The 144,179-nt window shown below is 38.4% G+C and overlaps 2 protein-coding genes across 8 annotated transcripts; one reads left to right on the top strand and one right to left on the bottom strand.

The window, feature by feature from the left end:
• Positions 1–21,719: 21,719 nt before the first annotated feature.
• LOC309834878 (small integral membrane protein 30-like) lies at positions 21,720–21,878 on the bottom strand (the record flags this gene model as incomplete). The annotated part of the gene is made up of 1 exon (XM_082674059.1): positions 21,720–21,878. One exon carries the CDS (start codon positions 21,876–21,878, stop codon positions 21,720–21,722), a length of 159 nt encoding a protein of 52 aa, XP_082530185.1.
• Positions 21,879–40,257: 18,379 nt separating this feature from the next.
• NT5C2 (5'-nucleotidase, cytosolic II) lies at positions 40,258–143,882 on the top strand. Of its 7 annotated transcripts, XM_082674365.1 has the most exons (19): positions 40,258–40,336; positions 66,682–66,808; positions 98,781–98,854; positions 124,549–124,666; positions 125,727–125,822; positions 126,155–126,178; positions 131,222–131,313; positions 131,482–131,539; positions 132,557–132,650; positions 133,300–133,353; positions 135,565–135,648; positions 136,674–136,715; positions 138,471–138,578; positions 138,847–138,913; positions 139,641–139,811; positions 141,282–141,333; positions 141,450–141,510; positions 141,658–141,834; positions 142,429–143,882. In XM_082674365.1, exons 2-19 carry the CDS (start codon positions 66,708–66,710, stop codon positions 142,666–142,668), a joined length of 1,713 nt encoding a protein of 570 aa, XP_082530491.1. In that variant the 5' UTR covers positions 40,258–40,336; positions 66,682–66,707; the 3' UTR covers positions 142,669–143,882. The 7 variants fall into 7 exon arrangements, with proteins under 7 accessions (XP_082530491.1, XP_082530492.1, XP_082530493.1 ...); XM_082674366.1 differs by lacking the exon at positions 126,155–126,178; XM_082674367.1 differs by lacking the exons at positions 40,258–40,336; positions 66,682–66,808 and adding an exon at positions 87,016–87,130.
• Positions 143,883–144,179: the final 297 nt, after the last annotated feature.

The raw sequence follows: 144,179 nt of genomic DNA, 5'->3' as shown, positions 1-144,179 counted from the left end.
GCTTAGAGGTTTTTTGGTGACCATTCTAATTTAAAAATAAAATCAAAAGTTTCTATGTTTTGGCCTTAGCAGTCTCTCCATGCTTAAGCTGATCCAGAAGGCTCTGTGTGTTTACATACTTCTCTCTCTCATCCTTTCTCCCTTCCCAGAATTAGCTCTTTGTTTACCTCTTCTAAATCCGAGTTCAGGCTGAACCAGAGTTGCCAGAGCCTCAGGGTTAGGAGAAACAGGGAGGCTTGCCCGCTCAGTTGCACTTCAGGACCTAGGACAGCTCCTCAGCCTTCCTGGTGTGGGCGCCTACTTTTTTAGACCTCACAGAACGTCAGAACGCAATCAAGTTTGAGAAGCCATTTGGTCCCCCACCCCACCCCCGCCTTTTGATGATGCCTAGAGAAAGGATCCCACTCAGCAAATGTTTCAGGATTATTAACTGCCTGGCTGTGGGAGATACAAAGGGGTTGGAGGGCTCCCACACCCCCGGCATTTCCTGTACCTACATGTCTGCTGATGCCTAAAAAAATCCTTCAGTTCAACTCAGCAAAATTATATGGATCAAGCTTTTTCCTCCCTGGAAAGAGGTATGGCCTAAATACAGATATGCTGTGGGAAGGGAAACAAAGGGACTCCAGTTTGAATGAGAAAATAGTCCCTCCTGAGGGCTTGTCTCCAAGGGTACTAAAGGAAGAGAGAGCCCAGAGCATTGGGAGCCCAAAAGGGGCTGGAGAGGAAATGGCAGGAGGAAGTAAAGAAGAGAGGCATTCAGAGAAGTCTGGGCAGATGTGGTGAGCTTCACACTGTTGGCCCCAAGTGTACCCTGAACACACAGTCCAAGGAGAAGCCTCACACTTTCTTAAGAAGAATACAGAGGCCTGTTGTCTCCTCTTCCAAATACACATAGCAAAAGTCACCAGACTCCTTTTCAAAAGATATTTATGTAATGGTTTAATGCATTTTTGTCTTCATTGTTCCTCACAATAAACTTAGAAAGGGTTTGTTTGGGGTTTTAAAATTTATTTTTGGCTGCGTTGGGTCTTCGTTGCCGCACACGGGCTTTCCCTAGTTGCGGCGACCAGGGGCTACTCTCTGGTGTGGTGTGCGGGCTTCATATTGCGGTGGCTTCGCTTGTTGCGGAGCATGGAATCTAGGTACCCGGGCTTCAGTTGTTGTGGCTCGTGGCCTCTAGAGCGCAGGCTCAGTAGTTGTGGCACACGGGCTTAGTTGCTCCGCGGCATGTGGGATCTTCCCGGACTAGGGATCGAACCTGTGTCACCTGTATTGGCAGGCAGATTCTTATCTACTGTGCCACCAGGGAAACCCTAGAAAGGGTTTTATTATTTGCATTTTTCAAATGAATAAACTGAGACCCTGAGAGGTTGGGTAACTTGCCCAAAGTGACACAGCTGGAAAATGCAGAGCTGGGTCTTGAACTCAGTTTCTCTGACTCCAAGCTGGTGTTCTTTCCATCACACTGCGTCTCTAACAGGGTCTTTGTGTGCATGTGGTAAAATATATATAACATGAACTTTACTGTTTTACATGAATTCTACTGTTTTAGCCATTTTAAAATGTACAATTCAGTGGCATTAATTACATTCACAATGTTGTGTAATCATCACAACTATCTATTTCTAAAACTTTTTCATCACTCCAAACAGACACTCTGTAACCATTAAATAATAACTCCCCCTGCCACCTCCCAGACTCCAGTCTCTGGTAACTTCTATGTTTTGTCTCTTTGATTTTGACTATTCTAAGTACCTTATATAAGTGGAATGATAGAATATTTGTTCTTTCGTACCTGTTTTCAAGGTTCATCAGTGTTGTAGCAGTCACCAGAGTTCCATTTCTTTTTATGGCCTAATAGGGTCTTGTGGTTGCAAAGGACAGATTCACTCAGGCCACCAGAAGTAATGAGACGTTATTGTAAGCAACCTTATAGAATTAAGGAAGACAGAAATCTCAGCCACAGGCTAGAAGTTCAGGAACAGCCATATGGCTGGGCTTACTTTGGACTTAAATACAATTTAGGATCTGATCAGCACAGCTCTAGGGACCAAAATATCTCATTGCCCCGATAGTGGCAGGAGTTTGCTGTTTTCTGATACTTGGCCATTTTGCCATCTTAGCAATCTGCTTCCACAGCTCCTGTATGGTCTGGCACTACAAACCACCAACTGCTTACTCTCTGAAAAGCAATGCTCAGGCTTTTGCTGACTCCAGATTTCTACCACTTCAGTGATAGGCTATCTTTTATCCCTCTGTGCCCTTCATCTTCTGTGCCCACTGTCAACTGACAAGCTTTCGCCAAAAATCCGATTCTCTTTTCTGTTGGCCTTGTTAGTCTCCAATCATCTCATATCTCATAAGCCACCTGCCTGCCCAGAAATTAGCTGCCCTTGAGTCAAGCATCTTCCCCTGCTCTGATCACTTGTGGCCAGCGTGATAAGTCACGTGCTATTAAAATATGGTTCTTAATGGTAAAGCCCTGCCTCTCTCAGGAGGAGGTTGAGAGCACCGCAGGCAGGCACCCAGAGAATCACTGGCTTAATTCTTCTACATCAGCTCTCCCACACTCTGCTGTGGAGCTGTCTGTTGTACTTTAACCCTATGGCCTGCCTCTACTTCTGTGACTTCTCAAGTCATGGATCAGAGGTGTAAATGTCTGGGTTAATGTGTACTATGCAGATATTTCTACACATATTTTTAGAATATACAGGCATAGCTCAGAGATATTGGGGGTTCAGTTCCAGAACACTGTAATAAAGTGACTATCTAAAACTAATATCACAATAAAGCAAGTCACACGAAGTTTTTGGTTTTCCTGTGCATATAAAAGTTATATTTACACTATTCTGTAGTCTATTAAATGTGCAATAGCATTTTGTCTAAAAAAAAAACCAATGTACATACCTTAATTAAAAATATTGCTGGGCTTCCCTGGTGGCGCAGTGGTTGAGAGTCCGCCTGCTGATGCAGGGGACACGGGTTCGTGCCCCGGTCCGGGAAGTTCCCACATGCCGCGGAGCGGCTGGGCCCGTGAGCCATGGCCGCTGAGCCTGCGCATCCGGAGCCTGTGCTCCGCAACGGGAGAGGCCACAACAGTGAGAGGCCTGCGTACCGAAAAAAAAAAAAATTGCTAGAGACTTCCCTGGTGGTGCATGGTTAAGACTCTGTGCTCCTAATGCAGGGGTTCTGGGTTCGATCTCTGGTCAGGGAACTAGATTCCACATGCATGCCGCAACAAAGAGTTTGCATGCCACAACTAAGGAGCCAGCGAGCCACAACTAAGGAGCCCGCCTGCTGCAACTAAGACCTGGTGCAACCAAATAAATGAATAAATATTTTTTTTAAATAAAGTAATAAAAATATATTGCTAAAAAATGCTAACCATCATCTGAGGCTTCAGTGAATCACAATCTTTTTGCTGATGGGAGGTTTTAAATATTGTGAGAATTACCAATATGTGACACAGAGACATGAAGTGAGCAAATGCTGTTGGAAAAATGGCACCGGTAGGCTGGCTTGATGCAGGGTTGCCACAAACCTTCAGCTTGCCCCAGATAGTCTCAAAGGTCGCCTTCTAAGATTCTCTGATTGCTAGCTGACCATGTCCTGTTGACTTCTCCTGGGAGAGGTTTCTGTCCATTTCTTTCCATTCTTACTGCCATTGAGGTATATTATTTCTCACTCAGGTCATTCCAAAAGCCTTCTAATTGCCCCCTCCCCACCCATGTCTCCAGGCTCATGCATTTCAGCCTTCCTAGTTTTTCAATATAGATTATGTCATCTTCTTCCTCAAAAGCTTTCACTAACTGCCCACTGCCTACTGAACAAAATCCGTGTGATGTCTGACATTTGAAGTCCTTGATTATCTATGGTTGGTTATTTGTGCAGAGCTCTCTCCCCGCAAGTGTACTGTGGGCTCCTTGAGTTTCAGAACCATGCATGTCTGACTCATTTTATAGCCTCCCACACAGTTAATGACTATTGACATAGAACATCAAATATCTCCAAACTAGGAATGAAACCCTAAGAAAGTGATAGAAACCGCCCAGTGAATTTCAGTGATGATGTTTGGCAGTTAGCACGCCCATGTTCTGCATGGTGGAAACATGCAGACTATGTGTATGTTCAGATTTGCATTCAAGGTTGATGAAAGACTATCTGAAAGTCATTGTGCAGTAAGGGATGTAAGGAAGTTATGAAAGGTGTAAGGCAAGGTCCCTGCCCTCCAGGGGATGAAGGGTGCAGGGCCCAGGTGTGCAGGAAGAGGTCTGCTTAGAACAGCAAAGGAGTCCTTGAAGTGGCTTCCTGGGGACACAGCAAAGGGAAACTGGTTATTTGGGCTGACCTTGGTACAGCCCTCCTTCAAAGAAGTGCTGTGACTCAGACCCCACTGGCTTCAGCCCTAGTGCCACAGGGGACCCCTGGTGGGTGCAACACACAGGCTGAGGAGGAAAAAGGAGGAATGAGAAAAGGGGAAGGAAAGAGGGAGAGAAGGAAAGTGAAGAAGGAAATGGGAGTAAAGGAAGTACATTACCAAAGAATCTAACATTTATATCCTACCTCCTAGTTCAAACAGCATTTTCACAAGAATGCTGTGAGGTGGCTATTAATATTTTTATTCTGATGATGATAAAAAGAAGGAGAGGTCAAGGGACTTGCCTAAAAATCACATTCAGGGTTCTAACATAAAACCTCCAACAAGAGGAAGTACCTCAACTCCCATGCCATGAAGTAAATTATGATAGTAATGGTTATGACCCAAAGAATAAAATAAGTATCTGTGAGCCCATACTGATGTAATTAAAAGATTGAGTAAATAAATAAATGGGGAAGAAGAAACAAATCTCCCTTACAGAAGAATTCAAATTAAGACATGTAAAAGGAATGAGAGAAGCAGCAAATCATGATTAGAGCACCACAGTAATAATTGCTGTAGGTGAGACCTACTGATGAAGGAAATATTAGTGAGCAAAAGTTTAAGGAGAAACATGATATTTGCATGGCCTCAAAGTATAGACTCCCAAACATTTAATTATCTTGATTTTAACATATGTCCAAAAATGCTTGGATACTGCTCCCTCCGTAAGGTAAAGCTTAATTCCTCTCCCCTTGGATGTGGGCTAGGTTTAGTGATATGTTTCTAACAAATAGAGCAAGAGCCAGCGAAGAACCAAAGAGGAACTATATTAGTCTCTGTGAGCCATACAACCTTTTGCACAGCAACTCATCTCTGGTGTTGTAGCATGAAAGCAGCCACAGAAAATATGTTTTAAAAAAATGAGTGCAGCTGTGTACTAATAAAACTTTACTCACAAAAACAGTCAGTGGGCTTGATTTGGCCTTCCAGCCATAGTTTGCTGACCTCTGGAATAGTGCATGGAAAGGAAAAAATAGTAACTTTGCAGTGGAGAAACCTGGCAGACCCCACCTTAACCAAGTAATCAAGGTTAACATTGCCAGTAATAAGTCATATTGAAGTGGTGTCGGCAGAGCAGCAAAGGAAGAACACCAAAAGTTGATCCCTTCATAATAGTAACAAAAAATGCAGCAAAAACTGTCAGGATCAACTTTTTCAGAACACTGGACACTAACTAAAAGCCTCCAACAATCGGGAACGTTTTCAAGAAAAACCAGCTGAATTTCAGTAAGAATAGCAAGCTTTGTGTGGTGTTTCTCTTTTTAAATTTATTTATGGCTGCGTTGGGTCTTCATTGCTGCGCTTGGGCTTGCTTTACTTACGGCGAGCAGGGGCTACTCTTTGCTGTGGTGCTTGGGCTTCTCATTGCGGTGGCTTCTCTTCTTGCGGAGCTCGGGCTCTAGGCACTCGGGCTTCAGTAGTTGTGGCTTGCGGGCTCTAGAGCACAGGGTCGGTAGTTGTGGCGCACGGGCTTAGTTGCTCCGTGAGATGTGGCATCTTCCCGGGCCAGGGCTCAAACCCGTGACCCCTGCATTGGCAGGCAGATTCTTAACCACTGTGCTACCAGGGAAGCCCCTTTGCGGTGTTTTTTGTTTTTTTAAATTTTATTTTATTTTATTATTTTTATTTATTTATTTATTTTTGGTTGCGTTGCATCTTCATTGCTGCGTGCAGGCTTTCTCTAGTTGCGGTGAGCAGGGGCTGCTCTTTGTTGCCGTGCGTGGGTTTCTCATTGCAGTGGCTTCTCTTGTTGCGGAGCACGGGCTCTAGGCATGTGGGCTTCAGTAGTTGTGGCTTGCAGGCTCTAGAGCGCAGGCTCAGTAGTTGTGGTGCATGGGCTTAGTTGCTCTGCAGCATGTGGGATCTTCCCAGGCCGTGTTCCCTGCATTGGCAGGCGGGTTCTCAACCACTGTACCGCCAGGGAAGCCCCTTTGTGGTGTTTTAACTTACCCTGGTCCCATCCAGGATTGGCAGTGGCCTTGAAGAAAATAGCTGCATTCCCCGTACAGGTATTGGGAACAGAAAGAACAGAATGGATCTCATTCACAAGAAATTGTGGTTGTTTGTTTTGACCTATCTGGTGGCTCCCTCAAGAATTGGCTCAAAGGACTTACCTTAATTTGAAACCACATGAAAAAATAAAGAATACCATTAAAGGTAACTCCATAGGTAAATACAAAAGACAGTACAAATGTATTTTTTGTAACTCTTTATTTTCTACTATCTTATTTAAAAGATAACTACATAAAGCAATAATAATAACTTTGCATTGATGGGCACACAACATATTAAGAGTGTAGTCTGTATGACAATAATAGTACAAAGAAGGGGAGAGGGAACAGAGGTATATGGGGGCAAAATTTTTGTATAATAGTGAAATTGGTTGGCATTAATCAGAACCAAATTGTTATTAGTTAAGATGTTCATTGTAATTCCAATTATAACTGTCCAGTTATACATTGTCCATGGTCAAACAACAATGACTAAGAAATTAACCCAAAAATATAGTAAACAAGGGAATTAAAATGGTACACTAGGACATAGCTAATCAACAAGAAAGAAGACAGTAATGGAGAAATAAGAGAAACAGAAAAGATATACAACATATAAAAAACAAATAGAAAAATAACAGATAAAATTCCTACCTTATGACCAATTACATTAAATGTAACTCCAATGAAAGGGCAGAGAGTGCTATAGTGGATTTTTAAAAAGTGATCCAACTATATGCTATCTACAAGAGACTCACTTTAGATTCAAAGACAGGAATAGGTAGAAACTAAAAGAATGGGAAAGATATTCCATGCAAATAGTAACTAAAAGAGAGCTGGAATGGCTATTCTAACATCATATAAAATAGACTTTAAGACAAAAATTGTTACAAGAGACAAAGAAGGACATTATATAATGATATAAAGATATAACACTTATAAAAATATATGCGCTTAACAACAGAGCCTCAAAATAAATGAAGCAAATATTGACCATATTGGAAGGAAAAATAGTTCAATAATAATAGTTGGATGCTTTATTATCCCCATTTTCAATAATGAATAGAACAACTAGACAGGTGCACATGGAGTATTCTCCAGGATAGACCAAATGTTAGGCCAGAAAACAAATCTCAGTAAATTTTTAAAAAATTGAAATCATATAAAGTATCTTTTCCAACCATAATAGAATTAAGCTAGAATCAATAGCAGAAGGAAGTTTGGAAAATTCACAAATATGTGGAAATTACATGACACACTCCTAAATAACAAAAAACTAAATCACAAGGTAAATTAGAAAATCCTTTGAGATGAACAAAGAAGAAAACATAACATACCAAAACTTATGGTATGTAACAAAAGCAGTTCTCAGAAAGAAATTTATAGCTGTGAATACATACATTAAAGAAGAATGATATCAGATCAATAATCTAAACTTCTACCTTAATAAACTACAAAAAGAACAGCAAACTAAACCCAAAGCAACAGAAGGAATGAAATAATAAATATTACAGGGGACTTGAATGAAATAGGGAACAGAAAAACAACAGAGAAAATTAACAAAACCAAAATTTTGTTCTTCAAAAAGATTCACAAAACTGACAAACATTTAGCTAGACTAACCAAGAAAAAAAGGGAATGCTCAAATTACTAAAATTAGATATGAAAGCAGGGACATTACTATTGACTATATAGAAATAAAAAGGATTTTAAGAGAATACTGTGAACAAGAGTATGCCCACAAATTAGATAACTTAGAATAATTGGGAAAATTCCTAGAAACACACAAACTATCTCAATTGATTCAAGAAGAAATAGAAAATCTGAATAGACCTATAAATAATGAGATTGAATCAGTAATCAAAAAAACTCTTAACAACAACAAAATCCCAGGACCAAATGGCTTCACTGGTGAGTCCCATCAAATATCTAAGGAAGAATCAGCACTAATTCTTCTCAAACTCTTGCAAAAAATAGAAAAGGAGAGAACACTTCCTAACTCATTATATGAGGCCAGTATTGTCCTGATATCATGCCAGAGATAACACATAAAAAGAAAACTACAGACCAATATCCCATATGAATACACATGCAAAAACCCTCTACAGAATACTAGCAAACTGATTCAAGCAGTACATTAAGATTACTCCTCAAGACCAAGTGAGATTTATCCCAGCAATGCAGTGGTAGCTCAACATATGAAAATCAGTCAATGTAATATACCACATTAATGGAATAAAGGACAAAAACTACATGTGATCATTTCAATAAATGCAGAAAAAGTATTTGTCAAAATATAACACCGTTTCATGATAAAAATACTCAACAAACTAGAAATAGAAAGGAACTTGCTCAGCCTATTAAAACCATCTACAAAAACTCATAGCTAACATCACAATGGTGAAAGACTGAAAGCTTTCCACCAAAGATCAAGTACAAGACAAGGATATCCACTCTTGCCATGTCTATCCAACATGTACTGGAAGTTCTAGCCAAGGAATTAGGCAAGAAAAAAGAAATTTAAAAGCCTTCAGATTAGAAAGGAAGAAGTAAAGCTACTCCTATTCACTGATGACATAATCTCAGATATGAAAAATCTGAAAGAATCTACAAAATACCTATTAGAGTTACTAAACAAGTTTGGCAAGGTTGCAGGATATAAGATCAATGTACAAAAATCATTTTTACTTCTATAAACCAGCAATGAACAATCTGAAAATTAAATTTTAAAAATTTCACTTATAATAGCATTAAAAAGAATAAATACAGTTTACCCTTGAACAACATGGAGGTTAGGGGTGCCAACACCTGCCCCAAGCACACAGTTGGAAATCCATGTATAATTTTATAGTTGGCCCCATGGGGTTCCACATCCACAAATTCAGTCAGCTGTGGATTGTATAGTACTGTAGTACTTATTGAAAAAAATCCATATGTAAGTGGATCCATGTAGTTCAAACCCATGTTCAAGGGTCAACTGTACCTAGAGATAAATTTAACAAAAGAAATTCAGGACACTGAAAACTACATCATGGGAGGAAATTAAAGATCTAAATAAATGAAAAGATATCCCATGTTCATGTATTGGAGGTCTTAACATTGTTACAATGGCAATACTCCCTGAACTGATCCACAGGTTTAATGCAATCCTTATCAAAATGTCAGCTGCCTTTTTTGCAGCTGGACATGGACAAACTGATTCTAAAATTCATATGAAATTACAAGGAACCCTGAATAGCCAAACCAATTCTGAAAGAGAAGAACCAAGTTGGAGGACTCATGGTTCCCTATTTCAAAACTTACTACAAAACTACAGTAACTAGAACAGTGTGGTACTGGCATAAGATAGACTTATAAATCAGTGGACTAGAATTGTGTCCAGAAATAATCGCATACATCTCAGGTCACTTGATTTTGACAAGACAATTCAATGGGGAAAGAATTGTCTTTTCAACAAGTGATTTTGGGTCTACTGTATAGATGCATACAAAAGGACAAAGCTGACCTGTATTAGTTTGCTAGGGCTGCTATAACAAATACTACAGGCTGGATGTCTTCACACAACAGAAATGTATTTTCTCACAGTTCTGGAGGCTAGAAGTCTAAGATCAAGATGTTGGCAGAGTAGATTTCTTCTCTCCTTGGCTTGTAGATGGCTATCTTCTCCCTCTGTTTTCCCTGTATGAGTCCCTGTTTTATTATCTCCTCTTCTTATAAGAAGGCTGGTCATATTGGATTAGGGCCCACAACAATGATGTCATTTAACCTTAATTACCTCTGTAAAGATCCTATCTCCAAATACAGGCACATTCTGAGGTACTGGGGGTTAGGACTTCAATACATGAATTGTGGGGAAGGGGTGCACACTTCAGTATGTGAGGGTGACCTTGGGAGCCCGGCACGGAACACCACAGAGATCCGGAGCAGCAAGCTCCCTGCAGCAGGAAGAGGCAGGCATGTGTCAGGCTGTGCATGGAGGGTTTTCATCAGCCACACGTGTAGCAGTGACAGAGGCAGCTGCTCCCCCAAACAGGTTCTCTGGTGAATGGAAATGTGTCTTCCATTCTCTGTCCTTAGCAACACTGGCCACTTTGGTTTGTGTAGAACCAGGGATACAGGACAATTCAAAGGGAGAAAGGGATATTGGACTTTCTGTTTGTCTGGCATGTGGGTAATCAAGCTGGTTTTCTTTTGAAAAGTAGAAAACATGTGACCTTATGTGTCTTCCAGGCTGGTGATTCTGGCTGTTTCAGGTTATGCTGGTTACATAAATTCAAGCTGGGCTTCTGAGACAGAGTTGCTTCGTATCTTTTGTCATTATTTCTTTCCTTGTTTCTTCGGAGAACAGGGCTAGGATAGTGGAAAACCAGAATTCTAAAGTGAATAGAAGGGCCCTTATCCTTCAGAGAGGACTGCCCCCGTGTATCTTAGTATCTGGTAAAATGTGACTGCGTCCCCTTCCCACTCACCACGGATGTGATTTTCTCATCATCTGAGACAGTTTGCTTCCCAGCCTTTTCATCCTCATTGCTTCTTCTCAGTCCCCATAGGTGGACACATGCTTAGTGGCCTGTAATGAATGTTTAGTGATCCATCATTTCTATTGCTCAAATAAATTCATTTTTTAAGAAATTAATTAGGATGGATTATTCCTGCTCTAGGAGCTCACGATTAATGACTTGGTGCATTTAAAGTCCTGCACATGCAGGCAGTGTCAGGCTCTAATTCAAGAGCTTTTTTCCCCTCTGTTTCTTCATTTAGAACAATGTATTTCCTCTCTCTCTCTCATAAAAATAGGTTCAAAGTCATAAGTAGATTGTAGCTACTCCTTCAAAGATTCTCTCAGAATTAGGGCTTTTTTTTTTTTTTTTTCTCTCTTTTGGCTGCGCCACGTGGCTTGCGGAATCTGTTTCCTGACCAGGGGATGAACCGGGGCCACGGCAGTGAAAGCCCAGAATCCTAACAACCATTAGACCACGGGGGACTCCCAGGGCTCTTGTGATAATTAGAGAAATAAGTCTCAAACTGAGCTTCCGCCCAGTCTTATGAAAAGAACAAAAGTTTATTTTTTCCTCCCATTTCTTTGTTCTAATTCTCTCTTCTGCTTTTTAAAAATTTAACTTGTACTTCCTGTTTCTCATGTTGCTGTATAGTCTTCAAATATTTTAAGATTATTATTCATAATTTTCACTTTTAATAGCTGCATTATAGCCCATCAGATTGGTATAGTTTACTTAGTCATTCCTCAATCGCTAGACATTTAGGTTTTTTTGTTCTTCAGTTTTTACCATTGTAAAAAACACTGCAGTGAATACTTTTCCCCATTTTTTTTTTCTTTTCAATTACTTACTTAAGGCAGACTCCCAGAAGCAGAATCACTGTGTTAAATGGCACACTCCCAGAAGTAGACTCACTGTGTTAAAGTGCACAGACATCTGTTGCAAAATTGTTTTCTAAAATGGTTGTGCTCGTGTATCATCTGGAATTTATTAGTGTGTTTATTTTGCCATACCCTGACCAACATGAAGCATTATAATTTTAAAACTTTGCTAACTAGAATATATATTTTATTCTTGACTTTTTATTTTGAAATATTTCAAATCTTCTGAAAAGTTATGAGTAATACAATGAACACTGGATGCCCTTTCCTTAAGATTAAATTGTTAACATTTTGCCATATTTGCTTTAACTGTTTATACAGACACATATACATACATACAGCTTTCCCTAAACCATTGAGTTAGTTGTAGGCATGACACTTCACTCCAAATACTTTAGCAAGTATCTCCTAAGAACATGGACGTTCTCCTATGTAGCTGAAACATAATTATCACCCTTGGGAAATTTAACATTGATGCAAGGCTATATTTAAGATATATCCATATTCTAATTCCCCTGATTGTCCTTTATAGCTGTTTTTTTTTTGTTTTGTTTTGTTTTGGTTTTGGATCATACATTGCATTTGGTTAATATATCTCTTATATTTTCTTTAATCTAGAACGTTGTTGTTTTTTTTTTTCTTACATTGATCTTGTTGAAGCGTCTAGGCCAGTTGTTTTGTCTTTGTCTGATTCTTTCCTTGTGTTTAGATTCAAGTTAGACACTTTTGGCAGGAGTACTACATAGACAATGTTGTGTCCTTCCTGGTGCATCACGTTTGGAGGCTAGTGATACCAGATGGTCTCATCAGGTTAAAACATTTATTCTGTGACAGTTTTGACATACAATTATTATTTCCTAGAAAGGACAGTGCCCTCCAAACTACTGCCTAAGTGGAATCGGGCTCTCTACTTCTAATAGGAAGGGAGAGAGAAGTAACACCAGTTGAGCACTTACTGTATTCCAGACACCATGCCAAGGGTGTTTACAGAATTAATCCCATTAAACCCTCATAACAACTCAGGGGTTATTATAAACATTTCACACATATGGAATCTAAGGCATAAAGAAAGGACCAACTAACGTTTCAAAGTTCCAGAAACTGATGGAGCTTAATTTTAATACAGGTCAGTCTTACTTTAAAGCACATGCTTATTCAACATAGTATGCCTTCTTAAAACGATGTTCAGAATAAGGTGGAGTATCCTCACGTAGACCCATCCAGCATGGGGTAATGAAGGATGGCAAGTACAAGGTGCACACATCACCACTCATCATTCATCACTCACGGCAGACATTGCTAATCAAGCCCACTATGTAACCCTCCAAGCCTAGGTGTTTTGAATTCTTTCCCAAGTCACTGTTCCAGGCATGTGCCAACAACCTGAGAGGAGTCAACAGGGGAGATAAAATTTATTCTGTGAATTTGTAAGCAGGCACACATAGGTTCAAACCCATACTCTACCACTTACTAGCTGTATGACTTTGGGAAAGTCACTTAACCTTTCTGAGGTTCAGTTTTATTACCTATAAATTGAAATAATATGTAATTTGCACTAGAGTTGCATTAGAATTATCATGGGATTGTTATGTTTGTAAAAGTACCAAGTACCCAGTGCTGTACCTGGTCTGTATTTTGAACTCAAAAATGTATAGCTTTTGATGCTCAACATTGCTAATCATAAGAAAAATGTATTGATAAATCAAAACCACAATGAGATATCACCTCATATCTGTCAGGAAGGCTATCATCAAAAAAACAATAAATAACAAATGTTGGTGAGGATGTGGAGAAAAGGGAATCCTTATGCACTCTTGGTAGGAATGTAAGTTGGTGCAGCCACTATGGAAAACAGTGTGGAGATTCCTCAAAAAACTAAAAATAGAACTCCCAGTGATCCAGCAATTCCACTCCTGGGTATATATCTGAAAAAAACCAAAAACACTGATTTGAAAAGCTATGTGCACCCCAATATTCATAGCAGCATCATTTACAATAGCCAAGATATGGAAGCAACCTGAGTGTCCATCAACAGATGAATGGATGAAGAAGATGTGATACACACACACACACATGCACACACGCTGGAATACTACTCAACCATAAAAAAGAATGAAATTTTGCCATTCACAGCAACATGGATGGATGGACCTGGAGGGTATTATGAAATAAGTCAGACAGAGAAAAAGTGTATGTTATCACTTCTATGTAGAATCTAAAAAAATAAAACAAGTGAATGAATATAGCAAAACAGAAACAGACTCACAGATACAGAGAACAAACTAGTGATTAACAGTGGGGAGAGGGAAGGCAGGGGTCAAGACAGGGGCAAGGGCTTAAGAGGTACAAACTACCATGTATAAATAAATAAGCTACAAGGATATATATTGTACAGCACAGGGAATATAGCTGATATTTTTTAATAACTTTAAATGGAGTATAATCTATAAAAATTTTGAATCACTATGTTGCATACCTGAAACTAATATTGTAAATCAACTGTATCTCCAAAAAAATATATAGCTTTTAAGGAGCTCTATCCATCACTTCAGTTCTTTCTCTGTAGACCTGGGAAACATTAGAAAACAAGGCAATTATATCAAGGAACCAAAGTTTGGAGAGAAATACACACAGCACATAATTAAGTACAGGCTGTGAGTTCTGTAGAGGTTAAAAAAAGGAGTGAAGGAGAGCCTGGCTGGAGTTCTACAGGGCGGCCTTCTGGAGGAGGTGAGATTTGAGCGGGTCTGAGGGAGATTTAGGGTTTGAAAGAGCCACCGGTGGGAAGGTGGTGCAACATGAGCAAAAGCGGTAAGAGTAAGTCAGCAGTACGAAAAGGAGACCAGCCCATTTGGAAAATAGAGTTGAGCCTGGAGGACGTCTTGGGATAACGAGAGTCTTCAGGAAAAGCCCCTCCAGGCAGTAACCTTTGGTTTCCCGCACGTTCCCAGACGGCCCCGTGGTCTTACCCAATTAGCCCCAAAGAGCACCGGGGAGGCCAGAGACGCTGCACCGTTTTGGGTTACCACCAGGGGGCAGTATGGCTCAACAACTCAGAGCTTCTCCGGTTCGTTTAGAACATTTTCTGAGTTCTTATTTTGTGCCAGGAGCTGAGCTGGGAGCTTAAAAGTATCTATCCACCAATCTAAGGGTCTAACGTTTGTGGAGCTCTTTGCATGGAGGTTGCAATGTACCTTTTCCTCGGTGATCTCATCTAATACTAATCACACTCCTGTGTGATCTCCGTGTATTTGTCTCATCCCCATGGAGGAACTGATGTTGAGGAGTTTAAATTCAAACCGACTGTGAGGGAGTCTGAATTTAAACTCAGGGCTATGATCTCCAACCCGTGCCCTCTGCTACAACCTACAGCCTTTTGTCAAGGGGATAGGAACATATAGATATTTAGCATAATAATGAGTTGTATTAATAATTATTAAAAACCAATGGCAGAATTTCAGTTGGAGAAGATGAAGAAGTTCTGGAGATGGATAGTGGTGATGGTTGCACAACAGTATGTTATGTGCTTAATGCCACTGAACTGTTCACTTAAAAATGGTTAAAATGGTAAATTTTATGTTATGTATATGTTACCACAATTTTAAAACATTCATTAATAACAGTAGTTAATGTTATATATTAGTAGCTGTCTTTTTAAAGCACTTATGAAGGTGTTAATCATTTAATTCTCACAACCACGAGTTGAGGCAGGTACTATTCTTATTCCCATTTAACAAAGAATTTCGGGAATTCTCTGACAGTCCAGTGGTTAGGACTCCGCGCTCTCATGTGTTCCATCCCTGGCTGGGGGAACTAGGATCCCGCAAGCTGTGCGGTGCGGCCAAAAAATAAAATAAAATAATTTCATCACTTGGTCTGTCCTTCCTCCCTCCCTCCTCCACAACAACTCCAGTATAGGCTGTGATCTGCACCTAACTAATCCTTGTTTGACCAGCATTTTTTTTTTTTTTTTTTTTTTGCTGTATGCGGGCCTCTCACTCTGCTCCGGACGCGCAGGCTCAGCGGCCATGGCTCACGGACCCAGCCGCTCCACGGCATGTGGGATCTTCCCGGACCGGGGCACGAACCCATGTCCCCTGCATCGGCAGGCAGACTCTCAACCACTGCGCCACCAGGGAAGCCCCATGACCAGCATTTTAAAGTGTGATGGAGTGGAAAGGCCATGGTCTTTGAAACTGACCGACCTGGAGCGGATATGGGCTCTGCTGCTTTACCAGCTGAATGTTCTTGGGCAAGATACTTAATCTCTCTGAGCCTCAATTTTCTCATTGATGCAATAAAGATAATAATAGTACCCTCTTCATAGGGTTGTTGTGATGGGCAAAGAAGTGTAAAATGCTTAGCATAATGCCGGTACATAGTAAGCACTTGAACATGATGGCCGTTCTTATTATTTGCACATAGTAGTGTGTTCAGAAAATAATAAGTAAATGGATCGATGTGTCTTGAGAGTACCTGAAATAGCTCCTGGCCCTCCTGGGCACGTTAGAGGGAGGGTATTCTGTCCCAATCAGTTTAGCCCAATCAGTCCAGGAATGATAGGACTGGATAAGCTTCTTTGAGTCCAACTCCATCATTTTACAGAGGAAGCCAAAGCCCAAGAAAGGGAGTAGTTTTGTGCGAGGTCACCCTTTGTGTCAGTCAGCCAGGAAGTTACCCTGAGAAGGAGTCTGGGGGTGAGAGCCCCGCCCCTGGGGCCAGGCCTGGGTGGCGATGATCGAGCTTCACATTAGCCAGCCTGGGGCCTCTCCCAGAAAACAGGTTGTCATCAAGTCCCTTCCAGCCTTGGGTTTGTTCTGAGAGGCGCTCGCCTCTGCCCTTTTTCTGCAGGAGCAGCCAAGAGGATCGTGAAACTGGGAAATCAGCTGTTTATCCTAGCTTCTAGGGTAGGGAGTGAGGGGAGAGAGGCAAGGGGAGGGGCTCTGGGCACCTAGCCTTAGCAACACCTTTGGCTGATATTTATTCTTTCTCCTTCCTTGGGCTGGAAACCAAGGGGAATCCAAGCAGCACCATGTGAAGCAAGATCCCAGGGGCTCTGAGAAGCTTGTTGCAGTGAGAGGTGACTCAGCACAGGCCTCAGAACCACAGGGAGTGTCCCGCAGCCTGGATTCTGCGTAGGCCTGTGCACACTATGTGGGCCACCGTGGCTGTTACTGTAGGTCTCCTGAGGGGAGGTTTTGTCTCCTAGGAGCCCGAGGATGTCCTGGCCACCCCCAGCTAATAAGTGGGCGGTAGGACCAGGGTCCTCGTTATGGTTTCATCTCTAAATAATGTACTTTCCCTTGAAGAAGCCCTTCATGTTTTGTCTGGATACGGAACCCTCCTTCTCTGCAGGCTCTTGTCAGTGCCATCTCCAGACTGGGATTTCTAGAACAGGTGTCATCAGGGCACTCCCAAAAGATGCCTCACTGCTTGTAAATTGAGCTGTCATCCTTAGCACAATGTGGTCCTGACCAAAATTTCTGCCTCATCACAACCCCCACTCCTTCATCCCACCAGGTACCCTGTACTATAGCCCAGGGTTTTTTTACATCTTTATTGGAGTATAATTGCTTTACAATGGTGTTAGTTTCTGCTTTATAACAAAGTGAATCAGTTATACATATACATATGTTCCCATATCTCTTCCCTCTTGGGTCTCCCTCCCTCCCACCCTCCCTATCCCACCCCTCTAGGTGGTCACAAAGCACCAAGCTGATCTCCCTGTGCTATGCAGCTGCTTCCCACTAGCTATCTACCTTACGTTTGGTAGTGTATATATGCCCATGCCTCTCTCTCACTTTGTCACAGCTTACCCTTCCCCCTCCCCATATCCTCAAGTCCATTCTCTAGTAGGTCTGTGTCTTTATTCCTGTCTTACCCCTAGGTTCTTCATGACATTTTTTTTCCTTAAATTCCATATATATGTGTTAGCATATGGTATTTGTCTTTCTCTTTCTGACTTACCTCACTCTGTATGACAGACTCTAGGTCCATCCACCTCATTACAAATAGCTCAATTTCGTTTAGCCCAGGGTTTTGCAGCATGAACTGTCTTCAGAAGCATCGAGGACACTTGTTTTCTTGTTTTTTTAAAAAATAAATTTATTTATTTATTTTTGGCTATGTTGGGTCTTCGTTGCCGCACGCGGGCTTTCTTTAATTGCGGTGAGCGGGGGCTGCTCTTCATTGCTGTGTGCGAGCTTCTCATCGTCATGGCTTCTCTTGTTGTGGAGCACGGGCTCTAGGAGTGCTGGCTTCAGTAGTTGGTGGCTCGCGGGCTCAGTAGTTGTGGCTCACGGGCTCTAGAGCGCAGGCTCAGTAGTTGTGGCGCACGGGCTTAGTTGCTCTGCGGCATGTGGGATCTTCCCGGACCAGAGCTTGAACCCGTGTCCCCTGCATTGGCAGGCGGATTCTCAACCACTGTGCCACCAGGGAAGCCCGAGCACACTTGTTTTTAAAAATGCAGATTCCTAGGCCTACCAGATCCATTGCTCCCGGGGCCTGGGAACCTGCTTTTTAATGATACCGAGGCTGATTCTTGTGCAGACTGCCATTTAAGAACTACTGCTCTGCCAAACCAGATTGTTATTTCATGACTATCTGGGCCCTCAGTGCCCTTTCTCATGCTGTTTCTCTTCCTAGAATGCCCTTCCTATCCTTCCCAGGCTGGTGCACTCTGCTCCTTCTTTAAGGTTTATCTCACATTAGCTCTTTTGTGCTCCTTCACCCCAAATCTAGGTTCCTTTCTTTGTGCTCACACAACCCCACTGCACTTTCTGCCTACCTCTGCCCTAGAATTTTCATACTGTCAGGGTTGGTTCCTCTGCTTGTTTGTGAGTTCCATAAAGACCATAGATAATTCGTTTTTGAATTCCCGAGACCTAGCAAAGTACCTGGCAGACAGAAAGCATGTTTGCTGAATGAATGTGAATGAGACCAGGCTCCAGTCTAATTCAGAAAGTTATATTTAACCCATTTTGTAACTGACAGAGTCAGGATTAATCATGCAGGTTTCCTGCTTCACAGTTTCAGTCTGTTTCTTGGTCTAAATATTTGGTCTACTCTTGAGGAAGCTACAGATTTACGTTTTGGCAAGAGCTGTTTAGATTAGCCATGAGTTAAGACTTAGAATTACTATTTTTTTTAAATTTCAAAATGTGATTCTGTCTTAAGCCAAGGAACTGCTCTCTCCTGATTGCTTTGAGGATAGAACTCACCGGACTTTTTCTCCACTTCAGATCTGTTCCTCAGGGTCATCCAGCTCATAATTCTTGACCTTTTGACTCTAGTGCCATACCTGCCGCCTCAGCCAGGCACACCCCGGACCTTGTCATGACTGCTTCAGCTCAGAAATGCCACCATGCCAGTCTCTGGCCAAACCTTCCTTGTCTTCAGCTTACTCACTTCCGCCACTCCCAGTTCACCTGCTCTCTGACATCATGACTCCCTGATCTCTTTCCTAAGCCCCAACCCACAAGTAGCCTCCTTTCTTCTTCCCCTTCCACAGGGAGGTGCCCCTCCTCCCATCCCAGGCAATCCCTCGTCTGGGCGCTGGACTGCATCCCTCCCGATCCCTCAGCACTGCGTCGTGTAGTCACCTCCCTTTCCTCCATCTTCAGTCTCTCCCCTGCTGTCTTCCTACCACACATCAACACAGTCAAGCTCCTCTCACCTTTGTGGCTACCTTCCTCTAGGTATTAGTCAGTTAAGGTCTGGGACCAGTTCTGATTGTGTGGAGGTTTCCCCACACCACAAAGCAATTCTTGCTGGTGTCCTACAATTCAACTCAGTTCCGACCCTCTCTACCCAGAGATAGCATCAGATCCCACAGGTTAAGGGCTCAGTCCCACAAGACTGCCCACCCACCTTCAGATGCCAATCGAAAGCCCAGGTTGTGCCCTGTGCTTCTGTCCAACTGGCTGTAAGTCAGAGGTTCCCATGACCCCCTCCTTCCTTGGGTTTGATTAATTTGCTAGAGTGGCTCACAGAACTCAGAGACACATTTTACTTATTAGATCACCCGTTTATTTTAAAAGGATATAACTCATGGATAGCCAGATAGAAAGAGATGTTCACCAACCTGGAAGTGCTCTAAACCCCATCCTTTTGGGTTTTTATGGAGGCTTCACTGTATACGCGTGATTGATTAAATCACTGGCCATTGGTGATTGATTCAACCTCCAGCCCCTCTCCCATCCCCAGAGGTCAGGGGCGTGGAAAGTTTCCACCCCTCTAAAAACATGGTTGATCCTCCTGGCAGCCAGCCCCATCCTTAAGTGTGGTCCAAGAGACCTCATTAACAAAAGACATCTTTATCACTTTCATCACTTAGGAAATTCCAAGGGCTTTAGAAGCTCTGCCAGAAACATATGAAGACCAAATATATATTTCTTATTATAAATCACAATATCACACCAATCTTTCAAGTTCCCTTCACAGCATAGCTTATCAAGAGTAGGCCTAATTTGCTACCCACTCATTCCCAGCCCAGTTTCTGTCCCCACCATTCTAGTGGTTCTTTCCAAGACCCCAGGTACTCTCAGCCTCCTAACTGTAAAATTCATTGAGCAGTTTTTAGTTGCTATTTTGCCTGCACTTTGTGTGGTATTTGACACAAGGAGCCACTCCTTTCTTCTTGAATCTCTGTTCTTCCTCGGTTTGCAAAGCACTCTACCTACCACTGTCTTTATGGGGTCCTTTTCCTATTCTCAGACGTCAGCAGTCCATACCTTTCCTTGTTTAGCCCTTCTAGCTTCTTGTTTTATTCGTTCCCTCTGATATACCTCATATAATCTGAAGCTTGCCACTTGGTATGCAAGACATCTGAACTTTAGTAAAATGAGAGTTGTCATGAAAAGTATAACATAGGCATGCAAAGGGCTCAGCAAAGTGCCTGCCACAGAGTAGAGACTCCCTAAATGGTAGTCCTTTGTATTATTATTGTTAATAATAAAATAATGTCTTTATCTCTGCCCTATAGGTGTACATCTCTCTTCATTATTTTTTTTTAACTTACCTAATGGGTTTATATTTGATATATAGTACTTCTCACCATGGAGATGTTACCAGTTAATATAAAGATTTTTTTGGTTTTGTTAAACATTAAATCTCTTCTCCATTTCAATGTCAATATAAAGTATTTTTTTACATTAAATTTTTTCTCCATTTCAACGTTAGATACATCGAATACATTTTCTAAACGTTTCCCCCACAAAGAGATTTGTTTTTTTTTTTTTTTTTGGCAGTACGTGGGCCTCTCACTGTTGTGGCCTCTCCCGTTGCGGAGCACAGGCTCCGGTCGCGCAGGCTCAGCGGCCATGGCGCACGGGCCCAGCCGCTCCGCGGCATGTGGGATCTTCCCGGACCGGGGCACAAACCCGTGTCCCCTGCATCGGCAGATGGACTCTCAACCACTGTGCCACCAGAGAAGCCCAAAGACATAAGTTTTAATTTTTGACCAACTGTATTTAATATCTAGGTACAATATTAACTTGGGAGACAACAACACAAAAATCCATTAAAAATATGGAGAAAAGACTCCTCAATGATGCAGGAGGCAGTGATTATAACTTAAACAGTGGCAATTTCCCAGGATTCTGGGCAAGAGCTTTCTTCTTCCTATTGAGAATTCTGAAACTATGAAATATGCAGAGTTCAGCCATCTCACTTCTTTGACCTTCTTTCTAAGGCATTTTTCAGTGCATTATTTGTTGTGAAGAAAACGTTTTGTTTTCCATTTAACATAGTATATCAGTTTGTTCCTATTTATAGGGAAATAACCAAGACTATGAACTACCCTATTTACTGTTTCTTGGGAACTTTCAGTGACCAAAACTCAGTTCTGAACCTCAATAGCACAAAGGTTTTCAGGGCAAGGTTTGATTCAGGAGGCCCTTCAAAGTCTCATCCGTCCATTTCTCTTTCATGCATACACCCCCAAACAAGCAGAAATGCCTGTAATGCTGAGAACCACACTGAGCAAGAGAGCGATTGCACCTCCGGCTTCTACTGCTTCCACAACCGGCAGCACCAAAAGCAATGAAAAGGGAACTAGGAACAATTGTGTTGAAACTGAGATCATGATGTTGAGATCTTGAGGTGACTGGTTCTTAAAGGCTGAAGGTTTCAAAGAAAGTGGTATTTGTTTAATTCTATCAGTTCAGGATGCTGAGGCTAAGAGGTTCCATGTGACAGCACCTTCAAGGAAGCAGCCATTACGGGAATGGCGAGCAGGGCTATGATTGTTTTTTAAACTTTTTATTATGGTGATTTTTGACTGGTCCCCAGAGTAGACAGAATTGCATAAAGAATCTCTGTGTACCATGCCTCAGCCCTAACAACCATTGCCCCATGGCCAGCCCTGCCCCATTCAGCCATATTTTCTACAAAAGATACAAACTTTAAAAAATAACCATAATACTATTATCATACTTAAAAAAATATCCAACCTTCTGAGATCAATTTGTAGTGTATCTGATTCCTTTAAGATATTGCCACCTGGATATTCTCCAGGTACTTCAAACTCAGCTTGTTCAAAGCTGAACTCACCACCTTCTCAGAAACCTGTTCCTCCCCCACCAACTCTGTGGGCCTTGTCTTGGTGATGGACACCACTGTTCATCACTCCCTCAGGTCAGGACTTTGGGAGTAGCGTTTTGCGGCTCCTCATTCTTCCTGACGCCCCATCTAGCTAGCCACTCACCTCCTAGAGATCTCTAGTGTCTGTCCCCTACGTCTCCCCTGCCACTGTCTTACATTATCAGGCTCTTATTGGGTTCTTTGCCCCTGGGCATTAGCTTTTTAACTGGTCTCCTCATTGAGTTTTCACCTGCTAATCTTTTAAGGCTATTGCCATAATTTTTTTGTGGTAAAATCCACATAACATAAAATTTACCATTTTAACCCATACAGTTAAGTGGAATCAAGTATATTCACATTGTTATGAAATCACTACCACCGTCCACCTCTAAAACTTCTTCATCTTCCCAAACTGAAACTCTGTACCCATTAAACAGTAACTCTCCGTTACCCATCTCCCTGGCTCCTTCCTGGTAACCATAATTCTACTTTCTGCCTCTGTAAATTTGTCTACTCTAGGTACTTCATACAGTATTTGTCCTTTTGTGGGTGGTTTATTTCACTTACCACAATAAGGTTCCACCTTGTAACATGTACCAGAATTTTTTTCCTTTTTAAGGCTGAATAACGTTCCATTGTATATATGTACACCACATTTTGATTATTTATTCGTTCGTCACTTGGGTTGCTTTTACCTTTCAGCTATTATGAATAATGTTGCTATAAACATGAGTAGACAAATATCTCTTTGAGACCCTGCTTTTATTTTATTTATTTATTTATTTATTTTTTGCGGTACGCGGGCCTCTCACTGTTGTGGCCTCTCCCGTTGCGGAGCACAGGCTCTGGATGCGCAGGCTCAACGGCCATGGCTCACGGGCCCAGCCGCTCCGCGGCGTGTGGGATCTTCCCAGACCGGGGCACGAACCCGTGTCCTCTGCATCGGCTGGCGAACTCTCAACCACTGTGCCACCAGGGAAGCCCGAGACCCTGCATTTAATTCCTTTAGGTACATACCCAGAAGTGGAATTGCTGGACCATATGGTAATTCTATTTTTACTTTTTTGAGGAACTGCCCTACTGTCTTCCACGGCAGCTGCACCATTTTACACTCCCATCAGCAGTACACAAGTGTTCCAATTTTTCCACGTTCTCATCAACACTTATTATTTTCTATTTTTTTGATTATAGCCATCCTACTGGCTATGAGGTGATACCTCATTGTGGTTTTGGTTTGAATTTCCCTAATGATTAGTGATGTTGAACATGTTTTCATGTGCCTATTGGCCATTTGTATATCTTTTTTGGAGAGAGATCGATTCAAGTCCTTTGCCCATTTTTGAATCAGATTGTTTTTTGTTGTCCCATTGCATGAGTTGCTCTTTTTCTCTGTTAAGAGTGTACTTTGATGCACAGAAGTTTTCAATTTTGATGTAGTCCACTTTATCTGTTTTTTCTTTTGTTGCCTGTGATTTTGGTATCATATCCTCCAATAACCTTTTAAATACATACATTTATATCCTTCCACTGTCCGTTTATAATCCTGCTATGGTTCCCTCTTTTAAACTCCTTAATGATCTAGTCTCTGTACTTCTTCAATCTCACCTCTTGGCAATAGCTCCACCCAAATATACTTATCAAGTCACTATGAATTACTGCATAGCTCTGAGCATTCACCATTCTTTACAGTGGCTGGTTCCACTTTCTCTCCCTCTTCGTTTTTCACTAAACTACCTTTCATTCACCTTTTAAGACTTCTTCAATACCTCCTCCTCTAAGTAGACTTCTTTGACTTTTCCCAGAGTTAGGTGCCTTCCTTGTCTTTCCATTGTTGACTTTTACTGTAACACTTATCAGAATGTGTTTTAAATGTTGGCTCACCTGTGTCCTGTCGCTCCAGGTAGACTGTAAATTCCTTAAGGGCAGGGCCCTATCCCTGTCTTGTCATCTGCGTGCTGCTCAAACTTAGTTGAACAATTGAACTGGAATCTCTGCCACTGTTCAGTTGTTTTGACCTTGAGAAAACTAGTTAAACTCCCTGGGTCTCAATTTTCTCATAAAATCATTAGGATTTATTGACATTATATTTGTAAGGTGCTTGGTGCTTACTCTGGCCCAGAGTAAAAGCTCAACAAAGAAAGAGCTGTTATTATCATCAACTTGTTGAATTGATGTCTCAAGCTCTAATCAGTTGTATGACTTCCGACAAAATCCTTAAACTCCCAGGGCCTCAGTTTTTCCTTCTGTAAAGTGAGGTGTTTGACCTGGATCCTCTATAGCAGTGGTTCTCAAACTAGGCTGCACATTGCAATCATCTGGGGAGCTTTAAAAATACTGATGTCTAGGTCCCTCTCCCAAATATGCTGATTTAATTGGTGTGAGGTACAGCCGGGCAAGGGTATCTTTTAAAAGCTCCCCTGGTGATTCTAATGTTTAGCCAGAATTAAGAACGACTGATCTAAAGTTTCTTCCAGATATAACACGTTGATATAACAAGTGGAGCTGCCAGGATTCTTTGGAGGCCAGGGGATGGAATGTCTCCCAGCATTCTTCTGCTATCACTCTTTGTTAGTTTAGCAGGAAGCATTACTGAACAGGCTCACTAAGCTGGAATTCCAAGAGTATTTGTGGATTCCTGAGTGTTTATACTTAGCAGCTCCCTCCATCCTGGAGTGACCTGGGGGACCAGAACTCTGAGAAGGAAAAAAATTGGCTTCTCCTTACCCCACTGCTCTAAACCAAGGCCCTGGAGTCTACCCTGCAATGTCGTACTGTGGAGTCCTTGTCAGGCTGGAGGGAAAGATCCCTGGTATAAACTTAGTGGGGAAACTTGGGGCCCTGACTAGAAGGGGGTGGAGGCTGAGAGTCACAAACATGCATTCCTTTAGGGTGCTTTAACACCACATTCACAGCCATTACTTATATGATTCCCAGGACAACCTTGAGAAATACAAAGCAGGCATTACTGCCCCCATTTTGTAGGAGAGAAAAACAAGTCTCTAAATGGTTGAGGACTTCACCAAAAATTACACGGTTGAGTTAGCAGCAGGACCAGCATGACAGCCCCTGTGTCCTGACTCCCCAAGCTGGCCTCTCTCACTATGTCTGCACAGCCAGTGTGAGATAATAGAAAACACATATTGGTCTCTTCTCCTGGTTCCTGGCACAGAGCTCCCGAAACCCTTGGAGTTTCCTGGGTGATGGGAGTGCTTTTTGTTCTAATGAGGCGACTCTGGGTGGGGTCCTGAGTGGCTCCTGGATGACCTGACTGGATGACCTAGCTGGAAAGACCAAGCCATGAGTAGAAGCTTGGAATTTTCAGCCCTGCCTCTCATTCCCTCAAGAAGGGAGAAGAGCTGGTAGTGGAGTTAATGACCAGCTATGCCTATGTGATGAAGTCTCCATAAAAATCCCAAAGGTATGGAGCTCAGGGAGCTTCCAGTTTGGTGAACACATGCAAGTACTAGGAGGGTGAAACACCCCGCATTCACTGGGACAGAAGCTTCTGTGCTCGGACCCTCCCAGACCTCACCTTATGTATCTCTTCATCTGGCTGTTCATCTGTATCCTTTAATAAATTGGTAAATGTAAGTAAGTGTGTCTCTGAGTTCTGTGAGCTACCCTAGCAAATAATTGAATCCAAGGAGGAAGACGTCATGGGAACCTCCAATTTGTAGCCAAGTCAGACAGAAGATGTGGGTATCCTGGTGGCCTACTACTTGTGATTGGCATCTGAATCTTGGTTGTGGGGATGGAGGGAGGGGGCAGTCTCGTGGGACTGAGCCCTTAACCTGTGGGATCTGACGCTGTCTCTAGTAGATGGTGTCAGGATTGAGTTAAATTGTAGAACACCCTGGTGTGTCACAGAGAATTGCTTGGCGTGGGGGAAAACCCCACACCTGTGGTGTCAGAAGTGTTGTGAGTGTGGTAGTGGTGTGAGAGCAATGAAACACAGGTGGAAAGACTGAGGTTTTATCTAAAACACCCAGGTAGCTCAGTCTTTCTTGGCTCCTTGGAGTTGGAGCTGTGGTTCTAAAAGGCCCCATCAAATGCTACCGCGAACAACTGACATAACTCTGCCCAATTCCCCTGTGATCCCTCGCCTCTGAGCATAGCAGTGTTAAATGGGATCATTAGCAAATGCCTTCAGTTCTGCAGTTTGGGGTGTTCAGTACTAGCTTTGAGGCTTGGACACTCAGGGAGGTGTTTAGTTATAATGGCCCATGTGTTCAGGGACACTCACAAGGGCCTGTAGAGCACTGTTAGTCAAATGCAAATGCTGGGTCACAGACAGGGGTTGGCCCTTGGCCACTGGCTCAAGATGAAATGGAAAAACCAGAACAGGGTAGTGATTTTTTTTTTTAACTAAGCTCAATTTAATTTAAAGCCCCGTCTTTTTTTTCTGAGATTATGTCTTCCCTACTTTTTTTGGTCTTAAAATTACCTTTCATAAAATAGTGGTAATGGTAGATAGCAGTTTATTTTAATGTCCTGAGTGGCATAGTTAAAACAGCCACCCTATGTGAATTCCCAAAATTGCTTTTGAAATGTTATTGATCCAAGGAATCCTGAGTTTGGTAACACTCGCCATTTTGGAGGGCCATGTGATCTCAACTCTTCAGGGGCGTGGGGGGCCACAGAGAGCGCCTCACCTCGAGGGCGGTGGTAAAAATTGAACAGTAAAATAAGTAAAATGCCTGGAATTGGGCTTTGCCACCTATAAGTTCGCAGAACCACTTTGGTTTTATTTAACAGACATTTACATCGTGCCTCCTAGGTGCCCAGCCCAGTCTCAAGTGCTGCACAAACATGATCTCATTTCATCCTCATCAAGCCTTTGAGGTACATGCTATTATTATCTTCACTTCCATTTTAAAGATGAGGAAACTGAAATGTGAGGGCATTGAGAAACTTGCCCAAGGTCACAGCTACTTAGCAGCAGAGCCAGAAGTCTAAGCCAGGGGGTTTGGCTCTGGAGTCCATGCTCTTAATCCCTAAACCATGCTGCCTGGTTAGAAGCAATTTCAGACTTTTGTGGCATGTAATGATCTATTTTCAGCCTCTGACTCCATAGCCAGAAGCTGCCTGTGGACTAAGCTGCCTGATCTGTATTGAGCAGCTGTCAGTGATCTCTTTTGAGCCCTTCCACAACACCACTGGCAGAAGCAGTGGGCAGATGGCTCTTGGACAGAGCCTGGCAAGTAAGCAACTGTGAAAGCAGTGAACTTTGGATAAGGTCAGGAAGTCCTTGTAGCTTGGAACCTGGGTCTGTGCAAAGGCCTTCTGAGAGGTCCCCTAGAGCTTAGACATGTGGTTTTCAAACACATTTTTTTTTTTTTTTTTTGCGGTACGCGGGCCTCTCACTGCCATGGCCTCTCCTGTTGCGGAGCACAGGCTCCGGATGCACAGGCTCTGCAGCCATGGCTCACGGGCCTAGCCGCTCCGCAGCATGTGGGATCTTCCCGGACCGGGGCACGAACCTGTGTCCCCGGCATCAGCAGGCGGACTCTCAACCACTGCGCCACCAGGGAAGCCCCTCAAACACATTTTTTAAAGCAACCAAACACTTTTCTCAACCATAGACACATGGGCAGTTAATACATATACACATACACCCCATCTATGTGAAATCCCTTCTTAAAGCAGATACAAGTGGAGGGTGTGTTGAAGCAGAAGTAGGGATCCAGTTGATCTTACTCTGATCCCTTATGCAGTATTGAGTCACTATCTGGGAACTTAGAGCTTTGAGGAGCACAGTTTGAAAACCATTGCTCCAGACCATGGTTTCCTGGAGCGTGACCTACAAAATATTAGTCTTGTAAGATGCTTTGTAGGAAAAAAAAAGTTTCATGGTCAAATACATTTGGGAAACCCAGGTTGTTTCATCCTTGCTTTGTGATTTACAGTTACTTATTAGCGGGTAAAGAGTCTGAAAAATCTGGAAGGGGGTGAAACCACTTTGAATCCACGATTTTCCTCTTAAAAAAGTGGATGAATTGAAAAAAAATGGGTGAATCATTTTATATTTACACAGTGCAATACTATAGAGCAATGAAAATAGACGAACAATTGCTACATATGGATTCATCTCACTACTATACTAATAAGTGAAAGAAGCCAGACACAAAGGCATGTATACTGTATGAGGTGGGAGGCGACATAGTGCACGGAAGGGGCCATGAGATGAGTTTTGAAGCTTCTGGTTATATTTTATATCTTGATTTGGGTGGTGGTTACATAAGTGAAAATGATTTGTGCATTTTTCTGCATATATATATGTTTATGTTATGCTTCAGGAAAAAAAAGGGAAAAGCAAACGAAATACCAACATTGAAGGGACAAAAAAAGAAATGTACATGAATTTAACTCATAAAAAATATATATATATATATATTTTAATACTGCAGGTTCTCTGAATCAGGTTATCTGGTTCAAAGGCAGGCCTCCTGGAAAACTCATAGGATGAAGGGTTTCCCCTGGACCACCACTAGAGAAAAGGTATTATAGTATGCACTGAGCAAGGAGGCCCACATTTATTTGACTCTCTAGTCTGTATCTGTTTCTGGTCTTCATTCCTAATTCCCTGTGTACTAGTTTCCTATTGCTGATGTAACTAATTATCACAAATTTCGTGGCTTAAAGCAACACAAAAGTACTACCTAAATTCTGGAGATCAGAGAAGTCTGAATCGGGTTTCAGCGGATTAAAATCAAAATCTTATCCAGCTATGTTCCTACGTTCCTTCCGGAGGCTCTTGGGGAAAATCAGTCTCCTCGCCTTCTTCAGCTTCTAGAGGCTGCAGGTATTCCTTGGCTCATGGTCCCCTTCCATCTTCATAGCTAGCAGTGGCCGGCTAACTCTTTCTCACATCGCATCACTGACACTGACTCTTGTCCTTCCCTCTTCTACATTTATTTTCTTTTAAAGATTTATTTATTATTTATTTATCTTATTTATTTTTGGCTGCATCGGGTCTTAGTTGCACACACGGGGGTCTTTGTTGAGGGACGCCGGATCCTTCGTTGTGGTGCGTGGGCTTCTCTCTAGTTGTGGAATACTGGTTTTCTCTTCTCTAGTTGTGGCACGCAGGCTCCAGGGTGCATGGACTCTGTATTTGTGGCATGTGGGCTCTGTAATTTGCAGCACATGGGCTTTCTAGTAGAGGCCCGAGAGCTCAGTAGTTGTGGTGCCTGGGCTTAGTTGCCCTGCGGCATGTACTCCCTATTTAAGGTCAGCTGATTAGCAAAACTTAATTCCATCTGCTACCTTAATTCTCCTTTGCTCTATAATTGCGACACAGTCACAGGTTCTAGGGATTAGGCCATTATTCTGTTTACCACACCTGCTAAGGGATTAGATACAGATCCTAGTACTTAACCTATTCTCTCTTCTATTAGCATGGGTTTTCTTTCAGATAGTTAGCATCTGACCAAAAAATTAGTTGAAAATAATTGTTTTGGGTTTGCTGAAAGTAAAAGTAATGAACTCAACTATCCGTCACTCAAATGAGAGATTTATTTACTTTTAACCCAATAGGACACTTGTTACAAGAGTGCTATAGATGCCAGATGAGGGAGGACCCCAGTTTGTGACAGGCTTGGAAAACTGTGTGGGCCTCAGGGACTGCACCCTCTTCGTGCCAATGAAATGTAATCATTGAGGGCTAGTATCTGACATCTGAAGTGGAGCCAAGAAAGGGGATTAAAAGACTGGTGCTCTGAAGGTGAGGTGACATAGTTTGTAATCCCTGATCGTATATGTATGAGTCAGTTTCTTTGTTTGGGTCAGTTGAATAATTTCCACAGTATTGAAAAACTGCTGTTCACAGTGGCTCCTTGGACTAGCAGAGAAGGAAGAGACCCAAAAAGTCAGTTGTTGCCCAGGCAGCAGGCAGCAGGAGGTGGCTCAGACTGGCTGCTGCCGTGGCAACATTGATTACTGTCACAGGTAGGCATGTGGTAGGTAGATAGCAATTTCAGAGAACACATGGACCACCTGCATCAGAATTACCTGGAGAGTTCGTTTAAATATGAATTCCCAGGCTGCACAGCCAGAGATTGGGATGAGATCTGGAGTCTGCCTTTTTGAAAGGCAACCCCTATTCTTTTTTTTTCTTTCAATTTATTTATTTTTATTTATTTTAGTTTTGGCTGTGTTGGGTCTTTGTTGCTGTGCACGGGCTTTCTCTAGTTGCATCGAGTAGGGGCTACTCTTCGTTGCGGTGCACGGGCTTCTCATTGCGGTGGCTTCTCTTGCTTCAGAGCACGGGCTCTAGGTGTGCAGGCTTCAGTAGATGTGGTGCGTGGTCTCAGTCGTTATGGTGTACGGGCTCAGTAGTTGTGGCCCATGGGCTCTAGAGCACAAGCTCAGTAGTTGTGGCACACAGGCTTAGTTGCTCCACGGCATGTGGGATCTTCCCAGACCAGGGCTCAATCCCGTGTCCCCTGCATTGGCAGGCGAATCCTTAACCACTGTGCCACCAGGGAAGCCCAACCCTTATTCTTGATTGTAGTTTAAGAACCACTGATTGAAGAAAATAATGCATCCCTGTTACAAGTCCCTATACAAACCCTTGTTGTATATCCTTGGATGAGGCCTCACCTCTTTGCTGTGAAAACCAGAGTCACTTTCTTGCTTACGAAGGCCCAATCTTCAAAAGACAAAGTAGATGTGCTGTCCCAGGAATTGATAATGACAAATGCCCAAGTTTTGCAAGTGCTAAGAGTTTAAATAATCCTTTCATGATTTCTGCAAGAATGGAACTATTTTTTTTCCCCAAGGAACAGCTAGTAACATCTCACAGAACTAGTCATGTCAAAATATACTTTGGGACTCCCAAAATAAATTCCCCAAATGGGTGAAATGCTGTTCAATATCACTGGGAAGGACTAGGGTGGGACCCAGGCAGGTTTCGATATGAACCCAGGACTGGAGAGGATGGCTAAGATGCAGGACTGGGCCTCTAATATGATGGAGAGATACCATTCTTTCTCTAGGAAGGTGGGACTATCACGTATACATAAAGAACACCACACAGGCTTCCTGATTTTTCCAAGAATCACTGATGTCATGAGCCACTGTTGCTGATGAGAATGTGTTCTTATCCCTTACATGAGTTAAGAACAAGTGGATTAGTGGATGTGTGAAATTCAAAGTGTTTTATATTTCTCTAATACTACTGCAATACTTGTAACTCAAGGTGTGGGCAAATTCTGATTTGCTAGTTGTAGTGAACACTCTTGACTGCCTACCTAGCATCCATTCCCCACCCCTTCTCCCTGTCAAAAATCCCAGTTTTGCTCAGATATCCTCTCCATCCCCAAAACCCAGGGACAAATCTGATTAATCAGTGTATGATCCTTCCTCGGCAATGATTATTGGTCCTGGGGGTCTGCATGTATCCTAATTCATCCCAGTGCGGTTGAAGGGAAGGACTTAGAATCTTTTGTTGACACAAACAAGGATACTTGTAGCCATCCTACAAGCAATGAGGGGGACATGTTTTAGGATGAAGGCAATCCTGAAGGTTGCAGGACAGAGAAATGAAACCTGTTCCTTGTGGCAATGTCAGTGACTGAATCTCGTACCCTGGAGTCCACAATACCTCTGGATTTTCTTATTGTTTAATCCTGTTTTAACTGGGTTTTCTGTTACTTATGGTCAAAAAAATCTCCTAATGTCTACAGTTGCTTGTTTGCTTTGTACTCTCTGGTTTATGCATTTTATATGTAACACGTAAAAAAGTAAAAAGAAAGAAGATTAGATTGTGGGCTGAGAGAATAATGATCTGTGGGACAAAACTTGTTTATATAAAAGCTGTTGTGAGTTGTGTGCTTCTTCCTGTATTATCACGCCTTTCAGTTCCCACAGGTGTCCACATCCAGAAGACAAATTCATTAAATCAGTTTCTTTTTGTATTTCTTGTCTCAAAATTAATTATATGTGTCTAGCTTCCTTTTAGCACAGAATGTTGTTTACTGAGGTTGATGCAGAGTGCTAAGATGGGGACATTGAGGTAGGAAGTGCTTTCATTGACTAATGGCATAAAGTCTAAACTTACCTAGGCTTATCAAAGAAGTGGCTTTCCCAATAAACGAGTGAATGTTCTTTCTCATTCTGACATTAGTATGCCTTACTTTTTGGTCCTAATATAGATGCTGCTTAACCTGAACACGTGAAATGGTCTATAGGGGGCTGGCAGTTCTGGTCCCACAGTGAAGAGCGGTTCCATTGTAAGCCCAACAACTTACCACTTAGAGACCAAGATTGGAATGGTTGGTGTTGTAGCAGATCTACCTGGAAACGAATTGTACTACTGTCTCACTCAGGTTCCTGCTCCAAGAGACTGCTGACGGCTTCGCAAGGTAGAACACAGGGATATAAGCCCTGATGTACTTTTTTTTTGTTTTTAAATAATTTAATCAAACTCAAAGCATTGTGAAAGGCATTAAAATTAAAAACAATCCTACCACACATTCATTTAGTTATTAATTAATTTATGTAAAAATACATATGGAATCCCCGATGTGCCAGACCCTGGGCTAGGTGCTGTATCCTCTCTCAGGGGATGAGACAGACACAGTGGACAAGACTGTCCCTGCTCCTCTGGAGCTTACAACCTAATGAAAAGGCAGATATTAAAGACATAATCACACAAATATTTATTTAATTGCAATTGTGGGATGGGAAGGGAAGGGAAGGTATGGGCAACATGAAAGAATACTGGGGTAGGGAGATTGGGAAGCCCTCTCTGAGTTACATTTGAGCTAAGGCCGAAAGGATGAATAGAGTCCAAATGTAAAAAGAGCTTTTATGGAGGGACATGGGGACCAGCAACTGAAAAGTGGCAATTTGGAAGAAGCTCAGTGAACATGGAGGAAATGGTCCTATTTATGTATTTGATTTCTTTTAATTTTTTTTCCATTTTATTTAAAAAAATTTTTTATCTGTGTGATAAACACTTATTTTTTTTCTTTTCCATTATGGTTTATCTTAGGATATTGAATATAGTTCCCTGTGCTATATAGTAGGACCTTGTTGTTTATCCATTCTATATGTAATTGTTTGCATCTGCTAACCCCAAACTTCCAGCCCACCCTCCCTTGAATTTTTTTTTACTGTGGTAAAATATATATAACAGAAAATTTGCCATTTTAGCCATTTTTAAGTGTACAACTTAGTGGCATGAGTACATTCACAGTGTTGTGCAACCATCACCACTGCCTGTTTCAACACTTTTTTCATCATCACAAACAGAAATTCTGGACCCATTAAGCAATAACTCCCCATTCCTCCCCACTGCCCCAGTCTCTGGTAACCTCTGATCCACTTTCTGTCTCTATGAATTTGTCTGTTTTAGGTACTTCACAAAAGTAGTATCATATAATATTTGTCCTTTTGTGTCTGGCTTATTTCACCTGGCATAATGTTTTCAAGGTTTATCCATGTTGTAGCTGTACCACAACTTCATTTATTTGTATGGCTGAGTAATAGTCCATTGTATGGATGTACCATCCTTCGTTTATCCATTTATGTGTTGATGGCCATTTGGGTTGATACCACCTTTTGGCTACTATGAATGATGCTACTATGAACCTTGGCATATGAGTGTCCGTTTGAATCCCTGTTTTCAGTTCTTTGGGGAATATACCCAGAAGTAGAATTGCTGGGTCATATGGTAATTCTATATTTAGCTTTTTGAGGAACCACCACAGAGGCTGCACCATTTTACTTTCCTACCAGCAATGCAGGAGGATTCCAGTTTCTCTACATCCTTGCCAACACTTACCTCCTTTTTTTTTTCTTCCTTAAAGTAGGTATGAAGTAGTATCTCTGTATATTCGATTCTAACTCTTCTGTCTCCTCAGGAATCCATCTATTCTGAAACTCGGAAGTTTTTCGGGACCACTAATCTGGCATGGGGCTTATAACGACCTGCCTTCATCTTTTGCCCAAGGGTTTAATTTCCTAAATAGATATTCAGCAACTCTGGGGTAAAGTGTGGGTGGGGAATCAATTTATTTATTTATTTATTTATTTTTGGCTGCGTTGGGTCTTCATTGCTGCGCGCGGGCTTTCTGTAGTTGCAGCAAGCGGGGGCTACTCTTCGTTGCGGTGTGCGGGCTTCTCATTGCTGTGGCTTCTCTTGTTGCGGAGCACGGGCTCTAGGTGCACGGGCTTCAGTAGTTGTGGCACGTGGACTCCGTAGTTGTGGCTCATGGGCTCTAGAGCACAGGCTCAGTAGTTGTGGCGCACAGGCTTAGTTGCTCTGCGGCATGTGGGATCTTCCCGGACCAGGGCTTGAACCCGTGTTCCCTGCATTGGCAGGTGGATTCTTAACCACTGTGCCACCAGGGAAGCCCCGGGGGATCAATTTAGATTTCCAGTATTTACTACCTGGTAGATGTTTGATAAATAGAACAATTGTGATAGAGGTTGCAGATCTTATCTCTCTCATGTTGTAAACACCCAGTGGAAGTTTCCAACAGGCACCTCAGAGATCTTTGCTTGATTCAAATGAATTAATTTTCATGAGTATATGAGGCAATTGATCGGTTGGTTACATTCCATTCATTTGAACTGCAGACCTGATCTCTGCCACTCCTCTGCTTTATGTTGTCAAGTACTCTCCATTGCACTTAAGATAAGGCTGCAGATGATTTATATGGTCTATAGTGCCCTGTGAGGTCTGGTTCTGCCTCCTTCGGACTATTTTTTGCCAGGTTCCCCCTTTCCCTCTAGGCTGCTGATCATTCTGCAGATAATACAAGGCTCATCCCTACTTCAGGGCCTTTGTGCCAACTGGTCCCCTTTTCAGGGATTCTCTACTCTTCCAAGTAAGCCCCTCTCTCACTTTTTTTTTTTTACTTAAAAAAGTCCTATTCATCCTTCAGGGCTCAGCTGAGATGTTCCTGACCCTCTCCCTACCCCAAAGCCGAGCCCCTATTTTGTTCTCCCTCAAAGCATCTTTTACTTTTCCTGCATAGCACTTACTAATTGTAGTAAAATAATTATTTGTTTGTTTAAAGTCCATCTTTCCAGGCAGTCAGAAACCTACATGAGGGCAGAAACTCATGTCTTTATTGATCAGTGTTAGACATATGGAAGGAGTTCAGTGCACATTTTTGAAGACATGTAGGTGCTCCTAAGTCTTACATGGATGTCCTGTTTCTCAAATTGGACTAGATGTTTCTAACTGGACTAAATGTTTTCTGATTGTCTCCTCGAATAATGCATTATCACAGTAAGTGCTGACCCTATGCTGTTAGAGAGATGGATGAAAAAGAGAGGAGACTTCCAAGGTGGCTGATTGGAGCTATGACTGAATACTTCCTGGGAGAAGGATCTGGGGGCAGGCTGTTTCTAGGCCATAGGGCAGGGTATTGAGCAATGCTTGCGTTTCTCTAAGGGATTCTGCCAAGAAGCAGAAAACTGATGAGTGACCTGTAAACGCAGCTCACATTCTGGGTGACTCAGAGTTTATGGTATTCTAGGGGGAAATTGTGTTAATCAGAGGGGTAGGGTAGCCATGTGGGTGCTTGGGCAGGAAGTTTGGTGAGAAGCCATCCAAGGCCACAGTGGGATGGCCTTTCTTGCCAAGTACTGCCTGGGCCCTTCTGCCAATGTCAAGTCAGAGACACCAAGCAAGCCACTTAAGGCTCTTCATTGCTTCCTCAGGCTCCCCAACCCTCTGTTAGAAGGTTGTTTCGTAGTTGGCATGGCTTGTCTTACTCCTGAAAGTCATGAGACCAGGTATCTTGTCCTTTTGCATTTGTAAAATTAATTTTTGATTAAAAAAGCCATGCATGGGACTTCCCTGGTGGCACAGTGGTTAAGAATCTGCCTGCCAGTGCAGGGGACACGGGTTCAAGCTCTGGTCCGGGAAGATCCCACATACCATGGAGCAACTAAGCCTGTGCGCTACAACCACTGAGCCTGCACGCCGCAACTACTGAAGCCCGTGCACCTAGAGCCCGTGCACCTAGAGCCCGTGCTTCGCAACAAGAGAAGCCACCGCAATGAGAAGCCCGCGTACCTCAACGAAGAGTAGCCCCCGCCCGCCGCAACTAGAGAAAGCCCGCGCGCAGCAACAAAGACCCAATACCACCAAAATAAATAAATTTATTATGTTTTTAAAAAAAGCAATGCATGAGTACATTTATCTTCTAAAACATTAAAACTAAAGCTAATACCCCCTTTGAACATTATCCACAATCTTGGTCCTTTATCCCTGTCTTAAAGATAACCTCTGATAAAAGAGTTTGGCAGGTAGCCTTACAATCTGTTTTGAAAATCTTTTATAAACTTAATATGTAGTTGTCTTAGTTCAGGCTGCTATAACAGGATACCAGAGACTGGGTGGTCTATAAATAATATAAATTTATTTCTCACAGTTCTAGAGTCTGGGAAGCCCAAAAGCAAGGTATTAGCAGATTCAGTGTTTGGTGAAGGCCCAGTTCCTGGTTCAGAGACAGCTGTCTTCTTGCTGTGTCCTCACAGGGCAGAATGGAGTGGGCAGCTCTCTGGGATCTCTTTTATAAGGACACTAATTCCATTTATGAGAGCTCTGCCCTCACGACCTAATTACCTCCCAAAGGCCCATCTTCAGATACCATCACATTGGGGATGAGGTTTCAGCATATGAAATTAGAGGGGACACAAATATTGTCTATAGCAGGGAGGATAAGAAATAATGGTATTTCTGTGTTTTATATTAACTTTTTATTTTGAAATAATTTAAGATTTACAAAAGAGTTACAAAGATAGTACAGAAAGTTTCAGTGTACCTTTCACTCAGCCTGTCCTAGTGCTACCAGCTTACATAACTCCAGTTCAGTCATCGAAACGAAGAAGTTAACATTGGAACAATACTATTAACTAAACTACAGACTTTATTAGAACGTCACCAGTTTTCCCACTAATGTCCCTTTTCTTTTCCAGGATCCAATCCAGGATCCCATGTTGTGTTTAGTTGTCTTGTCTCCTTAGTCTCCTTCAGTCTGTAATAATTCTCAGTCTTTTCTTGGCTTTCATGATCTTAACACTTTTGAAGAGTCCAGGTCAGGTGTTTTGTAGAATATCCCTCAATTTGGGCTTGTCTGATGATTTTTCATGATTAAACTAAAGTTATTCATTTTGGGGGAGAGTTTTTTAAAAATATCAAATCAGTCAATCAATCTCATGCTGCAATTTGCTGTTTTCATTCAACAATATGCTTTTGATAGCACAGGGAGATCAGCTGGGTGCTTTGTGACCGCCTGGAGGGGTGGGATAGGGAGGGTGGGAGGGAGCGAGACGCAAGAGGGAAGAGATATGGGAACATATGTATATGTATAACTGATTCACTTTGTTATAAAGCAGAAACTAACACACCATTGTAAAGCAATTATACCCCAATAAAGATGTTAAAAAAATTAAAATAAAAATAAAAAAAACAATATGCTTTTGAGCTAGATCTATATTAACATACATAGATCAAGATCATTTATTTAAAATTCTCTACAGAATTCCATTTTATGAGTATTCTACATTTTATTTAGCCATTCCCCTATTGCTGGGCATTATGGCTGATTCCAAATTTTCTTTATTAGCAGTATCATAGTAATTATCCTTGTACATACCTCCATAACATGGAGTTATGGTAGATAACTAGAAGTGGCATTGCTGAGACACGGATTTAATAGATGTTTTCCAATTGGCCTCTAAATGGCTGTAACAAGTTACATTCTTTTGATATCATGAAGCTTGAAAATTGTTGCCAGTTTCTGTTTTAATTTCCATTTCCCTGGTTACTACTGAGGTTGGGCATCTTTTTGTATTCTTATTGGCAATTTATATATTTTTTTCTGTGAACTGCCTATTTACATTTGCCCATTTTTCTAGTGAATTTTTTTCTTATTGATTTGTTGAGTCCTTTATATGTTCCACATACAAATCTTTTGTTTTATATATTACAAATGTTTTCTCCTAGTCTGTTATCTCTTAACATTTTTTCCCATTTTTTTCAAGTTATTTCATCTCTCTGATTAAAAAAAAAATTTTCTGGTTTCTTTCTTTTGGAAACAAAGTTCTTGATTATAAAAGTAATATAAACAGGGCTTCCCTGGTGGCGCAGTGGTTTAGAGTCCACCTGCCGATGCAGGGGACACGGGTTCGTGCCCCGGTCTGGGAAGATCCCACATGCCGCAGAGCGGCTGGGCCTGTGAGCCATGGCCACTGAGCCTGCGCGTCCAGAGCCTGTGCTCCGCAACAGGAGAGGCCACAACAGTGAGAGGCCCACGTACCTCGAAAAAAAAAAAAAGTAATATAAACAATGTAGAAAATCTGGGAAATTTATGAGAAAGTATAAAGAACAAAAGAAACCACCCCAAGTCTTATCGCTGAAAGAAAACCACTATGAACATACTTATTTACATATTTCTTTCTAGTCTTGTGTGTGTGTGCGTGCATGCACAGTTTTTGCCCAGATGAGATCACATTGCATATATATATTTTTTCTATTTGCTTAGTGCCATGGTCTTTAGACACAAACTCTGGCCTTTTTCCATGTGCCCTTGGTTTAAAGGTAGTGTCAGACTACCTTCCAACTCCTATTTCTTCTCCCCACATATCCTTGAAAAATCTAGTAGGTGAGAGCCCCAAGCCCTGTCCTCAGCCGACCTGAAGTTGGCTCAAAAACACGAGAGGGTAGAAATGCTCCAGCAGAGCACGTATTAAAAAGTCTTGGAGGTTTTAGCTGACTGTAAGTTCAATGAGTCAGTAGTGCAGGTACCAAGAACTTTATTGCTTGAATGCAAGGCAGTACAAGGAGGAAGCTACAGTCCTGCTCTGCTCTGATGGTACCACAAACATTTGGTTCAGTCTTGGGCAATGTACTCTAAAGTAACCACAATCAAACCGAGTAGGTGCGTGAAAAGAATGAGGACAAAGACCCTCAAAACGAGGACAAAGGAGAAACAATGGAAGGAATGGGAGATACTGGTCTGGAAGAGAGAAGACCTTGGGCAGAAGTCTTCAAGTATCTGAAAAGTGGAAGGTGGGAGAGAGATTAGACCTGTTTGTTCTCTGAGGCACCAAGGGATAGGACTTGGGCTAGAGAGTGGACGCTTAAGAAACACCTTCTGGCTAGTCAGAGCTGCCGAGACTAAGGAATGCATTGCTCTGGAAATAGTGGCTTTCTGTCACTGAGGAGTCTTCTTTCAGGTGCAAGTTGGTGGTGGGTGGGTGGGAGTTGATATAATAATGAACATTTCTTGAGTGCCATGTGCCAGGACTGTGCCGAGGATCTTACCTCTGTTATCTTATTTCATCCTGTCACCACCCCATGAGGTAGGTACTGTTGTTATCCATCCCTATATTGAAGATGAGGGAACTAGGTATGATGAAGTCAGGTGTATCACCCAAAGTGACACAGTTGGCGTGTTGTGGAACTGGGGTTCCAACCCTTTCTGACAAACTCCAAAGCCGGTACTTTCAGTCATCATTGGGATTCAGGCGTGGTATGGGAGTATGGACCAGAGGGTTTTTGAGGTCCGTTCGACTGTAAGATTCTGTGGCTGGGAAAACGGTTGCCCCCAACCCCCTAAGAGAAAGCGTAGGAGTGTAAGTGAGGTAGTCCAGGGCCCTGCAGAAGGCCCAGGGATGGAGACCTAAAGGACATGGAAGGGTTGTCAACGTGCGTCACCCCATAGCTCAGCAGCGGGCAATGTTTTGTTGTTTGAAGATCCCCAGACCCACGCAAGGGACCGAGACGCAGGCCCCCCTCGCGGTTCCACTCCCGCAGCGCGGCCAGGGAGCGTCGCGGAGGCCGGGTTCTGCGGCGGAGCTGGGGGACGGAACAGCGCTATGGTCCCTGGCCGGGCGCGAGCCGGGGGCGGTGCCGGGGCGGTGGGGGCTGGGAGGGCGCGCGCCCGGGCGGCTGCGGCAGTTGCGCTCTGGGTTTGCTGCCGTGCGGTGGGGCCGGTGAGTGCGGCGGGACCCGCGGGCGGGAGGGGAAGGAGCGGGCGGGCGAAGGAGCGAGGGAGGGTGAGCGGTGGAGCGCGCGACCTGGGCCAGGGCCCCCCTCCTGCCCCCGCCACTGCCCTACCCGGCCGCTACGCCCCTCAGGCCCCGCGCGTCTGGGCGCCAGCCTGCGAGCTCGCGGACCCCGCACGCCTCCAGCGCCAGGTAGCCCCCGCCTCGGAGCAGCCCCTTGCTCCGCGCCGCGGCGACGCCCCCAGCCCCACGTCACGCTCGCGCCATTGTTTCCTGGCCTTGGGCTCGCTGGGAGCCGCCTTACCCTCGGAACGCGGCCCCTCGCCTCGCCGCTTTCCGGCCCGGTGCCCCGCTTTTCCCTCACGCTGGTGGCAGCCCCCGTGCCGCCTCGGACGGACGCCTCTTTACTCAGTTGTGCTTATATTTTACGGCCGACACCTGGCCTCCTCCCGTCCGCACCCGAAGCCTGCCTTTCCGCCCTGTTAATGAACCTCCCCACCCCTTGCGCGTTCCCGGTCAACCCCGAGGAACTAGCTAGCCGCTGTGTTAGGATGCAAGGTTGACAGCGTTGTAGCAAGAACCACCAGAAATTGCCAACTGAAAGCCCACATGCCAGTTTTCGTCGTTTGCAGCACTTCCTGGAAAGCTCACACCGAATTGCAGGCCGCCGCAAAAAAACGTGCTAGTTGTTTCCCAATGGCTCCCAAGTCAGGGGCCAACTGTCCGGTGGCAGTCTATTCCTTTCCTTTTCCTGGGTTACGCCGAAGCCCTCGAGAGCCGAGAGTGAGATGCAAATCTGAGGCCTAAACCATTAGTTGTAAGCATGACGTTTGGGGGCTTTTACTTCGGTAGGCCTTAGCTTTTAAAGGCAGTAGGAAAAATAAAAAAATAAAAATAAAGGCCATAGGTGGAGTTGGATGTCAGACGTAGTGTTTTCCCGGCTTTGGGCCGTTATTTTGAGGATGCATTGTTAAGTGCAGTGCTCTGCAGTGATTAGTAACCATTATAGGGTTGTGTGTGTGCGACTGTGCGTGTTCGGGTGCGGACAGGTTCTTCTTGATTGAACTTGTTTCGTAATGCGTATATACTGTTCATTTTGCCTCTTAAGGCAGCGGATGCAAACTCTGGTAACTGTAATGTGAAACAGTGCTATTTACCGTGGAAACGTAATGTTATTGAGGTTTTTTAAGATATTTACCTCGACACTTTTCAACACTGGTTAGAATTTATCCAGATGAAGACATCCAGGCCTGAAGAGATTAAGTTCAAGAAGACACAGCTTGTAATTAAAAGCAGAACTCTACACGCTGGGCTGATGCTAGCACACACAGACTTTTTATTTTTGAAATGCATTTCTATTGCAGTGTAAGCCACTACATTTCGGTATAGGTGCTGCATTACTCTCATCAACCCAGACTTTAAATTTTATTTAATTAATTTTTAATACATTTTAAAAATTTATTTTTGGCGGTGTTGGGTCTTCGTTGCGGTGCGTGGGCTTTTCCTTGTGGCTTCTCTTGTTGCAGAGCACGGGCTCTAGGCACGTGGGCTTCAGTAGTTGCAGCACGGGGGCTCAGTAGTTGTGGCACGAAGACCTAGTTGCTCCAAGGAAGGTGGGATCTTCCTGGAACAGGGGTCGAACCCGTGTCCCCTGCATTGGCAGTCGGATTCTTAACCACTGCGCCACCAGAGAAGTCCCTAGACTTTAGATATTTAGAGTTAAGTGATTAGCTAATCTGTAAAATGAGAGGGCCAAAGGAGTTGTTTGCAAGGGTTCATTCCGTTCTAAGATTTGATTGTATTGTTTGCAAATTTACAATCAGCCTCAAGTTTCCAAAAGTTTATAATTGTAGGAAGATTTATATAGATATTTACATAGGGTATCTGCAAACCTTACTAGTGATACCAGGTGTATCTTCCTAAAGAAAGCCAGATTACAGTAGAATGTTAGGAGGAATGTTCATTCATCTGTCTCTAGGCTATTTCTACTGTTTAATGGGGGAAAGAAAGAACACAAAACATGTTTTTTTTAAAAAGTACATTTTTTTTTTTTTTTTTTTTGCGGTACGCGGGCCTCTCACTGCTGTGGCCTCTCCTGTTGCGGAGCACAGGCTCCGGACGCGCAAGGCCCAGCGGCCATGGCTCACGGGCCTAGCCGCTCCGCGGCATGTGGGATCTTCCCGGACCGGGGCACGGACCCGTGTTCCCTGCATCGGCAGGCGGACTCTCAACCACTGTGCCACCAGGGAAGCCCTAAAAAAGTACATCTTTTTATTGCTTACCTCTCTTACCAAAAAGCTTAAATTCAATAGTAAAAAAAAAAAAACCAACTTTATCATGTTGTTTATGATAAATAAATACATATCTTTTCCAGTTCTTATGTACATATAATTTTTATGTAGTTATAATTGCTGTGTACATATTTAAAATTTTGCAGTTCCGCACATTTTGGGGATGTCCATGTGTCTAGAGAATTCATCTACTTTTCATTTGCGGAGACTCTGTAACATGCTTTTATGCCCAGTAGTCAACAATGCCGGGCATACAGGCTCTCAGTAAATTTTTGTTGAATGAATGTAATATTTTGAGCTGCTTAGACATCTCGGAACACAAAATGTTAAATATCACAAGGCATATGTTAAATGACATGTGAGCAGTAAAGGCCATCAATGCAAAGGCACGTGAGCCAGGAGGCAGCATCACATATGTTTAAGGACCTGGGTTTTGGAGTCTGGGTTTGAGACCTGGCTTTGCCACTTAGCATCCATGCACCCTTAGAGAACTCAACCGTAGAGAGCTTCACTCAGTTTCTCTCACCATGAAAACGGGGAAAATAGAACAAATTTCAAATTTCACAGAGTTGTGTGAGGTGAATGGGATAATTCCATTGAAGCAATACAGGCACACATTAAATTCTCTATAAATGTTAGCTGTTATTACTGTTTTCTTTTCATTCAAAGTGGAGAGATTACTGTAGGTTGGCGGGATCAGGGAAAACATCATAGAGGAGGTGACACTTGAGAGTAGGGAGAGGATGCAAAAGTGGGCATATTGAGGGTTTACTGAATGGATTGTTCTCACTAAAGCAAAGGGTTTGGTAGAGCAATACTATGAGATAAAACTGGAGAGGGAGGACTTCCCTGGTGGCGCAGTGGTTAAGAACCCGCCTGCCAGTGCAGGGGACACGGGTTTGATCCCTGGTCCGGGAAGATCCCACATGCCGCAGAGCAACTAAGCCCGTGCGCCACAACTGCTGAGCCTGCACTCTAGAACTCGTGAGCCACAACTACTGAGCCCGCACTGTAGAGCCTGCAAGCCACAACTACTGAAGCCTGCACGCCTAGAGCCCATGCTCTGCAACAAGAGAAGCCTCCGCAGTGAGAAGCCCATGCACCTCGCCGGAACTAGAGAAAGCCAGCATGCAGCAACAAAGACCCAACACAGCCAAAAATAAATAAATAAATAAATTGATTAATAAAAAAAAACCTGGAGAGAGAAATTCTAGTAAACTGTTTCCAAGATATGCTACATGGGTTTCTTGCAGATAGAACAGAATTAATGAAGTAAGACAGCTCGTATTTATGAGTAGCTGGTGTTTGTTTCGTTTTTTAAGTTCAGACCTGAAAAATTATTTGCTTTAAGGAAATTGATAGCAAATTGTTATGCAGTGCTAAGGTCCTTGTTATTTGACACAGTAAATCCTTTTTTTTAAAATAATTTTTTTAAAGCATTAAAAAAAATTAGTTATTTTATTTATTTTTGGTTGCGTTGGGTCTTTGTTGCCGCGCGCCGACTGGGCTTTCTCTAGTTGCGGCAAGCGGGGGCTACTCTTCGTTGCGGTTCGTGGGCTTCTCATTGCAGTAGCTTCTCTTTTTTGAGGAGCACTGGCTCTAGGTGCGTGGGCTTCGGTGGTTGCGGTGCATGGGCTCAGTAGTTGTGGCTCGCGGGCTCTAGAGCGCAGGCTCAGTAGTTGCGGCTCACGGGCTTAGTTGCTCTGCGGCATGAGGGATCTTCCCGGACCAGGGCTCGAACCCATGTCCCCTGCATTGGCAGGCGGATTCTTAACCACTGCACCACCAGGGAAGCCACACAGTAAATCTTATATGACTTCTTACCATTTGAAATTTGTGTTCTATGATTGGTTACCAAGGTTTGCAGTGGCTGTTTTTTCTTTTCCTTTCTGTGGAAAACAACTTTAGCAGCAACTCCCACCCCCACCCCACCCCCCACCAAATAGCAAAATTGCCAGCAGAACAGCAAAATAGCCCCCCTTTTAGGTGGAATACATACTCCAAAGGATTAAATTGCCTTGGAGAGTGTTGAACTATTTGTTCCTATCTTTTGTGTGTTTCTTTTGGTTGGGAAGCATTATCAGGAGTGTGAGATGAAAAAGCCTGCTGTGTCAGGATCTCCTTGGAAAGAGAAGACTGAAATCTGGTGCCTGAAGTTTAATGGCTAAAAATACGTGTGTGTGTATGTATATATAAATATATATACATATATATTTATATACATATAGAATATACATCTCAGTAAATTTGTTGGGTACAGTAGGCCCGTCGTATCCGGATGCAGAGCAGGGGAAAAAAACAGAGGGGCGACTGTAGTACTCCATTTTATGTAAGGAGCTTGAGCATCCGGGGATTTTGCTATCTGTGATTGGGGGGGTGTCCTGGCACCAACCCCCACAGATACAGAGTGACCGCTGTATTAGTATTTCTGTTTCCAATGTCCAGTGGAGTATATGTTTTTTAATGCTCCTTGGTTCAGTTTAATGTGGTTTCTTTAATGTTTTAATTTAAATTTATTCAAAAATATGAAATATTTCAAAATACAGGAAATAATGTAATGATCATCTTAATTATAGACCATCATATTTATTTTGTGGTTTTTTTACCCATTTTCTAATTGTGTAGTCTCTCTTTTCAATTGACTATATTTTTCAAAGGGATAAAATTACAGATACAGTTGAGGCCTGTATGAATCCTTGCTGATCCTATTACCCTCTCTTTCCCTATCATGAATTGAGTAATTATCATTCCCATTATGTTTATATACTTTTACTAGTATGTATATATCCCTGAAAGTGCATATACTTTTGTTTAATGTATTATGCACATGATTCTGCAACTTGGTTTTTTATTCAACATTGTTTTTATTTTTTTTGAAGATATGATTTTATGATAAAGCACTGGTGAAAGAAGCTCAAATGAAGATTTTTTTGGGGGGAGGTGGGCAGTGTTTAACTTCTTGCCCATCCTGTGTTTCCAAGTCTGTCCCAATGTTGGGGCTATTCTTTCTTTTTTTAATTTTTTTTATTGATGTAACATTGATTTATAACATTATATAAGTTTCACAAGTACAGTGTTTTATTTCTACTTCTGTATACCCTTTGCTCACCACCAAAAATGTAGTGTCCGTCCATCACCATACAGTTGCTCCCCTTTACCTATTTTGCCCTCCCCCTCCCACTTCCCCTGTGGCTCACTACTACTCTGTTCTATGTTTTTGTTTGGTTTGGTTTGTTTATTTATTGTTTGTTTATTTTTTATGTTCCACATGAGTGAAATCATGTGGTATTTGTCTTTCTTCATCTGACTTATTTCACTTAGCATGATATCCTTAACGTCCATCAATGTAGTTGCAAATGGCAAGATTTCATCTTTTTATGGCCGAGTAGTATTCTATTGTGTGTGTATGTATATATACCCCACATCTTTTCATCCACTGATGGGCACTAGGTTGTTTCCAATCTTGGCTATTGTAAATAATGCCGGGATGAACATAGGGGTGCATGTATCTTTTTTCAGATTAGTGTTTTCATATTCTTTGGATAAATACCCAGAAGTGGGATAGCTGGATCATATTAATTTTTTGAGGAGTGTCCATACTATCTTCCATAGTGGCTGCACCAATTTACGTTCCCACCAACAGTGTATGAGGGTTCCCTTCTCTCCACATCCTCACCAACACTTGTTATTTCTTGTTTTTTTGATAGTAGCCTTCCTATCAGGTGAGAGGTGATATCTCTTTGTGGTTTTAATTTGCATTTCCCTAATAATTAGTGATGTTATTTAACATTGTTTTTGCTACATATCCATGTTGGTAGATATATCTTTAGTTCATTCATTTTAATTTCTCTATAATATTGCATTATATGAATAAGCCAGTTTGTTTATGAATATTTAGGGGTTTCTGCCTTTTTTGCTATTAGTAACAGTGCTGTAATAAACATTCTTGGATGTTTCATCTTGTTTACATGTGTGAGAATTCTAAGCCTAGGGAATTCTTAGGTGGTAGGATATGAGGATCTTCACCTTTATTAAATAAAGCTGAATTATTTTCCAACATACTAAACACAAAACACCCATCAGCAGGTTGTGAGAGTTCCTTTTTTACCATATCCTTACAAACATTGATATTGCCAGACTCTTAAATTTTAAAATCAAATTAAATTTCATTTTAATTTGTTTTTCCATTTATTGTAAGGATTTATTCCATTTGCATCCATTTATTGTAAGGTTTTGTTTTCTATAAATTGCTTCATTCTTTTTCTGTTGGCTCATTTTCTTTTCCATCATTAGTTTGCAGCTCTCTTTATCTCTATACTAATCCTCTCTCAGTTATGATGTTGCAAAAATCTTCTCAGTGGTTGCTCTTTACTTTTTGTTGTGCATAAGTTTTACATTTTTATTCCAACTTTTTATTTGAAAAATTTCAGTCCTGCAGAAAAGTGCAGTGATAGTTCAATGAATACACTTACATCTTTCACCTGGATTCACCAACTGTTAACATTTTGCCATATTTACTTTTTATTTCATATATACATTTTTTTCCTAAACCATTTAAAAGTAATTTGCAGACATCATGGCACTTCATCTCTTAAAAGATATACTTAAACAAGGATGTCCTACAAAACTACAGTATAATTATCACATTTAATATGAATGCAATATTATTATCTAATATACAGTGCATATTAAAAATTTCTCAATTGTCCCAGTAATGACCTTTATACTTAATCTCCAACCCCACCCCTGGTCCAGGATCATGAGTTGCATTTAGTTGCCATGTCCCTTTAGTTACTTTTAATCGACAACAGGTCCCCAGACTTTTGTTTGTTTTCATAGTATTGATATATTTGAAGAGTCCAGGTCAGTTGTTTTGTACAATGTCCTTCAATTTGGATTTGTCTGATCATTTCCTTAGATGTTTAAATTCAGACTAAATGTTTTTGGCAGGAAGAAGCTTTAAATTTTAACATAGATTTGTCTATCTTTTCCTTTATGGTTTGTGTTGTCTTTTATCCAAGAAAACCTTCCCTCCCTTGATGTCATAGGGCTCTTCGTCTCTGTTTTCTTCTAAAAGTTGTATGGTTTTGCTTTTTTTTATATTTAGGCTTATAAATGCTGTTTATTTTTTCTGCTTAGTGTACCTTTAATGTGGTGTTCAATTAGCATTTGTGTTACACATTCTTTTTCTACCATTGTGTTTGTCATAAAATTACTCTGTAAATTCATAAAGACTGGATGGCTTTTGTTATGCACTAAATTGTGAAAATTCTGAGTTATCTGATCATGCTAAAGGTGTAGAGCTGAAATATTCTGTGTGAAAATTGTAAAAATAAAGATATATTTGTAAGAATTGAAGCATGGTATGCTGTAAATAAGACCAAGATGAAACATCAGGATCTTTCACAAATCTGAAATCAGTAAATGCCATATTTTTAACCTTGGATTATTGACTTTTGCAGTAGGTTTGATGAGATAATCCTATGTGGAACTAAGCTTTTGGGAAGGAAAGAAACCTACAGATAGTAGATTAAGATTAGATTTAGGATACTTACATTGACATGAAAAAATGTGTGAAATTGTATAGCCTTTGCCACATAATTGACACTCTGAAGTTTTGACTCTGAAAGTAGAAACCTATTATAACATTCCTCCAAACATAATGTACTACATTGTGCAGAGGCCCCTACATTGTGTAGAGGCCGCAAGTAGTAAACACTGTGGGCTCTAGTATAATAAATAAAAATTTATTACGCACTGTGTCAGCCGCTCTTCTTAGCACCTTGCACTTATTAATGCATTAAATCCTTGTTCCAACTCTGACCGTTTTGGAGTTGAAGAAACTGAAGTGATTGTATAATTTGCTCAAACATAGAGCTAAATTAGTGTCGGAGCCAGGTTTTGAACCCAGACAGAATGGCTCCAGAATCTGCACTCTTCACTACAAGTATAATTCTGTGATCCTGGTCAAATTATTTAACTTCTCTATGCCGTTTTCTTCTTTGTACAATTAAGATAATTGTACCTAATTCATATGGTTGTTGTGAGAAGTTAATTAGATAAAATATGTATAGAGTTTAGAATAATACATGAAAACAAGTGAGCACTCAATAAATGTTAGCCATTATTATGTTAGCATTACTAAGGCATTGAACTTATGCGTATCTCTGAATTTTTACCAAATAAGTGAAGTATGCCATAAATATTGTATATATATAAAAAAGTAGAAATACCATGGTGATTATTTCTGCCTTTCTGGTTTTTATCTCTTTATTATTTTGAAAGAGGAAAGATAACAGCTAAAACAAAATTGAATGGTGAACCAGGAGCTCATTGGTAAGAGAATGAGTTCTTTTTGAAATAAAGCAGAATTTTTTATCTGCTTTTTAAAAGAATATTCAAGAATGATTACTAAAGGTGCAAAGTGTTATATATTAGCTGAATGTAAAAACTTTTCAGCTTTGTTACCTTTACGCTTTTGAAATTATAGTTTAATTATAATTAATTAATTATAGCTTAGTTAATTATAGCAGTGTTTTGAAGAAATAAAAGTCATATTGTGGTCCCACTTTATCTGCAGTTTCACTTTCCACAGTTTCAGTTGCCTGCAGTCAACCATAGTCTGAAAATATTAAATGGAAAATTCCAGAAATAAACCATTCATAAGTTTTAGACTGTGTGCTCTTCTGAGTAGTGTGATGAAATCGTGCACCATCCTGCCTGGGATCCACAATCACTGACATCCTCATGGCTCAGTAATCCAGGATCGCCCAAAGCTGCTGATCCTCCTGTGACATATCGTCAGAAGGTCAATAGTAGCCTAACACTGTATCACAGTGCCTGTGCCATTCACCTTACTGCATCTCATTACGTAGACAATTTATCATCTCACATCATCACAAGAAGGATGAGTACAGTAGCATAAGCTATTTCGAGAGAGAGAGACCACATTCATATAACTTTTGTTACAGCATATTGTTGGAATTGTTTTATTATTAGTTATTGTTGTTAATGTGCTTCTTATGTGCCTAATTTGTAAATTAAACTTTATCGTGTATGTATGTATATATAGGGAAAAATACAGTTTATATAGCATTCTGTACTACCCACAGTTTCGGGCATCCACTGGAGATCTGTACTACATATTCTCAAGCCCAGTCATTTAAAATGTTTTCTTTACATACTCTTGTTCCTTTTTGTCAACAACCATGTTATTGTTGAAGGTCTGGTATTACTCAAAACATTCAGTTGGAAGCAACCTTCATGCAGATGTAGAACAAATATTGCATTCTGTGTGATATGGCAGAGGTAATGGAATTCTAGGAGTAGCAGCAGTAAAGTGTTCAGGATAACATAAAATTCGGGTCTTTTTTGTATATTTTTGGAACTTTAGGAACGTATGCAATAAATTTACATTTTCTAGTTACAGTTTCAAACTAGAGATTGGAGCATGTTGTTGCTTGAAGAGGAAAAACAAATTGTCCAGGCAACAGGTATTACATTTCTTATTTGACAAGATCTCTTCTCAGCTTTGTTATTTTCTATCAGAGAACAAGGAACCTTTTGTTCCAAGGCCTGGTGTCGAAATGTTAGCAAAATACTACATTAATCAAGCTAAGAATCTTACTCGTTTTCTGAACCAAAAGTACGATTTCATGAAGATTCATTTAGAGCATTAAAAAGAACTTGTGTAATATTCTTGCATTTTCAGGCTTATACAGAACTTAGCTCTTGGAAAGCAAAGCGCTCCAAGTGTAGAGATTTAGGAGTTTATTTCTGCCTGTATATATCAAGTCTGTAGTTCAAGGAACTGGGGATACAGCAGCGAACAAAACAAGTCTCACCCTCATGAAACTTACATTTTAGAGAAAAGGACTTGATAGTACCAAACTGTCAAATACATTATGTCTGGAAGTGCAAATGTGCAAAAAAGAAAAACAAAATGGGGTGAGAGGATAGCAAGTGATATGTGTGGATAGGTAAGTGCGATTTTATTAGTTGGAATTTGTTAGCCATCTGTATCACTTGGTGTGTAAACTATGAATGTTGGTCTTTTACACAAATGTATAGTATAACTTGGGGCAAATGATATAAAGAACTCTGAATGAAAATAATGAAATGAAAAATGAACAAAAAACTGTTCCTCATAAACTAAAAGATAGGAGTTAATGAAACATTTAACACAATTTATATGTAACACACTTTTAGGAGTCTTACTTTTTGGGAAAAATTAATATTCCTCCATTTTAAAATATTTTATGTGATTATTTTCCTTCATGTATTTTATGATTAGAAGGAACAAAGGTTACAAGAATACTTTCAAAGCTAAATTTTATTTCAAAGTGCTGTTCTTTGAGTTAGGGGTGACCCTATTAACTACAGATACTGTGACTTAGGTTTTCAGCAGTATTGTTAGACAAATTAATCTAAATTTAGATCTGACTTACCTTGTTTTCCAGGGAATGTATTTGTAAGTAAATTGGTTTGTGGTCTTGTTACAGAGGGGACCCTTGATGGCAACATGATGATATAACCATCTAATTTACCTCTGTATTTTCTTGGTTTTACTTGCTCATCTGTCAAGGATTAGGATTATCAGGGGCTATGCGTAATGATACCAGGCATACAGATAGACGATACAGCTTTAACTTTTCTCTTCCCATAAAGTAAACTAGTTTAATATGACTAGTGTCATATGCAAGTAAAGTTGTATTTATGAAAATAAAATAAATTTCAGCTGGTGAGAAAATTCAAAAAAGCCATTCAAAATTATCCTTTCCACTCAAGTCTCAGAGCAGTGTTCATTGTTCTTAGAATGACAGTGGTTGATTATAAAACTTATAAATTCCTAGTTTTGTATTTCAAACACAAGATAAATTCCAGTGAAGTTTAGTAAAACACTGAGTGTTCATATTTACTTAACTGCTATCATTACCCTATTATCTATAGTGACACACTAATCCCATTGAAAGATGAATATTTGGTTCAAACTGCCATGTGTGTAAAACACTTTGCCTGATGGACCTGTGCTACATACTGTGTTTAAGTGCTACTTACTTCTTTCTAAGTGAGCTACTGACATGACCTGAAAGAGACATTAAAACGGCCTTGCTAACCAGGCTGCAGATTGCTCACCAGGCTTACTCTGCAGTTTCAGTTACTCTTTGCTTCCTGTTTTCAGAAGTTACCTGAAGCTTTTGGGGCAGCTGGTTTCCCTTTCTTTGGGGGAGGATGATGTTAGTGGTGAAGGGAACTATGTATGTTTTGCCTATGAAATATTTTTAAAGTGTGAAACTAAAATATTTTAAATGCCTGAGAGTTCATTTCAGTTGTTACTCTCCAGATACAACTACTTTGCAGGCTGGATATTTTATATTGAAACAAAGGACTGTTTCAATATAAACTGTACCACTATTGCTTGGAAGGAATTAAAATTTGAGCTTTTTATTCAGCATTAGTCACTGCTGTACCTTACTGAAAAAACTACTCTTAAGCTTGACACTGTAAACAGGTGACAAATAAAATGTTTACCTACTTATTGGAACATTTTTTTTTTTGCCAGATGATAATGTCTATAATTTTACTGTCACTGTAAAAAATAAACATTAGATAGACTGACTCTGTGAATAGAGTCCAAAAGTCTGTCATAGTCATGCTAACATGTGTTAGATAAGATCATAGGAAAACCAAATAAGGAACTTTTTGAAGATGATGATTTAAGAAAATCTCACCCCTGTACCTTCACATAACTTATATAGACTTCATGGCAAATTTTATTTCATATTAGTGATAATATGGTTATTTAATCATTTATGTTTACATTTTTAGCAGAATAAAATCTTGTGTTATCTTTGCTGAGACTCTGTAACTTGAATTTTTAAAATAAAATGTATTCTGTTTAGTTCATGAATGATCCAAGAAAGTGCTTTGAATTTTTCCTACAAATAATTTGAAGAAAGTAATACAAAAAGAAGTTAAAATATATGGGGGAAATCTTTTTTTTAGTGTAATTACTATCTCTAATTTGTAAGGAAAGAGGGAAAGAAAAGCCTGACTTTTAAAAAACAGTTTTATTGAGGTATAAATACATACCTCATACATAAATACATATACAAACTATATATTTAGAAGGTACAATAAGTTTGACATATGTACATAACCATGAAACAGTCACCATAATTGAGGTAATGAACATATCACACCCCAAAGTTTCCTTGGGCCCCTCCCCACCTCACGCCTCCACTCTGGGCAACCGCTGATCTGCTTTCTGTCACGGTAGCTTAGTTGACATTTTCTAGAATTTTATGTAAACAAAATCATGTAGTGTGCACTCATTTTTTTGTCTTCTTTCACTCAGCATAATTTTGAGATTTATTCTTGTTGTATATCAATAGTTCATTCCTTTTTATTGCATAATCATATTCCATTGTATGGATATGACAACATGTATCCATTCACCTGTTCATAGACATTTGGGTTGTTTTCAGTTTCTGACTATGACACACAAAGCTGTTCTGAATATTCATGTGCAAGTCTTTATATGGATATATGCTTTCATTTCTCTTGGACAATTACTTGGGAGTAGAAAGATTGGGACATAGAGTAGATGTTACGTTTAACTTTTAAAGAAATGGTGGGAGTTCCCTGGTGGCCTAATGGTTAGGATTCCGGGCTTTAACTTCATGGGTCTGGTTGAATCCCTGGTCAGGAAACTGAGATCCTGCAAGACCAGCAGCGCATTAAAAAAAAACAAAACCGAAATGGCAAATTGTTTTCCAAAGTGCTTGTACCATTTTTATATTCTCACCAGCAGTGTATTGGAGTTCTAGTTGCTCTTTATCCTCATCAAATTTGGCATGGTCAGTCTTTTTTTTTTTTTTTTTGGCTGCACCTCACAGCACACGGGATCTTAGTTCTTCGGTCAGACTTTTTAATTTTAAATATTCTAATAGGCATGTAGTAGAATCTCATTATGGTTGTAATTTGCATTTCCCTGCTGATAAATGATGTTGAGTATCATTTCATGTGTTTATTTGCCATCTATATATCTTTTTTGATGAAGTGTCTACTCAAACACTTTGCCCATATTTTAACAATTGGATTCTTTGTCTTGTGTTTTGAGAGTTCGTATATGTTCTGGATACATGTTGTTTTATCAGACGTGTGATTTGCAAATATTTTCCCCCAGACTGTAGCTTATCTCCTCCGCTTTTCCTCCCAAAGAGTGATAGAAAACATTTTAATGGAAACATAATGTGAAAATACAATTTTGTTTTGTTTATATTCCTCTGTTAGCCATGAAAAGGGACAAGTTGAGTATACAAACAAGGTTGAAGAGACAATATTTAAACTTCCTAAGGGAGTAAAATATTTTAAATGTTTTTACATCACTCGTATACCATAATGTGCAAAACCATATAAACCATAATGTGCAAAACAGATTAACATGACTTGTAATGCCAACCTAGTAGTAAGTTGATTTATTGTTTTATTTTATCTATCATCCCCTCACTTTACTGAGGTCTCTGAACAAATATTGTTTCCTTATAGATACCTTCCAAGGTTTTCCTACAATATTATCATTGTCATTCTTTATCTCTTCACCTTATTTGTTTTACCTATACCATATACCACTTATCACTACCTGACACAGTGTGTTTGGTTACTGTCTTACTCCTCCACTAAGATGTAGGCTCCATGAGGCTGAGAATTTGTCTCTTCTGTTGTCGCTTGTTTTTTCCTCCTCTTATTGGTGTCTTCTGAAGAGCAGAAGTTTTAAATTTTGATGGAATCTAATTTATCAAGTTTTTTCTTTTATCCATTGTGCTTTAGGTTTTGGAACTAGGAAATTTTGACTAACCCAAAGCTCACAAAGACTTTCTCTTATGTTTTCTCCTAGAAGTTTTATAGTCTTAGATTTTACATTTAGGCCTACAGTGCATTTTGAATTAATTTTTGTATATGCTGAGAGGTGCCTGATGGTACTGGCTAGGATAGAACCTCCAGTACAATTTTGAGTAGAAGTGGTGAGACTGTACATCTCTTTTTTCCTGATTTTAGGGGGAAAATATTCAGTCTTTCACCTTTTTAGTATGATGTTACCTGTAGGTTTTTGGTAGATGCACTTTATCATACTAAGGAAGTTACCTTTATAAGTAGTTTGCTGAGAGTTTTTATCAGGAAAGCATGTCGAATTTTGTCTTATACTTTTTCTATATCTATTGAGATGATCATACAGTTTTTCTTCTTCCTTTTTTTTTTTTTTAAGTCAGCTAATACGTTGACTGATTTTAGCATGTTAAATCATCTCTGCATTCCTGGGATTGACTCCACTTGGTTGTATTATTCTTTTAAAATATTGTTGGATTTGATTTTTATTTCTATGTGATCAGTAATAATTTCCCTGCTTTCATCTGATTCTAGTTACTTGCATCTTATCTCAGTTTCCTAGTCATTGTAGTTAAGGTTTGTCAATTTTGTTGGTCATTTCAAAGAATGAACGTTTGGTTTCATTGATTCTGTGTTTATTTATTCTCTATTTTATTTATTTCTTCCCTAATTGTTGTTATTACCTTCCTTCTGCTGGGCTTGGGCTTAGTTTGTTCATCTTTTTCTTGCCATTCTAGTTCCTCCAGGTATAAAGTTAGGTTATTGATTTGAGATGTTTCTTCTTTTTTAATGAAGGCATTTACAGCTGTAAATTTTCCTCTGAGTACATACGGCCTTCCCTGTATCTCATAAGTTTTTGGTGTTTTGTGTTTTTGTTTTCTTTTGTCTCTTAACTATTTTCTGGTTTTCCTTGTGATTTCTTACTTGACCCTGTGGTTGTTAAAGAGTGTGTTGATTAACTTCCACATATTTGTGAATTTTGTAGTTTTCCTTATCTTATTGACTTCTGGCTTTATTCCGTTATGATAGAAGAAGATACTTTGTATGATTTCAATTTTTTAAACATTAATAAATTTATTTATTTATTTTTGGCTGCATTGGGTCTTCGTTGCTGCGCGTGGGCTTTCTCTAGTTGCAGAGAGCAGGGGCTACTCTTCGTTGCAGCGCGCAGGCTTCTCATTACGGTGGCTTCTCTTGTTGTGCAGCACGGGCTCTAGGTGCGCAGGCTTCAGTAGTTGTGGCACGCGGGCTCAGTAGTTGTGGCTTGTGGGCTCTAGAGTGCAGGCTCAGTAGTTGTGGCACATGGGCTTAGTTGCTCCACAGCATGTGGGATCTTCCCAGACCAGGGCTCGAACCCATGTCCCCTGCATTGGCAGGTGGATTCTTAACCACTGCGCCACCAGGGAAGTCCCTAAACATTTATTAAGATTTACTTTATGGTTGAACATATGGTCTATCCTGGGTAATGTTCCATGTGCACTTGAGAAGAATGTATATTCTGTTGTTGGGTGGAGTGGTCTATATGTGTCTCCTAGGTTTAGTTAGTTTATACTTGTTCAAGACCTCTATATCATTATCAATATTAGTTTTAATAAATGTATTTATTTATTATTTTGGGCTGTGCTGGGTCTTTGTTGCTGTGTGCAGGCTTCTCACTGTGGTGGCCTCTCCTGGTGCAGAGTACGGGCTCCAGGCACACAGGCTTCAGTAGTTGTGGATCGTGGGCTCCAGAGCACAGGCTCAGTAGCTGTGGCCCACGGGCTCAGCTGCTCCGCGGCATGTGGGATCTTCCTGGACCAGGGCTCAAACCCGCGTCCCCTGCATTGGCAGGCAGATTCTCAACCACTGCACCACCAGGGAAGTCCCGGATCATGTCTTTTTAATCCTTTCTGTGAAACTTTGCCTTCAAAGTAATTACTAATGAGGAAGGACTTATTTTTGCCATTTTGCTATTTGTTTTCTGAATGACTTAAACCCTTTTTGTTCCTCCATTATTGCCGCCTTTTGTGTTTAGTTGATGTTTTTAGTGAACTGTTTTGATTCCATTCTCACAAATTTTATTTTATTTTATTTTAATTTTTTTCTGGGGTGGTACGCGGGCCTCTCACTGTTGTGGCCTCTCCCGTTGCGGAGCACAGGCTCCGGACGCACAGGCTCAGCGGCCATGGCTCACGGGCCTAGCCACTCTGCGGCATGTGGGATCTTCCCGGAATGGGGCATGAACCCGCGTCCCCTGCATCGGCAGGTGGACTCTCAACCATTGCGCCACCAGGGAAGCCCACAAATTTTATTTGTAATTAAAGAAAATTTTTTTTGGCTGTGTTGGGTTTTCGTTGCTGTGCAGGGGCTTTCTCTAGTTGTGGCGAGGGGGGGCTACTCTTCATTGTGGTGCGCAGGCTTCTCATTGCTGTGGCTTCTCTTGTTGTGGAGCACAGACTCCAGGAGCATGGGCTTCAGTAGTTCTGGTGTGCGGGCTCAGTAGTTGTGGCTTGTGGGTTCTAGAGCACAGGCTCAGTAGTTGTGGCGCATGGGCTTAGTTGCTCCTTGGCATGTGGGCTCTTCCCGGACCGGGGTTCGAGCCCATGTCCCCTCCATTGGCAGGTGGATTCTTAAACACTGTGCACCAGGGAAAGTCCTCACAAATTTTAATAATGTTGTATTTTCATTTTGAGTCAGTTCAAAATAATTTCTAATTTCTCCTTTGATTTCTTCTTTGACCCTTGGGTTATATAGAAGTGTGTTCATTCATTTGCAGATATTTGGGGATTTTCCAGGTATCTTTCTGTATTTATTGCTAATTTAATTTCATTGTGGCCAGTGAACATACTTTGTAAGACTTGATTCTTTTTCAATTTCAATTTATTGAGACTTGTTTTATGGCCCAGAACATGATCTATTTTGGTAAATGTTCCATGTGCACTTGAAAAGAATGTGTATTCTGTGCTTGTTGGGTGGACTGTTTTATGAATGTCAGTTAGGTCAAGTTGGATGATAATGTTGGTCAAGTCTTTTCTATCCTTAACAGACATCTTGTCCACTTGTTCTATCAGTTATTGAAATATTACTGAAATCTCCAGCTATAATTGTGGTTTTGTCACTTCCTCCTTGCAGTTCTACAAGTTTTTGCTTAATGTATTTTGAAGCTCTGTTATTAGATGTACATAAGCATTTATGATTATTATGTCTTCTTGATAAATTGACCTGTTTATCATTAAGAAATGGGCTTCCTTAAACCTGGTAATATTCTTTGATCTGAAGTATACTTTGTCTAATGTTAATGTAACCATGCCAACTTAATAAAAAATTTTTTTTATTAGAGTATAGTTGATTTATAGTGTTGTGTCGGTTTCTGATGTATAGCAAAATGATTGTTTTATATATATATAAATATATATATTTTTTCTTTTTCATCTTTTCAATTATGGTTTATTATGGGATATTGAATATAGTTCCCTGTGCTATACAGTAGGACCTTGTTGTTTACCTATTTTATATATAGTAGTTTATATCTGCTAATCCCAAACTTCTAAGTTATTCTGCCCCCATCCCCTTTCCGGTAACCTCAAGTTTGTTTTCTATGTCTGTGAGTCTGTTTCTGTTTGTATCATATTTGTATCATATTTTAGATTCCACATATTAGTGATATCATATGGTGTTTGTCTTTCTCTTTCTGACTTACTTCATTTAGTATGATAATCTCCAGGTCCATCCATGTTGCTGCACATGGCATTATTTCATTTTTTTATGGCTAGTATCCTATTGTGTATATATATGCAACATTTTCTTTATCTAGTCATCTGTCAATGGACATTTACATTGCTTCCTTGTCTTAGCTGTTGTAAATAGTGCTGCTATGAACATCGAGGTGCATGTATCTTTTTGAATTACAGTTTTCTCTGGATATATGCCCAGGAGTGGGATTGCTGGATCATATGGCAACTCTATTTTTAGTTTTCTGGGTTTTTTTTAAACCTCAGGATGGAGGACAGACTTTATTTATTTATTTATTAACTTATGTGAACCACTTTATTTATTTTTTGGCCACACTGTGTGACATGCATGATCCTAGCTCTCCGACAGGGAATTGAACGTGTGCCCTTGTCATTGAAAGCGTGGAGTCCCAACCACTGGACCATCAGGGAATTCCCTATTTTTCGTGTTGTTGGGTTTTTTTAATATAAATTTATTTATTTATTTTTGGCTGCATTGGGTCTTTGTTGCTGCACCCAGGCTTTCTGTTGTTGCAGCGAGTGGGGGCTACTCTTCGTTGCAGTGCGCAGGCTTCTCACTGCGGTGGCTTGTTTTTGTTGCAGAGCACGGGCTCTAGGTGCGTGGGCTTCAGTAGTTGTGGCACGTGGGCTCAGTAGTGTGGCTCACGGACTCTAGAGCGCAGGCTCAGTACTTGTGGCGCATGGGATCAGTTGATCCGTGGCATGTGGGATCTTCCCGGACTAGGGCTCGAACCCATGTCCCTGCATTGGCAGGCGGATTCTTAACCACTGTGCCACCAGGGAAGTCCTAGATTTAGTTTTTCTAAGGAACCTCCATACTGTTTTCCATACTGGTTGCACCAGTTTACATTCCCACCAACAGTGTATGAGGGTTCCCTTTTTTCCACACCATCTCCAGTATTTGTTATTTGTTGACTTCTAAATGATGGCCATTCTGACCGGTGTGAGGTGATACCTCATTGTAGTTTTGATTTGCATTTTTCTAATAATTAGCGATGTTGAGCATCTTTTCATGTGCCTATCGACCATCTGTATGTTTTCTTTGAAGAAATGTCTGTTTAGGTCTTCCACCTATATTTTGATTGGGTTATTTTTGTTGTTGTTATTGAGTTGTATGAGCTGCTTATATACTTTGGAAATTAAGGCCTTGTTGGTTGCGTCATTTGCAAATATTTTCTCCCAGTCTGTAGGTTGTCTTTTCATTTTGTGATTTCCTTTGCTTTTCAAAAGCTTATAAGTTTGATTGGGTCCCACTTGTTTATTTTTGCTTTTATTTTTATTGCCTTCGAGACTGACCTAAGAAAACATTGGTACAATTTATGTCAGAGAATGTTTTGCCTATGTTCTTTTCTGGGAGCTTTGTGGTGTCATGTCTTATATTTAGGTCCTACAGCTTTTTTTTTTTTGTTTTTTTGATTGGGGTAGATATTTAAACTTAATGTAATTTTAAAAATATGGTTGAGTAAAATTCTACCACCTTGCTATTTTTTTGTTTGCTTTGTTTCCCGTTTCTCTTTTTACCTCATGTTTTGGGTTGATTATTTCTTGTTTCCATTTTATCTCTTTTGTTGCCTTATTAGCTATAACTTTGTTACTGTGGTGATTGCTTTAAGGTGTATAGTATGCATCTTTACCTTATCACAGTCTGCTTTCAAGTGGTACACTACTTCATGTGTACTATAGGAGTCTTAAAGTAGTATACTTCTGTTCTCTTCTTACACACCTTTGGGTTATTACTGTCACATATTTTAGTTCTATATATGTTATAAACCTAACAATATATTACTGTTACTTTTGCTTCAAACAGTTATCTTTTAGAAAGACTTAATAGTAGGGAAAAATCTTTTATAGTTACCCATTCCTTTGTGTGGATTGATTTCCATCTGGTATTGTTTTCCTCTTACCTGAAGGACTTCATTTAAAATTTCTTTTAGAGTCTGCTGGTGATGAATTCTTTCAGCTTTTGTACATCTGAAGAAGTCTTTATTTCTGAAAGATGTTTTTGTCAGGGAAAGAATTCTAGGTTGACACTTATTTTCTTTCAGTTCTTTAAAGGTGTTTCTCCACTTTTCTCTGGCTTCACTGCTTCAGATGAGGAATTTGTTTTTTTCTTCTCTATATGATGTCTTCTTTCTTTAGCTGCTTCTTTAATATTTTCTCTTTATCACTCCTTTTAAGTAATTTGATTTTGATGTGCCTTGGTGTAGTTTTCTTGTTTTGTGTGCTTGGGGTTTACTGAGTTTTCTTGGACCTGTAGATTTATAATTTTCATTAAGTTTGGAAAATTTCCCCCACTATTTCTTTGTTTTTTTTTTTTTTGTTCCCCCCCCTCCACTATTTCTTTAAATAATTTTTCTGTCTTCTCACTTTCTCTTTTCTTTTGTGGACTCCAATTATGCATATATTAGAAATCAGAATACACTTGAAACTGTTGCACAGGTCACTGATCTAATTTGGATAGTTTCTATTGCTATGTCTTCAAGTTACTAATGTTTTCTTTAAAGTCTAATCTGTCATTAATCTATTCAGTGTTATTTCTCATCTCAGATTGTAGTTGTCACTTCTAGATGTTTGAGTTGGGTCTTTTAAAAAGTTGTCACTTCTAGATGTTTGAGTTGGGTCTTTTAAAAAGATTCTGTACTTAACATTCTCAGTCTTCTAGTTTTTTGAACATATGAAATACATTCAATTATCAATTATATATTGAATGATATATTATTTGAATTGCATATTATATATTGAATTTTGTCCAGTTATAATAACTTAGTGTCTTTGAGTATTCTATCATCTGTGTCATTTGTGGGTTTGCCTCAGTTGATTTTTTTAAAAAGATTTATTCATTATTTATTTTATTTATTTTTGGCTGCATCAGGTCTTAGTTGAGGCACCAGGGATCTTCATTGAGATATGCGGGATCTTTCATTGAGGTGTGCGGGCTCTTTGTTGTGGTGCACAGGCTTCTCTAGTTGTGGCACGCAGTCTCCAGGGCGCGTGGGCTCTGTAGTTTGTGGCACGTGGGCTGTAGTTGAGGCGTGCCTGCTCAGTAGTTGTGGCACGTGGGCTTAGTTGCCCCATGACATGTGGGATTGTAATTCCCTGACCAGGGATCAAAACCGTGTCCCCTGCATTGCAAGGTGTATTCTTTACCATTGGACCACCAGGTAAGTTCCTGCTTCAGTTGATTTTTCTCCTCGTTATGTATCATAGTTTCCTTTTCCTTGGAATGCTGCTAATTTTTTAATTTTATTCCTAGATAATTTATTCTTTTTGTTGCAGTGGTAAATGGGAGTGTTTCCTTAATTTCTCTTTCAGATTTTTCATCATTAGTGTATAGGAATGCAAGAAATTTCTGTGCATTAATTCTGCATCCTGCAACTTTACCAAATTCATTGATTAGCTCTAGTAGTTTTCTGGTGGCATCTTTAGGATTCTCTATGTATAGTATCATGTCATCTGCACGCAGTGACAGTTTTACTTCTTTTCCAGTTCGTATTCCTTTTATTTCTTTTTCTTCTCTGATCGCCGTGGCTAGGACTTCCAAAACTATGTTGAATAATAGTGACGAGAGTGGACATCCTTGTCTTGTTCCTGATCTTAGAGGAAATGCTTTCAGTTTTTCACCATGGAGAATGATGTTTGCTATGGGTTTGTTGTATATGGCCTTTATTATGTTGAGGTAGGTTCCCTCTATGCCCACTTTCTGGAGAGTTTTTATCATAAATGGTGTTGAATTTTGTCAAAAGCTTTTTCTGCACCTATTGAGATGATCGTATGGTTTTTATTCTTCAGTTTGTTAATATGGTGTATCACATTGATTGATTTGCATATATTGAAGAATCCTTGCATCCCTGGGATAAATCCCACTTGATCATGGTGTATGATCCTTTTAGTGTGTTGTTGGATTCTGTTCCCTAGTATTTTGTTGAGGATTTTTGCATGTATATTCATCAGTGATATTGGTGTGTAATTTTCTTTTTTTGTAGTATCTTTGTCTGGTTCTGGTATCAGGGTGATGGTGACCTCATAGAATGAGTTTCGGAGTGTTCCTTCCTCCACAATTTTTGGAAGAGTTTGAGAAGGATGGGTGTTAGCTCTTCTCTAAGTGTTTGATAGAATTCACCTGTGAAGCCATCTGGTCCTGGACTTCTGTTTGTTGGAAGATTTTTAATCACAGTTTCAATTTCATTACTTGTGATTGGTCTGTTCATATTTTCTATTTCTTCCTGGTTCAGTCTTGGAAGGTTATACCTTTCTAAGAATTTGTCCATTTCTTCTAGGTTGTCCATTTTATTGGCATAGAGTTGCTTGTAGTAGTCTCTTAGGATGCTTTGTATTTCTTCGGTGTCTGTTGTAACTTCTCCTTTTTCATTTCTAATTTTATTGATTTGAGTCCTCTCCCTCTTTTTCTTGATGAGTCTGGCTAATGGTTTATCAATTTTGTTTATCTTCTCAAAGAACCAGCTTTTAGTTTTATTGATCTTTGCTATTGTTTTCTTTGTTTCTGTTTCATTTATTTCTGTTCTGATCTTTATGATTTCTTTCCTTCTAGTAACTTTGGGTTTTGTTTGTTCTTCTTTCTCTAGTTCCTTTAGATGTAAGGTTAGATTGTTTGAGATGTTTGTTGTTTCTTAAGGTAGGCTTGTATAGCTATAAACTTCCCTCTTAAAACTGCTTTTGCTGCATCCCATAGGTTTTGGATCATCATGTTTTCATTGTCATTTGTCTCTAGGTATTTTCTGATTTCCTCTTTGATTTCTTCAGTGATCTCTTGGTTATTTAGTAACGTATTGTTTAGCCTCCATGTGTTTGTGTTTTTTACCTTTTTTTCTCTGTAATTGATTTCTAATCCCATAGCGTTGTCAGAAAAGTGCTTGATATGATTTCAATTTTCTTAAATTTACTGAGGCTTGATTTGTGACCCAAGATGTGATGTATCCTGGAGAATGTTCCATGCTCACTTGAGAAGAAAGTGTAATCTGCTGTTTTTGGATGGAATGTCCTATAAATATCAATTCAATCTATTGGTCTATTGTGTCATTTAAAGCTTGTGTTTCCTTATTAATTTTCTGTTTGGATGATCTGTCCATTGCTGTAAATGAGGTGTTAAAGTCCTCCAGTATTATTGTGTTACTGTCGATTTCCTCCTTTGCAGCTGTGAGCAGTTGCCTTATGTATTGAGGTGTTTCTATGTTGGGTGCATATATATTTATAATTGTTATATCTTCTTCTTGGATTGATCCCTTGATCATTATGTAGTGTCCTTCCTTGTCTGTTGTAACATTCTTTATTTTAAAGTATATTTTATCTGATATGAGTATTGCTACTGCAGCTTTCTTTTGATTTCCATTTGCATGGTATATCTTTTTCCATCCCCTCACTTTCAGTCTGTATGTGTCCCTAGGTCTGAAGTGGGTCTCTTGTAGACAGCATATGTATGGATCTTGTTTTTGTATCCATTTAGCGAGCCTGTGTCTTTTGGTTGGAGCATTTAATCCATTCACATTTAAGGTAATTATCGATATGTATATTCCTGTTAACATTTTCTTAATTGTTTTGGGTTTGTGTTTGTAGGTCCTTTTCTTCTCTTGTGTTTCCTACTTAGAGAAGTTCCTTTAGCATTTGTTGTAGAGCTGGTTTGGTAATGCTGAATTCTCTTAGCTTTTGCTTGTCTGTAAAGCTTTTGATTTCTCCATTGAATCTGAATGAGATCCTTGAAGGGTAGAGTAATCTTGGTTGTAGCTTCTTCCCTTCCATGACTTTAAATATGTCATGCCATTCTCTTCTGGCTTGTAGAGTTTCTGCTGAGAAATCAGCTGTTAACCTTATGGGAGTTCCCTTGTGTGTTATTTGTGGTTTTTCCCTTGCTGCTTTCAATAATTTTTCTTGTCTTTAATTTTTTCCAATTTGGGCTCCAGGTGTGTGGGCTTCACTAGCTGTGGCATGCGAGCTCAGTAGTTGTGGCTCACAGGCTCTAGAGCGCAGGCTCAATAGTTGTGACACATGGGCTTAGTTGCTTTGTGGCATGTGGGATCTTCCCAGACCAGGGCTCAAACCCGTGTTCCCTGTAGTGGCAGGCAGATTCTTAACCATTGCGCCACCAGGGAAGTCCCTTTTTTTTTTAAATTTTTTTTATTTATGGCCGTGTTGAATCTTCGTTGCTGTGCATGGGCTTTCTCTAGTTGCGTCGAGTGGGGGCTACTCTTCGTTGCGGTGTGCGGGCTTCTCATTGTGGTGGCTTCTCTTCTTGTGGAGCACGGGCTCCAGGCGTGTAGGCTTCGGTAGTCGTGACACACCGGCTCAGTAGTTGTGGCTTGCGGGCTCTAGAGTGCAGGCTCAGTAGTTGTGACACACGAGCTTAGTTGGTCCGCAGCATGTGGGATCTTCCCAGACCAGGGATCTAACCCGCTTCCTCTGTATTGGCGGGCCAATTCTTAACCACTGTGCCACCAGGGAATCCCTCCTTAACTTCTTAAAAATAAAAAGAGGTAGACTTTTGTGAATACTATTAGAGGTTTTTTAAAAGTTGGAGTTCACTGAAGGCCTTAACAGTAAATAAACAAAATTTATTTCTTACATTTTACTATATGGACTATAATTGCAGTAGAGCTCAAGTTAACGTTTTTCTTTAATAGCATGACTATTCTGATTTAATTCGTCATAGAGTACAAATTTCATTTCTGAGTCTTATTTAAACTTATGTAAGATATAGTCCTGGTCCTTCCCTCAACCTCCACTCCTCCCCCCACCGAAAACCATTGAAGTTCCATTGTAATTCTTTACTTTTCAAAATTTCACCCTTTTTTGGTCCACAAAGTAGTCTGGATTTGCCACATTAATTTTTTAAAATTAAAAAACCCCATAGCGTATCTAGATTCAGTTATAGTAGCCTAGCAAATAACTTGTCTTAAGTTATGTGGGGTCCTAGTTCCGCTACCAGGGATCGCATCTGTGCCCCCTGCAGTGGAAGCACGGAGTCTTAACCATTGGACTGCCAGGGAAGTCCCTTAACTAGAGTCTTTTGCAAGTACCAGTACTTTTGTTATCTAAACAGTGTTTGGAAATCTTGATTATTTCAGAAACATTACAGACCTAAATATGTATCCAAAAGAATTGAAAACTGGTACTCAAGTAAATACATTGTTCATACATGTTTATAGCAGTACTATTCACAGTAGCCAAAAGGTGGAAATAGTCCAAATGTCTGTCAGCGGATGAAGAGATAAACAAATTGTGGTACATGCACACAGTGGAATATTTATTATTCAGCCATAGAAAGGAAGGAAGTATCTGAAACATGGTAGAACATGGATGAAACTAGAAAACATGCTAAATAAAAGAAGCCAGATACAAAAACTCACATTCTATATGATTCTATTTATATGAAATATCCAGAATAGATAAACTCGAAGAGGCAGAAGTGGGATTGGGGTGGCCGTGGGGTGGGGAGAATGGGGAGAAACTGCTTAATGGGTAAAGGGTTTTACTTTGGAGTGACAGAAGTATTTTGGAACTAGATAGAGGTGGTGGTTGCACTATATTATGAACATACTAAATGCCATTGACTTACTTTAAAATGGTTTGTTTTCTTATGTGAATTTCACCTCAGTAAATTATTATTTTAAAAAGCTACAAAGATAGCTTACTTTAAAATTGCCATAATGTGATAAACAATGTTAGCATTTTCAAAATTGGAAATAAGTTAGAATGCAGATGTTTTTACAAACATTGGTATTTTAATAAAATGTGAATAAACTTCTTAACTCTAAAAGGTTATTTTTCATCCTTATTTAAAGCTGCAGATGAAAACTGCAAAAATAGAAGTGAAACCTGTAACAGTGCCTATAGTAAAAATACAGTAAAGACACCTGCTCACCTCGTTTTAGATGTTTATTCTAATGAGATGAAATGTTTTAGTTTATTTCTTCTTCTAGTTCAGTCTGTAATACTAGCTGCAAGATAATTTGTCATTGAAAAATATAAAAGCATAATATAATTAGAAGTCAAATACTCATACATATTTGTACTACCATTGATTGAGTTTAGTATGTTTATCAGAATTAAAAAGTTGCTTACTTTACATATTTTGAACATACATTAACTGAAAATTATATATTTTCACATGTCTGTGGTCTCAGCCCCTTTTCTAGAATCTAGGATTAAAGTAAATTATTACTGGCAATCATGCTTAATTATTTGAAAGTGTTATATATGATCTTTCTGGATAGAAATTACTATATGAAATTATTTTCCTAAATTTACATAGTTTAGAAGTGTTAGTTTAATTTTTCAGTATATTTCCACATTCAATATATTTAAATAGTTATATCAGACAATTTGCAAGATAGAGTTTTACTAATTTTAAAAAAAATCTGATTTCAATATACAGATGTTAATCTACTAAATTACTGATTTTCTTTTCTAGAATTGAGAGCATACAAATAAAATAAAATGACAACTTCCTGGAGTGATCGGTTACAAAATGCAGCAGATATGCCTGCTAACATGGATAAACATTTCCTGAAAAAGTATCGACGAGAAGCTTATCATCGGTAAGTATTTTGTCTATTTAATCCTCAAAACAGCTCTATAAAGTGGGCGTATAATATCTTCATTTTACACATGATGAAATTAACGTGCAGAGTGGTTAGGCAATTTACCCTAGATCACATAGCTGGTTCATGGTTCAAACCCAGTCCAAAGTCCAGAATTTTATTGCCAGAATTTTACAACCACACTGTTGGTGCTTTTTAAAAAAAAATTCTTACTGCTTCTTATATCTACTAAAACAAGTCCTTAAGAGCAGAAAGTCTTCAGCTGCTAGAAAATTGTGCCTTAGTTATTAATCAGTTTGTTTTTTTCTGTTTTTTTTTGTTTTAAAATGAGATATATTTTTAATTTATCACAATGTCAAAGATTCAAAAGGTTAGGTATTAGTATAGATATGGGGAAACAGGCACTATCTTTTTTTTTTAATTTTTGAATTTCATTTTATTTTTTTATACAGCAGGTTCTTGTGAGTTATCCATTTTATACATATTAGTGTGTATATGTCAATCCCTATCTCCCAATTCATCACACCCCCCCTTCCCCCCCTTGGTGTCCATACATTTGTTCTCTACATCTGTGTCTCAGTTTCTGCCCTGCAAACCGGTTCATCTGTACCATTTTTCTAGGTTCCACATATATGCGTTAATATACGATATTTGTTTTTCTCTTTCTGACTTAATTCACTCTGTATGACAGACTCTAGATCCATCCACGTCTCTACAAATGACACAGTTTTGTTCCTTTTTATGGCTGAGTAATGTTCCATTGTATATATGTACCACATCTTCTTTATCCATTCATCTTTCGATGGGCATTTAGGTTGCTTCCATGTCCTGGCTATTGTAAATAGTGCTGCAGTGAACATTGGGGTACATGTGTCTTTTTGGATTATGGTTTTCTCATGGTATATGCCCAGTAGTGGGATTGCTGGGTCATATGGTAATTCTATTTTTAGTTTTTTAAGGAACCTCCATACTGTTCTCCATAGTGGCTGTATCAATTTACATTCACACCAACAGTGCAAGAGGGTTCCCTTTTCTCCACACCCTCTCTAGCATTTGTTGTTTGTAGATTTTCTGATAGTGCTTATTCTAACTGGTGTGAGGTGATACCTCATTGTAGTTTTGATTTGCATTTCTCTAATAATTAGTGATGTTGAGTAGCTTTTCATGTGCTTCTTGACCATCTGTATGTCTTCTTTGGAAAATGTTCAGGTCTTGTGCCCATTTTTGGATTGGGTTGTTTGTTTGTTTAATATTGAGCTGCATGAGCTGTTTATATATTTTAGAGATTAATCTTTTGTCCATTGATTCGTTTGCAAATATTTTCTCCCGTTCTGAGGGTTGTCTTTTTGTCTTGTTTGTAGTTTCTTTTGTTGTGCTAAAGCTTTTAAGTTTCATTAGGTCCCATTTGTTTATTTTTGTTTTTATTTTCATTACTCTAGGAGGTGGATCATAAAAGATCTTATTGTGATTTATGTCAAAGGGTGTTCTTCCTTTGTTTTCCTCTAAGAGTTTTATAGTGTCCGGTCTTATATTTAGGTCTCTAATCCATTTTGAGTTTATTTTTGTGTATGGTGTTAGGGAGTATTCTAATTTCATTCTTTTACATGTAGCTGTCCAGTTCTCCCAGCACCACTTATTGAAGAGACTGTCTTTTCTCCATTGTATATCCTGGCCTCCTTTGTCATAGACTAGTTGACCATAGGTGCATGGGTTTATCTCTGGGCTTTCTATCCTGTTCCATTGATCTATATTTCTGCTTTTGTGCTAGGACCATATTGTCTTGATTACTGTGGCTTTGTAGTGTAGTCTGAAGTCAGGGAGTCTGATTCCTCCAGATTCATGTTTTTCCCTCAAGACTGCTTTGGTTATTTGGGGTCTTTTGTGTCTACATACAAATTTTAAGATTTTTTGTTATAGTTCTGTAAAAAATGCCATTGGTAATTTGATAGGGATTGCATTGAATCTGTAGATTGCTTTGGGTAGTATAGTAATTTTCACAATATTGATTCTTCCAATCCAAGAACATGGTATATCTCTCCATCTGTTGGTATCATCTTTAATTTCTTTCATCAGTGTCTTATAGTTTTCTGCATACAGGTCTTTTGTCTCCTTAGGTAGGTTTATTCCTAGGTATTGTATTCTTTTGGTTGCAATGGTAAATGGGAGTGTTTCCTTAATTTCTCCTTCAGATTTTTCATCATTAGTGTATAGGAATGCAAGAGCTTTCTGTGCATTAATTTTGTATCCTGCAACTTTACCAAATTCATTGATTAGCTCTAGTAGTTTTCTGGTGGCATCTTTAGGATTCTCTATGTATAGTATCATGTCATCTGCACGCAGTGACAGTTTTACTTCTTTTCCAGTTCGTATTCCTTTTATTTCTTTTTCTTCTCTGATCGCCGTGGCTAGGACTTCCAAAACTATGTTGAATAATAGTGACGAGAGTGGACATCCTTGTCTTGTTCCTGATCTTAGAGGAAATGCTTTCAGTTTTTCACCATGGAGAATGATGTTTGCTATGGGTTTGTTGTATATGGCCTTTATTATGTTGAGGTAGGTTCCCTCTATGCCCACTTTCTGGAGAGTTTTTATCATAAATGGTGTTGAATTTTGTCAAAAGCTTTTTCTGCACCTATTGAGATGATCGTATGGTTTTTATTCTTCAGTTTGTTAATATGGTGTATCACATTGATTGATTTGCATATATTGAAGAATCCTTGCATCCCTGGGATAAATCCCACTTGATCATGGTGTATGATCCTTTTAGTGTGTTGTTGGATTCTGTTCCCTAGTATTTTGTTGAGGATTTTTGCATGTATATTCATCAGTGATATTGGTGTGTAATTTTCTTTTTTTGTAGTATCTTTGTCTGGTTCTGGTATCAGGGTGATGGTGACCTCATAGAATGAGTTTCGGAGTGTTCCTTCCTCCACAATTTTTGGAAGAGTTTGAGAAGGATGGGTGTTAGCTCTTCTCTAAGTGTTTGATAGAATTCACCTGTGAAGCCATCTGGTCCTGGACTTCTGTTTGTTGGAAGATTTTTAATCACAGTTTCAATTTCATTACTTGTGATTGGTCTGTTCATATTTTCTATTTCTTCCTGGTTCAGTCTTGGAAGGTTATACCTTTCTAAGAATTTGTCCATTTCTTCTAGGTTGTCCATTTTATTGGCATAGAGTTGCTTGTAGTAGTCTCTTAGGATGCTTTGTATTTCTTCGGTGTCTGTTGTAACTTCTCCTTTTTCATTTCTAATTTTATTGATTTGAGTCCTCTCCCTCTTTTTCTTGATGAGTCTGGCTAATGGTTTATCAATTTTGTTTATCTTCTCAAAGAACCAGCTTTTAGTTTTATTGATCTTTGCTATTGTTTTCTTTGTTTCTATTTCATTTATTTCTGCTCTGGTCTTTATGATTTCTTTCCTTCTGCTAACTTTGGGGTTTTTTTGTTCTTCGTTCTCTAGTTCCTTTAGATGTAAGGTTAGATTGTTTATTTGAGATTTTTCTTGTTTCTTGAGGTAGGCTTGTATAACTATAAACTTCCCTCTTAGAAGTGCTTTTGCTGCATCCCATACATTTTGGATTGTCATGTTTTCATTGTAATTTGTCTCTAGGTATTTTTTGATTTCCTCTTTGATTTCTTCAGTGATCTCTTGGTTATTTAGTAACGTATTGTTTAGCCTCCATGTGTTTGTGTTTTTTACCTTTTTTTCCCCTGTAATTGATTTCTAATCTCATAGCGTTGTGGTCAGAAAAGTGCTTGATATGATTTCAATTTTCTTAAATTTACTGAGGCTTGATTTGTGACCCAAGATGTGATGTATCCTGGAGAATGTTCATGCTCACTTGAGAAGAAAGTGTAATCTGCTGTTTTTGGATGGAATGTCCTATAAATATCAATTCAATCTACCTGGTCTATTGTGTCATTTAAAGCTTGTGTTTCCTTATTAATTTACTGTTTGGATGATCTGTCCATTGGTGTAAATGAGGTGTTAAAGTCCTCCAGTATTATTGTGTTACTGTCGATTTCCTCCTTTGTAGCTGTTAGCAGTCGCCTTATGTTCCTATGTTGGGTGCATATATATTTATAATTGTTATATCTTCTTCTTGGATTGATCCTTTGATTATTATGTAGTGTCCTTCCTTGTCTATTGTAACATTCTGTATTTTAAAGTGTATTTTATCTGATATGAGTATTGCTACTGCAGCTTTCTTTTGACTTATATTTGCATGGTATATCTTTTTCCATCCCCTCACTTTCAGTCTGTATGTGTCCCTAGGTCTGAAGTGGGTCTCTTGTAGACAGCATATGTATGGGTCTTGTTTTTGTATCCATTTAGCGAGCCTGTGTCTTTTGGTTGGAGCATTTAATCCATTCACATTTAAGGTAATTATCGATATGTATGTTCCTGTTAACATTTTCTTAATTGTTTTGGGTTTGTTTTTGTAGGTCCTTTTCTTCTCTTGTGTTTCCTACTTAGAGAAGTTCCTTTAGCATTTGTTGTAGAGCTGGTTTGGTAATGCTGAATTCTCTTAGCTTTTGCTTGTCTGTAAAGCTTTTGATTTCTCCATTGAATCTGAATGAGATCTTTGAAGGGTAGAGTAATCTTGGTTGTAGCTTCTTCCCTTTCATGACTTTAAATGTGTCATGACACTCTCTTCTGGCTTATAGAGTTTCTGCTGAGAAATCAGCTGTTAACCTTATGGGAGTTCCCTTGTATGTTATTTGTGGTTTTTCCCTTGCTGCTTTCAATAATTTTTCTTTGTCTTTAATTTTTTCCAGTTTGCTTACTCTGTGTCTCGGCATGTTTCTCTTTGGGTTTATCCTGTATGGGACTCTCTGCACTTCCTGGACTTGGGTGGCTATTTCCTTTTTTCATGTTAGGGAAGTTTTCAACTATAATCTCTTCAAATATTTTCTCTGGTCCTTTCTCTCTCTCTCTTCTCCTTCTGGGACCCCTATAATGCAAATGTTGTTGCGTTTAATGTTGTCCCGGGGTCTCTTAGACTGTCTTCATTTTTTTTCATTCTTTTTTCTTTAGTCTGTTCTGCAGCAGTGAATTCCACCATTCTGTCTTCTAGGTCACTTATCCGTTCTTCTGCCTCAGTTATTCTGCTATTGATTCCTTCTAGTGTATTTTTCATTTCAGTTATTGTATTTTTCATTTCTGTTTGTTCTTTAATTCTTCTAGGTCTTTGTTAAACATTTCTTGCATCTTCTCCATCTTTGCTTCCATTCTTTTTCCGAGGTCCTGGATCATCTTCACTATCATTATTCTGAATTCTTTTTCTGGAAAGTTGCCTATCTCCACTTCATTTAGTTGTATTTCTGGGGTTTTATCTTGTTCCTTCATCTGGTACATAGCCCTCTGCCTTTTCATCTTGTCTGTCTTTCTGTGAACGTGGTGTTTGTTCCACAGGCTGAAAGATCGTAGTTCTTCTTGCTTCTGCTGTCTGTCCTCTCAATAATGCAGTTTTTAATTTCCATTTGCCACGAACTGATTATAGTTTTTAAATAGTTTTAGAATTGTGCCTGCTGATTACTGTATTAGATTGAATGTGGATAATTCTGGGTCTTAGCAGTGTTTTCTTATATTGATTTAAGGCTTTAATATTTTCTCTAAATCATTTTTCCTTTAAAAGTTTAAAAAGTAAGTATTTTCAATTCATTTGCCAGTTTTAATAGATTCAGTTAAATGGCTGCTTCTAAATCTTAATGGCTACCTGAATCTTAAGTGGCTGAGATACTTGGAAGTAGTGCAGTTAGGAATCATTTGGTTTTAGACAGAAATTAGAAGTTTATACCTGTAGGATAGAAAGATCTGGGCCCTAGTAGAACTGTCTCTGCCTCTGTCCTGGGAAAGCCAGGAAAAGTGGAAATGCTGGTGTACTGGTAGTGCAGAAACGTTGCATAGGAACTCCAGGAAGTCTACAACAACTCATCATTACTCATCTGTTCTGGGATGGTTAAACTAGTTTATACAGATAAGTTCTTGTACGCAGACAAAAAAATAATTCCGATTCCATTCTTCTCTGTGTAGGAAAGCTAGGTCAGAATTAGGTAACATTTTAGTGCTTCAGTAAGCATTAATATTTTGAAGAAAATAGTTACTTGATATTGAATATTTTGAAAGTTAATCATTACATCAATAGTTGGTTTTTAAAGTAGGTTGGTGATATTTCCCTGATGGTAGGTCACTAGGTAGCATTTTTTCCAATTCATTAATGTTTACATTAAGAAAAAAGTTAATGTAAAAACAAACGTTGTAAATACTACTTGTACTAAAGAATAAAATTTTGGAAACATATCAGGAGAGAGTTCAAGATGAAAAATTAAAAACTGACTTCCAAAAGCAAAAAGGTTTGTATTCAAATCATTTAATTTATGATATACACAAACTTTTATCACTTTTAGGTGAAAAACACACCTGCCTGCCAGCTGGTGTCACATTCTTAGAAGGATGCAAAGGATGAATCCTGAATCTCACAAAATGTGCTGATTTTTGTACTCTGAGTTTAAAACATGGGTACTGCCTTTTCAAAATTCCAAGTCTTGTATTCTGCTTTTTCTGTTTGCTTGTTATGTTCATTGGGAACACCCATTTCTTCTACATTCTTGGTTCGGTTTGGTCAGAGGGGTTTTATGTTCTCTTACCATCCAGTATTTGTTGAACAACAGCTTCATGCAATATAAACTGTCCTTTCTTGTCAGTTTCATTTAATGCATATTTATATTTTACATAGTCCTTAGCTCAGTATGACCTAAATTAAGCACAGGAGCTGACAGGAAATCTCTGTCTGGGCAAGGTGGAATCTCCAGTCCATCCCACTGTAGGCAGTACCCATTTACCTTGTTTTAGGCCCCCATAAATTTTCTATTTTGATCACTTGGTGGTACAAATCTACCAGAAAGAAAAATAAGCCATATTTATATTAGTAGTATACTTCAAGGAACCAAAACACTTATATTGAATATTTGTACATAATTTTAATAATCAAGATCAAAAAGAAATGTACACAAGTGATCTACTTTAAAAATGTAAATGTCTAGGAATCAAATACATTGTATATTTATGATACATTGGACCTAGGAACATAGTGAAGATGACAAAATATAAGCTTATAATGCTGTCTCTGAAATTTGTTCTAAGCAATGGAAAAGAAGTAAACAGTTGGAGTCAGAGTTGGAAGAGCTGGGTTCAGGTTTTGTTGTGATCCTGGGGAGACCAGTTAGCCTCCCTGGGTGGTGGTTTCTTTAGCTATAAGATGATGAGATTAAAGAGGAAGATCTTTAAGTCTTCTTCTAGCTTTAAAAATTCTATGCTCAATAAATGTTTGTTGCTTTGAACTTAATAATTGCTAATTAATAATTGCTTACTTGGGAGTTTATGTTACACACTACATATAAGAGTCTTTAATCAACTGATCCACAAGTGAAAACAAGCTGAGCATTTACTGAATAAACTCCCAGTCACTGGCCCAGCAGGTTGTGATTTCACCTTCTTGGCAGTTCTCTGGTGAATGTGTTTATATGAAGGAAACAAAGTATTCCATAACAAATTGATTTAACCCTATTAAGCAGAAACATCTGCTGGCTATGTAGCATTTCTAGATGTTAGGCTGCTGTTTTTTCTTAAACCCTGAAAGAGTAAAAACATTTCAGGTTCCCATTAAGATATGAAGACTCAGAATCAATCAGTGGGTACCAATGATCCCCTGCAGCGTGTGAGACGTGTTGCTAGATGTGCGTGGGAATTAAAATATAAAACAGAGTGTTTATGTGTGTATGTATAAATAAAACATGCATTTGGAAGAGATAAAATATAGAGGTGTTTTATACTTTCTGTTCAATTATTTGCTCAGTCTTTATATTCATGAAGTATACGTTTGGTTGTGATGTAATGTATTTATCAGTGGAAACAAGGGCTAGAATTATGCAATGAAGAGAGATCATCTAGGAAACATCAAGTGTCCTAATTGTATTTAATATTTCACAGCCTGAGAGCACTTCTGACTCATTTAGAATGATACTTCCTGGAAGATTCTGGACAGGCTCTGTACCCTACATTCTTCATATAGTAGAGTGGAATCTGAAACAATAGAAAGAATAGAAAAAGCATCTTGAAGGGTTTGAATTCTTAAGTCATTTAAAACTCCCTCCCCCTTTTTCTATTTTTTCCCCTATTTTCCCCCCTTTTTTTTTACTAAAATAGAATTTTAATAAAGTACACATACCATAAAATTTGCCATCTTAACTGTTTTTAAGTATACAGTTCAGTGGTATTAAATACATTCACATTGTTGTGTAGTTATCACCACTGTCCATCCCCACAACTCTTTTCATTTTGTAAAATTGAAACCTTACACCTACTGAGCAATAACTTTCCATTCTCCTCTCACCCCAGTCCCTGGCAACTAATCACCATTATCTTTCTGTCTTGATGATTTTGGCCACCCTAAGTACCTCATATAAAAGGAATCATACAGTATTGGTCTTCTTGTGACTGGCTTGTTTCACTTAGCATGATGTCTTCAAGGTTCATCCATGCTGTAGCATATTGCAGAATTTCCTTTTAATATAAAAAATTAGGTTCTTGAACTCTTGCAAGTGTTTACTTTTGTTAATTAAAATTTTTAAATAGAAAGCATTTAAAAGAAATTTGTTTTAGTTTTCTAGTTAAGTCAATTTGTAGAATGTTCTCTTTCAGGGCTTTTTATTAAAGACATTTATTGGGGTTGCTAATTTATCATTGGTTAAATTAGGCAGGCTGTGATGATCATTTATCATAACTGTACATTGTATGTGATGCTTTAGAATTCCCTTTTAGAAGAAGCTAAATATTTTTAATTAAGTAAATAAATATCTAACTTCTAGCTTTTTTTGCTTAATATTGGTCTTCCAAGTTTCAATATGGAAATAATGGTCATGTGTCACTATTAAGAAACTGGCCTTCAGAATGTATGACTTGTTCTTCTTCCATTTCCTTATTATGATTGTTGAGTCTTCTAGGCTGGAGCTAATCATCAGGCCAAACCCTTCTTTGGAATATATTTTGGTGTATGGTCAGAGACAGGCTGAGCTGCTCATATGTTACTGTCGCTTGAAGGAGGCAGGTTAGACACTTACCTCTTAAATAGTATCCTGTTTAAAATCTGATAGTGATGAGTACAGATCACAGTTTGTATCTACCATATCCAGGAATGGAACAATTAGAATTTTCGTTTGCTCTCCCTGTTGACAGTGTCCAGGATGCTGAAGTCAGGTATTTGGTTTTATCCTTTTAAAGTTTTGATGATTACAGTACGAAAGAATTTTTGTAAGTGAATTTGCTCTTTCTTTATGAACACAGCTTATGAATTTATCAGTGGTTTTTATCATGTTGAACTGAAATTTGGTAAGTAATTGGGCTTGTGAATTTTTGGTTATCCAGTCTTTTGCCTTATTTTTTTATTTTAATTTTTTTAAATTAATTTTTATTGGAGTATAGTTGCTTTACAATGTTGTGTTAGTTTCTACTGTACAGCAACAAAGTGAATCAGCTATATGTATACGTATATCGCCTCTTTTTCGGATTTCCTTCCCATTTAGGTCACCACAGAGTTCCCTGTGCTATACAGTAGGTTCTCATTAGTTATCTATTTTATACATAGTAGTGTATATATGTCAATCCCAATCTCCCAATTCATCCCACCCTCCCTTGCCTTATTTTGAAAGACACTGCAGTTACTTTGTCTTTAAAGTTCTTTATATATTTATCTGAAATTATTTTTTTAAATTGAAATTTTGGCCTTCATACCAGTATTTATTTAAATCTGTTGAATAATAATTCTCCAATCAAAATAAGTTTATTATATATGTTTAAGTAATAAAAAGGAATTTGCATGCCTATATAAAATTATTTTTTAGTACCTATAGCTTGGCACATTAGTAGAAGTAGAAATGTTTTTTTTTTTAACCTCAAATTAAAAGTAGGTATCAGGTTTTATGCAAAGATTACAGGTTGATAAATTTTAATTTTTTTGTCAACCACTTATCGATATCACATGAATGTCATTCAGCTTTTTAGTTGTGTCATCAATCAAGCCGAATTAACCTGCCATTTCAGTATGGTTTCAAATATTCAAATGGATAAATTGTTAACATTTCAGTAGCCATATTATAAATTGAAAATCACATGGAAATACAGGTCCTCAGGAATGCCAAGGAGCCATCCTTAAATAATGTACATACATCTTGTCAGAATAAGAGTGAGGGGCTTCCCTGGTGGCACAGTGGTTAAGAATCCGCCTGCCAATGCAGGGGACACGGGTTCAAGCCTTGGTCCGGGAAGATCCCACAGGCTGCGGAGCAGCTAAGCCCATGTGCCACAGCTGCTGAGCCTGCGCTCTAGAGTCCGCGTGCCACAACTACTGAAGCCCATGTGCCGAGAGCCCGTGCTCCACAACAAGAGAAGCCACGGTAATGAGAAGCCCACACACCGCAGCGAAGAGTAGCCCCCACTCGCCACAACTAGAGAAAGCCCGTGCGCAGCAATGAAGACCAAGCGCAGCCAAAAATAAATAAATAAAATAAATAAATTTTTTTTAAAAAGAATGTTTTAAAAAGTGAGCTAGAGTATCAGAACTGTACTAAATTTTTTTGTTAGTGTATCATTCTAATGCTTTGGTTAGAGTTTCATATTCCTAAGGAATGACAAATGGGGATTCAGGAATTGGTAAGATTTAAAATTTTTATTTATTTTGACCCAAAACATTTGATCGATGGAATACTCTTCAGCAATAAAAACGAATTAACTATTGATACACACAACTTTAATACAGGTCAGGTAAACTATGCTGAGTTAATAAGGCAAATCTCAAAAGGTTACTTACTGTATGATTTCGTGTCTCTAACATTCCTGAAATGACAAAATTATGGAGATTGGGAAAAGAGTAGTGGTTGCCAGGGGTTAGGGATTGGCTTGGGTGGTGGGAGGTGGGTGTAGCTATAAAAAGTTGTACAAGGAATCCTCGTGATGGAACTGTTTTGTATCTTGACTCTAGTGGTGATTACATGAGTCTACACACACACAAATGAGTGCATGTAAAACTGGTGAAATCTGGTTGGTGGATTGTGTCAAGGTCAGTTTCCTGGTTGTGATATTGTGATATTGTACTATGTTTATGCAAGATGTTCCCACTGAGGGGAAACTGGGTGAAGAGTGTAGGGTATCTCTCTGTATTATTTCTTACTACTGCATGTGAATCTACAATTATCTCAACATAAAAAGTTGAATTTAAAAAATTCTCTCAGTGACATACCTTTTCTTACATCATAGGTTTTGTCTGTTCTAGATACAAGTACGCTTTATAATGATCAGTGATACTACTTATGGAATACAAATTCTCTAAACTTTATTGTTCAAAAGAAGATGCTGGATCCTAAAACATGCTCAATTTGTTTCTCTGCTACCGTTCCCTCTGTGCTTCTTCCCAAAGCAGTATACCTAAGAGTAAAATGAAGCAGGAAGTAGCGGTGGTGGTGGCATCAAGGAAGAGAAAGAATAAATGATAGCAGATCTTTGATTTAATGAAATCCTGCAGTAAGAAACTCAGGCTGAGGAAATGTTAATCATATTTAGATAGTGTATTTCACCTTCAAGGAGTGAGTGTGTGTGTGTGTGTGTGTGTGTGTGTGTGTGTGTGTGTGTGTGTGTGTGTGTGTGTGTGTGTGTGTGTGTGTGTGTGTGTGTGTGTGTGTGTGTGTGTTGCTTTGCTGCACCAGGCAGCCTGAGGGATCTCAGTTCCCTGACCAGGGATTGAACCTGGGCCATGGCAGTGACGGCCCCTAATCCTAACCACTCGGCCACCAGGGAACTCCCTCAAGGATTCTTTTGGATATGGCTTCTTTTATTCAGTGTAATGTCTGAGAGATTCATCCATGTTTTTGTGTATATCAGTAATTTGTTCTTTTTATTACTATCTGGCATTCCATTGTATCATTATACCACAGTTTGTTGATTTACTTTCTGTTAATGGACCTTTGGGCTTTTTTCAGTTTTTAGCTACAGACTGAGAAAATATTTGTAAATCACATATCTGATAAAGAACTTGTATTCAGAATAAATGAAGAACTTTTAAAATTCAATAATATGAAAACAACCCAATGAAGAAATGGGCAAAAGACTGACATGTCACTTACAGAGGATATATGGATGGCATACACGCATATTTGTAACATCACTAGCCATTAGGGAATACAAATTAAAACCACATTGTATATGCCTATTACAGTGGCTGAAATAAAAAATACTGGAGATAGCAAGTGCTGTCAAGGATGTGGAGCAATTGGAGCTCTGATACATTGCTGCAGCTACTCTGCCAAACAGTTTGGTAATTTCTTGTAAAGTTAGAGACCCTTAGCCAATGACCCAGAGATCTTACTCCTAGATACTTGCCCTAGGTAAAGGAAAACTTTATGCTCACACAAAAAACTGTACATGAATAATGTTTATAGTATATCAGTCTATAATTGCCTCAAACAAGGGACAACCCAAATATCCTTTAGTGGATGAATGCGTAAATAAAATGCAGTACATCCACACAATGAAATATAACTCGGAAAAAGGAACACTATTGAATATACAATTCAGTGGGGTTTAGTATATCGAGAGTTATGTAACCATCACCACTATCTAATTCCAGAACATTTTCTTCACTCCAAAAAGAAACCCCACACTCATTATTAGTTACTCCCCATTCCCTTCTCTCCTCAATCCCTGACAGCCACTGATCTACTTTCTGTCTCTATGGAATTGTCTATTCTGGACATTTCATATAAATTGAATCATAAAATATGTGGCTTTTTTTCTTTCTATCTCTTTCACTTAATGTTTTCAGGGTTCATCCGTATTGTAGCATGAGCCAATACTTAATTCCTTTAATGGCTGAATAATATTACATTGTCTGAATATACCACATTTTGTTTATCTGTTCATCTGTTGCTTAATATTTGGATTGTTTCCACATTTTGACTGGTATGAGTAGTGCTCCTTCAAACATTTGTGTATACATTTTGTGTGGACATGTTTTCAGTGTTGGGGATTATATATCTAGCAGTAGAATTTGCTGGGTCATATGGTAACTTTAACTTACTGAAACATTATCAAACTGTTTTCCAGTGCAAATGCATCTGTTTCATTCCCTTCAGCAATGTTTGTGGCTTCCAATTTCTCTACACCCTTCAAAATAACACTTGTTATTGTTAGTGGGTTTTAAAAATTACTATAGCCATCCTAGTGTGTGTGTGGTGGTATCTCATTGTGATTTTGATGTGCATTTCCCTTATGATTAATGATGTTGAGCATCTTTTTATGCTCTTATTGGCCATTTGTATATCTTCTTTCGAGAAATATCTCTTCAGATCCTTTGCCCATTTCTTAATTGATTTTTTTTTTATTATTGAGTTGTATAAGTTCTTCATGTTTTCTAGATACTAAACCTTTGTCTGGTATATGATTTTCAGACATTTTCTCCCATTCTGTGGGTTGTCTTTTCACCTTCTTGGTTATGTCATTTGAAGGACAAATGTTTTTTAATACTGATGAAGTCCAATTTATCTATGGTTTTTGTTGCTTGTGCTTTTGTCATCATGTTTAAGAAATCATTGCTTAACCTACGGTCACAAAGATTTACACCTATATTTTCCTTTAAGAGTTTTATAGTTTTATGTTTTATATTTAGGTTTTGGATACATTTTGAGTTAATTTTTGTATATGGTGCAAGATAGGGGTTTAAATTCATTCTTTTGCACGTGAATATCCAGTTATCTTAGCTCTGCTGAAAGAGTATTGTTTCCACATTAAATTATCTGGTACTCTTGTCAGAAATCAGTTAGCCAGAGATATATGTTTCTTTCTGGCCTCCCCATTGTATTCCATTGGTCTGTTTGTCCTCATGTCAGTACTACACAGTCTTAATTGCTACAGTTTTGTATTAAGTTTTGAAATTGTGATGTAAGTCCTACAGTTAGTTTTTCCTTCCTTTTCAAAATTGTTTTGACTATTCTGGGGACCTTCTATGTACATAAGAATTTTAGGATCAGCTTGTCAATTTCTGTGAAAAAGCCAACTGGGATTTCGATAGGGAGTGCATTGACTCTATATCAGTTTGAGGAGTATCATCATCTCAACAATATCAAGTGTTCCGATTGATGTACATGGGATGTCTTTACATTTGTTTAGACCTTCTTTAATCACTTTCAACAGTTTTTGTAGTTATCAGTATATAAGTCTTAACACTACTTTTGTTCAGTTCATTTCTAATTAGTCTATGATTTTTGGTGCTATAGTAAATGGAATTGTTTTCTTAATTTTATTTTTGGATTGTACATTGCTAGTTTATGGAAATACAACTGGTTTTTGCATATTGATCTTATATCCTGCAACTTTGCCAGATTTATTAGCTCTAATTGTGTGTGTGTGTGTGTGTGTGTGTGTGTGTGTGTGTGTGTGTGTGTGTGTGTGTATTCTTTAGGGATTTCTATATATAAGATCATGTCATCTGCAAATAAGGATAGTTTTACTTCTTCTTCTCTAGTTTGGAAACCCCTTTTCTTGCCTGATTGCCTTGACTAGAATGTCCAGTACCGTGCTAAATAAAACTCATGAGAGTGGACATCCTTTTCTTTTGCCTCATCTTGGGAAGAAAGGTTGCAGTCTTTTTTTTTTTTTTTTTTTTTTTTGGCTGCGTTGTGTCTTTGTTGCTGCACGTGGCCTTTATCTAATTGCAGCGAGCGGGGGCTACTCTTCATTGCAGTGCACGGGCTTCTCATTGTGGTGCCTTCTCTTGTTGTGGAGCACGGGCTGTAGGCCTGCGGGCTTCATTAGTTGCAACACGCAGGCTCAGTAGTTGTGGCTCACGGCCTCTAGAGCACAGGCTCAGTAGTTCTGGCACGTGGGCTCAGTAGTTGTGGCTCACGGACTCTAGAGCTCAGGTTCAGTAGTTGAGGTGCATGGGCTTAGTTGCTCCGCGGCATGTGGGATCTTCCCGAACCAGGGATTGAACCTGTGTCCCCTGCATTGGCAGGTGGATTCTTAACCACTGTGCCACCAGGGAAGTCCCAAGGTTGCAGTCTTTAATGATTAAGTTTGATGGTAGCTGCAGGGTTTTCATAGCTGCCCTTTATCAGGTTGAGGAAGTTCTGTTCTTTACTTTTTAAAATTTTTATTGGAGTATAGTTGCTTTACAATGTTGTGTTAGTTTCTACTGTACAGCAAAGTGAGTCAGCTATACATATACACATATCCCCCCTTTTTTGGATTTCCTTCCCATTTAGGTCACCAGAGTGCTGAGTAGAGTTCCCTGTGCTATACAGTAGGTTCTCATTAGTTATCTATTTTATACATAGTATCAGTAGGGTATATATGTCAATCCCAATCTCCCAGTTCATCCCACCCCCTCTCCCCCCTTGGTATCCATATGTTTGTTCTCTGTTTCTGCTTTGTAAGTAAGATCGTCTATACCAATTTTTTCAGGTTCCACATATATGCATTAATATATGATATTTTTCTCTTTCTGACTTACTTCACAATGTATGACCGTCTCTAGGTCCATCCACATCTCTACAAATGACCCAATTTCATACCTTTTTATAGCTGAGTAATATTCCATTGTATATACATACTACATCTTCTTTATCCATTCAGCTGTTGATGGGCATTTAGGTTGCTTCCATGTGAGGAAGTTCTTTTCTATCCCTCATTTGAGGTCCCTCTCTATTCCTAGTTTGCAGAACCAAGGAAATAGAGGGCTGACTGCAGAGTTATATGTGGATTTTCGACTCTGGGGTTTGGTGCCCCAACACCCTCCTTTTTCAAGGGTCAACTATATTATTATATATAATAGTAACATGCTCTCAAAAGTCAAAAATATGCAAAAGGCCTATCAGAAATGTCACTCTCACTAATATTCCTCCCCAAATTGGTAGGTAATAAACTTTGGATTTCTTTTTATTTATTATGCTTGGGAGTCATTGGAGTTTTTGATTCTATGCTTGTGTTTAAGTGGTTTATAAATTCTCAGCCATTATCTTTTCATTTTTGTACTTGCTCTATTCTCTTTCTCCTCTCCTACTGAACTCTAATAAGCATATGTTAGACTTTGGCACTGTGTTCCTCTCTTCTCATATCCTTTCTTTTGTATTTTCCATCCTTTTTTCTCTCCATGTTACATTCTGGAAGGTTTTTCCTGACCTACCTTCCAGTTCACTAATTCTCTTTTTGGTTGGGTCTGACCTGAATCTGTTCATCACAGTTTTTTTTAACATCTTCATTGGAGTATAATTGCTTTACATTGTTGTGTTAGTTTCTGCTGTATAACAAAGTGAATCAGCTATACGTATACATGTATCCCCATATCCCCTCCCTCTTGTGTCTCCCTCCCTCCCTCCCACCCTCCCTATCCCACCCCTCTAGGTGGTCACAACGCACCGAGCTGATCTCTCTGTGCTATGCGGCTGCTTCCCACTAGCTACCTGTTTTATTTTATTTTTTTTAATTTTTATTTTTAAAATTTATTTAATTTATTTTTATTTTTGGCTGCATTGGGTCTTCGTTGCCGTGCGCGGGCTTTCTCTGGTTGCCGCCAAGTGGGGGTTACTCTTCGTTGCAGTGTGCTGGCTTCTCATTGTGGTGGCTTGTCTTGTTGGGAGCACAGGCTCTAGGTGCACAGGCTCAGTAGTTGCGGTGCATGGGCTTAGTTGTTCCGCAGCATGTGGGATCTTCCCGGACCAGGGTACGCGGGCCTCTCACTGTTGTGGCCTCTCCCGTTGCGGAGCACAGGCTCCGGACGCGCAGGCTCAGCGGCCATGGCTCACGGGCCCAGCCGCTCCGCGGCATGTGGGATCTTCCCAGACCAGGGCACGAACCCGTGTCCTCTGAATCGGCAGGCGGACTCTCAACCACTGCGCCACCAGGGAAGCCCTACCTGACTCTTTTTGAATTATGGTTTTCTCAGGGTATATGCCCAGTAGTGGGGTTGCTGGGTCATATGGTAGTTCTATTTTTAACTTTTTAAGGAACCTCCATACTGTTCTCCATAGTGGCTGTATCAATTTACATTCCCACCAACAGTGCAAGAGGGTTCCCTTTTCTCCACACCCTCTCCAGCATTTATTGTTTGTAGATTTTTTGTATTCATCACATTTTTAATTTTAGTTTTTATTATTTTTTAGTTTCTTCAGAATTTCATTTTGGAATCTTTTTTCAAATATGCTCTGTTACTTTTTGTATTTCCAGTTATATATTAAACATTTAAATCTTAATAACTTGGTTTAAGAATCAAAAACACCTGAAGTTTCCTGGCTCTATTTCCAACCACTTCCTTTTCAAAGCTTTTTAAAAGAGAATTGTAATTGTTACTCTTCCTGTTAGGAAGACAAACCATCTCTGAATGTAACTACCATAGATCCAAGAAGTGGAGAGTAATACAATCATCAATCCCAAATTTTAATCTCTTATTTATTTTTTTTAAAGTGTTTGAAATTATTTAGGTAATACACAAATAAATTCTTACTGTGCAATATTCAGAAATACAGAAATATGTAGAGTAAAATATGAACATTCCCCTTCATTTACCCTTTCACCTCTTTGTCACAGATGAGCACTGTCAGTAGTTTGGAGGTCATTCTGCTAGTCCCCTTTCAATACATTTAAACACACATGCACACGTGTGCACTTTAATACAGCCTCCTAATCTTTCTAGATTCTGGCCTGTTCTTTTCATTCCTGATGGTGCTAGTACAGGCTCTGGTCATCACTGTTGTGGTTTACAAAAGTATCCCCCATTAGGTCTCCCTGCCTTTAGCCTTGTCCTCTTCAGATCTGTTTTGTTAATCCTGTTTATCACTCTGCTTAAGACTTTTAGTGGCATCCCATCCAGCATGCTATGGGATAAATTCTAAGCCCATTAATATAGCATTGAAGGCCCTGTGAGGACTAATCCTTTCCTTTGCACTTTCATCTTGAGCAGCTCCCTTCCTCAAACTCTGTATTCCATCAACTCTGAATTGAATCTAGGTTTTTTCCACACATCATAATGTCTGTGTCACTCTGCTTTTCATTCATAGTTTCTCTTCTGTTGGAATGATCTCCACCCCTCTTTTCCTCTTAGTCTGATTAACACCTGCTAATCTTTTTAGTGTGGTGGTTAGGAACCTGGGCCTTGGGTTAACATTTTGGATTATTTTGTTTAATTTCTTTAGAATCACAGTATTTAACTGCTGTGAACTTTGTTTTGTCATCTATGAAATTGGAATAATTTCTACCTCATAGAGTTATTTGAAGATTAAATGAGATAATAAATATATAAGGTGCTTAGCACAGTGTCAGTTTAACAGCAACAAGTTGGGCATCCTGTCTTTCAGTTAAGACTGAGGAGAATATAGATGCACCTCTCTGTTGTGCATATCTCTGATACTACAGTTACACACGACTTTTTCACAGATTTTGAGTGGGTCTCCTCCATTAGACTTGGAACTCCTTAAAATCAAGGACTGTCATGTTTGTTTCTGTATTACTGGTACCAGGCACTGGCACGTAGATATTTAGTAAATATTTCTTAAATATATGAGTTTGAAATAGCTAGGCAGTGCAGTCTCTTTTGCACAGGAAGCTCATATAAGTGTGCATACCCTCCGTTCAAGTGAGATTTTTGTTTTCCTTTCTCTTTACAAGTAGTAAAGTCTTAAAATAGTAATTACATTTATTTCCACCACACTGAGCTGTGATGCCACAAGCTGGAAATACAGGGAAGCCATGGGAATTTGGCACTCTCAGGGATTAGATCATTTTTCCATATTCAGTTTGTATTCTTGTATTTGTGGAATTTGGTTTGAGGATAGTGAAAGTTCTTATTCATGTATAATTTGAGAATTGGATTTTTAAAATGTATTTCTCAAGGGATATTTTGGTGAGATAATGCTTGACAGTCGAGTTGCTTTCCCTGTACCCCAACCCCCCAAGTTACAATAGTTCTTTGAGTGCTTACCAATGACAGACAACAACCCTACCAGATGTTATCTGTCTTCTATAGATGAAAAATCTCAGGCTTAGGTTAATTAACTTATTCAGCCAGAAAGCTGAATTCAAACCTAGTTGCTCTGGTGCTCGTTCTGTTTCCATTACACCATACTGTTTTTCTAAATACACTGAAAATAATTTTAGTTTGAATTTATAGTATTTAGTAGTGCTTTTAGTTACTTGGTGACTATTTAAACATTTTAGTAACTAATAGAAACCTTTATGGTAAGATATTTAGATACTATTTAAAGATAAAATTTTTTAAAGTTAAAATTTAAATTCAACTAGTATTTCTTTAAGGTATATATATTTTATTTTTAATTTGAATCATCAATAGATGGACTTATTTGCCATATCAGTGTTCTTAGACGTTAGCACACACTTGTTTATTTCTTCCCATGTTGCATAATCCCTATGCATTATATTGGTCAGGAGGCAGGAATGTTGCAGATGTTTTTCTTTCGAGCTTCAGCTTGCTCTAAGATTTGGAATTAACTTTTAGAATGTTCTGGGTATATCCCCCACATGCCAAAGATCTGTAAATTTCTTTTCACATGGGCTGAAATTTTCAGACGTTTGGGTAAAATATATGTGAACACAGATGTTTTCCTTAAAAGCAGTTAATGATCAGAAAAAAAGACCACAGTGTGGAAATACTTTAGGTTCCTCCTGTAATATGATCGGCACATAAATACTTCCTTCTCTTGTAGTTAACATTGTTCATTTTCTAAGGGGAGGAAATAACTAAACTGATAATTAAAACATAGTATTATGTTGGTTTTTTGTTTGTTTGTTTGTTTTTTTCTCCCAGAGTAAACTAAATGATTTGGACTGACTAGGGCTGCTCCCTTCTGTGAAACTCACATTGTTTGCGTACTGTTGGCGGGCCTCATTAGGGGGTAAATTTGCTTTTTCTGTGTGTTTGCCAGTAACGATTCCTGTCTCTTACGGGAACTTACCATTTGGATTGTCTCCTTCCTAAACTGGCCAGTCTTACACAGTTCAGACCATTAGTTATTTTTCCTGCTCTCCAATTTTTTCCTATTATTCTTTGGTTTTCAAGTATTTAAAGCTGAGGATATTGGTCTCTGAGATATTGCCTGGTTAGGGTTCGGCATCATGCCCAAATGTGTTGGGCCTCTCAGGGCCTGAGTTCTCTGTGCTTTAACAAATGAGCTACAGTTCTCTAGAGATCAGTGAAGCTTGTTTGTTGATCCTGTATTCTCTTCCAGAGGAAGTAGATCTTTGAGAATGTCTAAGGAAGGGTAAGTGAGTTTATTATTCTTTTCTCCTCATTTTTCTCAGTGAAGAGATGTTCTAGTCATCTGAGTGAATTGGGAGATTAATAAGCATTGCTACCAGTCTGAGAGTGGAGATGGGGGGGTGAGAGATTGAAAGAAATTCAGCTGAAAGTTTACATTGTTAGTGTTTCACATGTAATCTACTGTAAAGTTACTGTTGCTATTTTGAAAGACTGCATTGAGGATGGATGATCTTAATAGAAATTTAGTGAGATACAAGCACCCTGTTTACCCTGTGGTAAACTCATTTTGTTTTTCAGTAGAAAGTGTTTTTGAAGATTGGAAGCAAGCAGTAGTATCTTACCAAAGAATTTTACATAGAAATGCATGAAGTTTAAAAATTCAAATGCATTTTAAAATAATTTGTACCTTTAGAAAGTGGTGTGAAAGATTGAAAAGCAGCCAGTGATTTTGTTTTCTTTCTGGGCAGTGTAGACAAAAAATAATTTCAAGTGGAATCCCCTATTCCTCTTTATTTTGCAATATAAAATAGTTCTGTGTTAGGTTTTATTGTTGTCTTTATATTATTTTCTCTTATGTTTCAGAGTCTGAATTATTATTGATATTCTTTTTGTGACCACTATAATAGGTGACATGTCAGTTAATAGCTGCATACTGTTCATTCTCTCATTTCTAGCCTTCAAGCATAACTAGACCTGGTTAATTTTAGAGAGACATTCCCTTTGATCACATAGGACATAGATTCCCTCAAAAATAAGTCTTTAAGAATACAGTGCAATTTAAATTTTTATTTTCTTGAAGCTCTTAATTTTTTTTCTAATAGAAATTTTGAAATAGTTTCATAGCCTCGTGTTTAGAATTTATTTTAATCTAATCATGTATTGATTATGAGCAGAATAAAATTGGCCCATTTTACTGCTATTTTAAAACCTCATTATTGGGTAAAGAGAACAGCCATGGGTATAAATAATTCTGTATTATTTTTAGACCTCTCATGACATCACTAGAATTTTAAGGTTTCTTTAAATGTGAAAATTATGAGAGGACTGCCTCTTCAGGTTTGTATGTTTTCTTTCCTTCCAACACTGGCTACAAATTTGCAGTTTTTGTTAAACAATTTTTATGATAAGTATTATCATGGATGCTGGTAATATTTGTCAGGCTTGTACAAGTGGTTGTTTATAAAGCTGGTTTATAGATTTAAGAAGAACTATATTTCTAGATGCAATCAAAATTAGTACTACTTTCTCCCCTATGGTAAAACATATGCTAGAATTGGTTATTTAGAAAGCGCTCTGTATAAGTCAGAGGACACCATAAGGCCTGAGATATTCTTTTAGATTTATTTCTAGGGGCCCATGGGGCAGTTCTTATACTGCCTGAATAGGTAATGAACAAGTGCATTTGAAATGCATGGATCATATATATGAAATGGGTTAGCTTTTATTTTCCTTTGCTACCTTTAGAAATAAATGGATAAATCTTCTACTTTGGGATGAAAAGAATTCGTATATTCAGAATTTTGGTATGTGTGATATTTTGATATCTATAAAATATTTCCCTAATAGTAATGAGAAAGGATTGTTAATAGAGTTAAATCATCAAAAATTATACTTGAGCCTTATGTAAACCTGTGGTAATCAAGATAGTGTGGTATTAGTGTAAGGATAGATATATATAGATCATGAAACCTAATAGGGAATTTGTAGACCCACACATATAGAGTCAATTGATTTTCGGTAATGAGGCTATGGTAATTCAATGGCAAAAGGTTAGTCTTTGTAACAGATGTGCTGAAACAACTAAACATTCATATAGAAAAAAATGAACCTCAACCTTTGCCTCAACCGTATATAAAAAATACCACAAAAAGGATCATAGACTTAAATATAAAAGTTAAAAGTAAAGTGTAGGTGAAAATGTTTGTGAATTAGGTAAAGACTTCTCAGAAAAAATACGTAAAAAAATTAAAACGTGGAAGACAAAATTGATAAATTGAGCTTCATCAAAATTTTTTTAAAACCCTCTGCTTTTTGAAAGACAACGTTAGGAAAATGAAAGGGCAAGCCATAGACTGGGAGAAAATATTCTCAGTACATATGTATCTGATAGAGGACTTACTTTATCCAAAATATATGAAGAATTCTTATAACATGATAATGAGACAAACCGGTTTATAAATGGTTCTTCACACAAAAAGACATGGCCAATTAGCACTTGAAAAGATGCTCTACATTATTAGTCATTAGGGAAATACAGATTAAAACTACAGTGATATATCACTGCAGACCCACTAGAATGACTAAAATTAAAAACACTGACATGTGGAGCAACTGGAATTCTCACGCATTTTGCATGAGAATGCAAAATAAAAAAACATTTTGGCAATGTCTTTTCAAGTTAAACATATACTTACTAATGAACTAATGAGTCCACTTCTAGGTATTTACTCCAAGAGAAATGAAAGCGTATACCCACAGATTTGTACGTGAGTGTTCATAGCATTATTATTTACAATAGCCAAAAACTGGGAACAACTCAAAATATGCATTAACTGAATGGGTAAACAAATTGTGGTATATCCATGCAATGGAATACTACTCAGGAATAAAAGAACAAATTTTTTTAAAAACAAATTTATTTATTTATTTATGTCTGTCTGTCTGTCTGTCTGTCTTGGGTCTTTGCTGCTGCGCACGGGCTCTCTGCAGTTGGGGAGAGCGGGGGCCACTTTTTGCTGCAGTGTGTGAGCCTCTCATTGTAGTGGCTTCTCTTGTTGTAGAGCACGGGCTCCAGGCACGCGGGCCGCAGCATTCATGGCTCACGGGCTTAACAGTTGTGGCCCGTGGGCTCCAGAGCGCAGGCTCAGCAGCTGTGGTGCGCATGGGCCGAGCTGCTCTGTGGCATGCGGGATCCCCCTGGACCAGGGCTCGAACCCGTGCCCCCTGCATTGGCAGGTGGACTCCCAACCACTGTGCCACCAGGGAAGTCAGAGCTAATTTTTGATACATCTAACAACATGAATGAGCCTCAGAAGTATTGTGCTAAGGAAAATGACCAGACACAGACTACATGGTGTTTGATTCCATTTATCTGAAAGCTCTAGTGACAGAAAGCATAGATCAGCGGTAGTCTGGGGCCATGGGTTGGGACGGGTATTGCAGAAGGACATGAGGGAATATTTTGGGTTGATTGGGGTAGTTGTTACATGAGTGTATACAATTGCCAAAACTCACCAAACTTCGCACTTAAGATGGGTGAATTTCACTTTAAGTAAATTATACCTCAATAAAGTATATACCTCAACTTGTTTATTTAGAATTCTGTAAATAAAACAGTTATTGTTTATGTATATTCAGGGGAATATATTTGGGAAGATACAGGTGCCCTAGGATGTGTAATGCAAGGAAAAATGCATTCTCCTTTCAGTGTCATGATTGAACTCTAGTCTTCTAAAGCTGTTAGAAAGCCTTTTATTACTAGAGTTATTGTCCTTTAAATGAGAGGCCAGAATCAGTTTTGGCATTTGCTTTTATTTTAAATTCTAGATTTTGACCTCTCTTTTCCATTATAGGTACAGTCAGTACACTTGTTAATTTGACCTAATGATAACATGGATAAACATATTTTCTTCTCTAATTTTTATCCCACAGAATTCAACCTTAATATTTTGCTGCATTTTATAAATTATCTTCTATACACTGGTTTTTATTTTTAAAAATTGGGGAGAAAAAGTAAAAAAGAATTTAGGGGGAAATAGGAAAAAAAGATTGGAAAAACCTGTTTTTAATTCAACTGAGATTTTAGAACAGTAAATCTATTTTCAGAAGTACTGACATTGTTTCTGGTTTCTCCCTTAATTTATGTATTCTTCATTTGTTAGTCCTCTTTTTTATTCCCCACCATTCTGCTCTCATTACTGCAGTTTCTTCATTTGAGATTGAAGGTGAAGGGAATTTTAATGTCTATTTCTTAAAGAGAATCTCCTTAAAGTATGCTTTGAAGTCTTTGGGGGAAAGATAGCATGATCACTACTCTTAGTCTTTTATCGCTTTTAAGATACACATTTTTTTTTTCACATTTAGACATCTCTGAATTTGGGCTACATCTAGCAATATACCACCTAGAATTAAGTTGATTTCTTCTAGAAAAGATTTTATTTCTCTCAGTCACTTAGGGGCAGTGTTAACCACCCTAGTAGTGTAAATTCAGACTACAAACCTACCTGACTTAATTGTTCAAATTCTCAGGGGGAGGATTTTCCCCTTCCTTGGACTCACTGTCAAGGCTGAGATGTACAAATGTCCTTATATGCTTTTTCTTTGTTGCAGGTTTATTTCTCCTTTTTCCTTGTATTATGGGTATTGCCCTTTGATAATCCTAGCTTTATGAGGCTGACTTTTCTTGGGCATCCCTCCCACCTACCCCCCTTGCCCTTTGCTAGTGACATATAATATGGGTGAGTTTTACAATTGATGGCATCTTAAATTTTAATCATCTTTAATTTTGTTCTGTGCATGCCTCCACATTCTCTTCTTTTCACTGGAACTTATTTATATTGAGTATTTGAGAAAAATTACAATTAATTCACATATTATTTTAGAAATGATAATATGCTTGTTCAGACTTTGAAAGTACAGGGTACTATTCTCATTAATCTGATAAACAAAATGTATCCCCCCTGAGGATGATCCTCAGAGAAAATATTCAGACAAATTAGTAAGAAGTTATTGGCTGCAAGTTTATGAAGACAAAAACTTATGCTTAAATGACTTTTGTTTTTATAATGTCTAAAATTTCTTGTTGTGTCTGTATATCCATGGTATTTAAACTTTGAATTTTTAAGAATCCATTTCATAAATTAGAAAGTTTTTATCTTTCTTTTTAAATTTATTTATTTATTTTTGGCTGTGTCGGGTCTTCGTTTCTGTGTGTGGGCTTTCTCTAGTTGCGGCGAGCGGGGGCCACTCTTCATCGCGGTGTGCGGGCCTCTCACTGTCGCAGCCTCTCTTGTTGCGGAGCACAAGCTCCAGACGGGCAGGCTCAGTAGTTGTGGCTCACGGGCCTAGTTGCTCCGCGGCATGTGGGATCCTCCCAGACCAGGGCTCGAACCCGGATCCCCTGCATTGGCAGGCAGATTCTCAACCACTGCGCCACCAGGGAAGCCCCCTTTTTCTTTTTCTTTTTCTTTTTCTTTTTTTAATCACTGCCATTCTTTTACTGAAGAATGGAGACATAAAGGCAGAATGAGGTCTTGCCATTATGTTTTTTTAAAGAACAGCTTTATTGAGATATAGTTCACATACCATTCAGTTCACCCTTTAAAGAGCAGAATTCAGTGGTTTTAGTATATTCACAAGAGTTGTGCAGCCAACAGCACTCTCTTATTTTAGAACATTTTTTATTATCCCCCAAGGGAAACTCCCCATTCCCTCTCCCCAACAGCCTCTGGCAACCACTAATTGCTATTAAGGGTTTAGTTTAAATTTAATTTTTAGTTCTATTAAATACTGTGTCCGGTCTTTACCAGGCCCTATGCTAGTTTTTGGGAAGGCAATAAATCCTGGCCTCAAAGTTTATAATCCAGTAAAGAATAAGAGAATTAAACACATACTTTATGTATATGATAAAATATAGAAATAAATGATTTTGAGTATTCATACTGCTCACACGGATCACAACTTTATAGAATTTTAGTTGTTGGTGAAATCTCTTTCATTAACTAAAAAAGTAATCTGAGACCCAGAGGCATCACTGTTACATAGTTCTCTGGCATGGCCAGAATAATTTCTTAAAGAAATCACTTGAAATTGCTGGGTCTTGAAAAATAAGATAGAGATAACTGAGAAGGTCATTTCAGGAATGGGGAACAGTATAAACAAAACCTCAGGGCACTTTTAGGAAATAACAAGTAGTTCATTTTGATTGTTAGAGCAAATGGTGCATGATGTAGAGCAACATGAGATAAAACTGATTTTGGAAAGATCGCCATCTTTCCAAGGCTTTGAACTCCTTGAAGATACAAAAATTTGTAATATATTAGTCTGGTGGTAGGTAGTGAGGAATGTCTAAAGATTATTGAGTAGATGATTATAGAGCTGGGCATTAGGACAGTGCTTCTCATGTATGTTAGAGGACCAGTTTTTTTTTTTTAATTCTATTCTGTTTCAAATTGATACACTTATAATAAAAATGAATTACTAGAAAAATGAAAACATAAAATGTAAGTATACATTTTTTGTTACTGTGTTCAACAAACAAAAGTTTTTTGTCGAATTGCTATAAAAGTTTCTAAATACTTGCAATTTCTTGAATTACTAACAGCACTTCACAAACCAGCATTAGTCTGTGGACCACACTTTGAGTAGCGCTACTTCAAAGCAATTAATTTGGCATTAGTGTGCAGGCACAGCAATTGGGAGATGATTGCTGGAGAGTTAATGAGGACCTGGACAAATTGTTAGCAGTTTAAGTTGAATGGAAGATCTGGATTAGAGACATTTGGAAATTTAAATGAAGGCAAGTGAGATGATATGGATTTGAGGGAGAGGAAAGAATCAAAAGATGTTAACTAGATTTTAAGCTTGAGGGGAAAATGAGAGTGCCATAGCAGAAATAGAAATTAGTTGGGGAGAAAAGATACTAAACAAAAATTCACATTATAGCATTTTTCTGTTAATTCACTCACACACACACACACACACACACACACACACACACACACACACACACACACACACACACACACACACACACACACCCATTTGGTTGGTAATCTAAATTTGGCAGTCTCCAAAAAGCATTGTAACTTTTTCTTTTCTTTGATTGCAACAAACTTTGAGTAATATAATTACACAAACCCATAACCAAAACATGCCTAGGAAGATTTTTTACTTGTATCCTTATTCTCATTTATTGTTGCAGTAACTGTTATTGGGCCTTTGGCCAGGAACTTGTGATTCTTAGGCAGGGGGAGGAGCTAGGGATAAAGTTCACCAGTGCCAAAGAAATTCTATTCCAAATGGATTTGTGTGGAGCAACAGTGATATCCAATGACAAGTTAAATTAGACACAGAGGTGTTTTCTCCAACACTGTCTCAGAAGATACATGCTGTTGAGGGGGCCTGGTTCAGACTAAAACAGTCTTTTTGAAGTAAGGTTAAAGTCACACACAAAAAATTATACTAGGGTCTTGAAGAAGAATTTTGTTATGTGACTTCAAGAACTAGTTGACTCTGATAGTTGCACACTTTGCAGAACGGCAACCAGTGACAGATGAGGTAATACTGCTTTGAATTATGAGTTAAATCTCAAAACCATTAAGAGTTTGCTATTTACAAAATTCCAAATTTAGTAAATTGCATGTTCATTAAGTGTAAGAATACTAGATCCCTGTTCTTAAAGCACATTATATTGATAGTCCTGTTTCTTTTGATTAATATCTATATTTATTTGGATAGCATTTCTTCAAGTTTTATGCCTTACTGCAGTGTTATATGATAGTAAAAACGGTTACATTTGTCTTTGTGTTGAAGTCTGTGCCTGGTTTTATAGTGTTTCTGGGTCTGTCTCCTAAAGATTGTGTCTCTTGTTTTAATGCTCAAATCTATATCTTGCAAATGACTTAGTATGTAGGAATTTCTGGCTGATAATTGCATTTTAAGGTTGGATGCTTAGTTCAGTCATGCTTTCTAGGGTGGCAACTTTGTGCTTTATTTAAAGCAAGCTTCGGAAAGTTTCACAAATATATTCAGGCTCTTGAAGATAGAGGTGGAGTATGTTCCACTGGTTAATAATTTAGAAAAGTGACACAAGTTGACTGGCATTGACAAAGATACAGTCAGGGTCCCGGGACCAATAGAAAGTTTTGGATTCCCCAAGCAGATAGGATATTTTCATTTTAAATGTGTGGTGGAACAGTGAGCCAGTCTTTTAATTGATATAGTACCTAACACTTTCTTTTATTATAATAATAAAGAATAGTTATGAGTTTGAGGCCAAGAGATCAGTTTCTCTTTAAGACTATGTTCTGGAGACGTGGTATTTCTGGCTCAAGGCTGCCTCTCTGCTGAAGTCAGTGCATACTTTCAGCATTTGCATGTTTATTATCTTTGTAAATCGTAGCATATATATTACTACAGTTCTCTATAATGCAGCTGTTCCATTTTGTCATCATAGCTTTGCTTATGCACTTTAGATATTCATGTACGAATTAGATTTAATTCCCTGTTGGCCCCATCTCCCATGTTGTAGCATAAATTAGGGAAAGAAAAGGAGAGATGAGAATATATGTGAGGTTTTTCTTCCTGTTTCATAATAGGAATAAATTAGATGGGGAGACAGGAGTGATTGTTTCTTTTTTAAATTCAGGAGTTGCTTCTGTGGGTGAGGGTACTTATTTTAAATGAAAATGAAAAGATAAAGGATATTTGGTTTCATAGAAAAATGTGTTATTTTCTAATTTTAGACACCTAGAAAGTCTTTGATAGTTTTAGCTACTCCCTAAAGGACAGCTTCTAGGATATATGTCATAAAATGGTACTTGCTTTGTAATAAGCATTCAACAAATGTGTTGATTGAATCAAGTGACCAGTTAGTCAACAAGGAAAGAGTGTGATTTGATGGATATTTAGCAACGATTATTTTCACAGAAAAAACAGATTTTCTTATTCCTGATATATATCATTCCCAGAGTTTCTCTGGATAATACCTAAGGTACATTATGATCTCTATATCCTTAAAAAATATGAAAAGGAATACAGGCTTAACCTCTCTTCTGGATGAGAAAGAAACAGGTAAACTATCTAACTGGGTCTGTTGATAGTTTCTTTCTACCTTTATCAGTGATTGAGTGATACTAGCAAAGTATCTTTTTTTTCTGTGATTTTAGCTGTGCCTAAAACCAGCTTGCATCATTCTTCTATCAGGATCAAAACTGTTTCTTTTATTATGTGGCTCCACATATATCTCTCCTGGAAAGAAAAATCTTCCCAGTCTGTTCCTGCCTGAATTCCCATAGAATATTTTAGGCATGTCAGCTGTTTGGGCTCTGATCAAGGATTTGATCCCGTTGGCCCCCTAGCCTGAATTGAGAGTGTGTTTGAAAAGCCTGAGCTTCAGTGTGTTTCCAGAGTTAAAACCATTACTCGGTGTCTTTTCCCTCTCTTGTGCCTTCATAAGGATTTATATAACTGGAAAAAGGTGATAATAAAGTAGATGCTCCAATCAGTAGAAATAGAGTGAAGTTTGATGAAGTGGTAGAAGGGTCATGGTGATATAGTTGGAGTTTGGGTTTGTTTTTTTTTTTTTTAAAGATTTGGGTAGGTGTCATTTATCCTCTAGTTCCCTGTATCTTTCAGCTATTCCCTACTCTTCCCCTCCCGTCCATTATTAACCTAATCAAAGTAAATGTTGATTTTACAGAATACCAGGTTTTCTAGGGAAAGAAAGTGTAGATGTTTTATATAACAGCTCTCTCAGGAACTAAGAGTTTTATAAAGCTAATCTAGTGTGCATAGCGCACTATGAGGTAAGTAATGATTTTCATATTTTTTAGAAGATAACATTTCTGAATTCAAGGACCTATTGATTTTTAAGTCCCCTATTAAAATAAATTTTTTGTTGTTGGGGGTAGGAGTTTATTTATTTATTTATTTATTTATTTATTTATTTATTTATTTATTTATTTATGCTGTGTTGGGTCTTCGTTTCTGTGTGAGGGCTTTCTCTAGTTGCAGCAAGCGGGGGCTACTCTTCATCGCGGTGCAGGGGCCTCTCACTATCACGGCCTCTCGTTGCGGAGTACAGGCTCCAGGCGCGCAGGCTCAGTAGTTGTGGCTCACAGGCCTAGTAGCTCCGTGGCATGTGGGATCCTCCCAGACCAGGGCTCGAACCCGTGTCCCCTGCATTAGCAGGCAGATTCTCAACCACTGCGCCACCAGGGAAGCCCTATTAAAATATTTTAAAGCAAATATTTGATTATTTGTCTGCATTTAAAATTAGTGCATACCAGGGAACTCTGCTCAGTGTTATGTGGCAGCCTGGATGGGAGGGCAGTATGGGGGAGAATGGATACATGCATATATATGGCTGAGTCCCTTTGCTGTGCATCTGAAACTATCACAACATCGTCAATTGCCTATACTCGAATATAAAATAAAAAGTTAAAAAAATAATAAAATAAAATTGGTACATACATTCTGAGATGAGAGGAAAAGTTTTCTAATAAAGTTTAAAACAGTAATATTTGAGTTGGTGAAGTTTTTTTAAAAAGTCATTATCTAGATTAGTGGTTTCCAAACTCTTGAGTATTTCACAGTTAAAATATGGAGCATTCATCCCTGTGTGTGCTTATTTACAAATTACCTATACTACTATTCTTACTTGTATGTAGTAGAAAACATACACAAATTAGACATTTTAAAATGATGAGATAAATTTGAGTAGAAGCTGTAATATTTTCTTCTGTATCCCAGTGGAGTTTTCTGTATCCCCAGGTGCAGTCACTCCTCTTTGGAGACTACTGACCTATATTGTTAATGCAGGAAGCCCAGCCCAGGTATCTTTATTTCTACCAAGTTTCCTGGGTGATTTGTAGCATTCTCATTTCTCATAGCTACTTATGAAATGAAGGCAAAGAAGAGGTTTGGTAATAAGAGGATAAACCATTCAGTAATTTTGCCCACCATACTTTGGGATCAGATGGAGGAGGTATCCTTATTTTCAGAGATGATTAAAACTTGCCACAAAGCACCATCATGGTGATGATCCACCATACTATTATATGTTTAGTTTTCTCTGTGTCTTCATAGCGATCTTTCTGAAATTTGAATCTGATTATTTCATTTCATCAAAATCTGCTAATTTGTTCTTGCCTGCAGGATAAAGTCCAAACTCTCTAATGTGACATACAAAGTCTTCATTAATTTGACCCTTGCTATCCTTTTTTTACCTTCATAACCTTTGTTGCCTCTTTCCCTTCTCCTCTGGAAAACTTCCGTTTGCAAAAACAAACAAAAGTAAAACCAAAGAAAACCCAGCTCCAGCCTCAGTAAATGTTTTTTGGTTCATTACAAACCCTGTCTTTCCTTTGTCATTCCGTCTGGAATGCCCTTCTTGCTTTGTCCTACTGGAAAACTTCTACTAATTGTTAAAATCAGCTCAGACATCTCATCTGTTCTCTAAACAACTTGTTTTCTCTCCTGCATGTTATTTTATAGCATTTATTGAATTGCTATAATTATTTGCTTTTGTCACATGAATCTGTTTATATTTGTGTCTTTAGTGTCTGGCATATGGTAGGCTTTAAATGAACCTCTGTTTATTAAATAAACTAAATGAATGAGTGAATGAATTATAAAATCTCAGAAATAAGCTTATTTTATGGGGTCTGACTTAGAAAAGGAGAGCTGATTCTCTGAAAACTTGAGTACATGACATCATTAAAATCAAGACACAATAAGGAAATTTACGTATTTTTGTATAATATCTGATGTCACTTATGGTATAAGGAGGACTTGAATAATTTATATTATGAATCTTAATATTGGTATTTAAATGCATTCTAGAAAGATAGACAAATAATTCCATTGAACTTAATTTTTGTTGTTGTTTCAGTGTTAATTGAGATATCATTTTTTGCTCCTTTCTTTAGGGTGTTTGTGAACCGAAGTTTAGCCATGGAAAAAATAAAGTGTTTTGGTTTTGATATGGATTATACACTTGCTGGTAAGTAGCACTTTCTGATTGCTTAAGAACTACTACTTTGGATATAACACAGTAGGCCATTCAATAAACACTTGTTGACGTAGTCATATATTTAGCTCAATCTTTTTCACTGAGATTTGTGAATATTGAAATTACCAGATGTCCTTGAGATCTAGATGGTAGAGATAGGTAGAACAAGTGCTAAATTATTTTAGAGACCCTGGTAAGAAATGATATGATGAAATTATACATTACTGTGTATATTTGGGCACTTTTGGCTTTTACTCTATTAAGTTGTTCTTCAAGGATGGAATTTTATATCTCTCTACCACCGGTAAACGTTTATCAGTTAAAATTTTTAATATTTTCTTAAGACAAATGAAAAATGTGTTGATTTTCTGTTGAAGTGATTGCACATATACTATGTAAAGACTTTTTAAAAACTAGAGCTATTACTTTGTTCATTATCAAATAGACCTTAAACACCAGCACTCTGCTGTTTTTCCCTTCATATCTCTGAGATATATTTGAAATACTCAGTATATTAGCCAATAGTTGCAGCATCTGTTTTTTATTAAAATATTTGCAGTCTGACAAAAATGTCATTTAATTTAAGAAGGAGTAGGGATGAACAAGGATCAACTGTATAGCACAGGGAACTATATTCTATATTCAGTATCTTGTAGTAACCTATAATGGAAAAGAATCTGAAAAAGAATATATATATATATAACTGAATCACTTTGCTGTACACCTGAAACTAACACAACATTGTAAATCAACTAACTGTACTTCAGTTAAAAAAAAAAAAAACTAAAAAGAAAAGTAGGGATGAAGAACTGAGTTGAGCACATGTGCATATATGTATGTACACGCACATGTATACAACTGTGACACTCAGAAAAGAATCTTTCAGAAATTTTCTCTAAAAAATACTGTCTTTAAGTACACAAAAACATTAAGATGTATTAATTCACTTATGTTCAGAAACTTTATATAACATTATTAGAAGGTTTATATCATCTCAAATTAAACAAATCTCAATTTGATGTTCAATTTAGGCTATAAATATAAGTGAATAATATAAATGTACAAAAATGAACACATGTAGTTTATAGGTACTTGCCACATATATGTGGGTATGATATTTTACTAAACAAGTTCTATATTGAAAATATACACTGACTTGATTTGAATTTCTCTTTCTTCCCTCTGTATTCTTTGTTATTTATTTGGTATTCTATTGCCTTAAAGCTGTTTTTGCAGCAGTTAGATTCTTTTAAATTTTCCTAATTGGACACAGACACTTTTAGGTATACTTGTCAGAAAGCAGTTTGAAGCGCTATACTTTCTCAATGTAGATCTTGCTGTCCAAATTGGGAGAAAATCTTGCATTCTTTCTCCTTTCTAGAATTCTACTTTCCAGGGAAAAGAATGGCAAGGTAGTTTGGCAGCTGAAAGGGATATTAACTAAAGCAGAAGTAGAAGTTAATGGGGCTGAAACGTGACAAACTTTTTTTCTTGGTTATTAAGACAGTCTCACTGTATTGAAGTAGTTCAATTCAATAAGTATTTATTGGAAACCTGTAATGTGCCTGGCACATTTTGTTACTGAACATTAAGATAAATGTATATTGCCATAGAATAATTTAAAAAAGAATTCTCTTGTTTAACAAAAAAGTCACTGAATCTTAGTTTCTAAACTTTAAAGCTACCTTACGGTTTCTTCTTTTTATATGCTTTTTTTTTGTTTTTGTAATCCCACTTTATATTTTAATGCTTACTCTTAGTCTAGACACTAATATACCTTGCTTATATGTAACAATAATTATTAACATTTATTAAGTGCTTATTATATGCCAAGCCCTGTTCTAAGTGTTTTACATAGGTTATTTCATTTAATACTTAGATTATCTCATTCACATCACTTATTTAATATTTACAAAATCCTATGAGGCAGATACTACTATTATTGTCTTCATTTTACAGCAGATGCTGATTTTTTAAGGACTTTGTCTAAAAACATTTAGCTGTGATATAGCTGAACTACGATTCAAACTTAATTAAGCATTGTGTTTACGTATATGATATATATGTATATAATAAATTTAAATTATTATTTTGAATATTGACAGTTTATAGTGAGGTATAATTTCAAAGTAATAAGCACCCCCCCCAAACAAACCGAGACTTAAGCACTCAAAAGGGCAAAGCTCTTTAAAGTAGCCCCCTTGAGAGACTATATATTCTTCCAACAGTTCTATGTTGGATGAAAAACATTGGTACTACCCTGTGGTATTGCCTTCACTTCATAAAGCATGTAGGAAAACAAGTTTATTGACTTCATACCTGTCACATGTTTTCCAGAATGGTATTCATTAAATTTGTCTGTGAATAACTTTTGGTAATTTTAACAAACAAACTGCACCCTTGAAGTGCTAAGGACTTTTCATCAGAAAAATGTGCCATGAAGTAGAGAGACAAGACTAAAAGAAGTGTTTTTTGAAAGCTTCGATAAATATCCCTGAAATAACTGTAATAGCCTCACAGGGTGAATTCATGGAAAGGGGCTGTATTCTTTCTGAAGACTTTTCTGAGACATTGCCTTCTCTGTGCAGTGCTGACACCTTGCTATATCATTCCCCAGAGCAATTTGTATGTCACTTGCAGCTTTTGTTCACTTGCATGCCTCCCCTTTGGCCTGTGAATTCCTCAAGGGTAAGGGCTTTCTTTTTCACATTTATATCCTTTGTGTTGCCTAAAGCCTGACATATAGTAGTTGCCCAGTAAATATTTATTGAATGAACAATTTGGGTGCATAAGTTTTAATATATCAGTTTAAGAATCAATCATAGTATTTTAGTTTACCCAATATAAAATGTACACTAATAAGTCAAGTTAAATACTTTCAAATATGAACTTATTTTTAAAATTTTAATAAACTATATTGAGGAATAAGTTACATACAATAAAATACATGCATTTTAAGTATATAGATTGAGTTTGATAAAATGTATTCACCTGTGTAACCACTGCCACAATCAAGATATAGAATTTTTCCATCACTCCAGAAAGTTCCCTCATTGCCTTTTTGAAGTTACTTCTCTCTCCGGCCCCACTCTTTGCCTCAGGGCTTTTTGTCACTACAGATTAATTTTACCTTTCCAGAATTTCATGTAAATGGAATCATATTCTAATGTACTCTTGTTTCTGGCTTCTTTTGCTTAGCATAATTTTTTTTGTGATTTATTCATGTGTGTCTGTCCGTAGGCAGTTCATTCTTTTTTTACCCCTAACTTCTTAAACTTTTTATTTTCAAATATTTTTAGACCTATGGAAGAGCTGCAAAAATAAGAGTTTGCCTTTAGTCTCTCCTAATGGTAACATCTTACTTGACCATGGTTGACTGTAGTACAATTATAAAAACTAAGAAATTAACATTAGTACCGTACTGTTAATTGAACTACAGACTTTATTCAGTTTTTACACTAAAGTCCTTTATTCCAATCCAAGATCGAAACCAGAATCTCACATTGCATTTAGTTGTCATATATCCTTTGTCTCTTCTGTGACACTTCCTACGTCTTTCATTGCTTTGACACTTCAAAGAGTACTGGTTAGGTATTTTTGTAGAATATTTCACAATTCGGGTTTGTCTGATGTTTCTTCATGAATAGATTGAAGTATTATGCATATTTGGGAAGAATACCACAGAAGTGATGTGCCCTTCTTAGAGCATGATACCAGGGGTACATAATGTTGAGAGGTCTTACTACTAGTGATGTTAACCAGTCAAAATTATGAAATTCTCCTTTCTCTTTAAACTTTACTCGTTTTTTTGGAGGGGAGGCCAAGTAGTAGTCCTTTGTTTTTATACTGCAATTTGTTTATCTATTTATCTGTTGATGAGCATTTGGGTTGTTTCCAGTTTGGGGCTATTGTGAGTAAAACTGTTAAGAACATTGGTGGTGTACAAGTCTTTTTGTGGATGTATATTTTTATTTTTTTCCTGGGAAAATACTTAGGAGTGTAATTGCCAGATTATGTTTACCTTCTAGGGAACTGACAAATGGTTTTTCAAAGTAGTGATACCGTTTTAAATTTCTACTCAGCAAACATGCGATTTCTAGTTGCTTCACTCCTTGTTTACACTTGACATTGTCAGTCCTTTGAATTTAGCCACTATAGTGAATATGTAGTATTATTTCACTGTGATTTTACTTCGTATTTCTCTGTTAACTAGTGATGTTGAAAATCTTCACGTACTTACTGGCTATTTGTAGTTCTTTTGTGAAGTGCCTATTCAAATGCGCATGGTTTAATTGGGTTGTCTTTTTATTTTCAAGCTATAGAAGTTCTTTATATGTTCTGAATACTGGTCCTGTGTCAGATATATACCTTCTGAATATATTGACCAATATATGTTGGTATGTCTATTGACATTCTATTCCATTGGTCTTAAGTGCCTATCACATGGTCTTGATTGATTATTGTAGGTTTTATAGTTAGTCTTTTTTTTTTTTGCGGTACGCGGGCCTCTCACTGTTGTGGCCTCTCCCGTTGAGGAGCACAGGCTCCGGACGCGCAGGCTCAGCGGCCATGGTTCACGGGCCCAGCCGCTCTGTGGCATGTGGGATCTTCCCGGACCGGGGCACGAACCCATGTCCCCTGCATCGGCAGGCGGACTCTCAACCACTGCGCCACGAGGGAAGCCCTATAGTTAGTCTTGAAGTCAGGTAGTGTTAAGTCCTCTAACTTTATTCTTTTCTCGAATGGTTTTGATATTCTAGGTCCTTCACATTACTGTATAAATTTTAGAATAAGCTTATCACTTTTTCAGAAAAGCCTGGTGGGATCTTGATTAGGATTGTCTTGATCCCTTGTTCCATTTGTGGAAAATTGATATCTTAACTACATAGAATCTTCCAGTCCATGAACATTAATACATCATTCCATTTACCTAATCTTCTTTCTTAGCTTTTAGCAATTTTTTTGTGATTTTTGGTGTAAAGGTCTTATACATATTTTGTCACATTCATTTGTTAAGTATTTCATATTTTTATGTAGTTGTAAATGGTGTTTTAAATTTCATTTTCTGTTTTTTTGTCATTTGCATTTGGAAATGCAGCTTATTTTTGTGTCCTGTGACTTGCTTGATTTGCTTATTATTCAATAGTTCTAGGAGCTCTTTTGTAGATTCCTTAGAATTATCTACATATATGATCATATGATCTGCAAATAATTTACTTTTTCCTTTCGTATCTATATATATCTTATTTTAAAAATTTTGGCTTCATTGCACTGACTAAAACCATAGTACCATGTTGAATAGAGGTGTTGAGAATTGACCTCCTTGGGTGTTCTTGATCTTAAAGAGAGAATGTTTAGTTTTCATTATTAAGTATGATGTTGGTTGCAGGTTTTTTGTAGATGATTTTTGTTAGGTTGAGGAAGTTCCCCTTTATTCTTAGTTGTCTGAGAGTTTTTTTTTTTTTTTTTTACATGAATTGGGTGCTAAATTTCATCAGATATTTTTCTGCCTCAATTGAGATGATCATATGGTTTTTCTTTTTTAGTCTGTTAAAAGGGTGAATGGCATTGATTGATTTCTGAATGTTAAACCAATTTTGCATTCCTGGAATAAATCCCTCTTGGTCATGTACCTTTTATTTATTTTTTTATTGGCAAATTTGATTTGCCAATATTTTGTTGAGGATTTTTGCATTCTGTTCATGAGGGGTATTAGTTGATAGTTTTCTTGTAATGTCTGTCTAATTTTGGCTTTAGGGTAATGCTGACCTCATATACTGAGTTGGAAACCATTTCGCTTTCCCTTTTTCTTTTCTTTTTTTTTTTTTTTTGTTTGTTTGTTTGTATTTTGGCGGTGCCTCGCAGCTTGTGGGATTTTAGTTCTCCAACCAGGGATTGAACCTGGGCCCTCCTCAGTAAGAGCACAGAGGCCTAACCACTGGTCTGCCAAGGAATTCCCCCATTTCATTTTCTTATTTTTGGAAAGCTTGGGTAGGTTTGGTATTATTTTTTCCTTAAATATTTGATAGGAGTGAAACCATGTAGGCCTGGAGTTATCTTTTTGTGGGAAGGTTTCGAATTATACATTCAACTTTTAAACATAGATATAGGGCAAGTTTCTATTTCTTCTTGGATTAATTTTGATAGTTTGTGCCATTTCATCTAAGTTTAAAATATATTGGCATCAAATTATTTTTTTATTATTCTTTTGATGTCTGTAGGATCTGTAGTAATGTTCCTATTTTCATTCCTGATACTGGTAATTTATGCCTTTTTTTTTTTCCTTTATCAATCTAGCCAGAGGTTTATCTGTGTTATCAGTCCTCCCCCAAAGAACCACCTTTTGGTTTCAGTGAATGCATGAGAATGAGGAAGATTTAATTTTTATTATTACAATTTTTTTTTGCGGTACGCGGGCCTCTCACTGTTGTGGCCTCTCCCTTTGCGGAGCACAGGCTCCAGACGCGCAGGCTCAACGGCCATGGCTCACGGACCTAGCCGCTCCGCGGCATGGGGGATCTTCCTGGACCGGGGCACGAACCCATGTCCCCTGCATCGGTAGACGGACTCCCAACCACTGCGCCACCAGGGAAGCCCTTGCTTCTGTATTCTAACTCTTAGCACCATTAACATTTTTTGTGTTGTTGGCCTACTTTCTTGCTTCAGGTGTTACTGGAAAATGTTGATTCTTTGTGCAGAATGAAATGTGGCACAATGCACTTTCTTTCAATTTTTTTCCCCCTGTATATTTTGACTTTAGAGTTCGGGGGATTAGGGAATTGGTTGTTTTAGACTTTTTTTCAGTATAATTTCAGTGTATATTAAGGGCTTAATAAATAGTAGCAGTTACAATAAATAGCTACCCTCGTGTATACTATTCCTAACTAGAGAAGACGTTCAATAACCATTTGCTTTTCTTTATTGGGGGAAGGAACAAGCCAATAAATGTTCATTTTATATGAAATGAAATTATTAGATATGCTATAAAATTGCTATTAGCATAATCTGTGAATTGGCTATTCTGGTAAACGATATTTTGAGTGATACAGAGTTATCATTTACAGCATAGATGGATTACTAGTTTTCAGAGTTAGAATGTAGTGAAATTGATAGTAAGGCTAGGATTGATGCTTCTGAAGTGTCTGGATAGGACATCACATCTCAAATGGCAGTCATGTTTTGGAATGGTACATTCAGTGAGAGAGGGTGGTTATTGGCTCAGGGCCTACCTTATCATGCTGTAAACTTTGCCTAAATTTCTTCTCAGAAAACAGTTACATAGGTTTTCTCAAAGTTTCTTTTCCCCTGTTTACAAATGTTTGAAATATACATGTCTTTTTCATGGAAAGTGTTTGGGTATGGGGTCTAATTGTGGAGACTTACGCTATTTTCATAAGGAAACAGTTCTGTTTTTGGTCTAGAAAATGGCCACAGGAGACCTCCTTTGGGAGGAGGGGTGTCATGGTTTGGGTTAGCTCTGATTTTTCGCCTTTAATTCATATTGATAGGTAAGAAAATTGGCTTTGAATAATTCTCATGTTATTCATGTCAGATGTTGGGGTTGATAGAATTAGTGATGAATAATCATTTAAAACTTTGATTTGTCACTAATAAGGAAGAAGGAAGAAGATAATTGAGGAATACATACATGGACTCTATAAGAATGTTAAGCTGTATGTATATAATTATTCCAAACTTGTAATTTCCAAAAGTAAATTATATGGACCTTTGGTAGAATGAAGTTAAGTTGTGGTGATTTTTGTTTGTTTGTTTAGTTTATTAAAAGAGAAATTGATGGCCTTAATTTTTTAAAATTTTATGATTTTGCTTACAGTTTGGTACATTTATTCCCCTAAATGAAATGAATCACAGTGTTCAGTATCAAATCCATTCTGATGGGAACCACATTATCTTCATCTGATCTGAATGTCAGTCTCATAGCCCAAACAGTTTTTTAGAGATGATCCCTTTATCATCAGCTATCCCTATAATTAAAGCAAGCTATACGTTTTTGTTTTTATTAGTTTATTTGCAGGATATCTATGTAAGATTGACATTTTTATATAAAATAAAAATTAAAACTCCCAAACAAAAAACTTTTGGACCTAAATCAGTTTTAATCCTGAAATCTGCCTAGAGAATTAATGCCAGTATTGGTATTTATTTAGCTCCATGTCTGTAATACTGTAGATTAACACTTTATTTCTCTAATGGGATTATGTACGTTAATTATGGTCTAACCAGTTTTTCTACTAGGTACAGATTAGTTTATATATGAAAGTCAATGTTTAGAATCTAGGTCATACTTAGTCTTGTATATTGGCTTTGCCACTGACTAATGGTGGACTATGTTTTATATAAAAAGTACTTATTAGGCCTATTTATAATTCCTCTCTCACCCCAATTACTTTATCAACATTCTTTCCACATGATGTATATCAGAAACTGGTCCTTTGCATTTTTGGCTTCCTCTACAGATAAGTGTTCTTCTTTTCCCTTGGCTTCTCTTCCTCTTAATTAGACCTGTTGAGTGCTCTGGTTTCCTATTTTATTAAGTTGCCCTAGTGTAGGTCTTTCTAGACCTCAGAATTTGTTTGTGGTCTTTTTCTGAGAGTGATCTTTAGCCTTTTTGTGCTTAAGTGGGACAGACAGATGGATCAGACTTGTAAGTGCATTCTCCAGGACAAATCAAGCCAAAAAAGATCTTGATAGTCAACCTAAGATTAGGTCTTTGGACTTGTCAGAGAGCAAGAAAGTTGTTTTTAACCCAGTTACTCCCTCTCCAGAGAATGAAGGGACCAATCTATACTATTTGTGAATTTTGTTTCTTTGATTTTGTTTGCATAGAGGACTCCTAAAAATGTTATGTTGCTGAATTTGTTGTTACTAAGAGTGGACAGAAGAGTGAAAATAGAAAACAAAAGGAGGATTGGAGTTTTTAAGGTTTAGTGCTTGTTCATTTTTCAAGTGACGTATAGGCATAAAAAGACCTGTGGTTTCCATTACTCTTAGTATTCTGTTACTTAGTTTTATAATATTATACCCAGAAATTTATTGCTGAGGTTTCAAATGAGAAAATCTTTTGTGATGAAATGAGTGACATAATGTACTTACATCACCTCCTCACAGTTACAGATCATCACTTTCTGACAGACTGCTAATCTACAAAATATGGTTTCTTTAACAAGCAAAATGCTAGTCAATAGCTGTTAAGTGAGAGTAATCTGGGTATAAAAAAAGTGATTTAAAAAAAAAAGCCAGAATAACCCTCTTTCTGTTTTGAGGGGTAAGTCCCATAACACTCTGAGTTTAGGCCCAGTCTTGTTCTTCATCTTTACCTTAGAGGCTATGTGGTTGGAGAAGAAGAAGAAACCTCAGAGTGTGATAGACTTGGGTTTGGATCCCAGCTCTACCTTTTACTAGCTCTTGGCCACCAGCATGTTACTTAGCCTGCCTGAATCTCAGTTCCTTCATTTAATCCAAAATGAAGGAAGGAGTGAGTATAGGGATAAACTATTGGTATAAATTTTGAATGGAATAATGTATATAAAATGATAAATGCAATGAAAGTAGTTTTCTTGCTCTGACTGGTGATACCAAAATATTAATATACTGAACTTGAGCATAAGGGAAACTCTAAGGAGAAAAGTGTCAATATTAAACTCATTTGTTTTGTACTCCTATATCTTGTGGGAAAACCTGGAGTGCTAAACAGATGGCAGTGGAATATTTTATCATTCTTTTGAATCTTCTTCTTAAGTATTGCAAATGATCACAAACTTAACAGAAAGTTAAAGTTCTTTTCTGAGTAAATTTTTAATGACAAGGTATTTGGCATCAGATTATGTTTCTGTAGAAATTAAGCAGTGTTTTCAGTGAAGGGTTATTTCTTAGCAGGATCATGCTGAAGGAATAGATTTCTGAGAAAGGATCCTTACTTAAGTTAAAAATTTTTACTTGGGGCTTCCCTGGTGGCGCAGTGGTTCAGAGTCTGCCTGCCGATGCAGGGGACACGGGTTCGTGTCCTGGTCCAGGAAGATCCCCCATGCCACGGAGCGGCTGGACCCGTGAGCCGTGGCCGCTGAGCCTGCGCGTCCGGAGCCTGTGCTCCGCAATGGGAGAGACCACAACAGTGAGAGGCCCGCGTACTGCAAAAAAAAAAAAAAAAAAAATTTTTACTTATGACAAAGATATCACTGATATGCTTCTAATAAATGCAAGGGGAGTTATTTGCTTTTTTGCAACAATAAGACTCTTTTAAGTGGAAAGAACAAGTTGACCTTTGCAGTTGCATGAAAGACTTAAACATGCAGTAAGTTCCATGGAATTAACATCAAAATTATATATGTAGAATTGTTAAGTTTTCGGAAGTTTTTACCCCACGGGAGAGTAGTACAGCATTTTTGGGTGGGGGGCAGATTTGTTAATATTTACTTAATGCCCTTCACAAATACAGAGTGACTCTTGGTTTAGGATTATGAAAATGTATTACTATTTCTAACTTGGTTCATTTAGAAAATCATCTTGATTTTTCTTTTTTCAATTAAGAAGTCTGGTGTTTTTTTGTTTGTTTGTTTCCCTCTTTGGCTCAAAGATCCCAAAGAGACACATTCCAGTATTTTACCAGCTTCAACACCTTCAGGTTCTGAGCCATTGAAGTCCAGCAATAAGTTCCTTATTTCTGTTACCATTTCAGAAATAGCAGATGCCATGGGCAGTGTCTAGTCTCCCCCATCTTTTCTGAAAAATTGTCAGGAAGAGAATAAACATTTATTAAGCATGTATTATTATGAGCTAGAAAATGTACTTTATGTACAGTGTACCTTTTAATCCTCATATCAACCCTCTGAAGTAGGGATTATTAGCTCAGTTTTACAAATAAGGCCACCAAGTCAACAGGTAAAATGACCTGTATGTAGCTTGTACATTGGCTTAAGACTCATAGCTAAAATTTAAACCCAGGTCAGTTTCCATTTCTCATGCTGCTCCCAGCTATCAGAAGTATAGAAATTATTTACTTACCTCTAGATGAGAACTTAATAAGAGAAAAAAACTCATAAGCATAAAAGATCATCCTTCATTTTGTTCCCAAAATAGGAATTCTCCCTAGGGCGAAATCCATCTTGCTCTTGCATCTATTTAAATGTAATCCTCATTCTTAGACTGCAGATACAGTAGTCACCTCTTACCTACAGTTTCACTTTCCATGGTTTCATTGACCCACAGTCAACTGTGGTCAGAAAAATTTTTTTTAATGGAATATTCCAGAAATAAGCAATTCATAAATTTTAAATTGTATGCTGCTCTGAGTAGCACGATGGAATCTCGTACCTTTCTGCTCCATCCCACCCAGAATGTGAATCATCCCTTTGTCCCATGTATCCTCCCTGTTAGTCATCTAATAGCCCTCTCAGTTATTAGATCAACTGTCCTGATATCACAATGCTTGTGTTCAAGTGACCTTCATTTTTTTTTTAATAATGGCCCCAAAGAGCAAGAGTAGTGATGCTGGCAATTCATATTTGCTGAAGAGAAGCCTTTAAATGCTTCCTTTGAGTGAAAAAGTGAAAGTTCTCAACTTCGTAAGGAAAGAAAACAATCATGCTGAGGTTACTAAAATCTACAGTAAGAATGAATATTCGCGAAATTGTGAAGAAGGAAATAGAAACTTATGCTAGTTACGCTGTCACCTCAAACTACAAAAGTTTGGCCACCGTTTGTGTGATGAGTACTTAGTTAAGATGGAAAAGGCATTAAATATGTACAATAAGATATTTTGAGAGAGAGAGTATGCATAACTTTTATTACAGTATATTGTTATAATTGTTCTATTTTATTATTAGTTATTATTGTTCATCTCTTACTGTGCCTAATTTACAAATTAAGCTTTATCAGAGGTATGTACGTATAGGAAAAAACATAGTATATGTAAGGTTTGGTACTGTCTACGGTTTCAGGTATCCACCGGGGCTCTTGGAACGAATTGACCAAAGATAAAGGGGGACTGCTATAGTTTTACACAATTTTTCTTTCTTTAATTTTTAGAAGCAATCTTAAGCCTTAAGAGTACTGTATAAATACTGTATTTTTAGAATTATAAAATTATGCTTTTTTTCAATTAAAAATCTTGGGAGGGATTGAAAATATATTTTAGACTCCTTTTGAATTTTTCTGTCCTCCTCTCCTTTCTAGGCCATGTCATTAGCCGCTGGGGATAAAATTTAATTATGCCACAGCTAAGCACTTCGCATTAACAAGCCTAAAGTGGGGAGAGAAGATAGAATAAAGCTATTAGGAGTATCAAGGAAGAAATTAAGAGAAACTAGTCCTTGGGTTTGGTAAATCTGCTACTAGCAGAAGCATCTCAGGACTTTTGATCTCTCATCCTGTCCTCTCAGGCATAGTAGATGCACTCTGATCTTGTTTTGTTGTTAACTGGAATTGACTCAATTCACTTGACATTTAAATGAACATTTTTTTGCATGGTGTATTTACTTGGACTAAAGTCCAGAGCACTCAGATCATGTTTCTGTCAGCAATTGTATATTCCTACCAAACTTATTGGCATTAGAGGCATTTAAAGGGGTGAGGAAAAACAAAGTAACAAGTATTATATAGTATTGGTGTACTGTCACTGAAGACATCTCAAATGAGGTAGAGCACTTTTTTCTTCCCTTTTTTTTTTGTGGTAAAATATTCATAACGTAAAATTTACTATTTCTTCATTTTTAAGCGTATAATTGAGTGACATTACATACATCCACAGTGTTGTGCAACCTTCACCACTATCCATTTCCAGAACTTTTTCATCATCCCAAACAGAAACTCTGTACCCATTAAGCAATAACTCCCCATTTCCTCTTCCCTTCAGTCCCTATAACCTCTAGTATACTTTCTGTCTCTGTGAATTTACCTATTCTGTATATTTCATATAAATAGTAGAGTCGTAGAATATTTGTCTTTTTATGTCTGGCTTATATCTCTTGTCATAGTGTTTTCAAATTTCATCCATGTTGTAGCATATCTCAGAATTTCATTCCTTTCTAAGGCTGAATAATATTCCATTATATTTATGTACCACATTTTGTTTATCCATCATCTGTCAGTGGATACTTTGGATGCTTCCACCTTTTGGCCACTGTGACTAATGCTGCTATGAACATTGGTGTACAAGTGTCTGCTTAAGTCCTTGCTTTCAGTTTTTCTAGGTCTATACCCTGGAATGGAATTGCTGGATCACATGGTAATTCTATGTTTAACTTTTTGAGCGACTGCCACACTGTTTTCCACAGTGGCTGCACCATTTTACAGTCCCATCAGCCATGCAAGAGGGTTCCAATTTCTCCACATCCTGGCCAACACTTGTTATTTTCAGGTTTTTGCAGTCCCATCAGCCATGCAAGAGGGTTCCAATTTCTCCACATCCTGGCCAACACTTGTTATTTTCAGGTTTTTGTTGTTGTTTTGATAATAGTCTTCCTAATGGGTGTGAAGTGGTATCTCATTGTGGTTTTTGATTTACATTTCCCTATTGGCAGTGATGTTGAGCATCTTTCATGTGCTTATTAGCCATTTGTATATCTTATTTGGAGAAATATCTATTTAAAGTCCTTTTTCCAGTTTTTAAATGGGTTGTTTGTTTTGTTGTAGTTGTTGAGTTGCGGGAGCTCTTTAAATATTATAGATGTTAATCCCTTTTCAGGTATATGATTTACAAATATTGTCTCTCATTCTGTGTGTTGTTTTTTCACTCTCTTGATAGTGTCTTTTGAAGCAGAAAAGTTTTTAATTTTGATGAAGTCTAATTTGTCTATTTTTTCTTCTGTTGCCTGTGCTTTTGCTGATTTCACATCTAAGAGGTCATTGCCAAATCCAACGTGATGAAATATAATGAAATACATTGAAATGTAATGAAATATTTCATTATATTGGTAAATCCAATATAATGAAAATGTTCTAAGTGTTTTATGTTTTTAGCTCTTAATATTTATATCTTTGATCCATTTTGAGTTAATTTTTGTGTGTGGTTATAAGGTAAGGGTCTAACTTCATTCTTTCACATGTGGACATCTAGTTTGCTCAACACCGTTGAAAAGGTTGCTCTTTCCTTGCTGAATAGACTAGACATTCTTGTCAAAAATCATTTGACCGTATATGCAGAGAGAACACTTATTTTTTTAATTTCTTTATTATTATTTTTTAATTTTTATTTATTTATTTAATTTTGGCTGCGTTGGGTCTTCATTGCTGCATACGGGCTTTTTCTAGTTGCGGTGAGCGGGGGCTACTCTTCGTTGTGGTACGTGGGCTTCTCACTGAGGTGGCTGCTTCTCTTGTTGCGGAGCACGGGCTCTAGGCGCACGGGCTTCAGTAGTTGTGGCATGAGGGCTCAGTAGTTGTGGCACGAGGGCTCAGTAGTTTTGGCTCACGGGCTCTAGAGCGCAGGCTCAGTAGTTGTGGCTCACTGGCTTAGTTGCTCCATGGCATGTGGGATCTTCCCAGACCAGGGCTCAAACCCGTGTCTGCTGTATTGGCAGGTGGATTCCCAAACACTGCGCCACCAGGGAAGTCCCAAGAACACTTTTTTAAAAAATGAAACATATGACAATGTAAACTTCTATGTCTCTGCTTCAACATCTCTCCTTAAAGAAAGATGAGCTCCTTGCAATAGTGATTAATTAAATTAATATGGAACATCAGTTGAATTGAACTTACTGTGGATAGTGTATAAACTGGATGGATGTTTGAAGTTCTTAGTGTGACAACAGAGTCTCTTAAAGAAACGCATTTCCTGAAAAGTTTTTTGTACAAACCAAGGAAGATAACCAAAAGGAAGATAATAAAAAAGGCCAGAGAAATTCCCATTGTCCTAGGTCATGAGATAGTAGTCAGAGCATCCTTCTCATAACTTGGAAAATGTAGAACTTGCACATTACCGTACTCCACAGCCCTCCAAACAGATTGTCTGTGTGCAGGAGGTTTTTGTGTTAGTGAATGATTGCATTCAAGTCAGTGAAAGTTATTAACCTGTGTGTCCTCTGACGTATTCTTGAGGGGTTTATCAGTTTGTGAATGGATCTAAATGTTCACAGTTGAAGATTAAAGGAATATAAAAATAGGTGTAGTTCAGTAAGTGAAATGCATTCATTATCCCCCCTTCGTGATCTTTTTTCTTAAAAGAACTTTTGAACGGGTTTTTTTGTTTTTCTGAAACAGTAGAATAAGAGGATAAGCTGAGTGAACAGAGAAACTAGGGTAACAGATAAAAGGGGGGGAAACCTTTTCAAAAAGAGATAATCCCTTTCCATAAAAGAAAAAAACAAGGATGGTGGTTGATAAAATTATCAATAAAAGTAAATTGGAAAACAGCCTCATAAAACTAAGCAAAATAAAAATGTAATTAGAATATATTATGAGGACTCAACCCATAAAAGAGAATTGTGAAGATGAAAAGTGATAATTAGTATTAGAGTCCAATCAGTGATTTGTATCAAGGATCCAGTTAGAATAAACTGAACTTCACAGGCCTATGGTTGAATGGGTTTACATAGCTGGAAGGTTTGCTACCTATAAAGCAATAAAGTTTACTTTTATGTAAATCCTCAAAAGAGATTTGAGGTGCCTTGCAAAATTAAACACATATAAAGTGGGTCAAAAGAGTAATTTTATAAAAGAAAGCCTATAAGAAAATACGCTGCTAAATAGATATTATCCTTCATAAAGTCACCTTATTAGGGAAAACTTACTGCAATACCTCTGTCATTTCTTAGAATTTTAGGAATTCCTTTGGAACTGTTTCCACAGCCAGTTTATAAACCCACAAGAAAACCTGCTTCATTACTTCTAGTAGTCACACCTGTTTTTTAACCTGTCTCAAATTCCCCTCTTAGTTGCTGGTTGCTCTCAATAACTGCCCCCTACACCTTACATTAAATTCATCATCTGTTGATGAAAATGTGCCACCAGGGAGGATATATATCTAGAACAATGTGCTCTTGACTCTGAAAGTAATTTTGAAAGAAGAATTTCAGATACGTTTTGAGTAATGATTGCATTACTGGAATAAGTATCAATATATATTACCTCGGGAGTGATTGTTTTGAATGGGAGAAGGCTCACTTGGATGGTAAATTTTATTACATTTGCTTTTAAAAGGTGTTACTTGGGGAGAGGGTGGGGAAAAAATAAAAGGCATAATACAATTTGATTGTTTTAACTTCAGGATTGTGTTGTTTTGTTTTGGAGGTTTTTGGTTTATTTTTCTGTTGTTTTGGGGTAGTTGTCTTTTAGAGAGAACTTACTTAGGAATAGATTCATTGATCCTTAGGTAGAAATACTTCTTTATTAGTTTGTTTCTTTAACTGAACAAAGCTATCCTTTTTTTAATTGAGCTATTTTTGATGGCATCCCTAATATAAAAATTTTCTCACATGTTTACACTTCTATTTTCTTTAGCCCAACATATCAGCCTATGTGTTAACTCTGATTTCCTAAGAGTTTTTTTTTTTTTTTTTTGGTTGCAGGGAGGGCCGCAGGCTTTCTCTAATTGCGGCGAGCCAGGCTTCTCTTTGTTTTGGTGCACGGGCTTCTCTTGTTGCGGAGCACGGGCTCTAGGAGCGCGGGCTTCGGTATTTGTGGCAGCGGGCTCAGTAGTCTTGGCTCATGGGCTCTAGAGCGCAGGCTCAGTAGTTGTGGCGCACAGGCTTAGTTGCTCTGCTGCATGTGGAATCTTCCCAGATCAGGGATCAAACCCATGTCCCCTCCACTGGCAGGCAGATTCTTAACCACTGGACCACCAGGGAAGTCCCTCCTAAGAGTTTTAATGCATGGTAGTACTAAGCCAGTACTATAATACCAAAAGATCAGTGCTTTTGGTAGAACTGGTTTTCTCATCAAGACTATAAAATTGATAGCCATAGTATAGTTAAAATATTTCTGAGCAATCCTTAATTTGGAAGGCTTTTATTATAACTTATTGCTGATAAAAAGACTGTTCTGGCATTACATTGGCCTCTAAATGGGAAGGATTTTTAAGCAGTTTAATTAAAGGATCACCTGATCTAGGTAATGAAATAATTCTGTAGGTGCATATATATGATACTTGCGTGCTATTTAAATATTCTGTTATAGATCAGTTTAAAAACTTTTTCATCTGATAAAATTACTCAATTGGAAAAGAATAAATTAGCGATGATAGAGGAAACAAGAATCCAAAATAGTGGTAATTGTTAATGGGTTTAAAGTAGCTCATTTAGTATTCTATCTACTTTTGTGTATGATTAAAAAAATCCTTAATAAAGTTAAATTTAAAAATCAGATGGGGAAAACTGACCAAATACCAACAAAGTTATTTTATTTTTAAAAGGGCGCTTAAATTTAAAGGTCTTTTTTTAGTCTTTTCATTTCCATTTGAGAATGTAATCTTTATTTTAGCTCCTCTTACTGCTTTTCCTTAAACTTAAGAATTTCTTACACTACCTCCCTCAAGAAATGAAATACAGTTTCCCCAGCCGAGCATACTTTTGAAGTGGTCTCTGTATGTTAGGGAAGAATTAAAAAAGAAATAATACTCCAGTGTATTATCTTCTTGTGGATTAAAGTTCTTTGTATTAGTTGAGATAAATACTCTCAAGGCTGTTATTTTTAGATATATATTTGTATTATATATTACCTGTGTTAGGTTTATACATTACTTTTAGGCAGCCTATTTATTTATCTACACTTAGTTTCTAAGCTTTGATTTCTTTTATGTCATTTCTGTATCCCAGTAGAGTTTTCACTGATTTTAGATTCATCCTCTGAATTGCAGTAATATATGGTTTGTTCCTAGATCACTAGGAAATTTAAATGATTTCTTAATAAAACCCAATTCCATGTCCTCCATATTACACAGTGAGTGATAGAAATAATTCATCACCAGTGTTTATGGTCTTTGTTTTCCATTGCCAGGCATAAAAGCATTCAAATGTAAGCCAGATTTTTTGTGTGATTAAATATCATGTAATATTAGTTGCATCAGTAAAATTACTAAAATGAATCTTTTTTGTTTTAATATCCCACGCCATTTTCAACATGGATAAACTTGTTTTCAGAATAGTCCTAACATAAGAGCTATCTTTGATTCATTATTTCTTTTCTGCTTACGCATTCTCTGAATGTTCGCTTTACCATGGGGATAATGGCCACTGAGAACAAGACAAATGATAATAGAGTTAAGCTGTGTAGGGAAGATTTAGGTTAAACGTAATGGATAAAACCTGCTGGGTCAGGGAACTCTAATAGTTGGTTACCTAGGCAGATCATGAGGTGATTGTGATTCTTTAAATCACTGGGAACATTTGTTTGCTTTCACAGTCATATGAAAGAATCAGATTCAGATAATTATAATTGTTATGGCATAATTGTTACAGCATTATGGTAGGGGACCAAATTAAGTGACTACGTAATGGTTCCTTTATTTCCTAAATGTTTTTTATCCACCCCCTCAGTTTTTCCTTGAGATGAATAGAACAACAACATTATCTAGGATACTCTGTGGTTGTTGAAGAATGGATTTTTCCACCTGGATTTCCAATTCATTAAGTACTTAAATTCTATTTCTTTAAGACTTTTTGAGGAGGGGAATTCCCTGGCAGTCCAGTGGTTAGGACTCCGTGCTCTTACTGCTGAGGGCTTGGGTTCAATCCTTGGTCAGGGAAGTATCAGTAAGATCCCACAAGCTGTGCGGCACAGCAAAAAAAAAAAAAAAAAGGCTCTTTGAAGAGGACAGTCAAACCATTTCAGTTAGATGGAGAACTTATATGGAAGTATCTAATCTCAAGTATACACTAGAGGTTGCACACCAGTGACCCATGGGCACACCTCAGACCACAGACCCATAGTTTGGCTCAAATAGAGTTTGTTGGTTTTTTAAATTGAGTCAGTAGTTAAAAATTGGGGGATTCCAAGTATAAAAATCTGGGCTGGTTGTTATCACATAAATGGCAACAATCGGCTCTCATTCCCACCGGGGAGTCAGCTACATCTGATAGCTACTTCCCCCTTTAGGCCAAGACATGTACCAACACTTAGACCATTTCTCACATTAATTAACTTGCCTGACCCTGATAGAGGTGTTTGGAACATATTACCTGAATCTGAGTTTCAGAAAGTTTGGTAAACGTTATAGTACCTTGAGATGCTGGTTATAAAAATGAATTATCCGTATAATCCTGAGTAAATGATACATATATATATATATATATTTTAATAGATTTATTATTTATTTTGTTTTTGGCTATGTTGGGTCTTTGTTGCTGCACAAGGGCTTTCTCTAGTTGCAGCGAGCAGGGGCTACTCTTCATTGCAGTGCGCGGGCTTCTCATTGCATGGCTTCTTGTTGCAGAGCACGGGCTCTAGGTGTGCAGGCTTCAGTAGCTGTGGCACTCAGGCTCAGTAGTTGTGGCTCGCAGGCTCTAGAGTGCAGGCTCAGTAGTTGTGGCACATGGGCTCAGTTGTTACACAGCATGTGGGATCTTCTCGGAACGGGGCTTGGACCCATGTCCCCTCCATTGGCAGGCAGATTCTTAGCCACTGCGCCACCAGGTAAGTCCCATGCATATTTTTTAAGACTTCCTGGGCTGGGTTAATTGGCCCCGTTTCTGTCCCTCTGTACCTCCTTAGTCACATTGTATTGTGGATCTTCTAAAATTTATTATAAATATCTAATTGTATATCCCTGTAGTGCACTACGAGCTCCTTCAGGCCAAAGACCATGAGTTATTTTGTTTTCTGTTCTTAGCATCTAGTACCTGTACACAGTAGGCATCCAAATGTCTGTTATATTATTCTAACTTTAGTACAGGCATTTGAGTGTGATGATCTGTTCTTATTTGGTGGAAAAATTATATACTAGCTATTTCTTTTTTTTTTTAATTACAAGCAGCTTCTTTGGTTAAAGAGGATTTTTAAAGTTATTTCAATAATTTTCAGTTTTCCGCATTTTAAGTTGAAAACAATAGCCGAAATACACATTCCTAGTAAGCATACAGGTTCTCAGAGGGAAAATTTTGAGTTAGGTAATTTTTTTCATTTTATTTTAAAATAAACATTCTTTTAATACTCTTGGTAATTTTTAAAACAAATCTTTTAATTACCATTTAATTTTACTTTTGCAATAAATTGAGACTGGCAGTCTTTCAGACTCTACTTGTTTACTTATTTACATGTCTAGCCATGTGGGAGTTGGTTTTATTTTATATTACTGAAAGTGTTGAATGGTATCTAGCTTTTGTATTTTAGGTAAATTAAAATTGAGGTAGTTTTTAGAATTTTTCAATATCTCTTTTTAGATCATTTATGATCTCTTATGTTAGAGAGAAAATTTTTGACTATGTCTGTAATATTGTGTTGGGGTTTTCAAATAGTTGTGAAAAGTAGAAAAAGTCCTCTGGTGTCTGTTTATATGGGAATGGAAAGATTTAATTTAAAGTTTCCTTAATGAAAATGTGAATTATTATCTTTGCTAGTTACAGTCTCAGAGAGCTAAGATCACTTAGCCTAAATAAATAGAGAACACTGATGTTGATCACATTCATAGCATAAAAGCAAATAACTATTCTTGAGTGGTTGGGTTGGATTTTTGCTTTTCAAAGTGTGATTGGTAGTGCTGGTTTCTCCTAGTTGTAATGTTTTTAGAAATTTTCAACATTGTATTTAGTCGTTTTTGCTCTTCCATTTAGTACCATCTCCCTTTCACAAAAAATCCAGAAGTTGGAGAAATCTAACCGTATGTTTTCAAAAACCTAAATGTCTTGAGGAAAAATGACTCCCTATAAAGTTAAACACAATTCATATCTTAAAAGTATCAATATCTTGGGCTTCCCTGGTGGCGCAGTGGTTGAGAGTCCGCCTGCCAATGCAGGGGACACGGGTTCGTGCCCCGGTCCAGGAGGATCCCACATGCCGTGGAGTGGCTGGGCCTGTGAGCCATGGCCACTGAGCCTGCGCGTCCGGAGCCTGTGCTCCGCAACGGGAGAGGCCACACAGTGAGAGGCCCAGGTACTGCAAAAAAAAAAAAAAAAAAAGTATCAGTATCTTGAAAGGATTTATGTATCTTCAAGTCAGTTATCTTACTAGACTAGGTAGTTTCTTTAACTTTATGAAAGTAGAGTAGTATGACTCCATTTACTGAGGGCAAATATACACTCACAGAATCAAAATAAATTTTTACCCTCTATTTCATATTTAGACATCTGGTTAGATTTTTAGTAGGGTGATGTTGGTTTTTATTTTTATCAAGATTACAAAATTAGGTGTTAGAAGGGTAGAAAAGTAGGTAGATAGGTACAGGTAGACTTAGTTTAAGATGAGACTGCTCTGGTATATTCTTGTATCCTTTATTAGTCTGTTTTACTTACTATAGTTCAATTCTAAACGCTGTTTACCAGTTGCATTCAGTTTCTATCATATAAACCTGAAATGTGCTAGAAAAAATAAACTAAGACAAAAGAAATTTATTTTTCTGTTTGTCTTTTGACTTAACATTCAGGATCAGACTTGGCTTGTAATCCAGGCTCAGGGTACTGGAAAAGTTAAATAATGTATAATACTTAAGCTTATCTTCAATACCCTTGTTTTGTTGTGGCTAATTAGATGAATTTAAGTGATGGTCAGAGGCTTCTAAATAGGAGGCAGTAACTCCTATTAATACCAATTTCCAAATGGTATCTCTCTGTTCCAGCCCATCACAACAGTTTTAAAACCAGTTTTTGTTTTTGTTTTGTTTTGTTGCTTTGTTTTGTTTTTTAACAGGAGTGCCAGTGTAACTCCTTCAAGACTGGAGTGACACACTCTGCATCTGCATCTGCCTCATGTGAGTTCTCATTTTGGCAGCAGCATTCTGCTAGGCTGGAACCTCTGTAGAGGTTTGCCCTTCCTTTGTCTAAAATCTATAAACTACTACACAGTGTGTCTTGGTGGCAAAGGTAAAAAGTGCATGAGAATTCCAGACTTCCCTGCAGAAAGTTTTCAGCTCACCTAAAGGGACTGTCTCCTCTAATCCAGATTCTATCTTGTATGAACAAATTCTACTCAGAACAGCCCACAACTTTCACCCCCACAACATGCAGCTGATATTTTTTGAAGAACTGTTTTTCCCTCGCAGATTATGGAGTAAAGAATATCTTTAAATGCTCTCAGTAGCTTCAGCTTTCAAAGCTTTGGTTGTTCTCTTTATAGTCTGGTTACGTAACCTGAGAACACTGTGTGCTGCCCTGGTGCCTGAAGCAGTCCTCTTTTTTGGACTCTGGCCCTTAAAATAACCTCTTCCTTTGTCTTTGGATATTGGGTAAATTAGAATAGGCCTGAGGACCTTCTTGAAAGAGAAATAAGCAGTGAATGTGTGAGGCTGTGTTTACTCTTGAAGCTATTGGCAGTGTTTTGGGTCAGTTGTGAGAACTGAGTTTGAAGCTATGCATCATTTACTTGCCAGTTTTGCCAGACAAACTGAAATTAGAGCCTTTGCAGCTGTGGAGGGCATCTAGAGCTCTAGTCTGAGGTGATATATATGATTCCCCACAGATGTCCAGGCCGGCTTTGAAGGGCCTGGTTGATTAAAAAAGAAATTTTGCTATCTATCTGTTTATTTATTTAAGACATGATGGTACTTTGTAGGGTTCAGGAATTGTCATTTTTACCACCAGGTCAGAACAAATTGTGATTTTTCCCAAGGGACATTTAGAACAAAACATCTAGATTCATGCTCTGTGCAGCTGCAATTCTGCTTCTCCAGCCCTGGTTGTACTGTACAGTTCTCTAGCAGCTGATTTAATGACCTGGGAGTTCGTGTTACTGAAATGATTATCCAGGAACCTTATGAGAAAATGTCAATACCTTGTAGGTCTTACTGATTAATATAGAGCTTAGTGAAATAGATAGTGTTGTCAGAGTGGAACTTGGACTCTCTTTGCTAAATCCATTCCCACCTGTGATTAGAGCAGTTTCTTTTGGACTAGTTGAAAAAATTGGAGGGAGAATAGTGTGTTTCAACACCCAAGCTTAAATGTTGATAGCCTACTTAATCTAGAAATTCATTTTTAACAGTGGCACTATATGCCACCACAGAAAGCTTTGGATGAGACTCAGGGAGACCGAAATTCTGGCTTCAGCTGATGTTTCTACATGCTGTATAACTTCAAGTTAGCAAATGGGGAAAATAACACTGTATTTTTTGGAAGCACCCTAAACTCATTGAGAAAAAGGAAATTTAAAGTATTTATTTCTGTAGGTGGAATTTCTAGAAAGCCATCTCAGTTGAACACTTGGAAGTTCTGCCTTGGAATAAACACAATGTGACAAGAGTATAGTGTTTTATTTTCTGTTATTCTATTCTTTATGGTGGCAAAATGGGGAATTGAGATCTCTGCCCTCACACATTTTTTTTCACCCAAAATTCTGAGTAAATTGATTTGGGTTTCAATCTGAATTGTCTCATAGAAATAGATTTTAATCACTATTACTCCATCACTTCCCTAACTAGGGAAAATTATTCATTTAGGGACGAGCCTGGGTGGAGGGTGTTTAAGTTTTGTTTCTGTCTCCCATTCTTAAGGCATATCCAGCAAATTATCTTTCTGAAAAATTAATAATTGAAAACATTTTATATGGGCCAAATCCTGTGAGAATGAATGTCAATGGATTATCCAAATTACTGAGCTATACTGGAATTTTGTTCCGTTAAATATTGTTTGACATAAGTGGGGCTTTGTTAGAACTGAGAAGTAATTTTTGTTTTATGAAAATTTTGTTAAAATGAAATTCACTTTCAATTGAGGTGGAAGCACGGGGTGGGGTGAGATATTCTTTTATACTCTCAAAATAATTCAAATTGACATCAGTGGATACCATGCTTTCCTGGTTTTATGATAATACACCAGCTCTTATTCTGTTAGCATGTATGAATATATAGCACTTGCTTTACCACAGTGTACATCATTCAAATTTAAGAATTCCACACTTGAGGATTCAAAAAATTTTGTGGGCAGGGATGGGTGAGGATGGGGTTGGAATTGATGGGAGGGGAAAAATATAGCCAGTTTTGAAAATGTTAGCCGGGGTTAGCATTAGCCTTAAATTATTATTACCCCTGAGACCACAGACGAAATGACAGCTTCTTTTGGCATTGTTCTGGTGAGATGAGACTTAAGCATCTCCTAAAGGACCTTAAAATTTTGAGGCTTATAAATATGACAAATGTTTATTAAAGGATTTTAAAATCTCACCTTGTTTTTTTTTTAATTTCAATTAAAAAGAATAGATAGTACATTAATATGTCACAAGTTTTAAAGGTACAGAAGAAGGTACCTGAAAGTCTTCTTCCTTCCCCTATCTCTTAGTCACTCAGTTCCCTTCTGTGGAGGAAACCACTATTGCTGTTTTCTTTTATGTATTTCCAGAAATATTCTAAAGGATTGTTTTTGGAAAGGGAAAGTTGAATCATACTCATTAAAACATTAGCACTAACTTGGATAGGCAGACTAATTGCAATGAAGAATCAGTTTGAGCCATAGGCTATATATGTTAATTATAGGTAGAACTATAATAATAATAATAGTTTAATTATTATGAGACAAAAGAATAGGATGTTTGGGGGTGTTTTTTAATCCTCATTTGGCATTTAGCAAGATTGCAGGTATTTTTATTTTTAATATGGCTTACCCACCCTAGAGACTGATGGATGGTTGCCTACCTACATCTTTCATTTGGAAGAAATGTGTTTAAAGGAGCATTTTCTTTATACTAAACTGCAATGATGATTCTGAAAAGATTTTTCATTGTAGAAAACTTCAGACATATAATATTAGAGAGAAACCCCTATATTCCAAAATCCATTTTATTTCACCTGTAAAAAACTCATTTTTCTTCTTTGGCAGATAGGAGGTATATATATTTTATATATATTATACTTGCTCGTACTCATTCTTCCATAATCAGGTCTAATAAAATGAGTTATAATTCTTCAATGTCTAATTCCCAATTCATATCCAGATTTTCCTATCTCAGACATGTCTTCTTATGGTTGTTTTAGCACTAATAATTTGCAAAATGCAATTTTGATGGCTATGACATTGTCAGGGCTGATAAAGAAAACAAGTAAATCCTAACAAATGGAATCATGCTGATTGGAGAAGGAATTTAAAGTAACTACTAAGCCAGATAGGAATTCTAAAAATAGACTGGTCTTTAAAAAAAGAAAAAACAACTAATTTTGAAGGATTCCTACACCAATCATGCACAACAGTGAGGACTTCAACATACATAGATCTATCTAGTTTTATATTAATTATATTCTCATGGTTAATATCACAGCTGTGCATATTACATTATCCCACCTGCCTTTAGATTGTGGGCATGAAAGAATAAAGAGGAAAAAATTTGGGGATTAGGTTTCCTAAGAATGAAGGAACTCTTCTGAAATGCCTGATAATTCATTTTGTTGCTGCTCCTCCTACTATAATATGACCTATTTCCACAGACTGACAGTTGAGTTCTGTGATTACTCAGGGCGGTACAAAACATGGAGTTTGAAGGAAACGAAGAAAAATGGCAGATTTAGGAGGAGAGAGGAATTGGGAAAGTAGAAATTCGCTCATTTGCCTTCTATTTTAAGTGGCTATTCTTTTAATGAGAACCTCCTCTTTGTGCAGTGTACAAGTCCCCGGAGTATGAGTCCCTTGGCTTTGAGCTTACTGTGGAGAGATTAGTTTCTATTGGCTATCCTCAGGAGCTGCTCAGCTTTGCATATGATTCTACATTCCCTACCAGGTAATATTTCAAGATTATTTTTGGATTAAGACTCCTCCTTCTGTCCCCAAAATTAATAATTCCAAAAGCATCCTCAACCAAAAAACTTCCCCCAAACAAACAAAAAACCAACAAAACATCAAAAGATTCTTTGGGGGTTTTTTGTTTGTTTTTGGTTAGTGTTGATTCTGAAATGACCATGAAACCTTTCATGTACACCATATATTTTGTGTTCCTGACTTGAACTTTGAACTTAGTTTATTGTTATTAAAGAAGATCCATTTATGAGAAAGAAGAGGGATTATTAAAATTGATGGACAGTAATCGCAGATGCTCTTCTCTTATGCTATTGGAGAGCGGTTACATGTTTTGCTAATATATTTAACTTGGTAATCAGGAGGCTTCTTGGCAGTTTGCATTCCTGGATTTGATAAGAAAGATTTGCCACTAAGAAAGATGATGCTAGGACTTCCCTGGCGGTCCAGTGGTTGGGACTTCGCCTTCCAATGCAGGGGGTGTGGGTTCGATCCCTGGTCGGGGAGCTAAGATACCACATGCCTCGTGGCCAAAAAAACAAAACATAAAACAGAAGCAATATGTCACAAATTCAATAGAAGACTTTAAAATTGGTCCACACCAAAAAACTCTTTTAAAAAAAGAGAAAGATGATGCTTATTTTGAGATGCCATCATATCTGTCCCATATACAACATGTGACAGAGGGAAATATAAGGCAGCTCAGTTGTCCAAGGAAATTAAGAGAGACTCTGTTTTAGGATAGAACCAGCTGTATTAAGAGGAACTATTGTTTACACCTTGTTTGATTAAGCTCTTATTTCTCACATAAAACAGTTGTGATTATTTATCTGGACAGAGTAAATATTTGTTAGTTGTTCTGAGATTCGTTTTTAAGATTTTATTCACTCACTTTAGCCTCTAGAGTTATATTGTTTGGGGACATACTTGAGCTGCCATAAAACCTGAATAAGGTGAGGGTTGGTTTGTGGTGATGGAGTAAATACTCCATTAGATTATTGCCTTTATTACTTTGCATGATTGGTGATATCTTCATTTTTACATAGGGGACTTGTCTTTGATACACTCTACGGAAATCTTTTGAAAGTTGATGCCTATGGAAACCTCTTGGTTTGTGCACATGGATTTAACTTCATAAGGGGGTGAGTACAAAGAACCTTTAACCTCTTTCTCGTGTTTTTATAGTCAAACAATATGAAGATGATATTGTCTCCCCAAATACAATATACTTTCCTATTCCCTCATCATTAAAGATCATTTCCTTTACATAAGGATACTTAAAAATTATTTATTAGGCAGTGAGGACCCAAACTGACTTATAAATATAGTTAGCAGTTACATTTTGTTTCAATTAGTGCCTTCTAATTTTATATAGCATACAACAAAGCTAATCTTGAAACTTGCCCCAAAAGAACTGTAGTGGCTTTGACTTATTTGAAATTCTAAGATTTTTATTTTCTCCTTTGTAATACAGTTCTCAGGTAGCTGCTCAGAAGAGGTATGTATGTAAAAGTGCTTTGAAAAATTTAAAACTACAGCAATGTAAATGAGATTTTTAACAGCTAATACATTATTTTTTATATTACAATGAGTACCTTCAGGTATTTGATCATGCGGTTAAAATTTTTAAAAACATGGGGTTAAAAATGATTACAGAGTGACACTATTTAAAACAAATAAGGATACGTTTTATTTTCATAATTAGAATATTTCCACTATTCTTACTAATTTGGACTTTTCACCCCAGTAATAAACAGCAGATAAACTTTAGTATCTAGTGTTTTTTTGTGAAACATCTCAATTTTTTCTTTAAAAATCACAGTGCCATAACATGACAGTTTCTATAATTGTGGCTTTACAATTACAGTATATGATTTTCTCTACTGTTATATTACCTAATTTACTACTGACACTGTATTAGGATCACGGCAACTCTTAAAATCAAAATGGGTTAAGTGTCAGTCTGTTATTTATTTTCAGTAGCAAAGTAGTAAAAACCACAGTCTACAATGAAGTTGTTAAAGAGACAGTGTCTTTTTGGTAAATACATTTTGGGATAAGAGACACAAACTAACAGAAACTGTACCAGAGTTTCCTTTAAATCTGAGGTCACAGCAATGCCCTATTTGGAATTGAATCATATGTTACAAGACTCTTCAGCTGGCATTACACAGGCTAAACAATTTCCAAGTGTACATAGAACAGTATGAAGTGAACACCCTACCTTGACACACCTGGTTAGACCAGTGGTTATATCTATCTTCCTTTCACTGTTCCGCTCGTGAGGGGTTTGTTCAAGTTCATGAATATCAAAAGGCAGGATTTAGAATGTGAAGTGACTGCAAATAAAACTAAAAACCCAAGCTATTTTATGGATAGATATTGTCACTACAATTCAGAATCCCAATGATGATGAACCAAGGTTCTATTTATGAACGTCTGAAATGGACTTTTGTGTTACTGGGTAGGGGTGTAGTCAGAGAAGAAAAGGAAGAGAAGAAATTCTATATATTAGTACTACAATTAGATTTACTAACTCAAGATCCATAGACCTCCTTTCTTCCCCCCCAAATAAGCCAATAAAGTTTCCAAATAGCTCCTTTGGAAATACATTTAATATTGTTTCAGAAATAAGTCATTTATGAGTAAATGCAGAATCATTCAAACAGTACTTATTAGCACTGTACAGTCTTTAGAGTTAAATTAAAAAAAAAAAAAGTCCATGGAGAAGGACAGAATGAAGATGGAGGGAAAGGGAGATAATTATTGAAGTATAGTGGTGGACAAGGTTGGAAGGAAAATCAGGGCTCCAGCACGCATCACCTTATATGCCTTGCCAATTGAGTTGGAGCCTCTTTTCAGATTATGGTAAAGGCTTTTAAAGTTTTAGACTAGGATAATATTGAGATCAAACCTTTATTCTGTGGGTCACACATAGTTAGCAGTACTGTATTATAAGCGTTTTCTTCCCAACTCCAAGTCTAGCATTCCTTCCTTTATGATACATTACCTCCCCATGAATTAATTTTTATTTTAAATGTATACTAGCATGACTTGACACTTAATTTAAACAAAATGTAGGGAATTCCCTGGCGGTCCAGTGGTTAGAACTCCGTACTTTCACTGCCAAGGGTGCAGGTTCGGTCCCTGGTCGGGGAACTAAGGTCCCGCAAGCTGTGAGGCGCGGCCAAACGTTTAAAAAAAAAAAAAAAGTAAAACAAATATAGTAGAGGCTTCCCCGGTGGCGCAGTGGTTAAGAATCCGCCTGCCAATGCACAGGACATGGGTTCAAGCCCTGGTCCATGCTGCGGAGCAACTAAGCCCATGCACCACAACTACTGAGCCTGTGCTCTAGAGCCCGCGTGCCACAACTACTGAAGCCCGCGTGCCTAGAACCCGTGCTCTGCAACAAGAGGAGCCACTGCAGTGAGAAGCCCGTGCACCGCAAAGAAGAGTAGCCCCCACTCGCCGCAATTAGAGAAAGCCCATGTGCAGCAATGAAGACCCAACGCAGCCAAAAATAAAATTTAAAAAAGAACATAAACAACCCAAAAAAACAAATATAGTAAACAAAATGTAATCACTAACTGTATTTATAAGTCTGTTTGGGTTCTAATTGCCTAATAAATAACTATATTTAGGTAAAGGAATTATTCTTTAATGATGAAAAGGTCATCTTACTAAACCTGACTGAGGAAAGCGTATCATTACTATTCCCTTCTGCCTTAATTTTCATTACAGAAAATCTTGGAAGGCTAGAAGATATGCTATTCCATAAAGTTATTCTTTATTGGGAACACTTATTTCAGAAGGGTGACTAAGACAGGGAGCTAATGTGATTTTATATCCCTAACTAGAGTTTATGCCATTTGTAGTTAACAAACACAAGCAGGAATTTACCCAGGTTATTCTGAGTATGAACTTTAAATTTGGTGTCCTTTATTCACAATAGTTAATCTTCATATTTTACTGTGAGGACTGTGCATTTTTATATTTTAGTTTTTCTCCCTTTTGGTTTCTCTGTAATATATATATATATATTTTAAACATCTTTATTGGAGTATAATTGCTTTACAATGGTGTGTTACTTTCTGCTTTATAACAAAGTGAATCAGGTATACATATATCCCCATATCTCCTCCCTCTTGCGTCCCCCTCCCACCCTCCCTATCCCACCCCTATATATACACTCTCTGTAATATTTTTATTAATAATATATCCCCTTCCTCTTCTTGCAGTGTTTTATTTCACTCTTTCAGGTTCTCATGCATCTCTAACTTCTGTTTTTTTTTCACTGTCTTTTTCTTTTAAACTCTGAATGTCTTCTGTGGATCTAGTCTCAGTCTGCTCTTCTTTCTCTGCACTCTTAAGTGGCCTCTTCTGCTCTAATAGTCTTGCTGACTTCATTTATTACCTGTGCAGAGATGATCCCAGCTATCTCTCAAGTTTGAATCTCTGTTTTTAAGTTCTTGACCTTTGTTTCTAATTGCCTGTAAAAATGTTTACTTTTAGATTAACATATCCAAAATAAAATTCCTCTTATATCTACTTTTTATCTAGTTTTCATGATTCTGTTTATGGTACCACCACCCTCTCAGAGACACCCTCTTAGTGTGAGCATCATCATCTTTGGCTCTTATGTTCCTCATCTACTACATCCGATAAGTTGCCTCGTCTTGTTCATTTTACCTTGGCAGTCTCTCCTGAATAATTCTTCTCTTTAATTTCCTTTGCGCCCACTCTAGGACATGCCCCTCCTGCTCTCAACTGGACTACTACAGTAATCCCCTAACTGATTTCCCAGGCCTCTGTCTCTGTGTCAGTTAGTTTTTGCTGCATAATAAAGTACTTCAAAACTTAGTGGCTTAAAACAATGGCCATTTGATTTAGCTCAAAATTCTGAGAGTCAGCTGGGCAATTCTGGGATTGCTCAGCTGATCTAGAATGGCCTCACTCGCATGTCTGGCAGTTGGCAGCCTGTTGGCTGGGGCACCTCATTTCTGCATGTAACCTTTTATCCTCCAGCAGGTTATCTCACTCTCATTCACATAGCAGTCTCAGAGTTCCAAGTGCAGCAAGAGTAGGCAAGCCCCAATACACATGTGTTTTCCAAGTCTCTGCTTGGATCCCATTTGCTGCCATTCAAGCCTGTATTCAAGGATGGAGAAATAGACTGAGCCTCTTAATCAGAAAAACTGCAAAGTCACATTACAAAATGATAGGAAGAATTTGTAGCCATTTTTGCAACACATCACATTTCTTCCTCCGTTTTATCCTAAAACGCCTACTAATTTAATATATTTACAATTCAGCTCTGATGGTTTTATCCTTCTGCTTAAAAGCTGTCAGTGGGGACTTACATGGTGGCACAGTGGTTAAGAATCGCCTGCCAATGCAGGGGACACTGGTTTGAGCCCTGGTCTAGGAAGATCCTACATGCCGCGGAGCAGCTATGCCATGTGCCACAGCTACTGAGCCTGCACTCTAGAGCCCGTGAGCCACAACTACTGAGCCTGCGTGCCACAACTACTGAAGTCCGCACACCTGGAGTCCGTGCTCTGCAACAAGAGAAGCCACCACATTGAGAAGCCCATGCACTGCAATGAAGAGTAGCCCCTGCGTACCACAACTACTGAAGCCCACGCGCCTGGAGTCTGTGCTCTGCAACAAGAGAAGCCACTGCAATGAGAAGCCCATGCACTGCAACAAAGAGTAGCCCCCACTAGCGGCAACTAGAGAAAAGCCCGCAGGCAGCAACAAAGACCCAATGCAGCCAAAAAACCCCAAAACTGTCAGTGGCACTGTTGCCCCTGAATGAAGTATAAAAACAATAGCATAATTGCCTCAATTCGTCTTTCTAGCTTTATTTTTCTCTGTTCCCTTTTCTCAGACTAGTTTCTGGATTCGTCTATCTAGCTTTCAAGGGCCAGCTCATATGCTACCATTTTCATGAATTCTTCCAAGATTTTCCTCTCCACATTCCCATATTCACTTCTCTCTACCCCTTAAGTTGAAATGGTCTCCCCTTCTTCACTTTTCTCATAGCTCTTCGCACCTTGCTTGTAGTTGTGATTTTTTTACCTTTTTGTAATTGTCTGTGTATGTGACTCACCTCCCTTACCAGACTGAGAACTTTTTAGGGGCTGGAACCAAGCTTCTTCCTTTTCAGAGCTACCCATGTGTTTTTTGGGTTTTTAAAATTTTTTTTTTTTTATTTGGTTGCACCAGGTCTTGGTTGCAGCACGGGGACTCCTTACTTGCAGCTCCAGAGCTCCTTAGTTGTGGCATGCAAACCCTTACTTAGTTGCGGCATGCATGTGGAATCTAATTCCCCGACCAGGGATAGAACCCAGGCACCCTGTATTGGGAGCACAGAGTCCTATCTACTGCGCCACCAGGGAAGTCCTGCCATGTGTATCATTTGGAACCCTGCCTTGCACATAGCCACCAAAATATCTGAATTAATTTTTGAATGATGAATATGTCTCAGAGTTATAATGTTATTTTTGAATGTCAGTTAATTTAAATTTTTTTCTTTCAGACCAGAAACTAGAGAGCAGTATCCAAATAAATTTATTCAACGAGATGACACTGAAAGATTTTACATTCTGAACACACTATTCAACCTACCAGGTAGACTCATTCTATGCTTATATATTATATATTCTATGCTTATTCTATGCTTATATATACTGATGCTTTCCCTTCTTTCCATGATCGTTTGTCTTTGCGCAAGGACATAATGAAACAAATTTCATTATCTCACTTCTAGCTTATGAATATCTATTCTTCATTTTTCAGAGACCTACCTGTTGGCCTGCCTAGTAGATTTTTTTACTAATTGTTCCAGATATACCAGGTATGTATATACTATAATTTTCTTTTTCCAATTGATTTTTTAAAAAATTAATGTACAGGGTTTTAGAGAACTGGCCACTGCAGGTCTTTTCTGCTTTTCTGAAGTGAATTTAGTGCTAGTGAAAGATGCCACATTGCCAGCCTGAGAGATGGGACAGCACCAGCAGCTCCATGCAGGCTCTCACCTCCCACACGGCCCTCTCCTTGCCAGTGTGCTGCAGCCATGTTTGGAAGGGACCACTTCTGATTGGCTTCTCCTGGGAATGAAGACGGCCAGCAGAGGTGCTAATTGTGACAACTGAGTGGGAGGTTTGTGTGATGATTATCTGTCCAAGCAGAATTGCACTAAAACCCCCCAACTCATTTCACAGCAGCTACCCAGGAGCCATTCAGGGATGGTAATTTAGTTTCATTCCCAGGCCCAGCAAGATTAATTGAGTAGTAAATACTGTTTATCCTCCCTGAAGTGAAATTTTGCTTAAGTCTTGAAAAAGTTATCCTTTCCTTTCTAGGGAGAATTGTAAGTTCAGCCGTATGTGCCAGAGTTTGCAAACTTCTTATCCTCTTTAGGCCTTATCCACTTCAAGGCACTAAATTTGGTGGAGCACTAAGTCACTAAGATAAACAGAAAATAGACAATACCTTAGTACCTAGAGACAATGTCAGAAAAGTGAGGGTGGAGAGAACCTAAATTACCAATTTTAAATGTTTCTTTGATGGGAACCTGTTTCTTAAAAGTGATAAAGGACCTGGTATTTTTGGAACTGGCCTTTTAGCTTCCATTCGGTATATTCTTCTGCCACTTTGTATCTGTTCACAGTTGTTGTATTCCATTGAACACTGTAGTCATCTCTGGTGGTCAAAATGGGTTTTCATTAGGGAGTAATTATTTTCCAAATTAGCCACACGGCCTTTACTATGTGACAATGGAACCTTTGGGTCCCCTGGGCAATGTTTGATATTCATTTTATTTACCCTCTTTTGGATTCCCTGTCATGTTCTTTTTATCTTTCTGTAGCTGTGAAACCGGATTTAAAGATGGGGACCTCTTCATGTCTTACCGGAGTATGTTCCAGGATGTAAGAGATGCGGTTGACTGGGTTCATTACAAGGTACCTAGGAGCTGCTTCTTCACCTGCTCACTGCCTGGCGTGTGTTTTTTATGGTCTGACATTAACTTTCCAAGTGCAAATAGAGCAGAATTGTTCATCTGTTAAAAAAAGGGGGGGGGCGTGGGATTTGCCGCTGGTGATAGCTGTCTAGAATACTTCTGTCCTTGTCTTTGGCTGTCCTGCTTACAGAGGTAATGCCGGTCTTTCCTCAGTGGTGGTGCTTGGCTTCTAGATCTTATTTCAGTTTGCATTTCCCAAACTTACTGGAAGAGATTTTAGCATTAGGATTATACTTACCATATCCTTTCAGGATGATTATGGTCCATTTGTTTTTTTCCAAATACCTCCCACTTGGCCAATAACATTAACTAAGTAATATTATGTTTACATTTATTATAAATTATGCTGAATAAAATATGAAATGCCTTTTGATTTCTAGTTTAAAATAAAAATAGTTTTATATTTTAAATACATTTTGGAGGTGGAGTTGCAGCACATCACATCTGCCACTTTATCCTGGCCTTGTTTAGTTTATCTACTTTTCTGGAAATACTTAAGAAATGCATTTAGGCTGACAGTAGTCACAGTTTTTATAATAAACTTAAAAATTGATTTTTTTCTCTTCTTGCTTCCTTTTTTCTTTCTCTAGGGTTCCCTTAAGGAAAAGACAGTTGAAAATCTTGAGAAGTATGTAGTCAAAGATGTAAGTAATAAAGGGAAAAACAGATCTGCATGATAGCTTCCTTTACCTATTAGGGAAATTAATAACAAGCTTATTTATAATGAAGTGGACAAGAGAAGATATTTCTCTGTCGTGGCAGTTTAACACACTCCGAGTATAATCACCAAGAGTTTTCAGCCAGAGCATGTGTTTTAGTTTTTCTTGTTTGTTATTAGGCAAGAAGACCCAGTATTTCATTTGTCCTTTTAGCTCTAATTACAATAACAGCAGCTAGAGTGGTTACTTTGTGCACATCACTGTGCTAAGTGATTACATTCATTATCCCATTTAATCTTCCATATAACTGTGAGTTAGTTACTGTTACCTCTGCTTTATAGATGAAGAAACTGGGGACTTAAATAACTCGCCCAAGTTCATACAGTGAATAAGTAGTAAAGCCAAAGTCACACCTAAATGTGTCCTGAATCATAACCACAGCGCTAGATCATCTAAAAAATGTACATATGGGGCTTCCCTGGTGGCGCAGTGGTTGAGAGTCTGCCTGCCGATGCAGGGGATGCGGGTTCGTGCCCCGGTCCGGGAAGATCCCACATGCCGCGGAGCGGCTGGGCCCGTGAGCCATGGCCGCTGAGCCTGCGCATCCGGAGCCTGTGTTCCGCAACGGGAGAGGCCACAGCAGTGAGAGGCCCGTGTACCGCAAAAAAAACCCAAAAAAACAAAAAAAAACCCACCATATGTGTGACTATTATTTAAATTGTCTTTAACCTATAAACAGGGAATAATGAGGAAAGCTTTAAAATACTTCAAGTGACATTAGTGGAAAACCTAATAAAATTTTTAAATATCTGTAGTTTAGTTAAAAGCATTGTGCCAATGTTAATTTCTTAGTTTTGATCATTATGCTGGGGTTAAGATGTTAATATTAAGGGAAGCTGGATAAAGAATATATAGAAACCCTCTGTACTATTTTCACAACTTTTCTGTAAGTCTGAAATTATTTCAAAATAAAAAGTACACACAGACACACACAGCACTGAGATGAGATACTTCTTCCTTTTCTTACAGAGTAAAAGTAGAATGCAATTATTTTCTCAAAGTTCTTTGGTAAAGATTTCTTATTGTTTTCATTCTTTGTACCTCCTATTTCCCGTCCACTCCCACTCCCATGATTGTTGTTTCAAGAAAGAACACTGAGGGGTTCAGGAGGATTTAAGTGAAGGAAGCTATTCACTGTGAGAGAAGGAAAGGCTGTTTTTCTTGTCACATCAGGAGTTAGAATTTCCTCATGTATCTGCAGGTGGGTCTGGACATTTCTAGGTTGCTTCATGACACATCATGTCACTTCTACAAGGTATTTCTTAAAATAGAAGTATATACAGTGAAGCCATATCTAATACTCTCCATAGAGTATTTAGCTGATGATGTTTAAAAATCAGCTTCTCCTCATCTCTCACACACTTAATTCACTTACTTTTAGAGATTACAAGGTAATTTAAACTCTTTCCTGAGGCAGACATAATGAGGAAGTTAGAGATATGTTTTTAATAGGCATATAATCATTTATATATTTTATATATAAATCTATTATATATACACCATGTATACACTACATACATGATACTTAACTCATGCATAGTGACAATGTGGTCTTATAAATGCAAAATTCTGAAACCAACCAACCAACCAACCAACCATCCCTCCCTTAAAGGGCATCCCCTATTCCTATTTCAGTGGACAAAAGTCCAGTGTCTAACTACTCCACAGTGTAAATGAATATATACAGATGGTCCCCAACTTAAGATTTTTTGACTTTACGATGGTGTGAAAACAGTACACATTCAGTGGCAACTGTATGTGGAATTTTGAATTTTGATCTTTTCCCAGGCTAGTGATATGCCCTACGATACTCTCGTGATGCTGGGCAGCAGCAGTGAGCTACAGCTCCCAGTCAGCCATGCAATCACGGGGGTAGACAACTGGTAACATCCGTTCTACTTTTCACTTTCAGTACAGTATTCAATAAATTACATGAGATATTCAACCACTTTATTATAAAATAGGCTTTGTGTTCGATGATTTTGCCCAACTGTAGGCCAGTGTATGTTTTCAGCACGTTTAAGGTAGGCTTGGCTAGCTGTCATGTTTGGTGTATTATCGGGACATAACCCCAACATAAGTGGAGGAATATCTGTGTGTTTTAGTGTTTCGCTCATCATCATAATTATATTTCAGGGAAAACTGCCTTTGCTTCTAAGCCGGATGAAGGAAGTAGGGAAAGTATTTCTTGCCACCAACAGTGACTATAAATACACAGATGTAAGTGCTTAATATTCATATTTGTTTATACAAAGGAATTATTTTGGACTAAAGAACTGCGACTATAATGAGGAAGATAGTTTACTAAGTGAGGGTATTTTATTGCCATTTCATTTTGAAAGCAGAATGAAAAAAGCAAAAATATATAGCATACATCAGAGCGGTTCTCAAAGTTTTCTAAATATTTCTTTTGACTATTTTCCCTCATTACAATTGGCTACTTGAAGGTTTTCTCTTAGGGGTTATTTAAAACATTTGCGCTGATTAAAATGTCTTCGTTGTCTCTTTGTGCTTCATTTCTAAAACTTGAGAAGGTACACCCTTTATTATTGCACATGTGTACATATGTGCCCTCCCTGCTGTTGGGAGCCAGACAGAAATAGATGGTGCTAAGGTGTTTTGACTCTTAGCCATCAAAATTTACTACCTCTTAACTTAAAAAAATTTTTTGCCATGATTAAAGCATATAGAAAGGATGATTTAACTCCTTATCATGTTACTTTTGCTAAGACAGTTACAAGTTCCCAGTACTAGCAGGAAGCTCAGCACTCCCCAATCCTCTTTATGTAAAATGTTGATTTAGAAATTTGGTGATTTGGAGTAAGCAAGTAAGTTGGCTTGGTTGGTCTAGGAACAGTAGTAAGAGGGCCAAGGTATATTATTTCCATGTGAGTCATTAGTTATCTCTACACCCTTATCTCAGATACCCTTTACCTCCAAATACGTGTTCCAGTCCTCTAGGAGAACTGGATAGGAATATATGGATGTGAATCTGTACAAAAAAATCTAGAAGTCTGTGTTCTACTGAGAATGTCAGAAGCTTGCGTTTGTTTGCTATGATGAAGCATTCATTTCTGGCTTCTTCCACTGCCACGATTTCATAAACTTTAGAGGGAACAAGAATGTGATGAATCTTGTATTGAAAAAGACATGTCTTATGAAAAGCTTGTGTGTGATTTATTTAGGTGTCATATATCTCTCGCAGAAGTAGTATATGGACCTTATGTTGGATTTTTTTTTTCCAGAAAATTATGACTTACCTGTTTGATTTCCCACATGGCCCCAAGGTACTCTATGTAACTTAACAGACTGTTGCTTTAGTAACAATGAATGCATTTAATACCCTGGAATGTTGAGGGTAAGGAATTGGTCAGGAGCCATCCAGAAATCTTCATTAATATTAGAAGTAATGGGCTTCCCTGGTGGCACAGTGGTTAAGAATCCGCCTGCCAATGCAGGGGACACAGGTTTGAGCCCTGGTCCGGGAAGATCCCACATGCCGAGGAGCAGCTAAGCCTGTGCGCCACAACTACTGAGCCTGCGCTCTAGAGCCCGTGTGCCACAACTACTGAAGCCCGCGCGCCTAGAGCCCATGCTCCGCAACAAGAGAAGCCACGGCAATGAGAAGCCCGTGCACCACAGCGAAGAGTAGCCCCCTCTTCCCGCAACTAGAGAAAGCCTGTGCACAGCACCGAAGACCCAGTGTAGCCAAAAATAAATAAATAAATATTTTTTTAAAAAAGGTAGTAATGCCAGGAGTTAGTGTAATTTAAAGTTGCTAGCAGTTTGAAAACTTAGTAGACAGAAATAAGAGAGATTCATGTGGTATTTAGTAGGATGAGATCAGAATAATTTTTTTTTAATTTTTATTTATTTATTTATTTATGGCTGTGTTGGGTCTTCATTTCTGTGCGAGGGCTTTCTCTAGTTGGGGCAAGTGGGGGCCACTCTTCGTCGTGGTGTGCAGGCCTCTCACTATCGCAGCCTCTCGTTGCAGAGCACAGGCTCCAGACACGCAGGCTCAGTAATTGTGGCTCACGGGCCTAGTTGCTCCGCGGCATGTGGGATCTTCCCGGACCAGGGCTCGAATCCGTGTCCCCTGCATTGGCAGGCAGATTCTCAACCACTGCGCCACCAGGGAAGCCCCAGAATAATTTTATGCCCAAGAAATTCTATACAGAATTGTTACATTTGTGTGGCAAATAAAGGAATTTTCAGGTTGAAGAAGATAATGTAATTAAAAGAAACAGAGAAAATGTATATATTCTTGCCAACGTCTAGATTCTGCTGTTAGTTATTGCTGAGTTCTGTGCCAAAAGAACAGCTAACCTTGATATTTAGCAGAGAAGTTTTCATTCCTGTAGTATGGCCATATTTAGATTTAAGGAATACTCATTGCGATTTAGTCACTAGGCTTCTTTGAATAAATGTCATAACTGTTTTGAGATCACCTAAAAGCAGAGTAATGCAGTGCTCTTTGGCTTGACCTTAAAAGGTTAATGCCATGGTTCCAGTTCAGGATGGAAGTAATGTTAATGGGCATCCCTTCTACATTAGTGCTGATTAGCCTGCCATATAAGCCAAAGACCAGTGTGTACCTGGAACCATCATTCTGAGAACATAACTGATGAAATCTGCTAATAATAGTTCCACATCAGTTGTATACTTCAGTTCTGATCCTAATCTGCCTCTTTCTTAATCTGTCTCGTACATATTTGTTTTGCAACTCTCCTTAGCCCCTTTGAGCCTCTTATAGCCCATTTTTAGAGTGTGAGCACTTTCTTTCATACATTATATTGCTTGAAATAAATTGATAAGTAGGTGAAACGATTTAAAATATAGTGGTTAGAGTCATTATTTATATTTTTACTTTGCCTGCTTCCAAAAGGATGTGGCTTATAATAAGCCACAATATGTTTTTAACAGTGGGATTTTCTGGTTATACTTAGTATTTCTACATTCCTTTCGTCTGATTGAGATGAAACATGAGTGCTTTAAGGTTAGGAGTGATGTTTCGGCTTTTGCTGTTTCTCCCTTATCAGCCTGGGAGCTCCCACCGACCATGGCAGTCCTACTTTGACCTCATCTTGGTGGACGCACGGAAACCACTCTTTTTTGGAGAAGGCACAGTACTGCGTCAGGTGGATACTGTAAGTTGAGAGGAAGGTGTATCTGTGAGCAATTACCCTTAATGTTTCTCCTTTCCCCACTCCTTCTCTCCCTACGGAAACAGGTAGTTTTAACTTATTAGCCATATCTCTCTTTTGAAGTTTTTTGGTCTTAATCGATATAGCAGAATAATTCAAATGAATATAATTCAGAAGTGACATTCATTTGGCTGCCTAGCCAAGTAGCATTTTGGGTGGAGATTGTGATAGAAGGATAAAGCATTACGAAGTTCCTATTCTTTTCTCACAGAAAACTGGCAAGCTGAAGATTGGTACCTACACGGGCCCCTTGCAGCATGGCATTGTCTACTCTGGGGGTGAGTCACAGACTTCCCTTTATTTAGTGTAAGTCTTTGCTCAGACCTTTGCTGAGACCTGAAAGCTTTGGTGTCCTCCTGGCACAGTGCCACATATACTCTTTAGAATTCTAAAGATATCGTCTCCTGATGGTAAACACTTCAATCACCTACTAATACAATAGGAGTCAGGGAGAAAGGTTTTGAGAAGTGGTCAGTATGTCCTAGTGAACCTTTGATTTTCACTAAAAGGATCAGTTTTTTCCAATCCTCCTTTTGCCTATTTGAGGCATTTTCTCAGTGTCTGGAATCATGTCGGGTGGTTCCCAAGGGGTCCTCTAGGGGTTTTTAGGAGCCCTTGTGGACACAGATGTGTGTTTTGTTGGAATGAAAAGCAGTGGAACAAAGCCAACCTAATGGCAGATCTGTGATGAGAAATGGCAGTGGTACTTTGAAGGGTTATGCCCCCCTAAAGCTGAGACGTGTAGTTTTGTTGCTCTTGCGTTTGGTGATCAAGAGCTCTGGTGAGCACAGTGGAGCTAAAGGCCTTGTCTTAGGGGCACTAAAAAGGTTGATGAAAAAAGACAATGGTGAGTCTTTATCTTTAAGAAAGGTGCACCCTTTTAGTGTGTTCCTCACATAGTTAAAAGAATAAAATTAATTGTATTTAATGGTTATGGTACTTGGAACACTGGTTTTTAATATGGAGACATTTATTGTTTTCTCATTGTTCGTTCCATTGTTTCAGGTTCATCTGATACAATCTGTGATCTGTTGGGAGCCAAGGGCAAAGACATTTTATATATTGGAGATCACATTTTTGGGGACATTTTAAAATCAAAGAAACGGCAAGGGTGGCGAACTTTTTTGGTGATTCCTGAACTTGCACAGGAGCTGCATGTCTGGACTGATAAGAGTTGTAAGGAGCCATTATTCTTACTTTATAAATCTTTGATGTAGCTAGTTTATATCTGAATGGCCAGCTATGAATCAGTCCTCTTTGATGAACCATTACTTTGTATGCAGGGGGTCAGACAGGGGTGGTCAAAAGATGGGCCCTTATATTTGGATACCTCCTTCTCATAGAGCCAGATATTTCACAGAAGCCCAGAATTTTGAGGTTATCTTGTTCAGCCTTCTTCTTGAATCCCTTTAAAGGTTAGAATATTACTGGTCTGCGTTATGTTACAGTAGCAGCTGAAAGTGAACTCTGCTTACCTCTCTGTAGTCCCTTATTTGTTCAATCATGCCTGCTAGTTCCAGTCTCTCTGCTACCAGCTCATATCTGTGATTCTGGGGCATTGATGGCTCTGAGTGCTGATCACCTGGTATTTATTTGCTCTTCTGAGAAGTAGAGAATGAGGCACTCTCTGAACTGAGCTATACGCTGCACTGAATTGAGCTTTGACCCTAGTTATGTAAAGATGTTTGACACACACAAGTTCTCCAGCCAGTCCTAGCTAGCATCACTCACAGCGTGGTGGAAGGTCCTGCCTCTGGAAACTCAGCCTGCCTCAGGTAGTGACCCTGGCTCCCCCACTTACTATCTTCAGCCCTCAGGCAGGCTACTGAAACACCCTGTGCCTTAGTATCCTCATATGTGAAAATGAGGGTAACACCTACTCTCATAAAGCTTCCTGCATAAAGGAGATAGAAGTAACAACCTTTCTCAGCCGAGGCTCCTCATCTGAACCACAGAACAGACAAAATGATTTGAATGACTCTCGTTCTCCCAAAGATGGTAGATAAAGAAGATTTGTTACATACAGTGGCTACATCATGGCTTGATTCTCGTTGGGGAACCCAGGTTGAGAAGGGCTAGAACACACAGAAAGCGTGCAGCGTATAGTGGCTGTTGCTATTGTTTGTACTTCTTGGTGGGATTTTCTGGCTAGCCTTTCATCTACATTTTCAACTTTCTACCTATAGAATTTTAGAAATCTAGTTGATTTGGTTCTGTTTTCTGGACTTGTGACTTATGCTTTTATCTAAAGATGGAACCGTTAACACTTGCTTTGCTGACACACCTGAGATGGGGTATGAATTGGCACTTTATAAGCTCAGAATCAGCATCCAGTTAGGAAAGTTGTATGTAGGGGGTGGTTTTAAGTAGGAGGAAATGCTGGCGTCATCTGCTGCCAGATTCCAAGCAGTGTCGGTGGGTTTTCCCGAAGGTGGGGGAAGGAAGTCATTTTACACACTCACCTATAGCTTTACTTTTCAGTCATATCTGCAGCCTTTTACTTTAGTTTTAGCAACAGTTAAAAACTAGATGAACAGCAGTGAGAGGCCGGCGTGCCGCAAAAAAAAAAAAAAAAAAAAAAAAAAAAAAAAAACTAGATGATTTTTGTTTTACTTAAAACATTTTCCTTTTTCTTCCAAACTTTAGCACTTTTCGAAGAGCTTCAGAGCCTGGATATTTTCTTGGCTGAACTCTACAAGTAAGTTTCCTGACCCTAAAAATTTCTTCCCTAAAAACCATCTGCCTCTTCAGGAGTCACTTAGATGTAAGAGACGTCCTTTCTGGAGATTTTCACTGGATTTTTCTTGTCTCCAGGCACCTTGACAGCAGCAGCAATGAGCGCCCAGACATTAGCTCCATCCAGAGACGTATTAAGGTATCCAAATGGGATTTGGGAGAAAACTTCGAAAATAAACTTTAAGTGATTTCTGTATTTCTGATATTATACAGGGAGTGGCACATAGCCAGTGTTCAGTAAATATTTATCGAATGAGCTGAGCCTTAATCTTGTTCTTTGCTTTAGAAAGTAACTCATGACATGGACATGTGCTACGGGATGATGGGAAGCCTGTTTCGCAGTGGCTCCCGGCAGACCCTCTTTGCCAGTCAGGTGATGCGCTATGCTGATCTCTATGCAGCATCTTTCATTAATCTGCTGTATTACCCGTTCAGCTACCTCTTCAGAGCTGCCCACGTCTTGGTGAGTTATATAGCCTAAGGCTACTATTTGCAGTTAAGATAACGCTGTTAAGGCCAAGATCTGCCACTAGCTATCTGGCATGGCACAGGAAAGTTTAGATCATTTCTTTCTAATGTGCAAAGCCCAGAGCCAGGTTACATGGTTGCACAAAAAGGAGTTTTTGAGAAAGTATGAGCAAGATAGAATGTTACAGAGCTTAATTTTACTTTGAAAACTACTTGGTTTAAAAGTTGTTTGAATGGTAAAGACTTTCCTCTATTATTAGTGCTAAATGAGAGAAGTGTAGTTTTCCAATACTGATCTATATTTCAAGACTTTTTTGCTGTGAAATAAATAGGAAATAATAATCTCTTCTCTCCCATCTTATCCAGTTTCAGGCTATAGTATACAATGTGGGCACAGTTCTGAGTGGGAGAGAAAAGAGGATAGGCAGCTTTAGGAAGTTCTAGGAAGATACTTCAGTATCTGAATTGGCTTGGCCTCTGGTCCATTATAGGTGCTTCTGTACAGCCATCTAACAAAGGCAGAGGGATTAGGATCTGGGAGACAGCTGTTTTGTTCTGCCTGCTTTCTGAACCTCTGACTTTGTTGTAGATGCCTCATGAGTCAACAGTGGAACACACACATGTAGATATCAATGAGATGGAGTCCCCTCTTGCAACCCGGAACCGTACATCAGTGGATTTCAAAGATACCGACTACAAACGTCACCAGTTGACACGGTCGATTAGTGAGATTAAGCCCCCCAACCTCTTCCCACTGGCCCCCCAGGAAATTACACACTGCCATGATGAAGATGATGATGAAGAGGAAGAGGAGGAAGAGGAAGAATGAGGAGGAAAAGCAAAACTCTGAGCACCCATTAAACAAGTTCTGGCAGGACTCCCAGGAGTAAAGGATGTCCCTGTGGGGGGGTGGGGGGGCTCCATCAAAGGTACATCCGGAAAGTTTCTGAAGACTTTACAATACTCTCATCGTAGGGGGTCCTTGTTTTAGTTTTGTGTGTCTGCACTCTTCGCAGATGGTTCAGAATTGTAATGGAGTCTGTACTGGAGGAAAGTAAGGGTAAAGCTGGGCTGAACTGCATGCAGCTGGCTCCATCGTGGCTTGTGACACTGTTGCCTTGTCTTGTTTCATCATCGGTATGTCATAGTGTATCCAGGTACACTAAGGGTGGTGAAGGGTCTCAGAGTGGAGCAAGGAAGACAATGGGAAGAGGTGATCCAAAAATGTTGTTATGGTACAAATTGTGCTCTTATTCCAAAATCCATCTTTTTCAGTGCATTGCATAAGTATTGTATATCAGTGGAGAAATATATTATTTCCATTATCAAATGTAGTCTTCTGTTAAGGTCAAGGTTCCTTTACAAGCTTTTATAAGTGTCCTCAGTGACTCCATTGTAAGGCTGCTGTCAGTGGCTTAGCAGATGTGTTCTCTACTTGCTGTAGGTAGGGCTGGTCTGGAATGGACTGCAGCAATTTCATTTTGAGGCAGAAGTCTTCATCCACTTCTGCATGTTTTTGATTGATAGCAAAAATGTTTATTATCCAAAAACACAGTCGTTTTCTCATCTGGGCTAAATCTATAGAAAGAATTCAGCTGAAAGAGGACAAAGGATCAAGCCACCTGAAAAGAAGAGAACCTCCTTCTTATATTACATCACAACGGAATAAAATTCATTAGTGTGGGCCATATAGTGTGGCTCATGCCACCCCATTCCAGCCTTCTGTATCCTCTTTTGCTGTATTTCAAATTCAAGCATAAGAGGGTGGGAAGAGGGCTCTGTAAGCCAGAACCGTTACAAAAACAGGGCACAATCAACGTGGATAAATTCACTTCAGAATCCCAAGCGAAATCACTTCTTGTTGTTCAGAACAAGAATGGATCATCACTGTATACTTTAAGGTGGTATAACTGCCTCACCGGAACAGTGAAAGTTGTTACAACATTTTTCACAGTGGTGTAGACTCTTACTTTAACCTTCATATGTTTCTTCCATTCTTCCTGTCATTTGTCAACACGGGAGGGTAGATTAGCTGCTCTAGAAGTCAATAAAGTATAATATTTCTAATACTGACTTTGACCCCTTCCTGTAGCACAACTATAGTAACTGCTAGTCTTCAAGTGGGTTTAGGTTTTTTTTTTGTTGTTTTCTTTTAATTAATTATTTGTTTTTGGCTGTGTTGGGTCTTTGTTGCTGCACACGGGCTTTCTATAGTTGCGGTGAGCGGGGGCTACTCTTCGTTGCAGTGCGCAGGCCTCTCACTGAGGTGGCTTTTCTTGTTATGGAGCACAGACTCAGTAGTTGTGGCACACGGGCTCAGTAGTTGTGGCTCGCAGACTC

Source organism: Grampus griseus, assembly GCF_964374135.1.
Source record: "Grampus griseus genome assembly, chromosome: 16".
NCBI classification, from domain to species: Eukaryota; Metazoa; Chordata; class Mammalia; order Artiodactyla; family Delphinidae; genus Grampus; species Grampus griseus.
Note: the sequence above shows the minus strand (reverse complement) of the source record. Positions and strands in the feature narration are given on the sequence as shown.

Bases quoted from the DNA above. Each gene is read 5' to 3' on its own strand.
- NT5C2 (XM_082674365.1), top strand. From the start codon at position 66,708: ATGACAACTTCCTGGAGTGATCGGTTACAAAATGCAGCAGATATGCCT. The intron at 131,540-132,556 runs GTATGTATATAC...ATCTTTCTGTAG, and splicing joins AATTGTTCCAGATATACCAG to CTGTGAAACCGGATTTAAAG. The intron at 139,812-141,281 runs GTAAGGAGCCAT...TCCAAACTTTAG, and splicing joins TGTCTGGACTGATAAGAGTT to CACTTTTCGAAGAGCTTCAG.